The sequence below is a fragment of the Lontra canadensis genome, unplaced genomic scaffold (genome assembly GCF_010015895.1).
Source record: "Lontra canadensis isolate GAN:19392208 unplaced genomic scaffold, GSC_riverotter_1.0 scaffold54, whole genome shotgun sequence".
Taxonomy (NCBI): Eukaryota; Metazoa; Chordata; class Mammalia; order Carnivora; family Mustelidae; genus Lontra; species Lontra canadensis.
This window is the reverse complement of record NW_022631048.1, coordinates 4,937,327-5,067,287: the sequence shown is the minus strand read 5'-3', so window position 1 is coordinate 5,067,287 and position 129,961 is coordinate 4,937,327. Positions and strand designations below refer to the sequence as shown.

At 39.2% G+C, this 129,961-nt stretch overlaps 1 protein-coding gene and 1 long non-coding RNA gene across 2 annotated transcripts; both read left to right on the top strand.

Annotated features, from left to right (window-relative positions):
- Positions 1-33,667: 33,667 nt before the first annotated feature.
- On the top strand, positions 33,668-126,341 carry LOC116877914 (cytochrome c oxidase assembly factor 1 homolog). Its single transcript, XM_032874982.1, has 5 exons — positions 33,668-33,719; positions 120,889-120,981; positions 123,013-123,161; positions 125,056-125,132; positions 126,013-126,341. Exons 2-5 carry the CDS (start codon positions 120,897-120,899, stop codon positions 126,110-126,112), a joined length of 411 nt encoding a protein of 136 aa, XP_032730873.1. The 5' UTR covers positions 33,668-33,719; positions 120,889-120,896; the 3' UTR covers positions 126,113-126,341.
- LOC116877915 lies at positions 118,630-120,070 on the top strand. Its single transcript, XR_004384737.1, has 3 exons — positions 118,630-118,753; positions 118,840-118,891; positions 120,035-120,070. It is a non-coding gene; the product is annotated as an uncharacterized LOC116877915 (long non-coding RNA).
- Positions 126,342-129,961: the final 3,620 nt, after the last annotated feature.

Here is a 129,961-nt window from a genome sequence, read left to right as displayed (position 1 = left end):
CAGAAATCATTGCCAAATCTGATATCACAAAAACTTCTCTCCTAATTTCTTCTAGAAATTTTATTGTTTTAGGTCTTGGTCCTTGACCCATCTTGAGTTAATGTGGTTATCCCATTTTCCCAGCACCATTTGTTGAACAGACTATCCTTTCCCCATTGAATGGACTTGGAATTTTTGTCAAAAATCATTTGACCATATATGTGAGGGTTTATTTCTGGGGTTCCTATTTTATTCCATCAGTCGATATATTTGTCTTTTGGCCAGTACTACAGTTTCATTGCCTATAGCTTTATAATTGAGTTTTGAAATCAAGAAGTGTTAGTCTACCTCCTCTCTTATTCTTTTTTAAGATTGTTTTGGCAATTCATGGTCCCTTGATATTCTATGAATTTTAGGATGAGTTTTGTTATTTCTCTAAAAAAAAAAAAAAAAGAGCCATTGGAATTTTTGTGGGGACCGAATTGAATCTGTATATTAATTTGGGTGGTATTGACATTATAATGATATTAAGTCTTCTAATACATGAACATGGGATGCGTTTCTATTTATTTATATCTTCATTAATTTCTTTTGGCAAGGTTTTATAGTATTCATTGTGCAAGTTTTTCACCTCCATAGTTAAGTTAAAGTCTAAATTTTATTCTATTTAATGCTGTTGTAAAATTACATTATTTTTGTCATTCTTTACAGATTATTCATTGTTAGTGTATAGAAAGTGATTTTTTTGTGTGTTGATTTTATCCTGCTACCTTCCTGAATTCACTTATTAGTTCTCATAGTTTTCTGTAGGATTTTAAATTTTCTACATATTAAATCATATCATCCATGAACAGAGATAATTTTACTTCTTCTTTTCCAATTTGGATTTTTATTTCTTTTCCTTGTCTAAATGCATTGGCTGCCACTTTGGGCTCTGTGCTGGGTGTGGAACCTGCTTGGGATTTCCTCTCCCTCTGTTTCTCTATCTCTACAATAAATTTTAAAATAATAATAATAATAATAAATAAAATATAAATAAATGCACTGGCTAGATCTTCCAGTACTATTTTGAGGAGAAGTGGTGAAAGTAGGCATCATTGCCTTGCTCCTGATCTTACAGGAAAAGCTTTCAGTCTTTCACCATTGAGTATGATGTTTGCTATGAATTTTTCATGTCTGGCCTTTATGAAGATGAGGTAGTTTCCTTCTATTCCTAGTTTTTGTCATGAAAGTGTTTTGAATTTTGTCAAATGCTTTTCCTACATTAATTGAAGTGATCATATAGTTTTTTTCCTTTAATCTCTTACTGTGGTACATTAAATTTACCAATTTTCATGTTGAACCATCCTACCTGATCATGGTGTATATGCTTTCAGTATGCTGCTGAATTGTTTTCTAGTATTTAGGTGAGTATTTTTTCATCAAGGCTAACGGGGATTTTCATCTGTATTTTCCTTTCTTATAGTGTCTATGTGTGGCTTTGGCATCAGGGTAATATAGGCCTCAAAATGACTCAGGAAACATTCTCTCCTCTTCAATTTTTTGAAAAATTTGAGGATTGGTACTAGTCCTCTTTTAATGTTTGGTAGAATTCACAAAGTGAAGCCAGGAAGTCCAAGGTTTTTCTTCCTGTGAGGATTTTTGATTATTGGTTCAATCTCCTTACTAGTTATAGTTTGCTTCAGATTTTCTATTTCTCCATGATTTAGCCTTTTTAGCTTTTGTGTTTCTAAGAATCCATCCATTTCATCCAGTTATCCAATTTGTTACTGTACAGTTGTTCCTTAGTACTCTCTTACAGTCCTTTTTATTTCTGCAGAATAGATAGTAATGTCCCTACTTTCATTTCTGATTTTAGTTATTTGCATCTTTTTAATTTTTTTTCCTTAGTTCATCTACGTAAAGGTTTGTCACTTTGCTGATGTTTTCAAAGAATAACTTTTGGTATTCATTTTCTCTATTATTTTTCTCTTCTCTCTCTCATTTATTTCTGCTCTAATCTTTTATTATCTCCTTCTTTGTTCTAGCTTTGAATTTAGTTTGTTGTTCTTTTCTAGTTCCTTATATTGTAAAGTTAGGTTGTTGACTTAAAATCTTTCTTTTTTTTTTTTTAATTTTTATATATTATTTATTTATTTATTAGAGAGATACAAAGTATGCAAGCAGAACAAGCAGGGAAAGCAGCAGGCAGAAGGAAACGGAGAGGCAGGCTCCCCACTGAGCAGGGGACCCGATGTGGAGCTCAGTCCCTGGATCCTGGGATCACGACCTAAGCCAAAGCCACACACTTAAACAACTGAGCCACCCAGGAGCACCTCTTTCCTTTTTTAAAATATAAGTGTTTTTAGCTATAAAGTTCCACCTTAGTACCATTTTTTGTTGTGTACCATAAATATTTTGGTTTTGTTTTCATTAATCTTTAAGTATTTTCTAATTCCCCTTCTATTTTCTTCTTTAATCCATTGGGTATTTAAAACATGCATTGTTTAATTCCCACAATTTTGTGAATATTCCAGTTTTGTTTTTGTTACTGACTTTTAATTTCATCCCATTGTAGTCAAAGAAAATACTCTGTATGATATCTATCCTTTTAAACATATTGAGACTGTATTTGTGACCTAACATGGTCTGAGAATTGTCCAATGTGCACCCAAGAAGAATGTGTAATGTTATTGTTGAGTATTCTGTGTATGCCTATTATATCTAATTGGTTTATTGTGTTCTTGAAATTCTCTATTTCATTATTTATATTTTGTCGGGATGTCCTATCCATTATTGTTATTGGGATATTAAAGTCTTCAATTATTATTGTAGAATTGTCTGTTTTCCCCTTCAATTCTCTGAGTCTTTGGTTCATATATTTTCATGGTCTGTCACTAGGAAATGTTTATAATTATTACATATTCTTGCTGTATTGAAACTTTCATTAATATATAATATCATCTTTGCCTCTTGTAAACTCTCTTGACTTAAAGTCTCTTTTGTCTGATATTATTACAGCTACCTCTGCTTTCTTTTGATTACTGTTTGCATGGAATATCTTTTCCCAACCATTTACTTTCGACCTGTTTGTGTCTTTGGATCTCCTGTGAGTCTTTATAGAAAGCATGTGTTTTTAATCCATTCTTCTAATCTCTGTCTTTTGCTTGGAGAGTTTAATCCATTTACATTTAAAGTAATTACTGACGACTTACTTCTGTCACTTCCTATTTGTTTTCTACATGCCCACTAACTTTTTTTGGTCCCTCATCTCTGCTGTCTTCTGTCTTTTTTTAGTTGACTTTTTGTAGTGCAAAGTTCAAGTTCCATTCTCATTTCTTTTGTAGATATTCTATAGCTATTTTCTTTGTAGTTACCATGGGAATTACATTTAATATCCTAAAATTATAACACTGTAATTTGAGTTAAGCTATCAGCTTAACTTTGATAACACACAAAAGCATTCTCCTTTACCGTTCTGTCCCCTTTCCTTTTGGTTGATGTCACAAAATTATTTCTTTATACTTTGTGTGCCCTAAAACATAAACTAATGATTTTTAAAATCCACTAGTCTCTTAAATTTTCTAGAAAATGTAATTTGGACTTAAAAACCAATGTTAGATGGTTAGATGGAGGATGTTCATTATCACCACTGCTATTCAACATGGTACTAGAAGTCCTAGCCTCAGCAATCAGACAACAAAAAGAAATAAAAGACATCCAAATTGGCAAAGAAGTCAAACTACCACTCTTTGCAGATTTTATGATACTTTATGTGGAAAATCCAAAAGACTCCACTCCAAATCTGCTAGAACTTGTACAGGAATTCAGTAAAGTGTCAGGATATAAAATCAATGCACAGAAGTCAGTTGCATTTCTATATACCAACAACAAGACAGAAGAAAGGGAAATTTAGGATCCCATATACAATTGCAACCAAAACTGTAAGATACCTAGGAATAAACCTAACCAAAGAGGCAAAGATCTGTACTCAGAAAACTATAAAGTACTCATGAAAGAAATTGAGGAAGACACAAAGAAATGGAAAAATGTTCCATGCTCCTGGATTGGAAGAACAAATATTGTGAAAATGTCTATGCTACCTAAAGCAATCCACATGTTTAATGCAATCCCTATCAAAATCCCATCCATTTTTTTTTCAAAGAAATGGAACAAATAATCCTAAAATTTATATGGAACCAGAAAAGACCCTGAATAGCCAGAGCAATGTTGAAAAAGAAAGCCAAAGTTGGTGGCATCACAATTCCAGACTTCAAGCTCTATTACAAAGCTATCATCATCAAGACAGTATGGTACTGGCACAAAAACAGACACACAGATCAATGGGACAGGATAGAGAGCCCGGAAATCGACCCTCAACTCTAAGGTCAACTAATCTTCAACAAAGCAGGAAAGAATGTCCAATGGAAAAAAGACAGTCTCTTCAACAAATGGTGTTAGGAAAATTGGACAGTCACATGCAGAAAAATGAAACTGGACCATTTCCTTACACCACACACAAAAATAGACTCAAAATGCATGAACGACCACAATGTGAGAAAGGAATCCATCAAAATACTTGAGGAGAACACAGGCAACAACCTCTCCAACCTCAGCCACAGCAACTTCTTCCTAGAAACATCACCAAAGGCAAGGGAAGCAAGGGCAAAAATGAACTATTGGGACTTCATCAAGATCAAAAGCTTTTGCACAGCAAAGAAACAGTCAATAAAACCAAAAGACAACTGACAGAATGGGAGAAGATATTTGTAAATGACATATCAGATAAAGGGCTAGTATCAAAAATATATAAAAAACTTATCAAACTCAACACCCAAAGAACAAATAATCCAATCAAGAAATGGGCAGAGGACATGAACAGACATTTCTGCAAAGAAGCCATCCAGATGGCCAACGGACACATGACAAAGTGCTCCACGTCACTCAGCATCAGGGAAATACAAATCAAAACCATGATGAGATACCACCTCACACCAGTCAGAATAGCTAAAATTAACAAGTTAGGAAACGACAGATGCTGGCGAGGATGCAGAGAAAGGGGAACCCTCCTACACTGTTGGTGGGATGCAAGCTGGTGCAGCCACTCTGGAAAACAGCATAGAGGTTCCTCAAAAAGTTGAAAATAGAGCTACCCTATGACCTAGCAATTGCACTACTGGGTGTTTACCTTAAAGATACAAATGTAGTGATCCAAAGGGGCACGTGCACCTGAATGTTTATAGCAGTAATGTCCTCAATAGCCAAACTATGCAAGGAACCTAGATGTCTGTTGATGGATAAGATATGGTACATATATACAATGGAATACTATGCAGCCATCAAAAGAAATGAAATCTTGCCATTTTCAATGACGTGGATGGAACTAGAGAATATTATCCTGAGCGAAATAAGTCAATCAGAGAAAGACAATTATCATATGATCTCCCTGATAGGAGGAATTTGAGAGCCAAAGTGGGGGTTTGGGGGATAGGGAAGGAAAAAATGAAACAAGATGGGATCAGGAGGGAGACAAACCATAAGAGACTCTTAATCTCACAAAACAAACTGAGGATTGCTGGGGGTAGGGGGGTAGGGAGAGGGTGGCTGGATTATGGACACTGGGGAGGTTATATGCTATGGTGAGTGCTGTGAAGTGTGTAAGCCTGATGATTCACAGACCTGTTTCCCTGGGGCAAATAATACATTATAAGTTAATTTTTTTTAAAAACCCAAAGTTAGAATAATACTAACTTTCACAGTAATATTTTCTTTAAATATATTAGTCTCTTAAATCATATAGAAAACAAAGTGCAATTATAACCCATTGTTATAATAATAGTAACTTCTATAATTTTGCATGTATATACCGTTATTGAGATAGTTATTTCTCTCTATGGCTTCAAGTTACTATCTAGTGTCCTTTCATTTCACTTTGCAGGACTCCCTTAACCATTTCTTGCTGAGTTTGTTTGGTGGTTACAACCTCCCTCAGCTTTTGTTAATATGGAAAAGTATTAATTCCTCTCTCATTTTTTTTTTCTCTCTCACTTTTGAAGGACAATATTGTCAGTATTCTTGGTTGAGTTTCTTTTCTTTTAGCATTTTGTATATAGCCACCCACTACCTTCTGGCTTCCAAAGTTCTTGATGAGAAATATGCTGATAATTTTATTGAGGATTCCTTGTATATGAAGGTTCACCTCTATCTTGCTTCTTTCAAGATTCTCTTATTGTCTTTGCCTTTTGAAAGTTTGATTACAATGTTTCTTGGTGTGGGTCTCATACTTAGAGTTCATTGACTTTCTTGGAAATTTATATTTATGTCTTCCATCAAATTTGAAAAGTTTTCAAACTGAAAACTAGAGTTTCTTATTGCTTTCTTTTTAGGTTTTCTATCTCTTTACTGGTGTTTCCATTTTGTTCACATATCATTTTATTTACTGTATCTACATCTTCCTTTAGTTCTCTGAACATATTTAAGACAATTGTTTTAAAGATTTTTCTAGGGGCGCCTGGGTGGCTCAGTGAGTTAAAGCCTCTGCCTTCAGCTCAGGTCATGATCCCAGAGTCCTGGGATCAAGCCCCACATCAGGCTCTCTGCCTGGCAGGGAGCCTGCTTCCTCCTCTCTCTCTGCCTGCCTCTCTGCCTACTGTGATCTCTGTCTGTCAAATAAATAAATAAAATCTTAAAAAAAAAAAAAGATTTTTCTAGTGTATCTACCTTTTTTAAGGACAATTTCTGTTATTTTTTTCCTTTGAATGAGCCATACTTTCCAATTTCTTTGTATGCCTTATGGTTTTTTGTTTGTTTGTTTGTTTGTTTGTTTTTTGTGCAACACTGATCATTTGAATCTAATAGTGTGGTAATGCTGGAAATCAGATCCTCCCCCTTCCCTAGGGTTTGCTGATTTTAGTTGTTTAGTTGTTGATTTTAGTTGCTTTGTGGTGAAGATCAGCCTGAGGTGTAAATTTAAGGTCTTAGATCTTTTTTGAGCCTTTTCATAAAAATGTGCAACCACGTTCTAATTTTTCCCATAGATGCTGTTGTTTTTTTATGTCCTAGTATTTAATGTCTGCCCCCCCAAAGGGAAAAGGCAAAAAAGGAATGGGGGGTGTAGGGGCCTGGTTAGCCAGAGGGAGCCATTTCATTGTAAACTTGGATTGACCCTGCCCCTCCCAGAGGAACTTACTTGTGGGGCCCAGATACAAGGGCGGGTCAGGCCGGGTGGAGATACCCAATCAGTAGGGCATGCATATATTTACTATGGTAAATTGAAATTCAATTGGCCACCCATATTGCCAACCTAGCATGACTGTGCAGTTTTCCCTGTGTACTGCAATCTCATTGGCCACCTGTGTATAAGCCAGGCTCAACCACTTCTATAAAAGTTAGTCTGTGAGGCTGGGGTAGGGTCGTCGTCATCAGGGTCGTCGTTGTCGGGGTCATCGTCGTCATCATCGTCGTCGCATCTTTGTAAGAGACGGCCCTGACCGGTCAGTTTGATTCTCGAAGCTTGGTGCGAAATAAAGCTTTGCTTGACCTTTGCTTTGTATCAGTCTCATTCCTTTGATCATGGACCCTAACATTGGGGGCTTGTCTGGGATCAAATGATGAGAACTGAGCCAGCAACAGAATTTCTGGGAAAAGCCTCCAGAGGTAAGATCTTGGGATCCTGTCTGTCTGTCTGGTTGCGGAGCTCCAGGGTATAGCCCACCAGGGAGAGGCTGAATGCAGCCATGATCCCCAGGACTGGAGTGTATGTGGGGATGCCCCATCCCTCTGCTGGTAGATCCACGGGGGGTTCGAGGCCCCCTGGGCGGTCGGGGGTTTGAGTACCCCTAGATGGTCAGGGGTTCAAGTCCCCCTAGGCGGTCTCAGGGGGTTCGAGTCCCCCTACGTGATCGCCAGGGGGTTCGAGTCCCCCTGGGCAGTCAGGGGCCTGCTGGGGGGTTCGAGTCCCCCTAGGCAGTCACCAGGGGTTCGAGTCCCCCTGGGTGGCCAGGGGATTTAAGTCCCCCTAGGTGGTCTCTGGGGATTTGAGTCCCCCTAGGTGGCCAGGGGATTCAAGTCCCCCTGGGCGGCTGGGGTGTTCGAGTACCCCTAGGTGGTCACTGGGGACCGAGAAAAATCCCCACTGGTGGCAGGTTCTGGGTAAGGACCGCAGCGTCTGTGGTTGTCTTTGTGCTGTCTTTTTGTTGTCTGTTGTGTTGTTTGTTGTGATTGAAGGAATGGGGCAAGCAGAGAGTAAGGGGACTCTTGTGTCTCCATTCCTCATAATAGATGTGGGGCTTCTCTCTCACTCATTTTGTGTGTTAAGAGCTATAACTGGAGCCAACTGGGGTTAGTCTAACTCGGGACAGAGACTTTAAGGAATATTCCCAAGCAGCTGCTGAAACTCCCTTTGTTTCAGGGAATTCTTTGCCTTCTCTGGCCCGATGTGGACTGCCTAGCCCCTCCCCCTTGCTGGCGGAGGAGCATGGTGTCTGAAGTGGAGTGGTCCCATGTGGAACGTAAAATCTGTTAGCAAAGAGATGACTGAACTGCTGGTTAATTGTCTGTCTCAGGGTTTTAATGGGTAATTGTTAAAGTAGCTTCCAGAGTCTTTGGTAACCTGAAGCTTTGAAGTTTTGCTTGGATGACAAATGGGATAAAATGCTAGGGCGCTGGTTGCTGGAACTGGGTTTGTGCTTTCGAAATCTGTTGGTAAACATATTTTGTGCTTAACTGCTGTTGCAACAGTTCACAATTGGTTAATATTTAGTCTTCACTAGAGATTGAGATGTTTCTAAGAAAATGTAAATGGTTTTCTCTTTGCCCACCCAGAATTGTAAATGCTGTAACTACTCCAGAGGTGCTATACATTTCCTAAAGTTTTGATGTTTTGATAGGGTCATCATTTGATATTTAACCATATCTATTCTGAGTTGTTGTCATTTGTAATTGTTTTAATTCTCTTGTAAGATGGATTCCACCTTAAAGGCAATTCATATGGGAGACGTTCAGAACAAATACAGGCCTTTGATATGTTAAAATCCTGGAACTGAAATGGGTAAGAATTTCCAGAAGTAAAAGCTGCACTCAGACTAAACCAGAATTAGTACGGTGACTCAAGGTAAGAATGAGTCTCCAGGAGCTTTCCTAGAAAGGCTTATTGAAGCCTATAAAATGTACAGCCCAATCGACCCTGAGGCACCCGAAAATCAGAGGCCAGTGAATCTTGCTTTTGCCATTCAGTCAGCCCCAGATATAAGGAGGAAACTTCAGAAGAATGAATGATTTGAAGGGAAGAATCTGACTGAGTTAGTGGGAATAGCAGAAAAGGTGTTTAACAACAGGGATGCACAGGAGGATGAAAAACAGACAAAAAAAATACTGGTTAAGGTTTCGGCATTACATGAGGCAGGCAGGGGATGATAAGTGGAAGGAAAAGCCTAAGTACAGAGAAGGCAGATGGGAAGACTTAGATTCGGATCAGTGCACTTACTGTAAGGAAAAAGAACACTGGGCCAGGGAGTGCCCCAAAAGGAAGATGGCAATGCTGGCCACCAGAGTAAAAATTAAAGTGGAGGGGAAATCAATTGATTTTTTTGGTGGACACTGGAGCCCATTTTTCATCCTGCATATCTTTAGCAAGGGAGTCTCAGCCCCTCTTTGCTTTTGAGTGGTCCAACCCACAGGAAGGATTCCAAGTCCAGCTCACCTGGACAAGACCTCCCCAAGGGTTCAAGAATTCACCCACTATCTTCGACAAGGCCCTACACAAGGATTTGAGTGAGTACAGAACCTCCATCCCGGGAGTCACTCTGTTACAGTACGTTGATGACTTGCTAGTAGCCGCTGAGGACTATGAGTCATGTTTGCGGGGGACAAGAACTCTCTTACAGACTCTGCAGGAAAAAGGGTATCAGGTGTCAGCAAAGAAACCACAGCTCTGTCAAAGCCAGGCCACTTATCTAGGCTTTGATCTCCGCGAGGGAGTGCGTTCACTGTCTAAGCCAGGAAACAGGTGATCACCCGATACCCCCGCCCCACCACGTCCTGACAAGTGAGGGAGTTTCTTGGGACAGTGGGCTACTGTAGGCTGTGGAGATTGCTTGACCTCTCTACGAACTGGCAAAAGGGGGGCTCACTAGGATAGATTGGACAGCTGAGGCAGAAGGAGAATTCCGGGATTACAAACAGCCTTTCTGAGTGCCCCAGCACTGGCCATCCCAGAAGCCCTTCCACTTGTATGTAGATGAAAACGTAAGAGTGGCCAAAGGTGTTTTGACTCAGACTCTGGGGCCTTAGTAAAGGCCAGTAACCTATCTTAGCAAGAAACCAGATCCAGTAGCGGCTGGGTTCCCCCCGTGCCTTTGCATAATTGCTGCCATGGCCCTCCTGGTTCAGGATGCAAGTAAACTGACTTTGGGTCAAAATCTCATCTTGACCACCACCCACGCTATTGAGGGCCTTCTCCGGACTCCACCAGACTGATGGATGACAAACGCCCAAGTGACGGGGTATCAGGCCCTCCTCCTCAACGAACCAAGAGTGACCTTCTGGCCCCTGGCGGTGCTAAATCCAGCCATGATGCCGCCAGAGGAGCTGGCTGACCACCCACACGACTGCGGGGAGGTCCTAACGCAAGTAACAGGAATAAGGCCTGATCTCAGAGACATTCCCCTCCCGGATGCCGAGATGACTCTGTTCACAGATGGGAGTAGCTACATGGTCGATGGAAAGAGGTATTGGGGGCTGCAGTGGTTTCCCCTGAGCAGGAACTCTGGACGGCAGCCCTGCCACACGAAACCTCAGCGCAAAAAGCGGAGCTGATTGCACTCACCAAGGCACTGCAGATGGCCAAAGGTAAAACCGCCAACATCTATATGGACAGCAGGTACGCCTTTGCTATTCTCCATATACATGGGGCTATTTATAAAGAAAGGGGCCTATTAACAGCAGAAGGAAAAGGAATTAAAAACAGAGGAGAAATATTGGCTCTCCTCCAGGCTATTTGGGACCCAAAAGAGGTAGCTGTTATGCATTGCCCGGGACACCAAAAGGGGACTGATCTGATTTCAAAAGGAAACCAATTAGCAGATCAAGCTACAAAGCAAGCAGCCCGAGAAACAGTGCAAGAGCTGGTTACACTCCTGGCTCCAGCCCTACCAGAAAAACCAAACTATTCAGAGGAAGATTTAAAGTTTTTACAAAAATGTGCTAAATTGGACTATTAAGGGGACTGGGCTAAGACTAAAGCAGGAAAAATAATTCTTCCTCGAAGACTAGGTAAGAAGTTAATAGGCCAGATACATCAGGGTACTCATTTGGGGACATGCAAACTCAAGGAGCTTATAGGCAAGCAGTTCCAGGTTTCTAAATTAGGGCATATGGTTCAGGATGTAGTTGATAGATGTGCTCAATGCCAGGCAGTTAATGTGGGAGGAACTAGAATGGGAAGAGGGAAAAGAGAAAGAGGTAAGGAACCAGGAATTTATTGGGAAATAGATTTTACAGAAATGAAACCCGGAAAATATGGGCACAAGTATATATTAGTTTTTGTAGATACCTTTTCATGCTGCGTAGAGGCTTTTTCCACCAAACATGAGATGGCAGGAGTGGTAGCCAAAAAGCTACTAGAAGAAATAATTCCTAGGTTTGAGCTGCCTCTCGCGATCAGGTCAGACAATAGCCCTGCATTTGTGAGTTCAGTCTCACAGACATTGGCCAAGGCCGTGGGCACTAATTAGAAACTACATTGTGCCTACTGGCCCCAGAGTTGCAGGCAAGTAGAGAGAATGAACCTCATGCTCTCTTAAAGAGACCTTGACAAAGCTAATTCTGGAGACTGATGGTGGATGCATGGCTCTCCTTCCTTTCGCTCTCCTCAGGGCACGGTGTACACCCTACTTAAACAAGGTGACCCCATTTGAAATAATGTTCGGGAGACACCCCCCCCCCCCCGCTCTGCCCTCAGCTACAAGAGGTTGCCCTAGCAGAAATGACTGATCAGCCTGTACGCCAGTTACTGCAGGCATTACAATCTGTTTTAAAAAGAGCCCACACAGAGATCTGAACTGCCCACACTGAGATGGAGACAGAGGTGGAACCACATCCTTACCAACCCGGGGACTTGGTTTGGATACGTTGCCATCAAGTGGGAAATTTGGAGCCTCGCTGGAAGGGACCGTTTACTGTCATCCCATGGCAATAAAAGTAGAAGGTGTCAGGGCCTGGATTCACACGGGTCACATCAAACGAGCCGAGGACAAGGACGCCCCCCAGAGATGGAAGCCACAGCCAATGGACCCCGCTGACTGTGGACTAAAGCTAAGACTCAAAAGACTTTTGAGTTCATTGTTGTTCCTGTTGTTACCTGTTTGTGTAAGAGCTTCTGAGTCACCTCATAAGACAAAAAAGTATAGGTGGGAAATTAGACAGATGGAATTAAGAAAAATGAAAAGGTTATACAAAGCGGAGAAATGGCTAACTCATCAGCCGACTGTGCACTAATGTTACTTTTTGGCCCCTGCATTATAAATGCCCTAATGTCATTTGTACAAAAGAAAATTAGAGCGATAAAAATGTTAGTCTTACATGCTCAATATAACCCCTTACAACAGGAGAACAGAACTGGCTGAAAAGTCAAGGATTTGAATAATTTCCAAAGAAAAGGGGGGAATGTAGGGGCCTGGTTAGCCAGAGGGAGCCATTTTGTTTTAAACTTGGATTGACCCTGCCCCTCCCAGAGGAACTTACTTGTGGGGCCCAGATACAAGGGCGGGCCAGGCCCGGTGGAGATATCCAATCAGTAGGGCATGCATATATTTACTATGGTAAATTGAAATTCAATTGGCCACCCATATTGCCAACCTAGCATGACTGCAGTTTTCCCTGTGTACTGCAATCTCATTGGCCACCTGTGTATAAGCCAGGCTCAACCACTTCTATAAAAGTTAGTCTGTGAGGCTGGGGTAGGGTCGTCATCATCGGGGTTGTCGTCGTTGGGGTCGTCGTCGTCATTGGGGTCGTCCTTGTTGTCGCGTCTTTGTAAGAGACGGCCCTGACCGGTCAGTTTGATTCTTGATGCTTGGCAAGAAATAAAGCTTTGCTTGACCTTTGCTTTGTATCAGTCTCACTCCTTTGATTACGGACCCTAACAGTGGGGAAAGGCATTGGGCCTATCATTCCCCTGAAAGTCAATTCAGCTGAGGTGGACAGGGCTTGCAACAACAAAGGGAACTACAACGGTAATGGCTACTCACTTCTTAGACTAGACTTACGTGATTTTAACTGGCAATCAGTGATCAGGGTATGGATTTTTTGTAGAAAGACTCCTGGCTTCTGCAAGCTGCATGTAAGCTGCTACAGAAACACAAGCCTAGCTGCCTGCCACGTGGGCTGGAGATAGGGGATGGGGAGCTACTACTATGCTAAGAGCTGAAATTGACTGAAATTAAAGCAATTTACCAAATCCTAGTCTTCCCCTGTATGTTGCAAGCTTTCATCAGACTTAGGAATTCCAAAAATAGTTGCCTCATTCAGATTTTGCCAGTGCACTCATTGTCTGAGTGGGAAAACTGATTTCTGATTTTTCCTACTCTACAGTCTTCCAAGAATCAGGACTCTGGCCTAAGGTTGACTGTTTTTTTCCCTCAGCAAAGAATTCTTATCCTTTATCCTATGACCTAATAAGCCTGCTTAACTAAATGAGGCTTTCATTCAGCATGGAAAGAGAAGGCAAGCCTTTTTATCTTGGCTTTAAATTTTTATCCCCAGCCCATACCTGTCTCCTGAACTCCATACTCTTCTCTCCAGCTCTCCACTTAATATCATTTCTTGGTGTCAATTATATAACATGTGTGACATATAACATATAACATAACATATAACATAAATATGTGTCAATAATATACCATGTCCTAATCTGTGCCCTGAATTTTCCTCCCAAACTTATCCTTCCCATATTATCACGACATCAATGGCAACTTCAGCCTTCCAGTCGTTCAGTTCAAAAACCTTGATGTTATCCTTGATTCACCTTTCTCTTTATTCCACATCCATGGGTCAGGAAATTCTGTTGCCTGGATCTTCCTAGCATATTTAGAATCTGATTACCTTTCTCTCGCTTGAGTCACTGAGATCTCTTCTCTGGCCTTCCTGCAGTTTATCCCCATGCAAGACAAGAATGACCTTGAAAAGGGCGCCTGGGTGGCTCAGTGGGTTAAGCCTCTGCTTTCAGCTCAGGTCATGATCTCAGGGTCCTGGGATCAAGGCCCGCATCGGGCTCTCTGCTCAGCAGGGAATCTGCTTCCCCCCACCCTCACCCCTCAGCCTGCTGCTCTGCCTACTTTTGATTTCCCTTTCTTTCAAATAAATAAAATTTTTTTTAAAGAATGACCTTGAAAAAAATGAAAGATCATGTCGCTTCTTTACTCAAACCCTCCAGTGGTTTCCCATTTAATTCAGAATAGAAGCCAAAACACTTAAGAGGACCTACAAGGCCCTACATGATCTGCTTCTCTATTGCATCTGCAGCCTCATCTACTGACTATGACCCTCCCCTTGTATTACTCTGGTTCAGTCACTCTGGACTTCATGCTTTTCCTTGAAAGTGAAATGCAGGCTTCTGCCATAAGACCTTTGCACTGGCTGACCCCTCTCTGGAATGCATGGCTGATTCCCACTCTTTCTGATCTTTGCTTAAATTCCACTTCAGTGAGAACTAGTCTGACCACTCTATTCAAAATTATCGCCTGCCCTGCTCCTGACTTTCTTGGTTTGCTCTATTTCTTCCCATAGCATTTACATCTTCTAATGTATTCTATTATTTATGAATTATGCCTATCTCTATCTCTTCTATCTACCTTAATACTTCTTCTTGTGTCATGATATACCCTTTCTTAAAAAAAATAACTGCACAAAAAGGATGCCGTATTTTCACCAGCAAAGCCTCGGTCATAAGCTAACCTCAGGGATCTGAACGCAAGATCACTTCAAGTAAACTATATAGGGAAGAGGTGGTTCCCCAAAATGGAATGTTGAACTCCGTTCCTGGAAAGAGAGAAGCTGGCTAAGCAAAACCCACAGATACTCACTTGCTGAGTCATAGTAGCATACCCAGAGGAACTTTGAAAAAGCCTGCGAGAGGGGTCACATGTGTCCTTGAATATAGAGTGTAAGGATGGAACCACTCACACCCTAACTTTCTGGAAATGATGTGTTACTAATGTGTTAGTTTACTTATCTTAATCCTTGTGAAGTCTGATTTTATGTTCAGTTTCTACTCCTTTTTTGAAGAACTTCCCATTGTACAAAGTAGTAACTGTCTTTGGCCTGAAGGACTCTGTGGTAGGTTGTGGGGACGGTAATAGCCTGTCTTCATCCACAAGTAACAGAAAAACTCCACTCAAAAATCATTAAACAAATAAGGAGCTATGGTAGAGCTCCAGTGCCATTTCTCTATCATTCTCTTTGCACATTTCCCCCCATCTATGAGTAACAGATTTTATATAGATTTTTATTAAAACAACAGGATACACTAAAAGTAAAATTCTAGGATCAGAGCTCCAAGGATGTAAGAAAGAACCAAAGTGGAAAGAAGATTTGGTGAAGAAATCTCTGATGAGTCCTTGTGCTGTGACTTCCCCTTCTCCCCATTTGAGAAAAGCTGCAGCCGGCCTATTTCCCTCATATCACACCTATGGGCTACCAGAGTCAGGCTGCAGAACCAGAGTACCGGAGTCAGTACAATTAGGGGACTCTCTGGACAGTTATCTATCTCCCACCAGGGAGAGATAGGCCTCAGACAGCTGGGATAGACAAGCCAGCTGTGTGCTGCTGTGCTGGAGTTGGTCAGCATGTATGGAGGGTCAGTAGTTCATAGGACACATTTGTGTTTCCCATGGGTCAGGTGTGGGCCATGCAAGAGAGACAGTTCTCTTGGGTCCAGTCCAATAAAGCTGCCTGAAGGGACAAATGGGTCCCCTCAGCAAGAAGCTGGAGGTGAATGTCAGATTTGACTTTCCCAATACAAAATTTCCTCTAGACTTAACCCCACCTTTGATAACTTCATTTTAGAGCAGATTGAAACACATTAACTCCAAGCTCCAGCTCTCTCCCTTCAAAGTCATCTGAACGCAATTTTAACGCTCTGTAGCCCATTGGTTAAAACTGGTGCCATGGTTCCATCTAACTGCAGGATAGACTGGAGTATAAAGGGGACCAAATGCAATGGCTCATAGGTCATACTCTGCCATCTAAGGCCATGATGTAGTCCAGCATTCTACAAATATTGATTGGGCATATACTATGAGCACTGGTATAAGGCACTGGGAAAATATGTTAAAGAAATAGTTCTGGGGGTGCCTGGGTGGCTTAGTGGGTAAAAGCCTCTGCCTTCAGCTTGGGTCATGATCCCAGGGTCCTGGGATCGAGCTCCACATCGGGCTCTCTGCTCGGCAGGGAGTCTGCTTCCTCCTCTCTCTCTCCCTGCCTCTCTGCCTACTTGTAGATCTCTGTCTGTCAAATAAATAAATAAAATCTTTAAAAAAAGAAATAGTTCTGGATGATAGAGCTTCGAGGATTTGTAGTTTTGGAAACATGTCAGGCAAAGTCAGGAGAGTGCAGGATCCAGTGTAAATTGGCCTGATTATGAACCTTCTAAGATACCACCTGAGGAGGGGGGCACTGCATAAGTTCTCCGCATATGTGGGTAGGCGTGATTATCTTGAAAAACACGGGGAATAAATGAAAATGTGACTTTATTTATCGAAAGAAGCAGGGAAAATTTGGGGTTATAAGAAACATATCTACATGTTCTAAAAATCTTGAATGTGAGGAACACACAGCTGGGAAGGGATTACCACATTGTCCACTGTAACAGTAAAACCCTTGTGTCTTTCAAAGAGTTACATAGGGATCCCCTTTGAGATTTGGAGGGATTCCTCCTTTCCTGGGAATACTTCTTAGGAAGACTGCCCCATTTTATGCTGTTTAAGTTGCCTACCCAGAGAAATGGCTCAACTACCTGCCTCACCATTCACCTCTCTACCCCTTCAGTTTCTTCCACAACTGACACTGGGCTTTCTGTATTGACTTCTTGTATTAGCCTATATTTTCTTTACTCTCTGCAAAATGGATTGACGAATGCTAAATACTCATAGCCCCAGTATGACACACCTACTTTTGTACCCACCACCTGGGCAATGCTTGCCAAGTAGAGAGAGAACTGTTATGGGTCTCAACCCCTAAAAAGGGGGTGTATGTTATGTCCCCTAAAAAAGATCTGTTGAAGTCCTAACTCCCAGCAGCTCAGAATGTGACCTAATTTGGAGATACAGTCTTTAAAGGTATTCAAGTTAAAACAAGATCATTAGGGTAGGCTCTAATCCAATATTCCTGGTGTTTTTACGAAAAGGAGAAATTTGGACACAGAAATAGACATACACAGAGAGAAAACAGCCACGTGGAGACAAAGAATTGGAGTAATGCATCTATAAGCCAAGGAACATTCAACAATTTCCAGCAAACTATCTGAAACTAGGAAGGGACAAGGAAAAATATACCCTTTACAGGTTTCATAGAAAACATGGCTCACTTGTACCTGATTTCAGACTTCTAGCCACCAGAGCAGTGAGATGATAACTTTGTGTGGTTCTATGTCACCTAGTTTGTGGAAGTTTGTTATGTCAGCCATACAAAGCTAATACAGTCCATGTATGCCAATGCCAGTAGTAGTTATTATAATTATGTTCTTTAAGTAAATATATAAATATAACAAAGAATTAATATAAAAAGAAGCTACTGTTTCTAAGATTTAAGTTGAATGCCTTAGAAAAACTTGATAGAAGTGAACATATGTGAGGGGCACCTGGATTGCTCAGTTGGTAGAACACATAATTCTTGATCTTGGGGTCATGAGTTCAAGCCCCATGTTGGGTGTGGAGCCTACTTATGTAAAGAAGAAGAAGAAGAAGGCGAGGGAGGAGGAGGAGAAGGAGAAGAAGAAGAAGGAGAAGAAGAAGGGGGGGAGGAGGAGAAGAAGAAGGTGAAGGTCTATGTAAGATTTGGCACTCTAATTGCTTTGAAAGTATCTTAAAGTCCTCCTTTAAAGAAATAAAAACTAGAAATCTTTCATGATTTTTTGTGTCATTTATGCAATAAAGATGATATGAAATGCTACACACTCTAACAAGTGCCTTGAATCTACAGAAAAGATTAGCAAACAAATACACATTTATGTGTTTTAAGTTAAAGTGCCTGAAATATGCATGTATCATTTTTAAGTAATTCTCCATTTTGACTCTTTGGGTTGATTAATCATTTATATGCAGAATACATGAGTAAGAGGGCTTCTACTGTATTGTGGGTGGTTTGGAACTAGATATGAACTTGAACTTGGTTCAATGAGTCTTGCATCTTGTGCAAGCTACAAAATTTTTCTAAGTTCTAGTTACCTCATTTAAAATGAAAATAATAGTACTAATGAGACACATTGTAGTGAAAATAAATGATAGTTTATTTTGATATTGTGATATTGTGAAATTAAATGATACAACTTATTTAAAGTGTCTAAAAGTATTAGATATTTTTCTTTTGAAAGTGAAGGAAAACCCAACCTACTATGGCTTAAACAAAAAATAGTATTTAGGAGGAGAAGTTAAGATGGCGGAGGAGCAGGGCAACCCTAAATGTGTCTCAACCCTCGAATACAAGTAGTTAGTTATCAAATCATCTTGAACACTAGAGAAGTCAATTGGAGATCTGAAAAAAACAAATGCTGTAAAGTCGACCAACAGAAAAACAACCACCATTTGGAAGGTAAGAGGTACAGAGATTTGAATCCAGTGTGATATAGCTGAAGTTATGGTAGAGAGGAGGGAGCCTGCTTAAGGAGGGTGCCACAAAGTATTAGAAGCAGCAGAGTGAAAAACTGGAACTTTTGGAAGCCTGCCTCAGTGAGGGACGTGCCTGGCTTAAAGGTGCTCAGATGGTGAAGCAGGGTGGAATCTGGGGTGGGACAGCATGGTTGGAGGATACTTGGGGTTCCAAGAACAGGTGGTGCCTGAGTGTGGCAGAATTCCCAGGCATAGGCACAAGGAAGCTCCGAGAACAGCAAGTCTGGATGCCAGCTTTCTTCTCTGTGACACCATAAACTGAACCGCTACACGGTCATGTGACCGCTTTCCTAGAAGGGTACAGCAAAAGGCAGAAGTATGACAAGACCCCCATCCTTCCCCAGGGGGAACAGCATGGGTCCCTGACATGGGAGTGCGAGGACCTGTGTGAGGGGGGTTAGCCAGAGGAACATACTTGCAAACCCCGGATATGGGGGGGGCCAGGCTGGATGGAGACATCCAATCAGCGGGGCGCACATATATTTACTGTGGTGTGTTGAAATCTCATTGGCCACCTGTGTGTGGGCTGGGCTCAATCACCTCTATAAAGGTTAGTGGGTTGGGGGGGGAGTAGCAGGAGGAGTTGTAGTAGTTGTTGGGATAGCCCTTAGAGTAGCCGTTGGGATAGCTGTTGGGGTAGTCATGGGAGTAATAGTTGTCGGGAGCAGCGCCGCCAGGAGTGGCCTCGCTGCCCAGACCCTCGGCACCGCTGGAGCGGCCTCACTGGAGCAGCATCATTCCGGGGGAGCAGCCTCCTCTGGCGCGGCCTCGTTGGGAGCGGCGTTGTGGGGTCGTTGTCTTTGCCTCTTCGTAAGAGACGGCCCCTACTGGTCTGTTTGGTTTCTGATGCTTGGCGCGAAATAAAGCTTTGCTTGACTTTCGCTTTACATCAGTCTCATTCCTTTGATCACAGCCCCAACAGGAGTACCTAAAATTTAGAATTTTGAAACTCACTGGAGCATCTGAAAAAACAAAACAAAACAAACGCTTGGTCACAGGCTGGGTAAATAGAGTTCTGGTGGAAACCAGGGAAATAAGAATGCTTTTTTATGAGAGTTCACTGAGGAGTGGGGGGAGTGTGTTTTCAGCTCTGGGACTGGGGGGGGGGGGGGGGGGGAGGGGGGGGGGCAGCCATATTCACCCTGCCCATCAGAGCTGAAGCCTTTAGCGAACCACTTACATAGAACCCTGCCTCCCTATACACTTCGTCAAGTTCACCGGAGAATCAGCAGCAACAGGCCCCTCCCCCAGAAGACCAGCACAAACAGCCCACTCTGGCAAAGATTACTGATCATAAAGGGGTGCAAAGTTTCAGCTCTTGGGGAGAACAGTATATAGCAATCCTTATATTTTTAATCTTCAGTGTTTCATGGCTTATTTTGAGTTATTTTATTTTTAAATTCTTTTTGAAATTTTATTTTTGTATATACTTCATATAATTTTTAATTTTTTGTTTCCTTTCATTATATTTTATTTTACTTATATATATGTGCTTTTCTTTCCTTTTTACTTTGGGATCTAGTTTCTTTTTAACAAGCAGACCAAAACACACCCAGGATCTAGTTTTTTGTTTTATTTTTGTTTTTGTGGGGTTTGTTTGTTTGTTTTGTTTTATGTTTTTTTTTTTCTGTTGTCATTATTGTTATTGTAGTTATTTGACTTTCTTTCTTCTTTTCTTTTATGGACAAAAATGATGAGATGGAGAAATTCACACCAAAAGAAAGGAGGTAGTACTCACTACTAAGGATTTCATCAATACAGATATAAGTAAGTGTCTGAACTAGAATATGAAAGAGTGATTTTAAAGATAGTCACTGAGCTTAAAAAAGCATAGGAGACACTAGAAAATCCTTTACTGAAGAAATGAACTAAATTCTAGACAGGCCAAAATTTAAAATGCTATTACCAAGATGCAGTCCCAAGTGGAGGCTGTAAAAACAAGATGAATGAAGCAAATCATAGATGAAGAAGATAAAATGATAGAGAATAAGGAAGCTGAAAAGAAGAGAGAAAGAAAACTATTGGATCACAAAGGGAAACATACAGAATTCAGTGATTCCATAAAGAGAAATAATATGTGGATAAAAGGGGTCACAGAAGATGAGGAATAGGAGAAAGGATCAGAAGGTTTATTTGAACAAAATGTAGCTGAGAATTTCCCTAATCTGGGGGAAGAAACAGGCATTCAATCCAGGAGGCACAGAGAAACTCCCTCAAAATCAATTTAAAAAGGGGGGGGCAACAACTCAACATAAAATAATGAAGATTATAAATACCAAAGTTAAAGAGAAATTCCTGAAAGTAGCTCAGGACAAGAGGTCCTTAAGCTACAAGGGAAGAAACATAAGTCTGGCAGCAACCTGCCCATAGAGACCTGGCATGTGAGAATGGCACAATATATTCATCATGCTAAATGGGAACAATATGCAGCCTTGAATACTTTATCCAGACAGACTGTCATTCAGAATAGAAAGAGAGCGAGTTTCCAGGACAAACAAAAACTAAAGGATTTTGTGAACACTAAACCAACCCTGCAATAAATATTAAAGGGAATCTTTTAAGCAAAGAGAGAGCCCAGAAGTAACAAAGACCAGAAAGGAAGAGACAATCTATAGGAACAGTGACTTTACAGGTAATACAATGACACTAATGTTAGATCTTTCGATAGTTATTATAAATGTAAAGGGCCCCAGTGCTCTAATCAAAAGACATAGTGTATGGGTTGTCTGGGTGGCTCAGTGGGTTGAGTCTCTGTCTTCAGCTCGAATTGTGATCTCAGGGTCCTGGGATCGAGCCTAGCATCAGGCTCTCTGCTCAGCAGGAAGCCTGCTTCCCTCCCTTTCTCTGCCTGTCTCTAACTACTTGTGATCTCTCTCTCTCTCTCTGTCAAATAAATAAATAAAAATCTTTTTAAAAAAATTTTAAAAAAGACATAGGGTATCAGAATGGATTAAAAAATAAGACTCATTGATATGCTGTTTACAAGAGACTTGTTTTAGATCCAAAGACACCCCCAGATTGAAAGGGGGTGAGAAATGATTTATCATGACAAGGGACATTGAAAGAATCTTGGAGTAGCCATTCTTACTTCAGACAAACTAGATTTTTAAAACAAAGACAGTAATAAGAAATGAAGAAAGACATTATATCATAATAAAGGGGCCTAACCAACAAGAAAATCTAACAGCTGTATTTATGTCCCTAACTTGGGAGCAAATATATAAAGCAATTAATAACAAAATCAAAGAAACACATCGACAATAATAGAATAATAGTAGGGGATTTTAACACTCACTCAAAACAATGGACAAATCATCTAAGCAGAAGTTCAATAAGGAAACAAGAGCTTTGATGCCACTTGGGCCAGATGGACCTCACAGACCAGAGCATTCCATCCTAAAGCTGCAGAATACACATTCTTTTCAAGTGCACATGGAACATTCTCCAGAAGAGATCACATACTGAGTCACAAATCAGGTCTCAACCAGTACAAAAAGACTGAGATCATACCATGCCTATCATCACATCACAATGGTTTAAATTTGAAGTCAAGCACAAGAAAAAATTGGGAATGATCACAAATACATGGAGGTTGAAGAACATCCTACTGAAGAATGACTGGGTCAACCAGGAAATTAAAGAATAATTTAAAAAACACATGGAACCAAGTGAAAATGAAAACACAATGGTTCAAAACATCTAGGATGTAGTGATGGTAGTCCTAAGAGGAAAATACATAGCAATACAGGCCTTTCTCAATAAACAAGAAAAGTCTCAAATAAACAAACTTACCTTACACTTAAAGGAGCAGGAAAATGAATAGCAAAGAAAGCCTAAATCAAGCAGGAGAAGAGAAAGAGTAAAGATTAGAGCAGAAAACAATGATGTAGAAATTAAAAAAAAAAATCAGTAGAACAGATCAACGAAACTAGAAGCTAGTTCTTTGAAAGAATTGGTAATATTGACAAACCCCAACCAGAATTATCAAAAAGAAGAAAAGATCCAAACAAATAAAATCATGAATGAAAGAGGAGGAATCACAATGAACACTGCAGAGATATAAATAATTATAGGAGAATATTACGAGCAATTATATGCCAACAAAGGAGGCATTTTGGAAGAAATAGATGCATTCCTAGAAACATACAAACTACCAAAATGGAAACAGGAAGCAATAGAAAACCTGAATAGATGCATAACCAGCAAAGAAATTGAATCAATAATCAAAAATTTCCCAAAAAACAAGAGTCCAGGGTTAGATGGCCTGCCAGTAGAATTCTAAACTCATTCTATGAGGCCAACATTATCTTGAGGACCCAAACCAGACAAAGACCCCAGCAAAAAGGAGAATTACAGACCAACATCGCTGATGAACAGGGATACAAAAGTTCTTGCCAAGATTCTAGTACTAGATACGACAGTACATTAAAAGAATTATTCACCATGACCAAGTGGGGTTTATTCCTGGTCTACAAGGGTGTTTCAACATCTGCAAATTAGTCAATGTGATACACCACATTAATACAAGAAAGGACAGGAACCATATGATCCTCTCAATAGTTGAAGAAAGAGCACTTGACAAAATACAACATCCACCTTGAAGGGAGAGGGGGAATATATCTCAATATCATAAAAGCCATATATAAAAGACCCACAGCAAATATCCTCAACAGGGAAAAACAGAGCTTTTCCCCCAAGGTCAGGGACATGACGGGGATGTCAATTCTCACCAATGTTGTTCAGCATAAAACTGGAAGTCCTAGCCTCAGCAATTAGACCACAAAAAGAAATAAAAGGCATCCAAATTGGCAAAAAAGTCAAACTCTCACTCTTCACAAACAAGATACTTTACATGGAAAACCCGAAAAGACTCCACCCAAAATTGCTAGAACTCATACAGGAATTCAGCAAATTTGTAGGATATAAAATCAATGCACAGAAGTTCAGTTGCATTTCTGTATACTCACAATGAGGCAGAAGAAAGAAATCAAGCCATCAATTCCATTAACAGTTGCACCAAAAACCAGAAAATACCTAGGAATAAACCTAATCAAAGAGGTAAAGGATCTGTGTTCTAAAAATTATAGAACACTTATGCAAGAAATTGAGGAAAACACACAAAAAAATGAAAAACATTCCATGCTTAGGAATTTGAAGAACAAATATTGTTAAAACATCTATGCTACCCAAAGCAAGCTACACATTCACTGTAATCCCTATCAGAATACCCCATCAATATTTTCCACAGAGCTGGAACAAATAATCCTAAAATTTGTATGGAAAAAGAGAAGATCCCAAATAGCCAAAGGAATGTTGAAAAAGAAAAAGCTGGTGGCATCACAATTCCGGATGTCAAGCTGTATTACAAAGCTGTATCATCAATATAGTATGGTACTGGCATAAAAACAGACACATAGATTGATGGAACAGAATAGAGAATCTGGAAATGAACCCTTGATTCTATGGTCAACTAATCTTCATCAAAGCAGGAAAAAATATCTGGTGAAGAGGTGCATGTGTGGCTCAGGCAGTTAAGCCTCCAACTCTTAGTTTCAGCTCATGTCACAATCTCAGGGTCATGAGATTGAGCCCTATGTTGGGCTCCGTGCTCAGTGTGGACTCTGCTTCAGATTTTCTCTTTCTCTGAAATAAATAAATAGAATCTTTTGGAAAAGAAAATCCAGTGGAAAAAAAGACAACCTCTTCAACAAATGGTGTTGGGACTATTGGACAGCCACATGCAGAAAAATGAAACTGGACCACTTTCCTACACCACACAAAAAATAAATCCAAAATGATTGAAAGACATAAATATGTGACAGGAAACCATCAAAATCTGAGAGGAGAACATAGTCAGCAACGTCTTTAACCTCAGTTGTAGCAATTTCTTACTAGACACATCTCCAAAGGCAAGGGAAACAAAAGAAAAAAATGAACTATTGGGACTTCATCAAGATAAAATCTTCTGCACAGCGGAGGAAACAGTCAATAAAACTAAAAGTTGACTGTAAAGAACTTATGAAACTCAATATCAAAATAATAAATAAAATAAATAATCCAGTTACAAAGAGACATACAAATGGCTAAGAGACAAATGAGAAAATGATCGCCGTCACTCCACATCAGGAAAATACAAATCTAAAGCACAGTGAGGTGCCACCTCACATCAGTCAGATGGCTGTATTTAACAACTGAGAAAACAACAGATGTTGGCGCGGATGCAGAGAAAGGGGAATCGTCTTACACTGTTGGCAGAAATGCAAACTAGTGCAGCCACTCTGGAAAACAGTATGGAGGTTCCTCAAAAAGTTAAAAATAGAGCTCCCTTATGATCCAGCAATTGTGCTACTAGGTATTTATCCAAAGGACACAAAAATACTAATTCAAAGGGGGCATATACACCCCCAATGTTTATAGCAGCACTATTCACATTAGCCAAATTATGGAAAGAGCCCTAATATCCATCGATTGATGAATGGATTAAGAAGATGTGGTATGTATATGTGTGTGTATGTGTGTGTGTGTAATGAAATATTACTGAGCCATCAAAAAGAATGAAATCTTTCCATTTGCAAAGATGCTGTTGGGATTAGACTGTATTAGGCTAAGTGAAATAAATCCGAGAAAGATAAATATCATATGATTTCACTCTTCTGCAGAATTTAAGAAACAAAACAAATGGGGGCACTTGGATGGCTCAGTTGGTTAAGCATCTGACTCATGTTTTCAGCTCAGATCATGATCTTAGGGTCGTGAGATCAAGCCTGTCATCAGTCTCCGTCCTGAGCATGGAACCTGCTTAATATTCTCTCTCTCCTCACATACTGCATCACAAATCAGGTCTCAACCAATACCAAAAGATTGAGATTATTCCCTATGTATTTTCAAACCACAATGCTTTGAAACTGGAACTCAATCACAAGAGGAAATTTGGAAGGAACTCAAACACTTGGAGGTTAAAGAGCATCCTACTAATGAACAAATGGGTCAGCTAGGAAACTAAAGAAGAATTAAAATAATTCATTGAAACTAATGAGAATGAAAACAAATCAGTTCAAACCTCTGGGATACAGCAAAGATGGTCCTAAGAGGGAAGGACATAGCAATCCAAGCCTCCCTCAAAAAGTTAGAAAAATCCCAATTACACAAGCTAAACATACATCTAAAGAACCTGGAGAAAGAACTGCAAATAAAGCTTAAACCCAGCAAAGAAGAGAAATAATAAAGATTAGAGCAGAAATCAGTGAAATGGAAACTGGAACAGCTGAACAGATCAACAAACCTAGAAGCCATTTCTTTGAAAGAACTAATAAGATCAATAAATCTCTGGTCAGACTTATTCAAAAGAAAAGAGAAAGGACCCAAGTTAAATAAAATCGTGAATGAAAGAGGAGAGATCACAACTAACACCAAAGAAATATAGACAATTTTAAGAACATATTATGAGCAACTGTATGCCAACAAATTAGGCAATCTGGAAGAAATGGGTGCATTCCTGGAAACTTATAAACTACCAAGACTAAAACAGGAAGAGGTAGAACATCTGAATAGATCCATAACCTGCAAGGAAATTCAAGCAGTAATCAAAAACCTCCCCAAAAAACAAGAGTCCAGGGCCACCTGGCTTCCCAGGGGGAATTCTATCTAACATTAAAGAAGAAACAACACCTATTCTACTTAAGCTGTTTCAAAAAATAGAAATGGAAGGAAAACTTTCAACCTCGTTCTATGAGGTCAGCATTACTTTGATCCCAAAACCAAAGACACCATCAAAAAAATTACAGATCTATATCCCTGATGAACATGGGTGCCAAAATACTCACCAAGATAGTAACCAATAGGATCCAAGAATACATTAAAAAGATTATTCACCACAACAAGGTGGAATTTATTCCTGGGATGCAAGGATGGTTCGACCTTCACAAACCAATCAACATAATAGGTAACATAGGATAGGAAACATATGATCCTCTCAATTGATGTAGAAAAAGCTTTGACAAAATATAGCATCGTTCTTGATTAAAAGTTTTCAAAGCATTGGGTTGGAGGGAACGTATCTCAATATCATAAAAGCCATCTATGAAAAGCCAACAGGGAATATCATTCTCAATGGGGAAAAACTGAGAGCTTTCCCCCTAAGGTCAGGAACATGACAGGGATGCCCACTCTCACCACTATTGTTCAAATAGTACCAGAAATCCTAGCCTCAGCAATCAGATAACAAAAATAAAAGGCATTCAAATTGGCAAAGAAGAGTTCAAACTCTCCCTCTTCACAGATGGCATGATACTTTATGTGGAAAGCCCAAAAGTCTCCACCCCAAAATTGCTAAACCTCATACAGGAATTCGGCAATGTGGCAGGATACAAAATAGATGCACAGAGATCAGTTGCCTTTCTATACACTAACAATGTGTCTGAAGAAAGAGAAATTAAGGAATTGATCCCATTTACAATTGCACCAAAACCCATAAGACACCTTGGAATAAGCCCAACCCAAAGAGGTCTGTAGATCTGTATTCTAGAAATTAAAGAATACTTATGAAAGAAATTGAGGAAGACACAAAGAGATGGAAAAACATTCCATGCTCATGGATTAGAAGAATAAACATTGTTAAAATGTCTATGCTGCCAGAGAAATCTACACATTCAATGAAAACCCTACCAAAATACTACCAACATATTTCACAGAGCTGAAACAAACAATCCTTACATTCGTAGGGAACCAGGAAAGACCCCTGAATTGCTAGGGGAATGTTGAAAAAGAAAACAAAGCTGGGAAGATCACAATGCCTGACTTCAAGCTATATTACAATGTTGTGATCATCAAGATAGCCTGGTACTGGCACAAAAACAAACACAGAGATCAATGGAAGAGAATAGAGAGCACAGAAATGGACCCTCAACTCTATGGTCAACTAATTGTTGACAAATCAGGAAAGAATATACAATGGAAAAAAGACAGTTTCTTCACCAAATGGTGCTGGGAAAATTGGACAGCCACATGCAGTATGAAACTGGACCATTCTCTGGGAAAAGATATTTGCAAATGACATTACAGATAAAGATTTGGTATCCAAGATCTATAAAGAACTTATCAAATTCCACACCCCAAAAGCAGAGAATCTAGTCAAGAAATGGGCAGAAGACATGAACAGGCATTTCTCCACAGAAGACATGCAAATGGCTAACAGACACATGAAAAAATGTTCAACATCACTAGCCATCAGGGAAATACAAATCAAAACCACAATGAGATACTACTACCTTGCACCAGTTAGAATGGCCAAAATTAACAAGACAGGAAACAACAGTGTTGGTGAAGATGTGGGGAAAGGGGAATACTCTTACCCTATTGGTGGGAATGCCAGCTGGTGCAGCCACTCTGGAAAACATTATGGATGTTCCTCAAGATGTTATAAACAGAGCTACCCTATGATCCAGCAATTGCACTACTGGGTATTTACCCCAACAATACAGATTTAGTGAAAATAAGGGACACCCGTACCCCAATGTTCATAGCAACAATGTCAATAAGAGCCAAACTGTGAAAGGAGTCCAGATGTCCTTCAACAGATGAATGGATAAAGAAGATGTGGTTCAGGGATGCCTGAGTGGCTCAGTTAGTTAAGTAGCTGCCTTTAGTTCAGGTTTTGATCCCAGGGTCCTGCATCTGGCTCCTGGCTCAGCAAGGAACCTGTTTCTCCCTCTGCTTGCTGCTCTCCCTGCTTGTTCTCACTTTCTCTCTCTTTGATGAATAAATGAATAAAATCTTAACAAGAAAATATGTTTCATATCTATAACAGAATATTATTCAGCCATCAAAAGGGATGAATACCAACCATTTGCATCGACATGGTTGGAACTGGAAGGGATTATGCTAAGTGAAGTAAGTCAATCAGAGAAAGCCATTATCATATGGTTTCACTAATATGCAGAATATAAGGAATAGCATTGAGGGTCTTAGAGGAAGGGAGGGAAAACTGAATGGGAAGAAATCAGGGAGGGAGAGAAAGAATGAGCGACTCTGGACTTGAGGAAACAAATTGTGGGTTGCAGAAGGGAGATGGGGATGGGGTGATGGGCATTAAGGAGGGCAAATGATCTGATGAGCACCGGGTGTTACACACAACTAATGAATTATTAAACACTACGTCAAAAACTAATGATGTCCTATATGTTGGCTAATTGAACTTAATAAAAAACAAAACAAAACAAAATAAAATGAAGGAAAGCCAGCAAAAATCCATACAAATGGGAAACTCACGTGTCCCATTTCTTCCTTCCTTCCTTCCTTCCTTCCTTCCTTCCTTTTCTTTCTTTCTTTCTTTTTTTTTTTTTTTACAAAAGCATTAACTCTTCTGCAACTCTTCTTCTTGTGCTGTTCTCCTATTATCTTCAAGTAGTTATTTTTTCTACTTGGCCCAGAGTTTGCAGTTTTTACCTGTAGGAGGGTTGTTCCAAGGATATACTCAGCTATTACTAGCAGCAGAATTCCTTCTTTTTTACTAATATCTACAGGATCTGCACTGATTTCTTCTCTCTCATTCCTGATATTGGTTAATTTGTGTCCCCACTTCTTTTTTTTTGATTGATCAGATCTTTAGCTAAATGTTAACTAATTTTATTTATCTCTTAAAAGAAGCACGTTTCCTATTCAATTAATTTCCAGAAGTATCTTTATTTCATTCGTTACTACTCTTCTTTTCCCTTAATTTCTTAAAGTGGAAGCTTACATAATTTAGATTTTCCTTTTTTTCTAATATAAACATACAAAGCAATAATTTTTCCTTCTAAGTACCACTTGCTCTGTGTTCTACACTTTTATATGCATTTTTATTTGTATTCAGTTTTAGATATTTATCAGCTTCATTATGATTTCTTCTTTGACCCATAGGCTATTTAAAAATATGTTGTTTAATTTCAAAATATTTGGAGTTTTCCCTGATATTCTGCTGTTAGTAATTTCTAATTCAATTATGTTATATGTTCTATATATTATAAATGTAATTTGTTATTCTAATATAATTGTTATATTATATAATTGTACAATAGCCACATAACATATTGCATGATTTTAATCTATTTAAATTTATTGAGATTTGTTTTATGAACCAGCATAAAAGTGAATATTCTATGCACTTAAAGATACATTTTGCTTTTTACAAAGTGTTCTATAAATAACAATAAGTCAAGTTGGTTGATAATGTTCTCCAGTCTTCTATACACTTACTGTTTTATTTGCCTAGTTGTTTTATTCATTCCTGAGAGATGAAGTTAAGATAACCCACTATAATTGTTGATTTTTCTTTTTCTTTTTTTTTTAATTGTTGGTTTTTCTAATTCACTGTTTACTTTTTATTTCACAGGTATCAAACCTCTTGCTGTAAGTGTATGCAAATTTAGGATTGTTATATCTCTTGATGACTTAATCTCTTTATCATTGTAAAAATGTTCCTGTTTTCTACAACCAGCATATTTGAACACACACAACTTTTATAACCAGACTATAGTAGATCCATGCAATTTCCTGTAACAAAAGTGTAGAGCTAGCATAGACTTTGGAGTAAAGATGACGCTCTGTAAAAGATAACAAAGAACTTTTCCAGGGTTAAAGATCAGAATGTCACAGGGGAATTACTTGTAAATAACCTAGTCAGGATTCAATTTCATGATGATATTATGTAAGATTAGGTAAGGAAGGACATTGATTCCAACTTAGCCAATGTTAATTTTATTAGTGTCTTTGAGACAAATATTGTCTAGTTTACACTTACTTTTATGACAAGATGTAGTGGGATGCTCAATGCTTTGTGTCAAAATTTTGCTTGTTCTCTTAATAGCTGGATACTTCCTTAACATGATAAAAGATTTACCCCAGTGTCCTCAAACAGAGGCATACTTTTTAAAAAATTTATTTTATATTTTAAAGATTTTATTTATTTATTTGACCGAGAGAGACAGAGAAGGAACACGAGCAGGGAGCCTGACTCAGGGCTTGATCCTAGGACTCTGGGACCATTACCTGAGCCAAAGGCAGACACTCAACCAACTAAGCCACCCAGGTGCCCCCCAGCAGCAACTTAATGGGAACATTCTGGAGAAAGCCCATTAAAAGTAAAGTAAGACAAAGAAGCCTACTGTCTTCACTATTATTAAATATTTTTATTGGAAATAACTAGTCAATACAATTAGATATGAGAAATTGGAGTTATAAAATTTGGAAAGGATTAAGGTAAAACTTTATCTCAATGACCTGATCGTTATCATAGAAAATCTAAAAGAATCAACTCCAAACAATAAAACAATTTAGTAAAGTAGTAGAATATTAATATGCATAAAATGATTCTTCCATGTACATGAACAACTACCGTATGTAGTAACTCTATTCTGATTTGGTAGTTCTAAGGCAGCTGCTGAGATAGGCTAGATATGCTGGATTTTCTTTTTAAGATTTTATTTATTTATTTGACAGAGAGAGAGCACAAGTAGGCAGAGAGGCAGGCAGAGAGAGGGGGGTAAGCAGGCTCCCCGCTGAGCAGAGAGCCCAATGCAGGGCTCTATCCCAGGACCCTGAGACCATGACCTGAGCTGAAGGCAGAGGCTGAGCCTACTGCGCCACCCAGGCGCCCCTAGATTTGGTGGATTTGACCCTGTTGCTGTTGAGTGAATTTCTCAAAGTAGTCATTTCACCACTTACTATTACCCCTCATTGACAGGACTATAGTCAACCCCTCCTCATCTCTTTACCTCCTACCCCTGCCCTGGCTCCTTGGAAGTTAAGAGGCAGCAAAACAGATCCTGTCCATAAATATATAGGGGAGAGAGAAAGTATCAGATAGGATACTTGCGGCAGTGAGAAGTAGAATCCCTGTCTCAAGCGGACTTAAAAGTAATAACCAATATTTTTGAGCACTTACATCATCAGTGCTATCTAATCTCATTTAATCTTCATATCAGCTCTATCAGAAAATAAGGAAACGTATTAGATATCCCCACAAGACCTTCAGAAACACAGGGAACTTCAGGTTTGAAATGACATTAAACTTGACTAGTCTGGTAATGGAACATACCAAATTTAGATTACCCACCAATACTGAGACTCTACTTTTTGGAGGAAAGGTACTTGGAATTCAAATTTGACATTAAAAAAGTAAATAATGATAGTAATAGTGGTGATGATGACGTGGGAAACAAAGGCAGAAGAAAAATTTCCTTACTGCTTGCTGCCCATCGACGACAAAACAGGCAGAGTGACATTCCTCTAGGGACTCAATTCCCTCGATGTTGACACTTTGCTAAGGGCAAAATGCAATCTTAGCCTAACCCCCAGGACCCCGTAGGTCTTCTATAACATATAGAAATTCCTTTGGAAACCTCCTTTATCTTTACTCCCCAAGATACATGTTAGCAATCATCCCCCAAGCATATGACCCAAGGATATACCTCTGGAGGCTCTCATGACTAAGGTTTTATAAGATCTTTTAAATGACCTTTTCCCAACAATAAGTAACCCCCTCAATCTTCTGGAAATCTTGTTTCCAGAATTCCTTAGAGACTTATGCTAACCCTAACCCCTTCCCAACTTGAAGGTATATAATTACCACCTCATAACAACCCCATTGCAGGTTTCTGCGCACAGGTTCTCTCCCTGAACTTTAATAAAACCAGCTTTTTGCACTAAAGACCGCTCAAGAATTCTTTCTTGGCCACTGACTTTGAACTCTAACATCCTTCCTAAATCAATGACTGCAGTGTTATGATCAAAATGAAAATAAGGATAGCTAACGTTCATTGATGACTTACAAGGTGCCAGACCCTACCTAAGCACTTTACATCCTCATAACAAATGTACCAGATAAATTCTGTTATTATTCATTTTATTACTTAAAAAAAAATTTTTTTAAATTTTATTTATTTATTTGACAGACAGAGATCACAAGTAGGCAGAGCGAGGGGCGGGGGGGAGCAGGCTCCCCGCTGAGCAGAGAGCCCAATGCGGGGCTCGATTCCAGGAGGCTGGGATCATGACCTGAGCGGAAGGCAGCGAGGCTCAACCCGCTGAGCCACCCAGGCGCCCCTCATTTTAATTTTTTTTTGAAAGATTTTATTTATTTGACAGAGAGAGATCACAAGTAGGTAGAGAAGCAGGCAGAGAGAGAGAGGGAAGCAGGCTTCCTGCTGAGCAGAGAGCCTGATGCAGGGCTCGATTCCAGGACCCTGGGATCATGACCTGAGCCGACGGCAGCGGCTTAACCCACTGAGCCACCCAGGCGCCCGCCCCTCATTTTATTACTTAACTTGGGTTACATTGTTTTTTCTTACCCCCTCGCATTCCCTGGAGCACAGTAGGCATTGAATAAAAAATTTGGTGAACAAAAGGAAATTTAATGTTGTCAAATTTCTCAACCGAATGGGGCAAGATGGACTTTCGAGCCTGAGCAGGACCCCGATGGTCGGTGGTTTCATGTCCTTGGAGGTCAGCCAAAGCGCCAGACCCCTGCAGGAGCCACATAAACCGGTGGTTTAAATTTCCTCCACTAGCGCAGCTGGACTGAACGTACGAGGGCGCTAACTAGCTGCTGAAAGCGGAAAGAGAGGCTCTGAGGTGCGGGTGCGAGGGGGAGCGTCTGGGAAGCTGAAGCCACACCCCCTCCCCCCATCTCCACCTGGGAATCCGGGCCTGGGACTCTGGTTTGGCCGACCACGGTCCGGAGCTCGGCTCCACCGGCGCGATCTGACGCTCTACACCTGCGAGGACGCCGCACCGGAAGTCTCGACTGCTCTTTGCCGGCGTGCGGGCTGGCTTTTCCCGCCCACTCTACCGCCTCCGGAAGGAGGGCGCTTGCGTTCCGCTGCGTGCTGCTCAGAAACCTGACAGGTTAGATTCCGCGTCGCTCTAAGCGTCCCGGTCTCTTTTACTTTTGGAAATATTTGTTCCCGCAGTGTGGGGGGCTGCGTTTGCGCTTCCTGTGGGCTGCTGCCCGGGGAATGCCCTCAGGGGTCCCCTCCCGGCGGCTCGCGCCTTCGCTCGGTCGCGACCTTCCCGCGTGTATGCTTGGTGTCGGGGGCCCTTGGTGGGCTCCGCGCCTTGGGGTGCTGCGAGGTGCTTCCTTCCTCCCTCCCTCCCGGGGGTTGTGGGGCGGTGGGTAGCAGCTAGCCGTGACCTTGCCCTGCCGTCCGCGTTGAGCGTTCGTAAGAGCGCGTTTGTGAGGAGCTGGGGGTCCCCTCCAAGAGGTGGAACTGGGCGCCTTGCGGGCGGTGCTGAGTTACCACAGTGTGAGGGAGACCCCGCCAGCGTGACTGCGGAAAAGAGTTTCCTGAGAGCGGTCGTCGTGATTTTTGTCGCCGTCGCCCTTGCACTCCCTGCAGGGTTCCAGCAACAGAAATCATTTTTAGTGTTAGGGACAGGACATCTGTGCATGTGTGCGTGTCAGTCGGTGGGTTGTGTATAATAGTAAAAATCCACAAAAATTCTTGTATTTTAATACTTGGTTCTTCTTGAATCTCATTCTTACCTGTGGGGTGTTGCTATACGTTTAAGGCATTTTATTGCTGTTTCACCTTTGTACAGAAGTAACGACTCTGCTTAAAATTTGCACGTACAAAACGCAGATCTGATTATGTTATTCCCATGCTCAGAAGCTTCCTGACCTCCCTGTTCATTCAGGATAAAAGAAATTCTTTAGCCTGGCTTCCAGACCTTTCAGTGTCTTGCTAATGCTGAGTTTTTCAGTCAACTCTCCTAAGGTGTATACCTAAGATTAGAATTGCTGGGTCGTAGGGTAACTTTATGTATCCCATTTTGAGAAACTGCCAGATTGTTTTCCAAAGCAGCTGTACCATGTTATATTCCTATCAGCAGTATATGAAGGTTCTGATTTCTTCATATCGTTGCTAATACTTTTCATTGCCTTTTTTTTTTTTTTTTAAGATTTTATTTATTTGACAGAGAGAGATCACAAGTAGGCAGAGTGGCAGGCAGGGAGAGAGAGGAAGGGAAGCAGGCTCCCTGCTGAGCAGAGAGCCCGATACAGGGCTGGATCCCAGGACCCTGACATCATGACCTGAGCCGAAGGCAGAGGCTTAACCCACTGAGCCACCCAGGCGCCCCTCATTGCCTATTTTGTTTTTGTTTTTAATTCTAGCCATGCTATGTGACGTGACCCTGGGTGTTCTACACAACTGATAAATTATTGAACACTACATCTGAAACTAAATATGTACTTTATATTGGCTAATTAAGTTTAAATTTAAAAAAATTCCAGTGGTTAAGAAAAAAATTCTAGCCATCCTAGTGGGTGTGAACATTTTCTTGCATTTTCTTGATGGGTAATGATGTTGAGCAAGGTCTTCTCATGTGCTATCAGCTATTTGTATATATTTGGAGAAATGTCTATTCATATCCTTTGCCCATTTTTAAAATTAGATTACTTATCTTTTCATCATGGAATTGGTAGAGTTCTTTTTTTTTTAAGATTTAAAAAAAATTTTTTTTAGAGAAGATTTTTTTTAAGGATTTATTTATTTGAGAGGGAGTACAAGCAGAAGGGACAGAGGGAGAGGAGAGAGAATTTTTTTTTAAACGATTTTATTTATTTATATGAGAGAGAGACAGTGAGAGAGAGCATGAGAGGGGAGAAGGTCAGAGGGAGCAGCAGACTCCCCGGGGACCTGGGAGCCCAATGCGGGACTTGATGCCAGGCCTCCAGGATCCTGACCTGAGCAGAAGGCAGTGGCTTAACCAACGGAGCCACCCAGGCGCCCTAAGGTTTTATTTTTAAGTAATCTCTACAACTAATGCTGAGGCTCGAATTCCTAACCCTAAGATGAAGAGTCGCATGCTTCAATGACTGAGCCAGCCAGGTGCCCCTGTAAGAGTTCTTTATATACTCCAGGTACAAGTCCTATAACAGCCTTGTAGGTCATGATGTAATTCTTTTTTTTTTTTTTTTTTTTTTAAGATTTTATTTATTTGTTTGACAGAGAGATCACAAGTAGGCAGAGAGGAAGGGAAGCTGGCTCTCCGCTGAGCAGAGAGCCCGATGCGGGAGTCGATCCCAGGACCCTGAGATCATGACCTGAACCAAAGGCAGAGGCTTAACCCACTGAGCCACCCAGGTGCCCCAATGTAATTTCTTTAAATGAAGAGTTCATGAGGTTAATTTTCACTCTTCCTGAACACCAGGTTACAGGTATGTGGGGGGTAATTAGAGAGTCATTTAAACAACAGCTTTAATGTGTAGAACACCAAACCCAGGAAAACATGATGTGGAGAACCTGTGAGCAGCATCTTACGAGTTGAAAACTGAAGCAGGGGGAAATGGTTTACATAATTTGCCCGTTCCTTATTGAGTTTTGTCTTTGCCTTATTGATTGATAGGAATTCTTTGTGTAAAGAATTGACTGTTCTTATTGACCGTTAGATATGTGGCAGGTATTTTTGGTCTGTTTGCCTGTTAACTCTGTTTTGTACCTTATTATTAATGCATGATTTTTAAAAAAGATTTTAGTTATTTATTTGACAGACAGAGATCACAATACTAATACTAATACTATAGTAATGTTTTGCATTTTTGTGTTGTCAGGACTGTCAGTCTTTTCCTATAAAAGGCCTCTAGGTGGCAGTTTGGGATACTTTTCTCTTAAATTATGGGGATTTTATAAACTGACACTGCTTAATTTGATGTCTGAGCCCCTGGTACTGTATTTAATGTTACAACTTTCATTCTTTTGGACACTGGTGCCTCCCTATCTCTCTCATGAAAAATACACTATAATCTGCTTTAGTTTTATTTGTTCATTTATTTTTGTATTTCAAACATATTCCTAGAAGCTATTCCCATATTCTCTTATTCATGTTAAAATACTGCATTAGATTTGTGAGAACCATATTGGACACTTGGTCATCAAATAGTAGGTACTTACTTCATCGTAGCAGAAGTATATGTAAAGATTTTGTGTATGCAGAGCTTGAATGTAACTATGCTGGTTCTATATTGATTGGGGCATGCTGGTGATTGTAGTTTTATAAAATCCTATTAAATTGTTTTCATATTTTTCTCATTTCGCTGGATTAAAAGTAGTGGTAAAAAAGTATTTTTAGGATCTCTGAACATTCTGAGAAACTGAGTAAAGCTATATAACAAAGCTCCATAGAAAAAGTTGAATCTCAATTTTACATACACTGTCCAAAGCATAATTATTAACCTTTGGCCTGATTTGTTAGGAGGACTCTTATTTTTTGACTCAGTGTTTGCCTCAGGTTTTTTTTTTTTTTTAAATTTATTTTTTATTTTTTTTATTAACCTATAATGTATTAGCCCCAGGGGTACAGGTCTGTGAATTGCCAGGTTTATACACTTCAGAGCACTCACCATAGCACATACCCTCCCCAATGTCCATAACCCTGCTACCCTCTCCCTATCTCCCTCCCCCCAGCAACCCTCCCTTTGTTTTGTGAGATTAAGGGTCTCTTATGGTTTGTCTCCCTTCCGATCCCATCTTGTTTCCTTTATTCTTTTCCTACCCCCAAACCCCCCACGTTGCATCTCCACTTCCTCATATCAGGGAGATCATATGATAGTTGTCTTTCTCTGACTTATTTCGCTAAGCATGATACCCTCTAGTTCCATCCACGTCATCGCAAATGGCAAGATTTCATTTCTTTTGATGGCTGCATAGTATTCCATCGTGTATATATACCACATCTTCTTTATCCATTCATCTGTTGATGGACATCTAGGTTCTTTCCATAGTTTGGCTATTGTGGACATTGCTGCTATAAACATTCAGGTGCACGTGACCCTTGGGATCACTACATTTGTATCTTTAGGGTAAATACCCAGTACTGTAATTACTGGGTCATAGGGTAGCTCTATTTTCAACTTTTTGAGGAACCTCCATGCTGGTTTCCAGAGTGGCTGCACCAGCTTGCATTCCCACCAACAGTGTAGGAGGGTTCCCCTTTCTCCGCATCCTCGCCAGCATCTGTCATTTCCTGACTTGTAAATTTTAGCCATTCTGACTGGTGTGAGATGGTATCTCATTTTGATTTTGATTTGTATTTCCCTGCCTCAGGGTTTTTTTTTTTTTTTTTTTAATGGTGGTAAAATATACATATCATGAAATCTAGCATTCTAAACATTTTTACATGTACAATTCAGTGACCTTAGGTACATTTATGTTATTGTGCGACCATCACCACCATCCTCCCCAGAACTTCCATCTTCCAAACTGAAATCCTGTTCTCATTAAATAATAACTCTATATTGCCCCCTCTCCAGTTGTTGGCAACCACTTTTTGGTCTCTGAGTTTATTCCAAGTCCTCCTATAAATGAAATCATACAGTATTTGTCCTTTTATATCTGGGTTATTTCATATAGTGTAATGTCTTTAAGGTTCATCCATGTTGTCATATATTGCAGAATTTCCTTCCTTTTAATGGCTGAATAATCCACTGTATGTGTATATCACATTTTGTTTATCTACCTATTAGTTGATAGACATTTGGGTTGTTTCTATCTTTTGGCTTTTGTGAATAGTGGTGTTATTAGCACTGGTACATAGATATCTGTGGAATTACTGGATCATAGAATGATTCTCTTTAATTTTTTTGAGCAACTGCACATACATTTCAGTGGTTTTTGTCATTCACAGAAAATGCGAAATTTAAAGAATGGTATAATTTAGGCATATGTGATCATGTTTACTTTTCTATAAATACAAATTCAAAGAGCCATCTCTTAATCGAAGGGATAGAAGTTTTTTTCTTATGACATGGGATCTGTGAGCTTATTAAAATTATTAGAATTCAGACTAAATGAAAGGTTTACCTCAGTTTCTCAAATTCAAAAACCTCTTTATAGTTCATGCTCTTGTTTTTTTTCTTTACCCTATGTTTTTAATGTTTGGGAGCATAATGTTATCCATCATGTCAGACTCTAAAATGGAGGTGATTTTGTGTACTTCTATAGTTCCAAAGATCAGTATTACTCTGTTACTACTCTGTTGCTCTAGGTGCATACTTTGGTAATTACTCTGGTATGCTGTGAATACTGCTGCTTTTGATATGTCCAAGAGTATCTGTGATATTTATTAGCATAGAATGGGAAGTTGCTGTTCACTGTGGGGTATGGACTGTAACAATGATGAGAGCATATTAAGGAGTTTGTGAAAGACATTGCAATTGAGGAGGTATTAGGGAGGGTCTAGCAGGCAGCAGGTAATTTCAGTTCTCTAGGGTTTGGTTGAACTATACTGTTGTCTTTTTTTCTACATTTCCCCATTGGTCCCAGGGAGGCCACAGTTATTCAGAGGGATCTCAATACCCACAAAATGTACAGTTTCAACATTAGGGGAATACTTGAAAAAATAATGGTACAGTGATACATATAATTTATTTCATTCTTTTCCATGTGACTGTCCAATTTTCCCAGCACCAGTTTCCTCTCTGTTGAAGAGACTTTTTTCTGCACTGTGTGTTCTTGCCTCCTTTGTCATACACTAATTTACCATGTAAGTATGGCTTTATTTCTGTGCTCATTTCTGTTCCAGTGACCTGTGTCTCTCTTTTTGTGCAAGTACCATACTGTTTTGATTACTCTAGCTATGTAATATAGTTTGAAATCTGAGATTGTGATAACTCCTGCTTTATTCTTAATAAATGATTTTTAAAAAGATTTTGTTTATTTATTTGATAGAGATCACAAATAGGCAGAGAGGCAGGCAAGGGGTGGGGGGAGCAGACTTCCCACTGAGCAGAGAGCCTAATGCGGGGCTCAATCCCAGGACCCTAACACCTTGACCTGAGCCAGAGGCAGAGGGTTAACCCACTGGAGCCACCCAGGTGCCGCTCCAGCTTTATTCTTTATCCAGATTTCTGTGGATATTCAGGGTCTTTTGTGGTTCAATACAACTTTTGGGATTATTTGTTCTGGTTCTGTGAAAAATATAATTGGTATTTTGATGATATTGCATTGAATCTGTAGATTGCTTTAGGTAGTATGGACATTTTAACAATATTTAATTTTTCCAGTCCATGAGCATGGAATATCTTTTCATTTATTTGTGTCATATTCAATTTCATTTACCTGTTTCTTACAGTTTTCAGAATACAGGTCTTTCACTCCTTTGGATGAATTTATTCCTTGACCTTGGTATTTTATCTTTATGATGAATTGTAAATGGGATTTTTTTTCTTAATTTCTCTTTGTGCTAGTTTATTATTAGTGCACAGAAATGCAACAGATTTTTGTATATTAGTTTTGTGTTCTGAAATTTTACTGAATTATTTTATTCTATTTTTTTTTTTTTTGGTGTAGTCGTTAGGGTTTTCTATATGTAATATCATGTCCGTTGCAAATAGTGACAGTTTTACTTCTTCTTTACCAATTTGGACACCTTTTATGGATTTTTCTTGTCTAATTGCTGTGGCTAGGACTTCTAATACTATGTTATATAAAAATGGCATCCATTGGAGTAGGCATCCATGGAGTAGGCATCCCTGTCTTGCTCTCAATCTTAGAGAAAGAACTTTCAGCTTTCACCATGGAGTATGGTGTTAACGGTGTGTGTTTTGCAGAAATGGACTTTATTATGTTGAGGCATGTTGCCTTTATACCCACTTTGTTAGGTTTTTATCATGAATGGAAGTCACATGCTCTTTCTTTCTTTCTTTTTTTTTTTTTGCTTCTATTGAGGTGACTGTATTTTTTTTGCCTTTTATTTTCTTAATGTGATTTATCATTGTTGATTTATTTGTGGATATTGGATCATACTTAAATCCCTGGCATAAATCCCATTTGATCATGGTGAATAATCCTTTTAATGTGTTGTTGAATTCCGTATACTAATATTTTGTTGAGGATATTTTTGTCATGTTCATCAAGGATATTATTTGTAATTTATTTATTTATTTTCTTTTTGTGCTGCCTTTGGTTTTGGTATAAGGGTAATGCTGGCCTTAAAAAATGAATTTGGAACCATTTCTTCTTTGAATTTTTGGAATAATTTGATCTTTAAATGTTTAGTGGAATTCACAGGGAAGCCATCTGGTCCGGGACTTACCTGTTGGGAGTTTTTGAGTCCTGATTCAATTTCATTACTAATAATCAGTCTGTTTAGATTTTCTATTTCTTCCTGATTTCATTTTGGAAAACCATGTTTTTCTAGGTTGCCCAGTTTTTTGGCACATAATTATTTATAGTAATTTCATAATCCTTTGTGTTTCTGTGGTGTGGTTTATAACTTGTTTTATTTCTGATTTTATTTTAGTTCTTTTTTCTTGATGAGTCTGGCTAAAGGTTTATCAATCTCATTAATATTTTTTAAACTCTTTTCTTGATTTATTTCAACCTGATCTTTATTATTTTCTTCCTTTTATTAACTTTGGGCTTTTTTTTTTTTCTTTCTGTTCTTTATGTGTACAGTTAGATTGTTTATTTGAAATTTTTCTTGTTTCTGGAGATGGGCCAGACCTATGTTGCTATAAACTTCCCTCTTGTTACTGCTTTTGCTGCATTCCTAAGATTTTGAACCATTGTGTTTCCATTTTCATTTGCCTCAGGACCTATTGGTTGTTTCGTACCATGTTTAGCCTTCATGTGTTTGTGTTTTTTCCGGTTTTCTTCTTATAACTGGTTTCTATTTTCATACTGTTGTGGTCAAGAAAGATACTGAATTATCTCAGTCTTCTTAAATTTTGAGGTTTGTTTTGTGGTATAACGTGTGATCTATCCTGGAAAATGTGAGTCTTGTTTTTTATCCATTCAGTCACCCTTTGTGTTTTAATGGAAAATTTAGTCCATTTACATTTAAAGTGATGATTGATAGGTATGTACTTCTTGCTATTTTAATTGTTTTCTGGCTATTTTGTAGTTCTCCTGTTCCTTTCTTCTCTTGCTCTCTTTTATGATTTGGTAAGTTTCTTTAGTGGTATGCTTTGATTCTTATCTTCTGTGTGTCTACTATTTTTGCTTGGTGGTTACCATGAAGCTTACATGTAAAAATTTATATTTATGACCATCTATTTTAAGTTGATTAACTAGTTTAAATGCATTCTAGAGCTCCACATTTTTACCCTTTCTGCCATGATTTATGTTTTTGATTATACATTTTACATCTGTTAATCTTGTGTACTCCTTAACTATTTAATTATGGTTATTTTTACTATTTTTGCCTTTTAGCTTTCATACTAGCTTTATAAATAATCTTCTACCTTTACTACATATTTACTTTTCTCAGTGAGATTAATCCTTTCATGTGTTTTCTTTTTAAATTAATGCCCTTCACTTAATCCTCTTTCTGTATTGAAAAGCAGTATGTGGGCCAATCTTTTTATAAAACACTATGCATATATAAAAAAAAATAATGCCCTTCGTTTTCAGCTTAAAGAAATCTTTTTAATGTTTGTCGTAAAGCCAGCTTGGTGGCAGTAGATTCTTTTAGCTTTTGTTTGTCTGGAAGACTTTTTATCTTTCCTTCAATTCTGAATGATGACTTTGCTGGGTAGAGTATCCTTGATTGGAAATGTTTTTCTTTTAGCACTTTGAACATGTTGTGTCACTTTTTGCTGGTCTACAAAGTTCCTGCTGCAAAATTGCTGATAACCTTATGGGGGGGGTTTCCTTGTTGTATAATTAATTATTTTTCTTTTTAGATTCTCTTGGATCTGGATGTTTCTTTTCTCAGCTTATATAAGTTTTCCCTTATTTCTTCAAGTAAGTTTTCTGCCCTTTTCACTTTGTTTTCTTTCTGGGACTCTTAAAATGCAAATACTAGTCTACTTGATGTTGTCTGAGAAATCCCTTAATCCCTTTTTTTCATTTATTTTTTTCTTTTTGCTGCTCTTAGTGGGTGAGTTCCTCTGCCCTGTCTGCAAGCTGACTGGTCCTCTCTCCTGCTTCATTTAGCTTGCTGTTAAACTCCTGTAGTTTATGTTTCAGTTTAACTATTGTATTTTTTAATTCTTTGATTTCTTTTTGGAATTTTCCTATATTTTCTTCCTCTGTTGAAATTCTCACTGTGTTTGTCCATTCTTCAGAGTTTGGTTAGCATCTTTATGACATTTATGAGCCTTACTTTGAACCCTTTATCAGGTGAATTACTTACCTCTGTTTTATTAAGTTTTGTTTTCTGCAGTCATGTTCTTTCATTTGGAGCATATTCCTCTGATTCTTCCTTCTGCTTGCTTAACTCTCTGGTTAGTTTCTATACATTAGGTGAACCACCTACTTTTCTCAGTTTTGAAGTGTCAGCCTTGTGTATGAGATGAACCTTGTTGTTCAGCCTTTACCTTAGGTCATAGTTGTCTCTCAAACCGTTGTGATTGCCCAAGTAGCCCATTTTATTCTTACTAGCTCCCAATAGTTGAGAGTGTTTAAGACCAGTGTGCCAAAGGGGAAGACCTCAGTTAGCACCTAGATTCAAGTGATTGTTTTGAAGCCAGACTCTCAGGCAACAGCTTTAAAAGTATGCAGATATAGATACTTAGAGTCTTGTGGGACCACCAATCTAAGCCCTGCTGTCTACCAGAGCCAGCCAGTCTAGAGGTGTCCACTTGCCAAGAGTCACAAAAAGCAGGACTCAGATGAATGTAAACTTTCTGGGAAATACTAGTGAGCTGTAGCAAGGCATAGGGAGAGTGTAAAAATGGTGTTCTCCAGCTTGTTTCTTAAGAGTACTTGTGTCTCCCTCAGATGTGTGCCAAATCTGAAGCTCCAGGACTACCAAGTAGGCCTTTTGTGAAAAGGCAAGGGACATGTTTTATTTTGCTCTCTAGGTAGTGTCCTGGGGTTGGTGGCCTGCCAAGATGTGTTTCCAATTATTATGGTCCTATGGGACCCAGGAAATGCAAGCTCCCATTGCCACTGGAGCCAGGCAATCAACAGGTATCTCTGGGAGTCAGATACAAAATCAAGGACCAGACTCTTTACTAATAGTTTTTATCAAGTGTGGTGGGCAAGAAAGTGTAAAATCAACATGATTACTTTTCATATTCTTTCAGAAATTCACAGATTTTCTCACAAACTTTATTAGGAATAAAAACATTTTCTTAGTGATATTTTCCAACAGGTGGCAGTGTGGTCCTATGGTAGGGCATAAGAATAAAGATGGTGATGCTTTTTTTTTTTTTTTTTTTTTAAGGTTTTGTTTATTTAAGAAAGACATACAGGGAGAGAGAGAGCACGAGTGATGAGTAGAGGGAGAGGCAGACCCTCTGCTGAGTTTATTTTTGCTTTTCCTTCCCTTGCCTCAGGAGACCTATCTAGAGAGAAATTGCTATAGCCCGTGTCAAAGAATTTACTACCTGTGTTCTCTTCTAGGATTTTTATGGTTTCAGGTCTCACATTTAGGTCGTTAATCCATTTTGAATGTACTTTTGTGTAGGGTTTAAGAAAGTGGTCCAGTTTCATGCTTTTGCATATTGCTTTCCAGTTTTCACAACAAAACAGACTCTTTCCCACTGGACACTCTTTTCTGCATTGTTGAAGATTAATTGACCATATACTTGTGGGTTATTTCTGGATTTTCTATTCTGTTCTCTTGGTCTGTGCATATTTTTTTGTGCCAGTACCATACTATTTTGATTGCTTACAGCTTTGAAATATACCTTGAAGTCCAGAATTGTAACAGTTTTTCTTTTCTTAAGATTGCTTTGCTTTGGCTGTTTGAGGTCTTTGTGGTCCATACAAATTTTAAGATTGTTTGTTCTAATTCTGTGAAAAATGTTTTTGGTATTTTGATAGGGATTGCATTAAATATGTAGATTGCTTGGGATAGTATAGGCATTTTAACAATATTTGTTCTTCCAATCCATGAGCATAGAATGTCTTTCCATTTTTTTATGTCATCTTGAAATATTTTCATCAGTGTTTTATAGTTTTCAGACTACAGATCTTTTATCTCTTTGGCTAGGTTTATTCCTAGGTTATCTTATTTTTGATGCAATTGTAAATGAGATTGTTTTCTTAGTTTTTCTCCTGCCATTTCATTATTGGTGTATAGAAATGCAACAGGTTTCTGTGCATTGATTTTGTATCCTGCAGCTTTACTGAGTTCATTTATCAGTTCTCACACTTTTTTGATAGATTCTTTAGAGTTTTCTCTATATGGTACCATGTCATCTGCAAAGGTTGGAAATTTGATTTCTTATTGATTTGAATTCCTTTTATTTATTTATTGATTTGTGTTTTGATTGCTGTGGCAAGGATTCCCACTATTATGTCGAATAAAAGTGGTGAGAGTGGACATCCTTGTCTTCTTCCTAACCTTAGAGGAAAAGCTCTTAGTTACTCCCCATTAAGAATGATGTTTGCGGTGCGCCTGGGTGGCTCAGTGGGTTCAAGCCTCTGCCTTTGGCTCAGGTCATGATCTTGGGGTCCTGGGATCGAGCCCCGCATCGGGCTCCCCGCTCAGGGAGCCTGCTTCCTCGTGTCTCTCTCTCTCTCTCTCTCTCTGCCTGCCTCTCTGCCTACTTGTGATCTCTGTCAAATAAATAAATAATCTTAAAAAAAAAAAAAAGAATGATGTTTGCTGTAGGTTTTTCATATGTGGCCTTTATTATGTTGAGGTATGTTCCCTCTAAACCTACTTTGTTGAAGGTTTTTGTCGTGAATGAAGGTTGTTTTTTATCAAATTTTTGTTCTGCGTCTATTGAGATGATCATATGTTTCTTATCCTTTGTCTTATTGATATGATGTGTTACATTTATTGATTTGTGTATACTGAATCATGTAGGGCAGGAATAAATCCCACTTGATCGTGGTGCATAATGATATCTTTATTTTTTAAAAGCTTTTATTTATTTATTTGAGAGAGAGAGTGAGTGAGGGAGAGGGAGCCCAAGCGGGGGGAGGAGAGAGGGAGAGGGAGAAGCAGGCTCCCCGCTGAGCAAGGAACCCAATGTGGGGCTTGATCCCAGGACCCTGGGATCACGTCCTAAGCCAAAGGCAGACTCTTAACCGGCTGAGCCTCCCAGGTGCCCCCATAATGACATCTTTTAATGTATTTTTGAATTCAGTTTGCTAGTATTTTATTGAGTATTTTTGCATCTTTGTTCATCAGGAATATTGGCCTGTAGTTCTCCTTTTTAGTGGATTCTTTATCTGGCTTTGGTATCAGGGTAATGCTGGCTTCATAGAATGAATTTGGAAGTAGGAAAACTTTAGAATTGACATTTAACTCTAAAAAAATTTTTTTTGGATCTGTTTCAGAACTTATCTTACTCTTATAATATCCCTTGCAAAACAATCTGTGAATAAAAGTATTCCTCCATACTTTTATATTTATTTTCAAATGTTTAAAATGTTTGCAGAGTTGTGAGTTAACTTTTTAAAAAAAAAATTAAGCTTTTATTCAGTTTTACAGATTTAAAAGGTATTAAACATTTCTAGAGGTTGCTAAAAATCTCTTAATTACATCTTCACTTAAAACAGTCAATATTTAAATTACAGTCATTTTTTTTTTTTTAAAGATTTTATTTATTTTTTTGTCAGAGAGAGAGAGAGAGCGTGAGAGTGAGCACAGGCAGATAGAGTGGCAGGCAGAGGCAGAGCGAGAAGCAGGCTCCCTGCTGAGCAAGGAGCCCGATGTGGGACTCGATCCCAGGACTCTGGGATCATGACCTGAGCCGAAGGCAGCCGCTTAACCAACTGAGCCACCCAGGCGTCCCTAAATTACAGTCATTTTTATGCTCACATTTTTTTCTTCAAAAGTAGAATAAATTTTAATTAAATATCATTTCAGCGAGTATAGCTGTCACAGTTCATGAGATTTATACTTATTAGGTTAATATATAGTAAACAAATTCATTTGTATCAAACACAAACCAAAAAACCACATGTAATATGAGATAGTTTCAATATTCATGGTGAGTGTAGGACTTGAGACAGTCTTCCTTCCAAAGATCAGTGCATCTGGAATGTTTAACCTAAAATTATTATCCTTGATTATCAAAAACCAAAACAAAAAAATGGCATTTTTAAAAGGAGAATGAGTTTCAAAGTCAAAATGACTCTTCCCCTTATTTCAAAAAAAAAAAAAAATAAATAAAATAATGATAAAACAGAATTTTTCCAAAATACCAAGTAGAAAGATTATGTACATAGAAGAAACATGCACACATTAATGAAACAAACTTGAAAAAAGCCTTTATCTACAGACCTAAAAATTACAACTATTCTACCTCCTTGTCTTCATTATTATATGTATTTCCTAACATACATTTAACAAAAATTATAATGCTTTCAAGATCCAGAACATATAAAGCAAGATCATTTTTATCAGCAACTTAAAGGAAGTGGAAAAAATCCTAAGGTATAACCCAAAGAGAGGCAAAGCACACTGTAAATTGAAGAGTGATCATGATGTTCTCAAAGTAGAAATGTGGTTTTTTTGAAAAAAGATTTTATTTGACAGAGAGATCACAAATAGGCAGAGAGAAAGGGGAAGCAGGCTCCCTGCTAAGCAGAGAGCCTGATAGGGGACTCGATCCTAGGACCCTGAGATCATGACCTGAACCGAAGGCAGAGGCTTAACCCACTGAGCCACCCAGGTGCCCCGAATTATGTGACTTTCATTTAAACTTTAAAATAGCAGGCTGCCGGGGTGCCAGCTGGCTCAGTCAGAAGAGCATGCATCTCCTGATCTTGGTGTCATAAGTTGGAGACCCATGAGTTAACTTGTTTTTTAAAACATTAGCCTTTTGTTGCAGGAATAATTCCAGTGTTATGAATGAACCTGTAATATATATGTGTATGTATGTATGTGTGTATGCATATATAAATATGTATGTATATATATTAATATACATAACATTCCAGGGTTGAATTCCAGGTTGAATCATTCTTGTAGGGCAGGAATAAACACTCCAGTGTTATGAATGAACCTGTAATATGTGTGTGTGTGTGTATGTAATATATATATATATATATATATATATATATATATATGTATATATGTATATATGTATGTATGTAAAACATTCTCAGCTTCTGCTTCTTCAGTTATTTATACTGTGTTCACTATTCTGGGCACTTTCTACTGATTATTCTCTAAGTCAGTGTTTGCAAGTTTGATTTGGGGATCATGTGCTTCAGAATCACTTAAGATACTTGTTAATAATGGAGATTTCTATGGGATTTTGATGGTAGATTGACCTTTTCATCTTGTTCCTCATTAAAATCCCACTAAAACTGTAGTAAAGCCCCAAACTACAAGAACATTAGGGAAGGAGGCAGTAATAATACAATTTGGAAAAGTGAAAAGCCCAAGAATAAGTGGAAATTAACATAGACACCAAGGACTCATGAATTCTAAGTTAGCAGAAGGAAAAACTGAAGGAAAAACTGAAACCTATCATAAATATCCTATAAATCCACAGACACCTCAAGAACTGGTAATGCCAGGTATGTCTGGAAATGGGGATACAAGGGAGGCAAAACAAGGAAGATTGGGTGACTGTTTCTGAGAGGTAGTTCTCCCAAGGGATGATGTTTACCTTGGGACAAATTCTGGAGGTTCAAACCAGATGACCTCTGGATAAAATAGCATTTCCATATGAGAAGGCATTTCTAATGTTTCTCAGGAAATTTGTATATTTATTCAATCTCCGATCTTAAGAAAGTCTTTAAAAAATCAGGAAAACAGAAGACTTTAGATTTGCCTGAGAATCAAAGCTCAGCAAGCAGCATTATTGCTCTGCTAATATCAAGTGGAAAGGAAGAGCAGGATATGCTGACAAAATGAGTAGAAAGTAAAGGTACGTGTTTCTGGGAACTGAGACTGGAACTTCTATCAGGAAAGCGTCATGATCTAATCTGTCAGCTTTACTCATAGTGTAAATCTTTTTTTTTTTTTTTTTCATAGTATAAATCATATAAATGTTTTCATGCTCTCTTGCTAACAATGAATTACTCATACCAAGAAAATAAATATTAAGAAGTTTATATGTATAGTATACTTCATGTAAAGCCTACGAGCAGTGTTCCAAGAATAACAAGTAAGAGAGCAAAAGAGATCTGTAAATTGGCAGTTATAATATGTTATTCTGGGTAGTACTGTTAACCTTGCTATGAGATCTCAATGTTATGTATATAAATATTACCTAGTAATGTTTGCTTGTGTTTTCAATTTTAGACCATTCACTATAGCCTATAGATTTTTTTTTTTTTTGGTAAATACAAAGGAGTTGCAAAGCAAAGGAGATAAGAGTTTTTTGTGGAGTACTCTAATATGAAATGAGAACTTAATCTAAAATCTGAATTAATAAAAGCAATATTGATTTCAAAGGCAAAACCAAAATCAGTAAGCAGACAAAATAGTTTATCATTTAAAAAAGTGAAGGAGTTTATATTCAGGAACATGTACCCTAACACTCAATTTGATGCTTTTTGATACACTCTGAATTTCACCAATGTCAAAATGAATGAAATTTTTTGGCATCTGGAAAAAAAATTCTTTTGGACAACTGAAATATTTATCATGAAAGACTACTGAACAGGACAATAATGCATAGTATGTTTTAAAATTGCACTTGAAGAATGTTAACTTCTAAAAATTCATGGTATTTCAATTTTTACAAGGGTTTTTTTATTTGACATTTATTTTATATTTCTTTTTTAAGGTCTTTGACTTTTTTCTTCAAGGTTCATTTTTTTTTATTTTTTATTTTTTTAAAGATTTTATTTATTTGAAACAGAGAGAGAGATCACAAGTATGCAGAGAGGCAGGCATAGAGAGAGAGAGGAGAAAGCAGGCTCCCCGCTGAGCAGAGAGCCGGATGCGGGCCTCGATCCCGGGACCCTGAGATCATGACCTGAGCCGAAGGCAGAGGCTTAACCCACTGAGCCACCCAGGCGCCCTCCTCAAGGTTTATTGAAATATAGTTGACAGGTCACATTTTGTAAGTTTAAGATAATGTGATGTGATGTATACAACATATGTTTTTAAGGTATATATTAAGTTCAAGATATGGAATACATATATTTTGAAATGATTACTAAGATAAGATTAATACCTCCATCACCTAATATGATTACCAATTATGTGTGGGTGTGTGGTGAGAACGCTTGAGATCCACTCTCTTAGCAACTTCCAAGTATATAATACAGTATTGTTAACTGTAGTCACCATTCTGTACGTAAGATCTCCAGAATTTATTTATAACTGGAAGTTTGTACCCCTTGACTAACATCTCCCCATTTCACCCACTCCCCAGCTTCTGGCAAACAACACTCTACTCTGTTTCTATGAGTTTGACTCTTTTAGATTCCACATTTAGTGATACAATATAGTAAGTGTTTTTCCTCTAGCTCGTTTCACTTCATAATACTCTCAAGGTCCATTGAGAATTTGGTACATACATATGATAGGTCACACATCAGAAATATATGTGTAATGTATATAACATCGCATGTATACACCACATATATGTCACATGTATGTATAATATATATCACATTTTCCTTATCTATCTTATCCGTTCATTCATTTGATAGACACATAAGTTATTTGTATGTCTTGGCTATTGTGAATAATACTTAAATGAACATGGGAGTGTGGGTATCTCTTCGACATGGTGATTTTATTTCCATTGGGTATACACCCAGAAGTAAGATTGCTATATTGTATGGTAGTCCTATTTTTAATTTTCTGAGGAACCTCCATATTGTTTCCCATAGTTCTACCAGTTTGTATTTCTACTGAAAGTACACAAAGGTTCACTTTCTCCACATCCTCCCCAGCACTTACCTCTTTTTATTTTTTGATAATAGCTATCCTAATAGATGTGAGCTTATATTTCATTGTGGTTTTGATTTCCATTTCTTTCTGATTAGAGATGGTGAGTATCTTTTCATGTACTAGTTAGCCATTTATGTTTTCTTTGGAACAGTATCTATTTGGGTCCTTTGCCCAGCTTTTAATCCGATTACTTGCTTTTTGCGATTGAGTTTTATGAGTTCCTTATATATTTTGGATATTAATTCTTATCCGATGTATCATTTACAAATATTTTCTGCAATTCTGTAGATTTCCTTTTGATTCTATTTCATGTTTCATTTGCTGTGCAGATGCTTTTTAGTTTGATATAGCCCCATTTAGTGGTCTTTTTTTTCTTTTGTTGCTTTTGATGTCATATTTTCAATATCATTGACAAGATGAATGTTAAGGAGCTTTTTGCCTTATGGTTTCTTTTAGGAGTTAAATGGCTTACAGTCTTGCATTTAAGTCTTTACTCCATTTCTGGGTTAATTCTTATGAGTGATGTAAGATAATGTTCAGATTTCATTCTTTTGCTCATGAATATGATTTTCCAACAACATTTATTAAAGAGACTGTCTTTTCCTCATTGTTTATTCTTGGCTCCCTTGTCAGATGTTAGTTGGCCAAAAATGCATGGGTTTATTTCTGGGCTCTCTATTTTGTTCCACTGGTCTGTGTTTCTATGCCAGTACTATATTTTTTTGATTACTATAACTTTGTAGATAATTAGATATCAGGAAATTTGCCTCCAGATTTGGTCTTCCTTCTAAGGATGGTTCATGATTTTATATGATTTTTAGAATGTTTTGGTTCTAAAAATTTTTTGGTTCTTTTGTGGTTTAATATGATTTTTAGAAGTTTTTCCATTTCTGTACAAAATGCCATTGGAATTTTTATAGGGATTGCATTAAAACTATAGATGGCATTAGGTAGTGTGGTTGTTTTAACAATAATAGATCTTTCAGTTCATGAACTTGGTATATTTCCATTTATTTGTGTCTTCTGTATATTTCCATTTATTTGTCTTCTGTATTCTCCATTAGAGCTTTATAGTTTTTAGAATACATATCTTTTAACTTCTTGTTTAAATGTAGTTCTGAGTTTTTTATTATTTCTGATCCTGTAAAGGAGATTGTTTTCATTAATTCTTTTTTAGATATTTCATTGAGTGTATAAAAATGCAATTGACCTCTATATGTTGATTTTGTATTTTGTAACTTTACTGAATTTGTTTAGTTTTAACAGTTTTTTGCTATAGTTTTAGGATATATATATAGATAGATAGATATAGACATATAGATATATCATGTCATCTGCAGAAAGAGAGTCAGTTAGCTTCCTTCTTTCTGACTTTAATGCCTTTTGTTTCTTTTTCTTGCCTAATTGCTCTAGGTAGGATTTCCAGTATTACGCGGAATATAAATGATGAAAGTGAGCTGCGTGTCTTGTTCCTGATCTTAGAGGAAAAACTTTCAGTATTTCACTGTTAGTATGTTATTAGCTCTTGCATAGTCTTATATAGCCTTTATTATGTTGTGTACATTCCTTCTGTACCCTATTAGATGTTTTTGTCTTGAAAGGATGTGGAATTTTTGTCATACGTTTTTTCTACATCTATTGTGATGATCATATGATTTTAAACTCTCATACTGTTAAATCACAGTTATTGATTAAGCCATCTGTGCATCTCATAACTCGCACTTGGTCATGGTATAAGATCTTTTACTGAGCTATTGGATTTGATTTACTAGTATTGTTTTAAGAGTTTTTGTATCCATATTCATCAGGTATACTGGCCTGTAGTCTTCTTTTCTTAAAGTGTCCTTAGCTGGCTTTGTTGTCAGGATAATGCTAGCCTCCCCAAATGAGCAGGGTAATGCTGGTCTCCTAAAATAACATGGCCTTCTTTTCTGTTGTTTGCAAGACTTTAAGAAGGAGTCGTCATTCTTTTTCAGATGTTTGGCAGAATTCATTAGTGAGATCAGCTGATCCTGGCTTCTTGTTGTTAGGAGTTTTTTGGTTAGTGATTCAATCTCTATTACTCATTTTCAGTCTGTTGAGATTTTCTTTCTGTTCATGATTCAGGCTTAGTAGGTTTTATGGTTCTAGGAATTTGTCCATTTCATCCAAGTTATTCAATTTGATGGCATATAATTTGTTGGTTGTATACTTTGTTGCTTTTATAGTTTCTTTTGATCATTTATATTTATGTGGTGTCAGATTTAATATCTCCCATTTAATTTCTGATTTTATTTATTTGAGGTTTTTTTTCTGAGTCTGCTCAAGGATTGTGGATTTTGTTTATATTTTAAAAAAACTAACTCAGTTTTGTTGGTCTTTTCTTTGTTTCTCTGGTCTCAATTTTATTTATTTCTGTCTCATCCTTGTTATTTCTTCTGCCAATTTTAGGCTTAGTTTGATCTCATTCTGGTTTCTTGAGGTATAAGGTTAGGTTGTTTATTTTTGAGATCTTTGTTTTTTGTTAAGGTAGGCCTTTATTGCTATAACCTCCATCTTATAAATGCATTTATCACATCTCATGAATTTGGTATGTTGTGTTTCCTTTTTTATTTGTTTCAAGATATTTTTTGGTTTCCCTTTTGACTTCTTTTGGGACTCATTGGCTGTTTAAGAATTTGTTGTTTAGGGGGTGCCTGGGTGGCTCAGTGGGTTAAACCTCAGCCTTCAGCTCAGGTCATGATCTCAAGGTCCTGGGATCGAGCCCAACATTGGGCTTTCTGCTCAGCAGGGAGCCTGCTTCCACTTCCCCACCGTCCCCCGCCTGCCTCTCTGCCGATTTGTGCTCTCTCTTTGTCAAATAAATAAATAAAATCTTAAAAAAAAAAAAAAAAGAATGTGTTGTTTAATTCCCACACATTTGTGAGTTTTCCAATTTTTCTCCTGTAATTGATTTCTGGTTTCATGCCATTTTGGTCAGAAAAGATATTTGCTGTGATTTCAGTCTTGTTAAATTTTCTAAGACTTGCTTTTTGACCAATTGTATGATCTGGCTTGGAGTATATTTTGTGTGTATTTGAAAATAATATGTATTCTGATGCCTTTTAATGGAGTGTTCTGGCAATATCTGTTAGGTCCATTTTGTCTAATATATAGTTCAAATCCAAGGTTTCCTAACTGATTTTTCTGAGTAATCTATCCATTTTTGAAAGTGAGGTATTGAAGTCCCCAGCTATTACTGTATTTTTATTCTCCCTTTATATGTGTTAGTATTTGCTTGGTATATGTAGATGCTTCAGTGTTGGGCATATATATATATATATATATAGATATGTATAGGTACAGATATAGACATGTTTATGATTGATCTGTCATCTGGCTAATTGATCCCTTTATTATTATAACCTTTTGTCTCTTGTTTGAACTTTTTTTTTTTTTCTAAGATTTTATTTATTTGGCACAGATCACAAGTAGGCGGAGAGGCAGGAAGAGAGAGCGGGGGAAGCAGGCTCCCTGCTGAGCAGAGAGCCCAATGTGGGGCTTGGTCCCAGGACGGTGAGATCATGACCTGAGCCAAAGGCAGAGGCTTAACCCACTGAGCCACCCAGGCGCCCCTCTTGTTTGAACTTTTGAGTGAAAATCCACTTCTCTGAAATAGAGTTACTCTTGCTCTCTTGCTTTCTATTTGCAAGGAATATTTTTTTTTATTCCTTAATTTTTTGCCTATGTAAGTACCAAAATCTGAAGTCTGTCTTTTGTATATGTCACATAGTTGGGTCTTGTTTTATCTGCTCTGCTATGCTCTGCTTTTAGGATGGAGAATTTAATCTGAGTACATTCCAAGTAATTATTAATAGGTAAGGAATATTAATGTGATCTTGTTTTTGGCTGTTTTACAGTGTTCTCATTCTTGCTATCTTCCTTTGGGAATTGATGATTTTCTGTAGCTTTGATTTCCCTTTATATTTTGTCTGTCTACCAAAAGTTTTTGCTTCTTGGTTACCATGAGACCTACATAAAACATCTTATAGCTATAACAGTCTATTTTGTGCTGATAATTTTGAACACCTACAAAAACTAGCATTTTATCCCTTTGTCTTTTGTTTCTGATGTTACCATTTATAACCAACTTTAAAATTATTATAATGTAGTTATTTTTTATATTTTTGTCCTTTAACCTTTATTTCAAAGTGGTTATTACATCCACATATTACAGCGCTAAATATTCTGAGTTTGAGTTATGTTCACTTTATGAGCAAATGTTTTCATTTTACTAATTAGTATCCTTTCATTTCAATTTGTAGAATTCCTTTCAACATTTTTTGTAAGGTGGGTGTGGTGGTGTTAAACTCTTTCAGCTTTTTTTGTCCGGGAATGTCTTTATTTCCTTCACTTCTGAAGGACAGTTTTGCTGGGTAACATATTTTTGATTGTAAGTTTTTTTCTTTTAGCACTTTGAATACATCCTACTTCTCTTTCATGGCCTGTAAGATTTCTGCTGAAAAATTTGCTGATAGCATTATAAAGTTTCCCTTGTAAGTGAGGATTTTTTTTCCCCTCCTTTTGCTTTTACAGTTCTTTCTCTTTGATTTGAGACAGATTTATTTTAAGGTATCCTGCAGAAGATCATTTAGGATTGAATTTGGATGTCTTAATTTTTTTCCTCAAATTTGGGAAATTCTCAGCTATTATTTCTTTAAGATTTCTGACCTTCCCCCCCCCCCCCCATCTCCTTTTGGGTCTATAGTACTACCTAGATAATTTCTCTTATTGGTATCCTGTAGTTCACATGGGTGGTCTCACTCTCATTCTTTCTGTTTATTTGTCGTACTTCTACTCATAATTTTAAAAGTTCTGCTTACTGTTTCACAGCTTCTTTCTTCTGTTTGAGCCATTCTCCTGTTGATGTTCTGTGTTGTATTTTTCATTGCATTTACTGTATTCTTTAGCTCCAGAACTTGGTTCTTTTTAAATGATTTTTACCTTTCTATAAAGTTTTCATTTGTTTGTCCATTTCCTCGTTTCATTGAATTGTCTTTCTGTGTTTTCTTGTAGTTCACTGAGCTTCTTTCAAAACAACTATATTCTTATTGGGTAAATTGCTGATCTCAGTTTCTTTGGGTTCAGTTACTGGAGAATTAGTGTATTTCTTTTGTGTTTTTATGTTCCTTGATATTCATATTTCTTCATGTCTTGCTTTGATTCTCCAGTCTTTATTCACTAGTTTGGGGAGAGAAATATCTTTTTTAGCCCTGTAAGGGATTTAGTTTTCTTAGAGCTCTTCTATGAATACATTTGCTCCACACTTCTTGCTCCCTCTGTGGCAGAATTCTTAAGCTTTTATGTCTTCTCTCAATCCTACAAAGCTGGTTTAGATGATGACAGGCTCCCTTTTACTTTCTCTAGAGTGATGTTGAATGTTTAAATTTGTGCTTTCTCCAGGACTGGCTTTCTAGGCATGCTCACCTGCATAAGCTTGTTTTCACTGCCATAGGGAACATGCAGGGTACTTTCCACCGTGGTGTGTTTCTATATGTGAGGTATGTGGAGCACTGGGGATGCCCATCGATTAGTTGCAGGGATCTATAGGTGAAGCAGTCCCAGAAGCTCGAGAGCATGCCTCTTTTTTTTTTTTTTTAATTGAAGAACAATTGCTATATAATATCCTTTTACTTTCACATGTACATAATAGTGATTTGATACTTTCATGTTACAAAATAATCCCCCCTGAAAACCCTAGTTACTGTCTGTCAATGTACAAAGTTATTGCAGTGTCATGGACTGTATCCCTATGCCATACTTTTCATCCTCATTGCTTATTTTATAACTAGAAGTTTGTACCTTTTAATTGCCTTCATTTATTTTGTCCTCCCCACTCTGGTTCCAATAGTATGTTTTCTGTATCTATCAGTCTGTTCATTTGTTACGGGTTTTATATATGTATAAACTCATACAGTATTTGTCTTTGACCTACTTTACTGAGTATCATAGGTCCATCCATGTTGTCGCAAATAGCGAGATTTTGTCCCTTCTTGTGACTCAGTAATATTCCATTGTATGTATATTTTCCAACTTTTAATCCACTTATTAATGGGAATTTAAGTTACTTCCATATCTTGACAATTTCAGAATATGTTTAATGACCATAAGGATGTGTGTATATATGTGTATGTATTTATGTATGTGTGTGTACATATATATAATAAATATATGTAATATATAGTATATTTATCTATTTTTCTTTGGGTTGTGTTTTCTTTGAACAAATATCCAGAAGTGGATTTGCTGGATTGTGTGGTAGTTCTCTTTTTAATTTTTTTGAGGAAACTCCATACCGTTATCCATAATGGTTTTATGAATTTCATTCCCAACAGTGTTTGAGGGTTCTCCTTTATTGGTATTTTCACCAACACTTGTTTTTCTCTTTTTGAAAATAGCCAGTCTGAAAGGGTGAAACCATATTGACTATTTCACTATGGTTTTGATTTGCATTTGATGGCTAGGTTGATCATCTATTCATGTGCCTATTGGCTATTTGTGTATTTTCTTTGGAAAAATGTTTATTCAAGTCCCCTGTCCATTTTTAAATTGGGTTATTTGTTTTTTTGGTGTTTAGTTGTATAAGATCTCTATATATTTTTGATACTAACCCTTTATCAGACATATCATTTGCCAATATTTCCTCCCATTTGATAGATTATCCTTTACTTGTGTTGATTTTTTCCTTTGCTATGCAGAAGCTTTTTATTTTGAGGTGGTCCCATAAGTTTATTTTTACTTTTGTTTTCCTTGTGTCCCTCAAAAGACACACATTGAAAAATTTTGTTACAGCTGATATCAGAAATTAATGCCTGTGCTCTTTTCTAGGACTTTTATGTTTTCAGGTCTCACATTTATGTCCTTATGAGTCCATTTTGAGTTTATTTTTGTGTATGATGTAAGGAAGTGGTCCAATTTCATTCTTTTGCATGTAGCTGTCAAGTTTTCCCAACACAGTTTGCCTTTTTCCCATTGTGTATTCTTGCCTCCTTTGTCAAAAATTAAGTGAACATGTGATTGTGGGTTTATTTCTGGTTTTCTTTTCTATTCTGTTGATCTGTTTGTCTGTTTTTGTGCCAGTACCATACTCTTTTGATTACTATAATTGTGTAATATAACTTGAGGTCTGGAATTGTGATACCTCCATTTTGTTCCTTTTTTCCCCCCAGGATTGCTTTGGCTATTTAGTCTTTTATGTTTCCATACAGAATTTAAGATTGTTTTCTTTATGTGAAAATACCATTGGTATTTTGATAGGGATTGCATTGACTCAGTAGACGGCTTTGGGAGTATGGACATTTTAACAATATTCTTCCAGCTCAGAGCATGGAATAACTTTCCATTTAATTTGTGTCATCTTCACTTCCTTTCATCAATATCTTACAGTTTTTTGTGTACAGGTTTTTCTCCCCCATGGTTAAATGTGCTTCTAATTATTTTATTCTTATTTATGGAATTGTAAATCGGATTGTTTTCTTATTTTCTTTTCCTCATAGTTTGATATTTGCATGTAGATATGCAGTACATTTTTGTGTATTGATTTTGTATCCTACAGCTTTACTGAATTTGTTTACTTGCTTTAACAATTTTTTTAGTAGTTTTTAGGGTTTTCTTCTATAGTATCATGCCATGTATCATGCCAAATAGTGACAGTTTTAGTTCTTCCTTTCTCATTTGGATGCCTTTTACTTTTTTCTACTGCCTAATTGCTCTGGCTAGTACTTCCAATACTATGTTGAATTAAAGTGGCTACGGTAGATATCCTCATCTTGTTCCTGATGTTAGGAGGAAAACTTTCAGTATTCACTGAGTATAGCGTTAGCTGTGGGCTTGCCATATATGGCGGTTTTTATATTGAGGTACATTTTCTCTATTCCTACTTGGTTGAGAGTTTTTATCATGAATGGATGCTGAATTTTGTTAAATGCTTTTTCTGCATCTATTGTTACATCAACAAAATGAAAGATAAAAGTGATATGATGTATCATATTGTTTGATTTGTGGATGTTAAACCCCCTTTGCATCCCTGAACTAAATCCCACTTGATCACCATGTCTGATATTTTTAATGTATTGTTGAATTCAGTTTTTAATATATGCATCCATGTTCATGAAGGATTTGGGCCTCTAACTTTCTTTTCTTGTAGTATCCTTGTCTGCTTTTTATAGCAGGGCAATTTTGGCCTCATAAAATGAGTTTGGAAGTGTGCTCTCCTCTTCTGTTTTTTAGAAAACGTTAAGAAGGTTTGGGTATTATTTTTTTCTTAAACATTTTGTAAAATTCACCAATGAAGCCATCAAGTCCTACGCTTCTATTTGTTGGAAGTTTTAGTTGACTAATCTCCTGACTAGTAATTTATATTAGTTTTCTGTTTCTTCATGTTTCAGTCTTAGTGGATTATATGTTTCTTGGAATTTATCTATTTCTTCTTGGTTGTCCATTTTGTTGGTGTGTAACTGTTCATAGTATTCTCTTATGACCTTTTGTATTTCTGTGGTATTGTGTCATCTTCTCTTTCATTTTTAAATTTTATTTGAGTCCTCTCTTTTTCCTTGAGTCATTTAATGTCCACCAAATTTGTATATCTTATTAGATAAGCTTTTCATTTTATCATTTCTGCTATTTTTTAATATCTAATTCATTTACTTTTATGATTTTTAAAATTTCTTTCCTGCTAACTTTGGGCTTCCTTTTTTTCTTGTGGTTTGAGGTGAATTTTTAGGTTTTTGAGATTTTTCTTATTTCTTAAAGCAGACATTAATTGCTATGAATTTCCCATTTAGAACTGTTTTTACTGCATTCCATTAATTTAAGCTGTATTTCCTTTTCATTTTTGTCTCCATGTATTTTTTGAATTCTTTTGGGTTTTTATTGACACTTTGATTTTTTTTTTTTTTTTTTAAGATTTTATTTATTTACTTGACATAGAGAGCACACAAGCAGGGAGAGCAGCAGAGGGAGAGAAGAAGCAGGGCCCTCGCCAAGCAGGGAGCCCCATATGGGGCTCAGTCCCGGACCCCGGGATCATGACCCAAGCCAAAGGCAGACACTCAAACCAACTGAGCCACCCAGACACCCTGACATGTTGATTATTAAGTAACATCTTGTTTTATCTCTACGTACCTACGAATTTTGCAGTTTTCTTGTTAGTGACTTCTGCTTAGCCTCTTACCATTGTGGCTGGAAAAGATGCTTGGTAGGATTTCAGTCTTCTTAAATTTCCAAAGACCTGGTTGTGGCCTAACATTTGATTTATCCTGGAGAAGGATTTCTTTTCGAATATTCTTTTGGCTGTTCCAGGTCTTCTCTGGTTTCATACAAATTTTAGAATTGTTTGTTCCAGCTCTGTGAAAAAAGTTGGTGGTATTGTGATAAGGATTGCATTGAATGTGTAGATTGCGCTAGATAGCATGGACATTTTAACATTTGTTCTTCCAATCCATGAGCATGGAACATTTTTCCATCTTTGTGGCTTCCTCAGTTTCTTTCATGAGTATTCTGTAGTTTTCTGAGTACAGATACTCTGCCTCTTTGGTTAAATTTATTCCTAGATATCTTACGGTTTTACTGCAGTTATAAATGGGATTGACTCCTTAATTTCTCTGTCTTCTGTCTCATTGTTGGTGTATAGAAATGCAACTGACTTCCGTGCATTGATTTTATATACTGCCACTTTACTGAATTCCTATATGAGTTCTAGCAGTTTGGGTTTTCCACATAAAGTATCATATCATCTGCAAAGAGTGAGAATTTGATTTCTTTTTTGCCAATTTGGATGTCTTTTATTTCTTTTTGCTGTCTGATTGCTGAGACTAAGACTTCTATTACTATGTTGAACAGCAGTAGTGACAGTGAGCATGCCTGCTGTGTTCCTGACCTTAAGGGAAAAGCTCTCAGTTTTTCCCCATTGAGAATGATGTTTGCTGTGGGTTTTTATTGTTTTTTTTTTGTTTGTTTGTTTTGTTTTGTTTTGTTTTACCTTGGGTTTTTATTGACACTTTTTTTTAAGATTTTATTTATTTATTTATTTGACATAGAGCACATAGGTAGCTTTGATGATATTGAGGTATGTTCCCTCTATCCCTATATTTTGAGGAGTTTTAATCAAAGAAGGATGCTGTGCTTTGTCAAATGGTTTTTGTGCATCTGTTGAGAAGATCATTTGGTTCTTGTCTTTTTACTAATGCAGTATATCACATTGATTTGCAGATGTTGAACCAACCTTGCAGCCCAGGAATAAATCCCACGTGGTCCTGGTAAATAATCCTTTTAATGTACTGTTGGATCCTATTGGCTAGTATTTTGGTGAGAATTTTTGTATTTGTGTTTATCGGGTATATTTGTCTGTAATTCTCCTTTTCGATGGGGTCTTTGTGTAGTTTGGGGATCAAGGTAATGCTGGGCTCATAGTGCGAGTTTGGAAGTTTTCCTTCAATTTGTTTTTTTGGAACAGTTTCAGAAGAATAGATATTAGTTCCTCTTTAAATGTTTGGTAGAATTCCTCTGGGAAGCCATCTGGCCCTGGGCTCTTGTTTGTTGGGAGATTTTTGATGACTATTTCAATTTCCTTTCTGGTTATGGGTCTGTTCAGGTTTTCTATTTCTTCCTGGTTCAGTTTCCTTTGATGTCTGTTAGCATGGTAAATGGTTTTCCACTCCCTCCTAAAATGAGTCTCTTGCAGATAGCATATCGATGGGTGTTGTTTTTTAATGCAGTCTGATACCCTGTCTTTTTTTTAAAAAAGATTTTGTTTACTTATTTGACAGACAGCAAGAGAGGGAACACAAGCAGGAAGAGTGGGAGAGAGAGAAGCAGGCTTCCTGCTGAAAAGGGAGCCCAATGTGGGGCTTGATCCTCGGACCTTGGGATCATGACCCGAGCCAAAGGCAGACACTTAATGACTGAGCCACCCAGGCACCCCTACCCTGTGTCTCTTGATTGGGGCATTTAGGCCATTTACATTCAGGGTAACTATTGAAAGATATGAATTTAGTGCCATTGTATTATCTATAGGTCGACTATTACTGTGTTTTGACTCTGTTCTTTTATGGTCTGTGTTAATTTTAGGCTCTCTCTTTGCTTAGTGGACCCCATTCAATATTTCCCATAGGGCTGGTTTGGTGTTCATAAATTCTTTTAGTTTTTGTCCTGGAAGCTTTTTATCTCTCCTTCTATTTTCAATGACAGCCTAGCTGGATATAGTATTCTTGGCTGCAAATTTTTCTTGTTTAGTGCTCTGAATAAATCATGCCAGCCCTTTCTGGCCTGCCACGTCTCTGTATAGGTCTGCTTCCAATCTAATGTTTCTACCATTGTAGGTTACAGACCTCTTGTTTTGAGCTGCTTTCAGGATTTTCTCTTTGTCTCTGAGATTTGTAAGCTTTACTTATGTCCGTATTGATTAGGTCCCTGGCAATCAATACTGTCTCTTGTTCTTTTTTTTTTTTTTTTCAGATGAGTCTTTCCATCTTGTCATTCTGTCCAGAGAAGAATAGGTGAATAAGAGAACAAAATACTAAAAGGGCAACAATGATCCCACAGAAATATACACTAAACAAATCAGAAGAGACCTGAAATCTGGGGAGTGGGGGGTGGGAAGAAAGAATATGATCAGGTGGGTGAATAGAACAGAGCCATATACTAGGTTTTGGTTGTATTTTGGTCTATTAGAAGAAACTGCATCTCAAAATTTTTAAAAAAGAAAAATTTATGTATATACAAAAAATGAGGTTAAATACAGTGAAAGGATAAAATATGACTATAAAAATGAAAATGAAAAAGTTTAAAAAAATAATTGATAAGATTAGAAGTTGCTTGAAAAAAGGAAAGAATAAAATTTTTTTTAAAAAAGGAAAAAATAAAGAAAATTTTAAAAATTAAAGTTGGAAGACTAAAGAGTCATGGGAGAAAAGCCATGAATTCTATGTGCTGTGTCCCTTTAGTGCTGGAGTTTTGCAGTTCTCATCAATTGGTAAACTTGATCTAGGCTAGATGTTCTTGCTGATCTTCTTGGGGAGGGGCCTGTTGCAGTGATTCTCAAATGTCTTTGCCCCAAGCAGAATTGCATCACTCTTGCCTGGGGCCAGGCTAAGTAATCTGCGCCAGTTTGCCCTCGCTAGCTTTTGTTCCCTGAAGGCTTTCTGCATAGCTTTAGAGGATGAGAATGAAAATGGTGGCCTCCTGGTCTCTGGCCCTGGATCCAAAAGCTTGGGGGGGCCCCACTACTCAGTGAGCCCTTAAAGAAAAGCAGTCAGACTCCTTTCTCCCACTTATCCCACCACAGCCCATGCTTACCTGGCCTGTGACCAAGGGTTTCTGTCTCTGGCACATGACTCCCTTTGGAGTCTCCAAACCCAGCACATTTTTGTGGTGTGCTCCCTTGCTGCTCTTACTGGGGGAGGAAGGGGAGTCTCCTCGGTTTTGCTGCCCGTTGGGCCCCTACCCAAGGAGCAATGACCCGACTGTGATGTGAATGATAGTTTATGGCAGTCCCGAGTTGAGAGCCCACTCTTGGGCTTACTCTTTGCAGTCAGCTTCCCTTCTCTGAATATCTGGAAGCTTTGCCACACTAAGTCACCCCCAGTCTTCCTGTGACCCCAAGGATTTTGAGACCACACTGTCGCAGCGAGGGTTCCACCCAACTTAGCTGCCAGAGCGACGTCCCTCACTGGAGCAGACTTCTTAAAGTTCTGATTTTGTGTTCCTCTGCTTTGTCACTTGCTGGTAGCCGGCTTCTCCCCCCCGGTCTGTCTTCCCATATGTCACCTGAGATTGACTTCTCCACACCTCCTATCTTGCAGAAAGTGGCCACTTTTCTGTTCATAGAATTGCAGCTATTCTTTGCTTTGATCTCCAGTTGAGTTGGCAGGTGTTCAGAATGGTTTAATAGGTATCTAGCCAAATTCCTGCGACCAGATGAAATTAAGGTCTTCTACTCCTCTGCCATCTTGGACTCTCTCTCAAAACTTGTAAAAACGTAGAGTCTTAGGTCCTGTCTGCAACCCATTTAATTTGTAATTTCCAGGAATTCACAGTAAAATTGTACTCATGGGTAAAAATCATTAGTCTGGTTGATCTGTTGTTATTGCCTGGTATTACTGATGTGCCCTGAAGAGAACGGAATGAAGTTGATCTATGTCTTCCATGAATGTAGTTCCCATGCTCTCATGTATATAAGAAAATTGTTTTTCTTTGTCCAGTTACACCACCATCATAATAACCCCTTATCTTTCCATGATCCTTTAATACTTAGTTTTACTTTGTGTCTATTCGTGTTAAAAACCTAATCCCAGGGTTTCTGCTGTCATTGAAATTGAATTGTAAAAAGCATATTGTGAGATGTTACATGGTCTTCTTCACGTATTAAAGATCTAAACATCTTTTTTCCCACCTTTAAGCATAAAGGTGCCAAAATTCAAGGGAGAAAAAAGGCAAAAAGCAAAACAAAGCGAAAAATCCCAAAAACAAAAACCAAAGCCAAGGAGGGTTGGGAGGGGGGAACCACCAAAAAACCAAAACACAGAAAGAAACAAAGGAAACCAAACAAACAAATCTAGTATTGTTTTCAAAGGTGACTTTGCTGGGGGCAGTAATGACAAAAGTCTCCTGTGTGTGATTTACTGCATTCATTTACAGGGAAACCCTGACAGTTGGCTGGCTGTTGTTGTAGTGTCAGTTACATATTCCCAAGTAGAAAATCTGGTCTTTCAGCTCAGTTGTGAAGCAAATATCCCATGAATATTAGCAGTTTGCAATGATAGAAAAGGCTTATTATAAGCAAGTGAAGGTCTTAAGATCTGATATCTGGTGCTTTCTTTTCCACTTGTAATTTGAGGCAGCACTAATAATCTGTTAGAGTTAGAAATATAAAATGAGATCATTTATGTTAGGCACTTACCACATTGCCTAGTTGCTAAAGAAAGATTTGTTCATAATATACTAGTTCTGTGAGCAGGCTTTGCTCGAGCCGGATATTTAAGAATCGTCCATGAATCTTTTCTGTCCTTTACCTACCAAAGATCTGTTTCATCTTAATAGGCCTTCAAATGGGTGTTAGTCATAACCCATGATTGTACATTAGCAGGTAGTAACTAAATCTTTCAGGACACCGAGTTCTCTTGCACCTAGTTAGTAGTAAACATTATTCATTTTCTGGAATTCTAAAAGGATTATAGTAATTTTCACTTCTACTGGCAAAATTGGCACTGTTAGTACCAATTTCATCATAAATTTGTTATACAGAACTAATTATCTTAACATTACCCTTAGTAAGTTAAGTAGATATTAAAATAGTAACTTGTTCTTTTTGTTTGTATGTATTTTATTTTTAGACAACATTTTCTGTATGTGTGAGTTTATAGGCGTGAAGGATCTTGTAAAGTGTATACTTTTCACAAAGACACTCCGGGGTTCATATCTAGACTGCAGTTTTATAGCCTCAGACAAGTTGTATAATCCTTGTAGGGTTGCTGTACCATAGTTTTTAAAGTAAGTTAGTAAGACTGTTACACACGGGGTTGTCACAATCTTTGAAATAGGTGAATTTATATGAAAAATGTAAAAGAATAAGAAGAGTCAAGACATTCTTCAAGGACAAAGTAGAATAGCTTGTTTGATTAGCTATTAAGATTTTAATAAACGTAGATTAATAAAGATGGTGTTCTTAGTTCAGTAGATCAAACAAAATAAGAACTATAGAAACAAGCACATGTGTATATATAGACACTTGATTTAGGAGAAAGTTAGAACTGTGGAAACATGGTATTTCAGTAAATGGTGTTAGAGTATCATGCATATTTATATGGAACAAACTGAATCAAGTTTTACATCACACCATACCTAAGATAAATTCCTAGTCTATTGTGGATGTACAAGGCGAAACAATAAATATTTTAGGAGACAATATAGTTAAATATTTATGTGACATTAGAATATGAAAGGTTTTCTTAAATGGGATGCAAAAAGGATTTTAACCCTAAAAGGAAAAAATAATATTAGTATATGTGCTGCTGAAGCGAGCACTAAAAGGAAAAAATAATAAATTGGATTTTATTAAAATGAAGGATTTCTCTTTACCCAAAATCACCCTAAGAAAGCGAAAGGCAAGCTACTCCTACAAAGTAGGAAAAGATATTTGTAACTCTCTGACAAGAAGCTTATGAACAGGATATAAGTAAAACTACAGATTGATGAGAAAAAGCCTAATAGAAAAATGAGAAAGAGGCCTGAATAGGTACTTCACCAAAAGGATGTCCAAATATCCAGTAAAAATAAGAAAAGTTACTTGAGACCACAAGTCATTAAAGGATACAGATTAAAACCATCATGGCATACAATTACTGCACAGCTACCAGACTAATAATAATTTGTGGGAATAGGGAGCATGTAGAATACATATTAGTGTACCACTTTGGTAAACTGGCATTGTAGAAGCTAAATGTATATATACTCTGTGACCCTGCAGTTCGACTTCCCACAGAAATGCTATATATGTGTACAACCAAGTGGTATGTATATAAATGTTTATGGCAGCATAATTTGGCTTAGCTCCATGGGGGGGGGATGAGCATCAATATTATAATCAGTAGTAAGTCATTGTATGTACTACCTTGGGATATTGTACTGTCATAAAAATGAACAAACTCCATTCATACGACAAAATGTGTGTATTTAAAAAACATAATGTTGTGCCAAAGAACCCACGTGCAAATGAATGCATACTGTATGATTCCAGTGTTTAGAAGTCATGGTAGTTGCCCTTGAAGAGGAGGAAATGGTTAATGATTAGGCAGAAACAAGAAGGGTCTGTTGGGGTACTGGCAGTGCTCTATTTCTAGCCCTTCATGTTGGTTACAGATACTTGCTTTGTCATAATGTAGTAAACTGAATATTTTTTTATGTATTGTGTTCTTTTGAGTCTTAAACTTCAATAGAAAAATAAGGAAAGAACCACCCAGCTTTCAGTGGGTTAAGCCTCTGCTCTCGGCTCAGGTCATGATCTCTGTGTCCTGAGATTGAGTCCCTGCATTGGGCTCTCTGCTCTGCAGGAAGCCTGCTTCTGCCTCCAACTCCCGCCTGCCTCTCTGCCTACTTGTGATCTCTCTCTGTCATATAAATAAATAAAATATTTAAAAAAAGAAAAAAGAACCACCCAGCTTTATAATACCCAGCAAATATTCACTGTGAGATTTTCCTTCTGAACTCTCAATCTAATTTGTGAACACTAGCTTATGACCTTTAATTATTACTTTTGCGCTTGATACTATACTTAAAAATTTAAACTCTTTTTAAATATTAGATAGGAGCAGTGTTAGCCAGCACACATACAAAAAGTGACTTTGCCCTTGAAAATTCAGCTGCTCCAACTTTTTGTGTGAAGACACAAACAGTATTTTTTTTTTTTTTTTACAGACAGTATAATTTTTTTTAAGGATGATAGAAGTGTAATGAAACACTTTTGTTCCACATTTGTTGTAAATTTTCATTGACGAAAAGTCTTAATTGTAAATAGTTAAAGCTATCATTTTTGGGGTACTTTTTTCCTGTTGGGTTTTTTTTTTTTTAAAGATTTTATTTATTTATTTTGATAGAGATCACAAGTAGGCAGAGATGCAGGTAGAGAGAGAAAGAGAGGAGGAAGCAGGCTCCCTGCTGAGCAGAGAGCCTGATGTGGGGCTCCATCCCAGGATGCTGAGATCATGACCTGAGCTGAAGGCAGAGGCTTAACCCACTGAGCCACCCAGGCACCCCTTTTCCTGTTGTTTTAAACCTCATTTTACCCAGGAGGTTTGTGGTTTTATAAAAATTACATATATTCTCTGTTAAATTTTAAAAAAATTAGTATATATATTCTTCTAACTGCAAATGGAATATTGTCTTGAAATTTATATTTTCTAATTGTTAAGTATTTGCAAGAGCATTGTTGATTTTTATGGTTATCATTTACATCACACTTGATTCAACCAGTATTCCTAGTTATGATTAAAAGGTGATTGAAATCATCTTTATTGAGTCCTTCTTCCACACACACTTTTTAAAATAAGTAAAATTTCTCTGTATTTTCTCCACTAAATTTAAGTGACATTCTTTTCTAGGCTGTGCATAAACCTTTGAATAATTAATAAAGCTCATAGAATAAATAAAAGGCCCAAACCAGAATTTAAACAGATTCAAGGCATAAACCAGAAAGGAAAATCACTAAAGATTCTAATATTAGTGCATAGCTTTTTAGTTTTTGAATTGAAATACTCTAGGCATTTATAAAAGATATTTTTCCCAGTAAAAGATATAAAAGATGAATTTCTTCTCGACTTTGATTAGTTACTAAAAGAGCTTTTTATATTTTATTCTTGAAAAATAATTTGAAGAAGTGGGTTTTTTTTTTTTTTAATAAAAAGGGTTTTTCAAAGTAATATAATTGATCTAAGTCTCCATAAACTTATGGTTTTGTAGCTTTCTTTCGAAGGAATGAAAGCAGGTAAGATAGGCTGTTGTCAGCATAAACTCATTACTGCTATTGATAAAAAGACATGTTAGTCCATATTACGATTTCTGTGAGGCAAAGGACCCCATGAAGCTCCTGATGGCCTGAGAATACCTAACTTCTTTCCAGAGCATCTAGTAGGAAGCTCTGTGTTCTGGGTGCAGGAGCCAGCCTTGCTATGGCTTCATTTTTCCTAACTCACTTCATTTGTAAATGTAAAGAATATTTCCATCCCTATTTAAAAAATTGAATTATTGTTACAAAATGCAGCAAGTCAATGTGAGCTTGAGAATTAAGAGGATAAATTTAAAGTTGAAGTTACATATATACATGTATATATATCTGATGTATACACACACACACATATATGTGTATATGCATACATATATATGTATACGGATGTTCCTACATTTTTAGGAAGCTGTTCAGTGCTTCTTTGCCAGTTTTTTTGTGTGCGTGTGTGTATGATATTACCAGAAATTGAGGCCAAAATCAGATAAAATGTGGGTCTAAAGAATCTTCTGTGAGACAAATCTCGTTACTTCTAGAATCTTGCTTTTTTCATTCTTTATTATGGGAAATTTCATATATACAGAAAATTGGAGAGCATAGGGTTAACAGAAACCCATGTATTTATGACCCAAATTCAACAGTTACCAAAAGCTTTAATTTGTAGTGATGTTGGAATATTATTACTGATATGAAGTTTTACATTACTTTTTTGTGATCATACTTAATTCTCCAGTTTAAAGGATAAATTCGCCCCCAAATGATACTAAATATTTAGAGCCTAATTTGGATAAGATCCATCAAAATCCCAGAGCATCCTGGATTTGCTGGCATAGTCTGGATTTTTGTTTCATGAGGACCACTAAAGAGGTAGAAATTAAGGCTTCCCTTGTCCTTTACATGCTTATAAAGCCGTGTTAAATATATATGTATACGTACATATATATATGTATGTATGTATGTATGTATGCACACACACATACACACACACACATTATGTATATACTTAACTCTATATACTTAACATAGATATACCATGTGAAGAATCAAATGGAGACTGAAAATGTACCCAAAATAGTCCCAAGCCTGGGAAGTAGTGTATTTGAAAAGTTAAGTTGACTCTAGTCTTGCCCCAAGAATTTTCCTCCTCCCGCCCAATTTTTCTTTCAACATATTTCTCAGATGCCTGTGCCTATAACCTCTAAAGTAGCTCTCATTCTGAAATGATAGTGTCTATGATATGCTAATTACCCTTTGGGACATTAATAACATTCTAAATATACGTGCTATTATTTATAAGATATCAAATAAGCTTCTATAGAGGACATATTGAATCAATTAAAAAATTTCCTAACAGAATTGTTTAACATTTCCTTTTTTGTGTCTATGTGACAGTGCCTGTGGTTAAGAGAGTCAAGAGAAAGTCCAGACAGTCTTTCAAGATTGGACTGTATTAGAGTGAATATAAAATACATCCATGCTGATTAGTACTTAGAAAAAAGTGTTCACTTTTTTTTTAACAAATAACAGGTTGACTCTGCAAATCCCATGGCTCACTTTAAACAGGTATAATTAACTCTGTAATTAATAAAGCGAATAAGAACTTGTAATTAAATCATAATAACTGCTTTGGTTATAGCCAAAAGCATGAATTTCTCTTCTTAGAGACATATGAACTAAGCACTCCTCATTGTTGTACTTCCTGTAAAATTCGCCAAGTGATGGGTATATCCCTTTTTCCTGCATTGATCCTTGTTTATCAGAATGCAAGATTCACCTTTAAGGATGTGTTCTTCTAGTAGTTGTCTCCATTAATGTCTTCACCTCCCACTCCTATAGTCTCCATTAATGTCTTCACCTCCCACTCCTATAATTTGGTGAAGGCGGTCAAGGTATAATTGTAGCTTCCCTAACCCACCCCGTTCTGAGTTTTCCCAAGCCCTAGATGTCTCTGCAGTGCTAAAACAAAGCCCTGGGGAATTTGAAACTTTCTGGTTGACAATGGCCAAACTGTTTATGCTAATATCAAGTGGTAGTGGTAAGGACTGTGGCTTTCAAATATGCAGATGCTTTTTAAGAATGGATATATCCATCCTTTTGCAGATGGACCGTATGTGTGATAGTAGATGCTTGGTGTGCCCTCCTAGTCATATCTAATTGTAAAGTTTATTTAATCAGTAACAACTGGTAATGGGCCTTTAAAGCACATTGAAACTTTGATTAATGTCCTTGGAAACGAGGTACCCAAGGTCGTGTGCGAGTGTGACACACTACTGATGATTCATACCTCACAGCCACTAACACAATTTATACGAATAATTAGCATAATAGAATTGGTCTGCTGCTATTTGGATGTCATCATTTTTGGCTCATGGCTCTCTCCTGCATTAACTCTTTTAACCTTCACTATGGTTATAAAGCAGGTTTTCCATTGCCTTTTGTCATGAGATTCTCAAAGTTTTTATATAAATATTAGTGGGTGGCAAGTATTAAGTATTTTTCCATTGTATTAAAGTAAGGAAACCACAGCATTGAAAGGTTTGTCATTTTTACCAGTCAGCTGGGTTTATGCCTCTGCATTTGTGAATTGTATCTCAGTTTTCATATTTGAGATTTTTAAAAGCAATCTGTTTTTTAAAATTTAAGTTCAATAGCCAACATATAGTACATCATTAGTTTTTTTATGTAATGTTCAGTGATTCATTAGTTGCATAAAATACCCAGTCACAAACTGCAAGGAAACCAGGACAGCTGCAAGTAAGGGGGTAAAAGGAGATGAGGTGAGAGAATTAATAGGGAGGCTCGTAGACTATTGTAAGGACTTTGTCTTTTACCTTGAGTGTGATTACTATATGAAATGTGAAGGTTTTTAACAGAGGAGTGATGAGTCTTATTTAGATTTTAAAAGGATCACTCTAGTTAAGAGAGGCTAAAGGAGGGAGCAAGGAGACTAATTAGGAGGCTGTTAAAATTCAGGCAAGAGGTGATGGTGACTTAGTCCAGGGTGTAGATGAAGGTGGTGAGCGTTCACTGTGTAGATATATTTTGAAAGTAGAGTGAACAAGATATGCTGATACATTAGATGTGGAGTGTGAGAGAAAAAATACAGCGTTTTGGGCCTGGGCAACTGGAAGGCTAGAGTTGCCATTCATTGAAAGGGTTCTGTGGGAGAAGCAAGTCAAGTTTAGGGAGGAGAGAGAAACCAGGAATTTGATTTTGAAGAAGCAAGTTGTCGATGCTTCCTTAGCATTCTGGTTAAGATGTTAACTAGGCAGGTAGATTCAAGAGTCTGGAATACAAAGAAATCTAAGCGAGAAGTATGGATGTCAGCATAGAGGAGTGGTTTAAAGCTATGAGATTGGATAAAGAAATAAGTGCAGAGATAGAAAAGAAGTCCAAGAAGATTCCTGGGCCAGTCCAGGATTTACAGGTTGGAAGGATGAGGTTTATTGATAAGAGAGTGCTCAGTAAGGAGGAGGAAAACCAAGAGTGAGTAGTGTCCTGGAAGCTTAGTGTAGAAACTGTTTCAATGAAGAATTGGTTGGTGATATTGAATATACTCAGATCAAGTAAGATAAGTGCTGAGACTTGACCTTTGGTTTTAACAATATGGAAGGCTTTAATGACTTTTATAGGAGCTGTCTCTGTGGAGTAGAAAGGAGATAAAGGCTGGGATGGAGTGTTTTCAAGAAGGAATGGGAAGACAGGAATGGAAGATAACAAAAATATCTCTTCTGAGGAATTTCTTCCTAAAGGGAGTAGAAAAATGAGACCATTGCTGGAAGAAGATACGGGGTTAAGAGTTTTTTCAAAGATTAGGAGTTATTATAGTGTGTTGGATGCTGATATGAATGGTATAATAAAATAGTATAATAAAGGAATATTGGTGCATAAGACAGAGGGGTGAATTGCTGGAATGAGATTGAGTAGATTAAAGGAGATGGAGGGATACAGTGGAGGAATTGGTTTTAGTAGGAACACAGACCATTCATCCATAATGGCAAAGGGAAGGCAAGAGTACTTCGGCTCAAATGTAGATAAGTGGATAGATTCTGATTGCTTTTATTTTTTCTATGAATTGGGAAGCAAGATCATCTGCTGAGCCCAAGGAGGGAGAAGGAGATATAGAAGTAAAATATAGGAAAGTATATGGCGTGATCATTCAGGAGACGAGAGAACTGGTCAGTGATTACAGGGCCACACCAACTGTGCTGATAAGGTAGAGAATAGGATGTATCTAGGATTGGGATTTGCATGGTGATCATGATATGGGAAGAGGGGCAAGACAGTTGAGAGTGTATTCAAAAGAGGGGGATTATAATAGTGGACCATGGACTCTAAGTTGGGTGAAGGACAGTGCAAAAGTGATAGGACCAATGGATTATAGAGCTGAGGTTTAAAAATATTAGAGTAAAGATATTTGAAGAAGTGAGTTGAAAAGATAGAGGTTGGCTGGGTAGTGGGATGCTAGAAATTGAGATTGTGCATGGGGTCAGTTTATTGGTGAGAAGTTCTGGAGTATGACTAAGAATGAGTAGCTGAGGTCAGGTGAAGGAGTGGACCCTGAGAGGAGACGAGGATGTCAAGGATCATTTATGTGTGGACATTTAAATCATCATGCATTTTGTTTCTAGGAATTTATCCATTTCTTCTAGGTTGTCAGATTTGTTGACATATAATTGGGCAGAGTAGTCATTCTTTGTTATTTCTGTGGCATCAGTTGTAATGTTTCTTTCATTTCTGATTTTATGTGAGTTTTTTTTTTTATTCTTGATGAGTTTAGCTAAAAGTTTGTCAGTTTTGTTGATCTTTTCAAAGAACCAGCTCTTACTAGTTCCTTGTTCTTTTCCATTTTCTTTTTAGCCTCATTTATTTGTGCTCGGATCTTTGTCATTTCCTTCCATCTACTAAATTTGGGATTCATTTGTTTTCTTTTTCCAGTTTTTTGAGGTGTGTCGTTTGTTTATTTGGGATTTTTTTTTTTTTTTGAGCTCAGCGTTTATTGCTATGAACATCCCTCTTAGAACTGCTTTTGCTGCTTCCCATAAATTTTTTTTTTCAAAGATTTATATATTTTAGAGAGAGGGAGAGAGGGAGGGCAAGAGCAGGTGGGGGGCAAAGAGAGAGGGAGACAAGCAGACTACCTGCTGAGCAGGGAGCCTGGCATGAAGCTTGATTCTAGGACCCTGAGATCATAACCTGAGCTGAAACCAAGAGTCAGATGCTTAACCAACTGAGCCACACAGGCACCCTGCATCCCACAAATTTTAGCATGTCATTTTTATATTTTCATTTGTCTCAAGGTATTTTTTTGACTTCTTAGATCATCATGTATTTTGATGAGAACAGGATGGAGAGAGTCATGGCCAGGGACTGAAATATTTAAGGAATAATGTTGGGATGCCTGGGTGGCTCAGTTGTTAGGCATCTGCCCTCGGCTCAGGTCATGATTCTGGAGTCCTGGGATCAAGCCCACATCAGACTCCCTGCTGGGCAGGAAGCCAGCTTCTCCTCTCACTCTCCCTGCTTGTGTTCCCTTTCTCGCTGTGTCTCTCTCTGTCAAATAAATAAATAAAATCTTAAAAACAAACAAAAAAAAAGGAATGATGTTGGAGGTGTAATGTCGATGACTGCAGGCAGCATTAGGGATGGTGATGATAATTAGGTCTGATAATTTGAGACTGAAAGCTAGAATTTTAGAGAGGCAGGTGAGAGAGTAATTTGGAAGTAGCAAAAAGAAATAAGAACACCTACAGTGTCTCCAGACGTAATGGGAAGAGGAGTGTGAGAATGTAGACAGTCAGGACTGGACTGGAGGGGGTTGCAGGGAGAGCCAGGTTTCAGTTGGCAGAGGCTTTCAACCCTGACTGTGCATTAAAATCACCGGGGAGAGCTTATAATCATACCATTTCCTTGGTCCCAGCACCTAGAGATCCTGACTCAGACAGTCTGGGGTGGAGCTCAGGCTTAAGTAAATTTTTTTAACTTCCAGGTGATGGTATGTACAGCCAGGGTTGTGTCCTAAGCAGGAATGTTCTGAGAAAAGGATGAGTAATTGAGGATGACAGGTCTGTTTCTGAGGGCATAGGGAAAGGGTTTGGGAGTTCAGGAGGGGTCGGGGGGGCATTTTAAAAAGTTTATTGGCCTCTGAATTTCTGTGAATTACTTGTTCATACCCAGGAATCTTTTTTTCTGTTGGTAAATGTTTTGATTTTTGTTTTGGTTTGAGCTTTATATTGAAGTATCATGTGAATTCTGAAAAGTAGGCCCCTGCATATATTGTGTAATGAGCACCCAAATAAGAAACAGAACATTACTAGCATCTAGAAGCCATACTTCTACCCCTGTTACATTAATCATCTCTTCACTGGGGGAGATTTATTTATTAAAAAGGATCTTATGCTACCGGTCTTAAGTAGCAAAGTAGATTTCATATCAAAGTATACTGGCCTGGGGTACCTACTTGGCTCAGTTGTTAAGCGTCTGCCTTTGGCTCAGGCTGGGATCAAGCCCCAGCCCTGCGGGAAGCCTGCCTGTCCCACTCCCCTTGCCTGTGTTCCCTCTCTCGCTGTCTCTCTCTCAAATAAGTAATTAAAATTAAAAAAAAAAAAAAAAAGAAAAAAGTGTACTGCCCTTAGTTTATAGGGTAAACCAAAATAGTCCCAGCCACGATCTTTTTCTCTTTGCTTCTTAAAGTGCAGAGAATATGTAGAAGAGGGCTTGCAAAAATCCAAGAAAACATTTTCTTTCTTTTCTTTCTTTTTTTCATCTGAAAACCTCCTGGCTCTGCATTGCAGTTGGAGATACTGTCGTCTTTTGTGCTGCTTCTTCATCGGCACTTTTTCCTCTGACTGGAAATGAGTAGTTTTGGCAAGTGGAAACATGCTCTAAGTGGAAGGGCCTCTCTCAGCTGGCCCAGACAGTTTGGGTCTTCCATACCTACCTGATTGTTCTGAGTGTAGAGTTCAGGGTTTGCAAAACAGCTGTACGTCAGGTTTGAGTCAGGGAAGACCTCTGAGGAGTGGTCACTATGGTTTTTCTTAGCTGTAAAACATACTGAATAAATGTAAATGGCCAGAGTCTGCTTTTAGCATTTGCGACTATTCATTTCCAGTATTTTGACCCTTGCTGAAAGAAGAAAGAAAAAAGGAAGGAAGAAAGGAATGAAAACTGGACATTTGATCTGTAGAATGTGCAACACAATGAACTTAATTTTTCATTTCTTAACAGAAAGCTAGGAAACAAAAAGCTGGAAATACCAGTTTCTTTTGTTTTAGTTATTCCTTTAGCATCTGTTGAAGAATAAAGTTAATTGAAAGCAACGTTGCAAATATTAAAGACTACTGGAAAAAATGGTGATGACAAAAATACTCCTTGCTTGACATGCTTGGCTGGCGCAGTCGGTAGAGCATGTAACTCTTGATCTTGGAGTTAGGAGTTTGAGTCCCACACTGGGTGTAGAGATTACTTTAAAATATTTTTAAAAATACTGCTTTCTTGATTTTTACATTGCACCACATTCTCTAAAATTCTTTGAAGTTTAGAAGAGTACAGTATCAGATTATTGTTACAAAGAAATATATCAGTATTAAGTTTCATAGGTGGAATATTTTCTTACCTTTTCGGTTTCCTTATCCTGTACTACTTCTGTAATAGTGACAGCTCAAATGCCCTGTGATGTTGTATGACAGTGAGTGGAGATGGCCTAGGACATTGAGTGGTCCTATAACCGGTCTTCCCAACTCTAGGCTACACTGTCCTAGGTAAGCATTTGGCCTTTAAAAAAAGTCATTTGAATAAAAAGATTAGTGCTTGCCAGGTGTTAGTGAGAGGTAAGGATGAAGAGGCAAAGCTCAGAGGACTTCTACAGTAGTGAAATGTAATGTAATAGTGGATGTAATGTAATGGTGGATACACATTGTCATACATTTGTTAAAACCCATAGAATGTATAACATCAAGATTAAACAGTTTAACTCTGGACTTTAGATGATAATGATTTGTCACTGTAGCTTTATTGATTGTAATAAATGGCCCACTGTGGTGCAGGATGTTGATAGTAGGGAAAGGTATATGTGGAGGGGGTTATCCAGGGACATATGGGATCTTTCTGTACTTTTTGCTCAATTTTTCTGTGAAACTAAAACTTCTCTAAAAACAAAGTTTACTACTAAACAACAAGTAATTTGCAGAATTTTCGTAATGTTGCAATATTTAACAATACTTTTAAACATAAATCTATTTCCTTATCCATCATAAGGCTTTTATTTGATAGTATATGCCTGTTTTTTCGTATTTGCCATTAATGAATATGAAAAATAACTAACTGTCATCCTCTCAAATGTTAGCATCTTTTATTTTACAGGTGAGCAAATCTAGGCTTTCAAAGATTGTGGGGACTTAGGGCTCCAGTTTCTAAATGTCTAATTCACTGTCACCAGAATCACAACTTTTATTCCATGATTGCTCTATAAATAGTCAATTCCTAAATTCTTGCTATAATGTCCTTAAAGTATTGGCTCCACATAGTTTTCTTTTACATATTCACTATTTAGAACATAAAATCATTCATAAGAAAAAAACTGTAGCTCTCTTCTTAATGTCTAAATTATTCAGATAAACCTATTTCTGCATTCTCAAAGCTACTTTATTAATGTTTTAAGTGTTAATTGAGGCCCAAAAGTAGACATCTAGATTATTACTTTAGAGGGGATTTCCTTTTGTTTTTAGGTTGACTGTAATGTTTTATACTTTTCAGTGTTCCTCTGCTAATTTTATGTAGGATGGTTAATAGTTATACTGAATTCTTTCCGGAAAAAAAGTCTAGGTACTATCTCTAGGGATTTAGTAATATTAAATAAATTGCTACAATCAATAACTTCACATATTATGGGCAAGATGCTTGTGTAGTAAGGATTAACTGTATAACATATTTCAGTACTTTATCATTTTAAAATTATTATTCTGAGATCATTTGAAATTGCTGTTCATTTGATTAATTTTGTTTGTTTTTTAGGGATGTGTTCTGAGGTGTTTATTGATCAATTGGTTACCATTTAATTACTTATAAGTTATTCTTCCTGAATGACACTTTCTAATTCCTAGAAACTAGTTCATCCACTTTTCTCATTTCTCCCTGCCCAACATTAAAGAATGGCTAACCTTCTGAAATTTTATTTCCTTTCTTAATGGCATATTATTATTTTATGTATTTTGATTATCGGATTCATCCAAATATGTCCTCTGTTGGCTGTTTTACTTAAGTGGATTAAATTGAAAAGTCATGAAGGTGCTTTGGAGAGTCAGATTTTTCCACATTCTTACTGTTTTCAAGGTATCATTTGTTTGGCCTCAAAATCTAAAAGTCTACTTTTCTATTCCTCATTCCTAGTGGAAGATGAAGTGTTACACAGCCCTGGTTTCAAATTTAAGGAAAGTAAACTTCTGGTCTTTTTATCCTTTCTCCCCTATTTCATTACCTCATAGTATTTTGACTTGAAAGAGACCTTAGAGGATAATTTAGATCAACGTTTTCATTTTATAAATGAGGAAAATAAAACACGGAAGTTAAGTGACTTGTCTAAGTAAGTTCTTGTAGCTAATTCTAGACTTTGGACTCTAGTATTGAACCTTGACCCTTACTCTGCTTCCCCCTTTACCCCCCTTTGTGTTTCTGATAGTTGGTGCTAATGTTTCCCAGCCACTCTATTTTGGGCCAATCCAGTGTGCAGTAATGTTGATGTTCCCTTGGCAGCCTTGTGAAAAGTGTGAACTTGGAACCACAATGGTTACCCATATTTTCCTCAATCTGCTGTTTCCCCCTGTTAACCAATATTGCTTTATCCTTACAAACCAGTGAAGAAAAGGAAGCTGCCAGGGGCACTGTGGTATGCAGAATAATGCCTCTTTCCCCAAAGATGTCCATGTCCTAATCCTTGGAACCTCTGAATATTTGGTTACATGGTAAAGAGAAATTAAGATTGCTAGTCTGCTGACTGTAAAATGTGGAGATTATCTTGGATTAACTTGGTGAAGCCAGTGTAACCACAGGGGTCTCTGGGAAAAGTAAGCAGAAGAGAGAACTACAGTGATAGCAGCGCAAGGACTAGGCCTGGTGCTTCTAGCTTTGAAGATAGAGGAAGGGACCATGAGTCAAGGAAAGTGGACAACCTCTGTGAGGCAAAACAAGGCAAAACAAACTCTCCTATAGAGCCCTCAGAAGAGAATGCATCCTACAAATACCTTGATCTTAACCCAGCAATATTTATGTTAGACTTCTGATTAACAGAACTATAAGTAAGTTTGTGATAATTTGTTATATCAGCCATAGATAACTAATATTGCTCCTTAGAAAAAGTCACTCACTTTGGCTCTCCCTCTTCCTGCATCATCTAATTATTTCATTAGCTACCTTGATTTCCCTTACACATCCTGGCTTCATGTTTCTCATCTAGATACTTGGATAAAACAATCCTCTATAAGACTGTTCACTCTGAATCAACTCTAAATGTCCTTAGGACACACCTTCTCGGTATTTGAACATTAGCTTGCAAAACACAACCAGTGGTAAGAGGCTATTTAAAATAGTGAAACTGTTTTGCCATTGACTGATGCTTTTTAGGAATTCAAGGTCAGATACTGATCCAGTACTTCTAACCGCCATGACCTAACTCTTAAGAGATTATTTTTGTCACGTCGTGATGTTTATCAGTGAAACCACCTTTACGGCTATAAATGAAGCTGCTTATGGCTTTGCTATTTATGAAAGAGACTCAGTGAAGTGCATATTTTCTTACTTGACAGAGGAGGAAAATGCTGGGCCATAGCCTGGTTACCTGTTTTATTAGGCTGACATGCTCAGTAGATCCAAGTGCACATTTCACAGCCTGACTTGCCAAGATGTGGCCTACGCATGTGTTAACTCCTGAAAAGTCCTTGACTTGATGCAGCACCAGGTTTTCTCATTGCCCAATGGTTGTTGTAAAATTAACTGGTGTTGGGGGCTCAATTTTGCAAAAGCCTCAGTGGGTCCGTGTGATATGAATTAGTTTGGACAACTGAATCCCCCAGCCTTTTCAAATTAATCTAATTCTTTATGTGGCTGGGAGGCTTGAATTCACCCAAATGTTCTGTATTTTCAGGAAATCCCATTCTATGTTAGCACTACCAGAAGGGTAGAATTCATAATTCTGACTTTCTGCATTTGTTCACTCTGTAGCAAGGAAATTTTTAATTGATGAAAAATTTCTTGACCTATTGCAAAATGAGAACCTTACTGAGCCTTCCTTTTTGCACTGAGTCATTTCTCAGGCAGAAAGAGGAGGATATTCTATATTTTTGTAAACCTGAAGGACAGTAGCCATTGTCATGGACCAATTAATTTTTTCAGATGGTATATCATTGAATCTTGTTTTCTTTTTTAACCCGTTATTGTAATGTTTGTCTTTTAATCATATTCCTTAAACAATTTTATCAATATGATCAAGTTTAAATCTGCCATTGTGCTCTTTGTTTTCTGCATTTCACCCTATTCCCCATTTCCTGCTTTCTTTTGGATTAATAGAGTATTTTTTCGTGATTCCATTTATCTGTATTATTGGCACATTAGCAATCATTTTAGTTTTTAGCAGTAACTCTAAGGTTTACAATATATATTTAATTCTAGCAGTTTATCATTAAGTAATATTTTGTATAAGAGCCTTAAAACAATATACTTCTGTCTATATTTTTTTTATTTCAATATATTTTATTTTTATATATATTTAAGTTTTTTTTTTTTTTCTTATTTGGGGATCTAGTTTCTTTTATCAAGCAGACCAAAACACACCCAGGATCTAGTTTTTTGTTGTGTTCTGTTTTGATTTTTGTTTCTTTCTGTTATGTTTTCTTTTTTTTGTTGTTGTTGTCATTGTTATTGTTGCTTTCTCTTTTTCTCTTTTCTTTTCTGGAAAAATAAGCTGGAGAAATGCACCCCCCCACCAAAAGAACAAAATGTATTACTCACTTCCAGGGATTTAATCAATACGGATATAAGTAAGATGTCTGAACTAGAATTTTATTTATATTTAAAGATTTTATGTTTTTGACGGAGATAGAATGCACAAGCAGGGGAAGCTACAGGCGGAGGGAGAGGGAGAAGCAGTCTTCCCACTGAGCAAGGAGACTGACAGGGTATTTGATCGCAGGACTCTGGGATCATGACCTGAGCTGAAGGCATATGCTTAACCAGCTGAGCCACTCAGGTGCCTCTGAACTAGAATTTTAGAACAATGAGTATAAAGATACTAACTAAGCTTAAAAAAAAAAAGCAAAGAAGACACTAGAGAATCCCTTATTGGAGAAATAAAAGAACTAAAATCTAGTCAGGCCAAAACTTGAAATGCTATTACGAAGATGCAATCCCAGGTGGAGGCTTTAAAAACAAAGATGAGTGAAGCAGAAGAGCGAGTCATAGATATAGAAGATAAAGTGATAGAAAATAAGCTGAAAAAAGGGAGAAAGAAAATCACTGGATCACAAAGGGATACATAGAGACCCCAGTGATTCCATAAAGCAAAATAACATGTGGATAATAGGGGTCCCAGAAGATTAGACATGGGTGAGAGGGGCAGAGAGTTTATTTGAAAAAAATGATAGCTGAGAACTTCCTTTTTCTGGGGAAAGAAACAGGCATTCAAGTCCAGGAGGCACAAAGAAGCCCCCTCAAAATCAATAAAAACAGGTCAACAACTCGAAATATAATAGTGAAGCTTACACATTTCAAAGATAAAGAGAAATCCTGAAAGCAGCTTGGGACAAGAGGGCCTTAATCTACAAGGGTAGACCTATAAGGCTGGCAACAGACCTATACAGAGACTGGCAGGCCAGAAAGGACTGGCATGTTACATTCAATGTGCTGAATGGGAAAATAATGCAGCCAAGAATAATTTATCCAGGAAGGCTGTCATTCAGAATGGAAGAAGAAATAGTTTCCAGGACAAACAAAAACTAAAGGAACTTGTGAGCACTAAACCAGCCCTGCAAGAATATTAAAGGGGATCCTTTGAGCAGAGAAAGAGGCCAAAAGTAACAAAGACCAGAAAGGAACAAGAAACAAGCTACAGGAACAGTGACTTTACTGGTAATACAGTGACACTAATTTCGTATCTTGCAGTTATTATTTTGAATGTAAAGGGACTAAATGCTCCAATCAAAAGATATAGGGTATCAGTATGGGGGGGAAATCAATATGCTGTTTTATAAGAGACTCATTTTAGACCCAAAGACACCTCCAGATTGAAAGGGAGGGGGTAGAAAATGATTTATCATGCTAACAGGCATCAAAAGAAAGCTGGAGTAGCCATCCTTATAACAGACAAACTAGACTTTAAACCAAAGGCAGTAATAAGAGATGAAGAAGGACACTATATCATAATAAAAGGGTCTATGCTACAAGATCAAACAACTGTAAATATTTATGCCTCTGACTTGGGAGCAGTCAAATATATAAACCAATTAATAACAAAATTAAACTGACTGGTAATAATAGTAGGGGACTTTAACACTCATGGCAATGGACAGATCATCTAAGCAGAACATCAGTAAGGAAACACAAGGGCTTTGACTGGACCATATGGACTGGAGCAGACGGGCTTCACAGATATATTTAGAGCATTTCATCCTAAAGCAGCAGAATACACATTCTCCTTGAGTACACATGGAACATTCTCCAGAATAGATCATGTACTAGGTTACAAATCGGGTCTCAACTGGTATAGAAAGACGCATATTGTCAGATTATAGTGGTATAAAACGAAGTGAACCACAAGGAGCAATTTGGAAGGACCACAGATACATGGAGGTTAAGGGACATCCTACTGAAGAATGAATGGGTCAATCAGGAAATTAAAGAAGAATTTTAAAAATACATGGAAACATGAAAATAAAAACACAACAGTTCAAAACCTTTGGGTTGCAACAAAGGTGGTGTATATATATAGCAATACAGGCCTTCCTCAAGACCCAAGAAAAGTGTCAAATACACAACCTAACTTATACCTAAAGGAGCTAAAGAAATAACAGCAAATAAAGCCTAAATCCAGCAGGAGAAGAGAAGTAGTAAAGATCAGAGCAGAAATCAGTGATAGAGAAATAAGAAAAAAAAAAAAACAAAAAAAACACAGTAGAATGATCAATGAAACTTGGACCAATATAGGAAAGAGTATAAGAGAATATTTTGAGTAATTATATGTCAATAAATTAGGCAATATGGAAGAAATGGATATATTCCTAGAAACATAAACTACCAAAATTGAAACAGGAAACAATAGGAAACCTGAATAGACATATAATCAGGAAAGAAATTGAATCAGTAATCAAAAATCTCCCAGCAAACAAGAGTCCAGGGCCAGATGACTTCCCAGCAGAATTCTACCAAACATTTGAAGAAAAATTAATACCTATTCTTCTGAAATGTTCCCCAAAAACCAGAAAAGTAAGGAAAACTTCCTAACTCATTATATGAGGCCAGCGTTACCCTGATCCCAAAACCAGACAAAGACCCCACTAAACAGAATTACAGACCACTATCCCTGATGAACATGGATGCAAAAGTTCTCACTAAGCTACTAGCTAATAGGATCCAACATTAAAAGGATTATTCACCTTGACCAAGTGGGATTTATTCCTGGGCTGCAGGGGTGATTCAGCATTCACAAATCAATGTGTTACACAACACTATTAAAAGGAAGAACAAGAACCATATGATTTTCTCAATAGATGCAGAAAAAGCATTTGACAAAATACAGCATCCTTTTTTGATTAAAACTCTCTGCCATGTAGGGCTAGAAGGAGCATACCTCACTATCATAAAAGCCACGTATGAAAAGCCCACAGGGAATATCCTCCTCAACGGGGAAAAACTGAGAGCTCTTTTCCTAGGGTCAGGAACGTGACGGGGATGTCCATTTTGACCACTGTTGTTTAACAAAGTATTAGAAGTTCTACCCTTGGCAGTCAGCCTACAAAAATAAATAAATGCATCCATATTGGCAAGGAAAAAGTAAAACTTTCACTCTTGATAGATGACCTGATACTCAATGTAGAAAGTCCAAAAGACTCCAGCAAAAAAAATTGCTGGAATTGATACAGGAATTCAGTAAAGTGGCAGGATATAACATTAATGCACAAAAATCTGTTGCGTTTCTATATACTAACAATGTGACTGAAGAAAGAAAAATTAAGGACTTGATCCCATTTACAATTGAACCCAAAACTATAAGATACCTAGGAATAAACCTAACCAAAGAGGTGAAGTATCCATACTCTAAAGACTATAGAACACTTAAAGAAATTTAGGAAGACACAAAGAAGTGGAAAAACATTCCAGGCTCATGGATTGGAAGAACAAATATTTTTAAACTGTCTGTGCTACCCAAAGCAATCTGCACATTCAAAGCAATCCCTATCAACCATCAACATTTTTCACAGAACTGGAACAAACAATTCTAAAATTTGTATGGAACCAAAAAAGACCTCGAATAGCCAAAGGAATGTTGAAAGAGAAAAACAGAGCTGTTGGCATCATAATTCTGGACATCAAGCTTTATTAAGCTGTAATCATCAAGACAGTATGGTACTGGCAGAAATACAGACACATAGATGAATGGCACAGAATTTAGGACCCAAAAATGGACCCTCAATGTTATGGTCAGCTAATCCTCAAAAAGTAGGAAAGACTATACAATGGAAAAAAAAAAAGAGTCTCTTCAGTAAATACTGTTGAGACTATTTGACAACCACATGCAGAAGAATGAAACTGGAGCACTTTCTTATAAAACGTACAAAATTAAACTCCAAATGGATGAAAGACCTAAATGTGAGACAGGAAACTGTACAAATCCTAGAGGATAACACAGGCAGCAGCCTTTTTAACCTCGGCAATTTCTTACTAGACACGTCTCCAAAGGCACGGGAAACAAAAGCAACAATGAACTGTTGGGACTTCATCAGGATAAAAAGCTTTTGCACAGCAAAGGAAACAGTCAAGAAAACTAAAAGGCAGACTTCAGAGTGGAAAAAGATACTTGCAAATGACTGACAAGTTAAAGGACTAATATCCTAAATCTATTAAGAACTCCTCAAACTCAGCACCCCAAAAAACCAAAAAATCCAGTAAGGAAATGAGCAGAAGAAATGAGCAGACATTTCTCCAAAGAAGACATACAAAGACATGAAAAAATGCTCAACATCACTCAGCATCAGGGAAGTACAAATCAAAACCGCAATGAGATACCATCTCATACCAATCAGAATGGCTAAAATTAACAAGTCTGGGAACAATCGATGTTTGGTTGAGGTATGGATGGCATGGTCACCTAAAGCAAATATTGGTGAAGATGTGAAAAAAGAGGGATCTTCTTATGCTGTTAGTGGGAATGCAAACTTCTGCAGCCCCTTTGGAAAACAGTATGGAGATTCCTCAGAATGTTAAAAGTAGAGCTACCCTATGACCCAGCAACTGCAATAGTAGGTATTTATCTGAAGGATACAAGCATAGTGATTTTAAGGGGGCACATGCACCCCAGTGTTTATAGCAGCAATGTGTACAACAGTGAAAATATGAAAGAGCCCAGATGTCCTTCAATGGTGGAATGGATAATGGATATGTTGTATGTATATATACAATGGAATACTACTTAGCCATCAAAAAGAATGAAATCTTGCTGTTTGTAATGACATGAATGGTGAGTGAAATCAGTCAGCCAGAGAAAGAAAGACAAATATCTTACGACTTCTCTCATATGTGGAATTTAAGAAACAAAACAGATGAACATAGGGGAAGGGAAAGAAAAATAAGATAAAAACAGAGAGGGAGGCAAACCTAAGAGACTCCTGACTATAGGAGTCAAACTGAGGGTTGTTGGAATGGAGGTGCTTAGGGGGATGTGGTAATTGGGTGATGGGCATTAAAGACAGCACTTGATGTAATGAACAGTGGTTATTATATGCAACTAATAAATCTCTAAATTCTTTCCCAGAAACCAGTAATACAGTATATGTAGGGTATATTGAATTTAAATCAAAATCTATAAATAAGTAAAAATAAAATTAAAAAATTATAACTGCTCTATGATCCAGTAATCACGCTTCTTGGTATTTACTCCCCAAATACAAGAACACTAATTTTAGGGGATACATGCACCCCTGTGTTTATATTAGCATTATTTACAATGGCAAATCATGGAAACACCCCGAGTCCATTGATAGATGAATGGATAAAGACATGTGATATATATATAGACAGTGGAATGTTATTCAGCCATCGAAAGAATGAGATCTTGCCCGAACTTGCACATTTGCAGTGACATGGATGGAGATAGTATAATGCTAAGCAAAATATGTCCAAGAAAGACACCATATGATTCATTTATATGTAGAATTTAAGAAACAAACAAGGAAAGGGGAAAAATAGACAAACCAATAAACAGACTCAAATATAGCGAATAAACTGTTAAGGGGAGGTGGGTTATGGGAATGGGTGAAATAGGTGATGAGGATTAAGGAGTGCAGTTGTCATGATGAGCACTGGGTGATGTATGGAATTGTTGAATCAGTATATTGTACACCTGAAACTAATATTGTCTGTTTACTATACTGGAATTAAAATTTTAAAATTAAATAAAAAAATTAAGTAGCCAATTAACTTTCCCAGCTTTATTGAATTATAATTGACATAAAATTAGTAGATTTTTAAAGATTTTATTTACTTATTTGAGAGAGAGAGTGAGAGAGATAGTGAGAACAAGGGGGAGAGGGAGAAGCAGGCTCCCCACTGAGCCAGGAGCCTGACATGATGTTTGATCCTGGGACGTTGGGACCATGACCTGATCCAAAGGCAGACACTTAACTGATTGAGCCTCCCAAGTGTATGTCAAATTAATATATTACATCATCATGATGTATACTTTAAATATATGTGTACATTGTAAAAGGATTCCCATAGTCAACACATTCATCACCACATATAGGTACCTTTTAACATGTGTGAGACAACCCTTAAAATATATTCCTTAGCAAATTTCAGCTATGGAATATACAATATAGTCACCATACTATACATTTTGCTATATATGCTATGCAGTCACCATGCAGTATGTAGATCTCAGAACTTATAACTGAAAACTGGTACCCTCTGGCTAGTCTCTCCCCATTTCCTTACCCCCAACCCCTGGCATCCACCATTCTACACTTTTCTATGAGTTAGACTTACTCCTCTTCTTCTTCTTCTTCTTTTATTTTTATTTTATTTTATTTTATTTTATTATTATTTTATTTATTTATTTATTTATTTATTTTTTAAAGAATTTATTTGACAGAGAGCGATCACAAGTAGGCAGAGAGGCAGGCAGAGAGAGAGAGCGAGAGAGCGGGAAGCCAGCTCCCTGATGAGCAGAAAGCCTGATGCGGGATTCGATCCCAGGACCCTGAGATCATGACCTGAGCTGAAGGCAGCGACTTAACCCACTGAGCCACCCAGGTGCCCTACTTCTTCTTTTTTTAAAGATTCCAGATATAAGGGAGTTCATACAGAATTCACAATTCTCTGGCTTATTTAACTTAACATAATGTCCTTCAGGTTTGTTCATGTTCTTGCAAATAGAGGATTTCCATTTCGTTTAAATAGCTCAATAATATTCCATTGTATATACTTATGTATACATCTCTTTAAACACAGTTTCATCCCTTCACTCTAAGTGTGGGTCGGGTGATGGGCTGGGCGTCTGCCAGAGGTAGGGGTATGTATGAGTGAGACATGCGGGGTGTTGGGGGCCAGCTGGACAGATTGCAGGCAAGGCCTCCCCAGCACCTCAGGTATGGGTTTCCTGATTCAGTACATGAAATGGTTAGTAGGATCCATGTCTTTGATACATTTTTAGCTCTCTTTTTTTAATTCTCTTTACTTTTTTTTATTGTGCTATGTTAGTTACAATATAGTACATTACTAGTTTTTGATGTAGTGTTGCATGATTGTTGGCATATAACACCCAGTGCTCCATGCAGTCTTCCCTCCTTCATACCCATCACCAGGCTCACCCATCCGTTCACCCCCTCCCTTGTAAAACCCTCAGTTTCCTGGAATCTCATGGTTCGTCTCCCACTCCGATTTCAACCCCCTTCGTTTTTCCCTTCTCTTAATGTCCTCCATGCTATTCCTTATGTTCCATAAACAAGTGAAACCATATGATAATTGACTTTCTCTGTTTGTCTTATTTCACTCCGCATAATCTCCTCTGGTTCCATCCATGTTGATGGCAAAAGTTGAGTATTTATCCTTTCTGATGGCTGAGTAATATTCCATTGTGTATATGGACTACATCTTCTTTATCCATTTGTGTGTTGAGGGGCATCTTGGCTCTTTCCATATTTTTGGCTATTGTGGACTTTGCTGCTATGAACATTGGGGTTCATTTGGCCCTTCTTTTCACTACATCTGTATCTTTGGGGGTAAATACTGAGTAGTGCAATTGTGGGTCATAGGGTATCTCTATTTTTAATTTTTTGAGGAATGCATTTTTAGCTCTTTCTGCTGTTAGCCCCTCCCTACCCCTCAGTTATGCAGTTCATCTCCGTATTCTTGGTGGAGAAAGAAAGAAGTGGGCCTTTAGGCAGATTACAATACAGTTGGGAAAGCTGGGCACACACTTAAATGCTCTCTATCCCCCTTGTGGGAAAAATTGCTGGTGAGAGAGTCTTCTGGCTCTGAGCTGTGTCATGTTGGAGGAATAGTAATGTGGGTAAAGTGAAGCTGTTCCTCTTACTCTCTTCAGTAAGTCAGATATGAGATTTTTTTAAAAAATTAAAGTGGAAATAACATATTAGTTTCAGGTGTACTTTGTAGTGATTTGACAATTATGTAGATTATGAAATGCTCACCACAATAATGTGGTTATTATCTGTCACCATTATAGAGTTATTGCAGTACTATTGATTATATTTCCTATCCTGTACTTTTCATCTCTTATTTATCACCTATATCCCCAACCCTTTCCCCTCTGGCAACCACTAGTTTGTTCTCTATGAGACTTTTTTTCTTTGTTGTTGTTGTCTATCCATTTGTGTTTTTTTTAGATTCCACATATAAGTGAAATCATATGGTATTTTTCTTTCTCTATCTGACTTAACTTACCATAATACCCTTGAGGTCATCCATGTTATCACAAATGGCAAGATTTGACCCATTTTTATGGCTAATATTCCATTGTAGACACACACACACACACACACACACACACACACACACTCTCACTCCACATCTTCTTTATCCATTCATCTATTAGTGGACATTCAGGTTGTTTCCCTATTTTGGCTATTGTAAATAATGCTGCCATAAGCATGAGGGTACATGTATCTTTTCAAATTAGTGTTTTTGTGTTCTTTGAGCAAATACCCAGAAACCGGATGACTAGGTTGTATGGGATTTCTATTTTTAGATTTTTGAGGCACCTCCCTACTGTTTTCCAGAGTGTCTGTACCAGTTTACATTCCCTACCAACAATGCATAAAGGTTCCCTTTTCTCCACATCCTCATCAACACTTGTTATTTATTCAATAATAGTGATTCCGACTGGTGTGAGGTGTCATCTTACTATGGTTTTGATTTGAATTATTCCAGTGATTAGTGAGGTTGAGCATCTTTTTGTCTCTTGACCATCTGTAATGTCTTCCTTGGAAAAGTATCTTTTCAGGTCCTCTGCCCATTTTAAAATCCGATTATTTGGAATTTTGGTGGTGTTATAGGAGTTCTTTATATATTTTGGATATTAATCCCTTATAAAATATATCATTTGCAGATATCTTCTTTTACCTCTTTGGTTAATTTTATTCCTAGGTATTTTATTCTTTTTGATGCCATTGTAAATTGGATTGTTTTCAATTTTCCTTTCTGGTATTAGTGTACAGAAATGCAGTATCTCTGCATATTGGTTTTGCATTCTGCAACTTTACTGAATTCATTTTTTTCTTTTTCTTTTTCTTTAGAAAAGAGTCTTTAAGGTTTTCTGATTATAGTAACACATCATCTGTGCATGGTAATGTCTGCAAATCTACTTCTTCCTTACCAGTTTGGATGCCTTTTATTTATTTATTCACTTTTTTTTGTCTAATAGCTGTAGCTATGACTTCCAGTACTATGTGGGATAAAAGTAAGGGTGGACTGCCTTGTCTTATTCCTGATCTTGGAGGAAAAGCTTTCAGATTTTCACTGTTACACATGATGTTAACTGTAGTTTTGATATAGGGCCGTCACCATGTTGTATGTTCCTTCTGTAGCCACTTTGTTGTGAGTTTTTATTGTGAGTGGATGTTGAACTTCGTCAGATGCTTCTATGTCTGTTGAGATGATCATATGTTTTTTGTCCTTCATTTTGTTAATTTATTCACATTTATTAATTTGTGTATATTGAACCATCTTTGTGTCCCTGGAAGAAATCCCGCTTATTTGAGGCAAATGATGCTTTTAATGTGTTTTTAAATTCAATATGCTAATATTTTGTTGAGGATTTTTGCATCTATGTTCCTCAGGGATGTTGGCCTATAATTTAATTTAATTTTCTTTCTTTTTTTCTTTTCTTTCTTCTTTTCTTTCCTTCTTTTTTTTTGCTAGCGTCTTTGTTTTTGGTATTCCATAATGCTGGTATCATAGAATGAATTGGGAAGCATTCCTGCCTCTTGAATTTTTTGGAATAATTTTTGAAAGAGAGGCATTAACTCTTCTTTAAATATTTGGTAGAATTTACCTGTGAATCCGTTTCATGGACTTTAGTTTCTTGAGAATGGTTTTGTTTTTGAGAGAGAGTGCGTGTGCAAGAGATGGGGGAGGGTGGAGAGGGGCGGAGGGAGGGAGATTATAAGGAGGCTCCACACTTAGCATGGAGCCCAATATGGGGCCTGATCTCACAACCTGAGCTAAAACCAGGAGTCTGATGCTCAACTGAGCCATCCAGATGCCCTGGGAGTTTTTTGATTAATGATTCAATTTCATTAGTAGTAATTGGTCTGTTCAGATTTTCTATTTCTTCCTGATTCCGTCTTGGAAGGTTTTATGTCTTTAGGAATTTATTCATTTCTTCTAGGTTGTCCAATTTATTGGCATGTAATTTTTTCATTGTGATCTCTTATAATCCTTTGTATCCCTAGTGTCAGTTGTAATTTCTCCTCTTTCATTTCTGATTTTATTTATTGAGTCCTCTTTTTTCTTGCTGAGTCTGGCTAAATGTTTATCAGTTTTGTTTTTAGTCTTACTGATCTTTTCTGTTGTTTTTTTAAGTCTTTGTTCCATTAGTTTCCACTCTGATCTTTATTATTTTCTTCCCCCTACTAACTTTGGGCTTTGATTTTTCTTTTTTACTTCTTTAGGTGTGAGGTTAGATTGTTTGTTTGAGATTTTTATTTCTTGGGGTAGGCCTATTTTGCTGTAAACTTCCCTCCTAGAACTTAGAACTGCCTCCCACTCAGACAGCTTTTTTCATGCTTATGCTAGTTGGTATTGTTCTTTGGTTTCTGTGTCCAAATGGAATAGCTGATTTCCACCTAGCTTAAGGAGATCACTTAGGGTGTTGTAATTCAAGCAAAGGCAATGATGAGATGAATTAAAACCAGGCCGATGAAGCTGACTTAACTAAATAATGATAAAGAACTGAGGGGACTTGGACATATAAAATAAGAGAGAAGTATCAGAGACTGCGACTGTGCCAGTCCCAGCTTTCAGTTTCTTTCTCTTTTGTGTAAGAGAACCCTAAATTTTAGCTGGACATATTTTTCCTCAGTGTAAAGAATGCATTTTCCAGTTAGTAAGTAGATAGGACCATATCACTAAATTCAGACTAATGAGATGAAAGTAGAAGCACTGTATGCAACTTCTAGAAAAATCTTAGTATTGACTCCTGCTTCCCATCTTTCCTGTTGGTTATTCCATGCATGTGATAGCAGGAGCTCAAGCAGCCAACCATCTTTATGTCCTGGACCCTGAAGTAGAAGGAACATGTGGAGAATGGCACATCATCACATGGGAAAGAGTCCAGCACTCTGAACTACTATATGCTTAACTGACTACATCAGGGCTTCTTTTTTGTTTATGTAGGAATAAAGTCCATTTCTATCTTATGTTAGCCATTAGTTTTGTCTGTGTATCTGTTTTTTTGGGTTGCTTTTTTTTTTTTGGAAGATTTTATTTGTTTATTTGACAGAGAAATTTCAAGTAGGCAGAGAGGCAGGCAGAGAGAGGGGGAAGCAGGCTCCCTGCTGAGCAGAGAGCCTGATGTGGGGCTCGATCCCAGAACCCTGAGATCATGACCTGAGCTGAAGGCAGAGGCTTAACCCACTGAGCCACCCAGGCGCCCCTGTATATCTGTTTTTGTTCTTGTTGTAGATGGCTATATGCAGCTGTACCTAGTCCTGACTAATGAAAGCAGGGTGCTAGAAGAGGTCCAAGTTTTTATCTTGGATGACCAAACAAGGGGAGATGCATTGGGTCAAGAACAAATGAGCTAGGAACTTTTGGAAATAGATAATCCTATAAAACAATTACACACTGACATGGATAAGTCTCTGCAATTAAAATTTTTTTAACTTTTCTAATTTTTTATTAACATATAATGTATTATTAGCCCCAGGGGTACAGACCTGTGAATGCCAGGTTTACATACTTCACAGCACTCACCATAGCACATGCCCTCCCCAAAGTCCACAACCCAATCACCTTCTCCCTAAATTTTTTTTTTAAAATCATGAAACCATTCATCCTGTATTTGAATCTTTTTTCTTTTGTTTTCTTAGGCATAAACATTGATCTCCTGCTTTAATGACTATAGGGATTTGAGGACTAATCCTACATTGTAGTGGAGTTCTGAAATATCAAGGCTCTTTCTGGTTCATTTTCTTGTTAATGGAGGCATAGGCCTCAATCACATTCTTGAATTACAAAGAAATTTTTAAATTTAGATATCCTCACAAGATAAATTGAAATAAAACATGGAGGAATGCATCGTATGTTGGAACTATTTATGAAGTGCTATTTTTACTTCTGATTAGGTCTTTTCCTTCCATTGCTAATTGTTAACCTTTATCAACATGTTTTGAACTTTCATGTCAAAATTATTGTTGAGCATACCTAAGGAAAATTAAATTAAATTTACATTTTTGGCATTATTATCAAAACTTTTAAATGATAGTAATTTTGGAATGTAGATTTCACTTTGCTTTTTAATTCTTTGGGCTAGTCAAGGAATTTTTAGGATGCAAGTATGTTTTTAATCTATTTTTAATCTTATTTTCTCCCTCTGATCTTTCTCCCTCCATAAAAATATGATGGATTTGTGGTGATAGTTTTAAGCTTATAGCCATCAAAGAAGCATTTAAAATATCTTTAGGCAAGCTTGTTTTCCCTGTCTTCTTGTCTGGTTGTGATAAAAGCTGAGTGTCTCTTTATATAACTTTTTAAAAATATGTCTTCTTTAGATGCTGGCAAACAAGTTGGAATTTGAATGACCTGTGAAATCTTCCATGGAGATGACTGTCTGTGGGAAAAGGAAACTCTAGGATAGATTTTGAGCTAGAGCTGATGTAATGAATCCTGGGGAAAGCAGGGCTTGGAACTCAGGTAGCTTTGGGCAGGTAAGTTAATAGCAGAGTAAACTTGCCAGAAACAAGCATATATAAAAGAATAAAAGAAAAGGAAACAGTAAGACCATTGATAACAAAATACAGGGAGCAGGATTCAGGGCCTTTGTGGAAGTCCATAAAGGCCAAAGGCTCTAAAAGCTGAGACTGCTTCATTTTTCTTTTGATTTAACAGTCTTAAAAAATAATAATAAGGCTCAGGCTGGGACCAACATGGAAACTCACTTATATCAGTGTTTTTTTTGTTTTGTTTTGTTTTTTTTAATATTTGTATTATAGTGTAGGGTGGTGTCATATACACAAGGCCTTTTTTTTGGTGCAAACTGCATTTCATTGAAAACAAAGACAGGCTTGCTTGAAACTGAATTGACAGCTTTGTGGCTGTAAAGATAAATATAGCACTTTTCAGGTAGTGAATTCATGAATAATCAATGAACCAGCAAAGACAAAAAGTGACATATGGCAGCCTGGTGTGGATTAAGTGTGATTGTCACATTCCCTTCCCCTTTTTCCCTTCTCTAATTTATTGAAAGGAACAAAGCCAGTCTCATGTAGCCAGAACACAATATCTCTGAAAAAGTCTACTTAGGCAAAGTGTTAACAGGGAAGTTTATTCATTAAATGTCTCCATACTGTTTCGTTGTTTTAATAGTCTAGCCCAAGTTGTGTTATTGAAATTTTATTCAGAATGAAAATTTGACTTGAATTCTTAAAGTAGTTTTTGTTTTTTAAAATCTCTATTACGTCAGTATTTCTAAATAAGTAACACTTAGCCATGCTAATTTACCAGAATATTTCTCCAAATAAACCACAAATATATTATAGCTCTGTTTTCATGCCTCCACCTAGCGTATAAAACAAAATAGTAAGTATTCTTAATTTCCCTTTGTATCAACCAACACTTCTTTGAAGATACTGATTTTATTTATTTATTTTTAAACAAGAAATAACCAGTTTTAATGGAAACTCTTTGGTTAAAATAGAAGTTTTTAGAAGTGTTCTAAGGAACTGTTAATGGGGAGGTATTTGTGTATAACCCAAGTAATAACTCTACCACTTTGAAACATCAGTCTTCCTTGGTGTCTAATGAAGGGTGAGGTGTTTAGTCCACTGAGTCTCTTTACACCTTGTGTTTGTCTGGCTTTGTGCCAAGGAGCTGATTCTGAAAGATTTAATATTGGTTGGTCTCTAGATTAGCCTGATTCTCTAGTCTCCTCAATTCCACTCTAGTCTTTCCAAACCCTTTGAAATCAGCAGAGGAATTAGCAGTAAGTTTTGATAAAGTACATTTGATAGAAAGAATTACTATCTGTTTTGAATGGTTCCTCCCAACTCCTACACAAAAAAGGCTCTGGAAACTTGTTCTTAGAATTGTAGGTTCCAATATGAATATGAAATATTAATGGGTAACAATTTTTAGAAATCTGTTAAAGGGCTTTTAATGGTAAAGGAATCAACAGAGCAGTACATTATTTTATTCCAGTTGTACAAGTGAGCCACTGATTAGCATCTGGCTTTATTCAAATTCATTATAAGATTCCTTGATAAGATTTTTCATATAAATTCTCTTGAACTGTGTACCAGTAGCACTCCCCGCCCCCTCCCACCCCCCACGGCAATGTGTAATTAACTTTCCCTATTTGACATCATCCCCTTATAATTCAGAGTAGTGAATGATCATGAGATATTCAGCAGGTAATTTGTTAATTCTAGGAATTGGATTAAGTTTGTCATTAATTTACTTTTACAATACATATTAAGGTAGACTTACACTTTATTTTATAATAGTTTTTGACTCATTTCCTTGAGTGTGGGAGAAGGAGATGGTGTTACTGTGAATGTACCTACTTACTCTATAGCCTGGCATGTTTTTGTCAATTTAAATATCATGTGGCATGTGTGTTGAGAAGAAAAAAAACATGAAGGGCTACTCTTGTATTAACGGTGTCTAAGAAAAACAAAATGTAGTATCTGTTGAAAAATAAACTTGGCTAATAAACTTTAACCTTTAAAATTGCCTTCAACCAAGCAACTCTATCAGTTTATCAGTAGTTTTGAAAATGCCTGATACTTATGCCATGGTTCAGCGTGGAAAGCACAGACTGGGTTGGAATGAGAGTGGTCATGGGAAGCCTGCCCTTAAAAATCCTGAAGATAAGCCCTATTACTGAATTGTGTATATTTACTGCCTTTGTGACTAACTCAGTAAAGCCTATTCATCAAGGAAATCTTGTCCTTGACTCAGGTCCATTGGTCACAAATCATGCACTTCAACTTTCGGATTACGTCAGGCTGAAATTATGAACAAAGCATGTTGCTATGTTCATTCTTTTATAACACAAAGAGTGGCTTATCATCAGATTTGCCTACGGTAGTGTCACCAGCAGTTTTATGTGTTTAGGGTAATTTCTCCCAACTCCTCCTGAAAGCTATTGAGCTTTTACTTTTGGAACAAGAAAGAAAGATTCCCTTTTGTGTATTAAAATGCTTAATTTGTCAAACATTGTATTATGCTGAACCCAAGACAAGTTCATACAGTTTCTACTTGTGGGTAAACACAGGGTATTGTTAGGAAGATATAACACACATAGGACAGAAGAAAAGCTTACCCAGAGATGAATTTTAAGAATAGTTTTGATTTTTATCAAAGACCATTTTAGTCGTTGGAGGTTTATAATCTATAAAGCAGAAGTATTAGAGCTACTATTGGGTGGTGGAGGAGGAAGACACATTAAGAAATTCTATTTAAGAAGCCATTATTGAACCTCTTTTTTGATTCAGCAACTCTTTGATAGTCACTGGGGTTACAAACCTGATTATACCCCCCAAGATGAAGAAGTATAGGATGGTAGGGGCAACTCTCAACTGCCTTGCCCTTTGCAGCTTACAGATGGTTTTTATAATATCTCCATTGTTCTTTACAGCAGAACTGCAGGGGCTTTATGGTTCATAGGCCCAGAGAGATTAAATGAAGAATGGAGTAGGTATTTAGTCCCACTGCTGTGTTTCCGCAGTATCTTCGTGATATGCTAACTAACCAAGGAGTTAGCTAAACTATTAATAAGCCATGCAGAGGAGCACAAGGTTTCTTTAGAATATATCCTGTCTTGGTCTTCAGGTGACTTTGCGAGGATAAAATGGTGCAGCAAAGCAGTTTTGATAACATACATACATACATACATACATACATACATTTATTTATTTAGGTTTTATTTTATTTTTTCAGTGTTCCAAGATTCATTGTTTATTGATAATATTTTTAAAAATGAGATAATTATTTTTCTTTATATTATGACAGATACTTAAGTGCATAATGTGCACGAGACATTGTATTCATTGTTCCATTTATTTCTATTACTCTTAGTGATTTAAGCATGCTTAATGCAGAAGATTTGAAAGTACAGACAAATATGGAGATTCAGAAAAAATTAACTGCGTCTCATCACCTAGAAGTTGTGAACATTTTTATCTATTTCATCAAGTTCTTTTTTATTCTTAAAAAATAGGTTCTAGAGGGTATGTGCTATGGTGAGTGCTGTGAAATGTGTAAACCTGGCGATTCACAGACCTTACCCCTGGGGATAAAAATATATGTTTAAAAAAATAAAATTAATAAAAAAAAAAAAGTGAAAAAAAAATAGGTCCTATTTTATAGAGACCATGATTGAATTCTGCTATTAAGTACAAACTTTCCCCTCACATTGAATATAGTTAATATTTCTTGGACATTTACTGTATGTTTGGCACAGAGCTAATATTATTTTATATTTTAAAGATATTTTTTCATATACATTAAAATACATGCAAAAGAACCTATGTATCACATATGTAAGTTGTGGATTTCTATGAATGGATCACTTAATGTAAGAACAATATGAGAACCTAGAATACTATTGAAGAGTAGCAGAATATGTCACCTAAGAATATGCCACTTTGACATAAGGATTATTTTTAGCTAAAGGCACTTGAAAAACAAAGGGTACAAAGAAGGGTGCTCTGATCTCCCAAGTGAAAGATGCCCTCCCTATGCAGGGAGGAAACATTCTTATCACCAAAGTCAGAAGTTGAGACTGAGTATTCTGTGCAAAGAGACCTGGTTAAAATAATTCCTATTTTCCTTTATGTTTGCAATATAGCTTACTTTTTCCACAATTGTCTGTCCTTGTTCAATCTAATATAGAAACACTTGGGTTTTGCCAGTTCTTTAGGTCTTCATTTCCTTTTGAAGACTTCTGTGTACATGTAACAAGATTTATATGCTTTTCTTCTGTTAGTATGTCCTAAGTCAGTTTAGTTCTCAGGTCCAGCTGGATACTCTAAGATGGCAGAGGTAAAATTTTACCTCCCCATTAGAAATACTACTGTCTTCAATTTTATCTTTTTTTTTTTTTGCCTTCTAAATTTTTATTTTACCTTATTTTTAAAATTTAATTTTTAAGGATTTTTTAAATTGAAGAATACTTGACGTACAATTTTGTACTAGTTCAGGTGTATAACAGTGATTCAGTATTTATATACATTACAAAATGGTCACTACAATGTCTAGTTACCATCTGTCACTATACAGAATTCTTACAATACTATTAACTGTATTTCCTGTGCTGTACATTACATCCTGTGTTTAACTTATTTTATAACTGGAATATTATACCACTTAATGTTCTTTATCTATTTGATCTGTCACCACCACCACAATACCTCTCCCTTTAGTTTGATGTAGTCCCTTTTATTGTTCTTCCCTGAGGAGACATATCTGACAAAATGTTGCTAAGATCAATATCAGAAAGTTAACTGCCTGTATTTTTTTCTAAGAGTTTTATGACATCAGGTCTTTAATCCATTTGGCGTTTATTTATGTATATGGTGTAAGAAACTGGTCCAGTTTCTTCTGCATTTAGCAGTCCAGTTTTCCTAATGCTGTTTATTGAGGAGACTTCCCCATTGTATATTCTTGCCTCCTTTTGCATAAATTGATGGTATATATGTAGGTTTATTCCTGAGTGACTTGTTCACTTTAGTTGATCCATTTGTTTTATGCCTGTAACATACCATTTTCATTACTGTAGCTTTGTAGTAGAATTTAATTCCTCTAGGGACTGTGATACCTAAAGCTGTTTTCTTTCTCAAGATTGCTTTGGCTATTTGGGATCTTTTGTGGCTCCATAGGATGGTTTTTGTTTTCTTAATTTCTCTTTCTGATTGTTATTAGTGTATAAAAATGTAACATTAATTTTTGTATCCTGCAACTTTACTGAATTTGTTAGTTTTAACAGTTTTTTGGTGGGGACTTTAGGGTCTTAGTATCATGTCATCTGGATATAGTGAAATTTTACTTCTTTCAAATGAGGATGCTCTTTCTTCTTTTTAAATTTTTTTTGCTTAATTGCTATTAAATAAAAGTTGTGAAAATGGGTCCTTGTCTTATACCTCATCTTATAGGAAGAGCATTTAGATTTTCACTGAGGAGTATGATGTTAGTGTGTTTGTCATATATTGTCTTTATTATGTTGAAGCAGGTTTCCTCTATACCCACATTGTGGAGAGTTTTTTATCACAAATTTATGTTGAATTTTGTCAAATTCTATTTTGTCTCCATCTTTTGAGATGTTTGTATGGTTTTTGTCTTTCATTTTGTTAATGTGGTGAATCACATTGATTTGTGGATATTGAACCGTCCTTGCATCCCTGGAATAAATCCCACTGGATCATGGTGTATAATCTATTTGATGTATTTTTTAAAATTCATTTTGCTTATGTTTTGTTGAGGATTTTTGCATCTATGTTCATCAGGGATATTGGTCTGTAATTTTCTTTTTTTGTAGTGTCTTTGGGTTAGTAGCAGGGTAATGCTGGCCTCATTAAATGTATTTAGAAGCATTCCTTCTTAAATTTTTTGGAATAGTTTGAAAAGGATAGTCATAACTTTTCTTTAAAAGTTGGGTAGAATTTACCTGTGGAGCTGTCTAGTTCTAGACTTTTGTTTGCTAGGAGGTTTTTGGTTTTTTTGTTTTGTTTTGTTTTTTAATTACTGATTCAATTTAGTTACTAGTGTATTCATATTTTCTAATTCTTAATGATCCAGTCATTTTGTCTAGGTTTTCCAAAGTGTTGGCGTATAACTCTTCATAGTAGTCTCTTTTGATCCTTTGTATTTCTGTGGTATCAATTATGATTTTCTTTTCTAATGTTATTTATATGGAACCACTCATTTTCTTGATGAGTTGGCTAAAGGGTTATCAGTTTTTTCTTTTCAAAAAATCAGCTCTTAGTTTCAGCAATCTTCTCTGTTGTTTTTTAGTCTCTATTTGATTTATTTACACTCTAATCTTTATTATTTCTTTCCCTCTACTAACTTTGTGCTTTTTTCCCCCTTTTTTCATTCTCTAGGTATAAATTTGATTGTTTATTAAGAGATTTTCTTGTTTCTTTAGGTGAGTAAGGCCTGTATCATTATAAATTTCATCATTAGAACTGCTTTTTTCTGTTCCATAGATTTTGAGATGTGTTTTCATTTTCATTTGTCTCAAGATACTTTTTTATTTCCTGTTTGATTTCATTGACCTATTGGTTGTTTAGTAGCATGTTGTTTAGTCTCCACATGTTTTTTTTTCTTTGCAGTTGATTTCTAGTTTCATATCATTGTTGTTGGAAAAGATATATGACTTCATTCAATCTTCTTAAATTTATTGAGACTCATTTTGTGGCCTTACATACAGTCCTTGAGAATGTTCCATGTGCACTTGAGAATAATGTGTATTCTGCTATTTGCAAAAATATCCTAGTGTTCTGTAGGTTGCCTTTTCATTTTATTGATTGTTTCTTTTGCTGTCCAGAAGCTTTCAAGTTTGCTATAGTTAAACTTGTTGATTTTGGTTTTGTAGCTTTGCTTTTGGTATCATATGCAAAAAACTATTTCCAAGACTTACATCAAGGAGCTATTTCCCTATGTTTTCTTCTGGGTGTTTTGTGGTGTCAAGTCTTATGATTCAGTCTTTGATATATTTTGAGTTAATTTTTTTGAGTTTTATAAATTAGGAGTCCAGTTTCATTGTTCTCTTTGTGTTTATCTAGTTTTCTCAGCAGCATTTGTTGAAGAGATCATACTTTCTCCCATAGAGTGTTCTTGGCTCCCTTACAGTATATTAGTTGATTCTATATGTTGGGTATTAATTCTGGGCACTCTATTCTGTTGTCTTGGTCTATGTGTCTATTTTTATGCCAAACCATATTGTTGTAGTTACTATAGATCTGTAGTACAGTTTGAAATCAGGAAATACAATTTCTCCATTTTTTTGTACTTTCTCAGGATGGCTTTGGCTATTCTGGGTCTTCTGCATTCACACACAAATTTTAAGATTGTTTTTTCTGCTTCTGTGCAAAATGCCATTGGGATTTTGATAGTGATTACGTAGTATGGACAGCTAATGATATTAATTATTTTAGTTTGTGAACATGGAATGTCTTTCCATTTGTTTCTTCTTTGATTTCTTTTAAGAAAGTCTTACACTTTTCATTTTTAGCTCTTTTCCTTTCTTTTTTTTTTTTTTTTTTGGTTTTTGGTTTTTTTTTTTTTTTAAGCTATTGTTAATGGGATAGGGGTTTCTTTCTTTCTTTTTTTTTTTTTTTGTTTCATTATTAGTGCAAAACGTAACTGGTTTTCTGTGTTGATTTTATACCCTGAAACTACTGAATTTTTAACTAGTTCCAGCAGTTTTGTGTTGAATCTTTGCAGTTTTCTATATAAAAAAATCATGTTACCTGAAAATCACAATAATTTTACTTCTTTTTTGATTTAGTTGTTTTTTATTTCCTTTTCTTGACTGATTGTCCATTTGGGTCTCCTAGTAATATGTGGAATATGACTGGTTATAGTGGGCATCCTTGTGTTATTACTGATGTTAGAAGAAAAGCTTTCCATTTTTCACTTTTGAATATGATGGTAACTGTGGGTTTGTTGTATATGGCCTTTATTATGTTGAGGTGTGTGCTTTGTATAACCAGTCTGTTGAACATTTTTAATCATGAAAGGATGTTGTATTTTGTGAAATGCTTCTTCTGCATCTGTTGATATGATCATGTGACTTTTATCTGTCATCCATTAATGTGATGTATTACACTTACTAATTTTCATATGCCGAACCATCCTTGCATCCAGGAATAAATCCTTCTTCGTCATAGAAAAGAACACTTAATGTGTTCTTAAATTCAGTTTGCTAATATTTTGTTGAGAATTTTTGCATCTATATTCATCGGATCATTGGTCTATAATTTTCTTGTAGTACGCTTATATAGCTTTGGAATCACAGTACTACTGTGGCTTTATAGAATGAGATTTGAAGTGTTCCCTCCTTTTCAGTTTTTTGGAAGAGTTTGAGAGGGATTGGCATTAAATTTTCTTTCATTCTGGTAGAATTAGCCAGTTAAGCCATCTGGTCCTGGGGCTTTCTGTGTTGGGAGGTTTTTGATTGCTAATTCAATCTCTTTACTCATAATGGGTCTGTTCAGTTGTTTTTTTTTTTTTTTTTAAGATTTTATTTATTTATTTGACAGACACAGTGAGAGAGGGAACACAAGCAGAGGGAGTGGGAACAGGAGAGGGAGAAGCAGGCTTTGCACTGAGCAGGGAGCCAGTGTGGGGCTTGATTCTAGGACCTTGGTATCATGACCTGAGCCAAAGGCAGACGCTTAACGACTGAGCCACCCAGGTGCCCAGGTCTGTTCAGTTTTGTTTTTTGGGTTTTTTTTTTTTTTCCTCATTCATTCTTGGTAGAATATGTGTTTCTAGGAAATTTTATTTCTTTTATAGTATCTATTCTTTTGTATATGTAATTGTTAATGGAAGTCTTTATGATTATATATATTTCTGTAGTATCACTTGTAATGTTTCCTCTTGCATTTCTAATTTTATTTATTTGAGTTTTCTTGTTGTTGGTTATTCTAGCTAAAGTTTTATCAATTTTGTTTACCTCTTAGAGAAACCAGCTTATAGTTTTCTTGTGCTATTCTATTGTTATATTTGTTTTTCGTTTCATTTATTTTTGCTCTGATCTTTGTAATTTCTTTCCACCTGCTAACATGGGCTTTGTTCTTATCATTCCTTGAGGTATGCAGTTAGGTTGTTTATTTGGGAGCTTTTTCTTAATATGATGTTTATTGTTATAAACCTCCCAGTTACAACTGTTTTTGCTACATTACATAAATTTAGTGTGTTATGTTTACTTTTTCATTTGTTTCAAGTTAATCTTTTTTTTTTTTTTTTAAGATTTTATTTATTTGACAGAGATCACAAGTAGGCAGAGAGGCAGGTAGAGAGAGGGAGGAAGGGAAGCAGGCTCCCCGCTGAGCGGAGAGCCCGATGTGGGGCTCGATCCCAGGACCCTAAGATCATGACCTGAGCCGAAGGCAGAGGCTTTAATCCACTGAGTCACCCAGGCGCCCTCAAGTTAATCTTTTATTTCTTCTTTGACACATTTGTTCTGCAGGTGTGTGTTGTTTAATTTCCACACATTTGTGAATTTTCTAGGTTTCCTCCTTTTATTGACTTCCAGTTTCATAGCATTATAGTCAGATTGGTATGATTTAAATCTTTTTAAAATATAAGATTTGTGATCTAACATATGATCCATTTTTGAGGATGTCCTATGTGCCTATGAAAAGAAGGTATATGCTGCTGCTGTTGAGTGTATGTTCTGTATGTCTGGTAGGTCCCTTTGGTCTAAAGTACAGTTTGAGTCCCGTTTCCCAATTAATTTACTGTCTGGATCATCTATGTATTGTAAAGTGGGATTTTAAAGTCCTCTACTCTTATTGCACTGTTGTCTACTTCATCCTTCATATCTGTTATATATATATTCTATATTAGGAACTCCACTGTTGAGTGAGTATATATTTACAATTGTTACATCCTCTTGATTAAATGACCCCTTTACCATTATATAATGACCTTTGTTTCTTGTTAAGTTTTAACTTAAAGTTAATTTTGTGTGATAATAAGGTTAGCTATCTGTTCTTTTTTGGTTTCCATTTGTGTCTTTAAGTATTAAAGACTGTATTATAGGCAGCATGTAATTGTGTCTTATTTTTATGCATATAGCCACTCTTTTCCTTTGATTGGAGAATTTAACCCATTTGTATTTAAAGTAATATTTGTAGATGGCTACTTAATAATACCATCTTATATATTTTTTCTGGTTGTTTGTAGTACTTTTGTTCCTTTCTTTCTCTCTTGCTGGTTGGTTTTGGTTTTTTTTTTTTTTTTTTTTTTTGTAATAACTTTCTGTAGTGGTACACCTTGGCTTCCTTTATTAAATCTTTCATGTACCTATGTAGATTTTTGGTTGTTATTTCCATGAGCCTTCTGTAATTTTTTTTTAATTGAACTTAGTTAACATATAGTGTATTATTAGTTTCAGGGGGAGAGTTTAGTGATTCATTAGCTGTGTATAACACCCAGTGCTCATTGCATCATGTGCCCTCCTTAATGCCCATCACCCAATCACCCTATCCCACACTCCCCTCCCCTCCAGCAACCCTGTTTCTTCCCTGTAGTTAAGAGTTTATGGTTTGCCTCCCTGTTTTTATCTTATTTTTCTTTCCCTTCTCCTATGTTCATCTGTTTTGTTTCTTAAATTCCACATATGAGTGAAATCATATGGTTTTTGTCTTTCTCTGACTTATTTCACTTAGTGTAATACCCTCTAGTTCCATCCACATCATTGCAAATGTCAAGGTTTCATTCTTTTGGAAGGCTGAGTCATATTCCATTGTATGTATGTATGTACATATATATACATATATATATATGTATATATATGTGTATATATACATATATATATATATATGTGTGTATATATGTATATATATATACCACCTCTTCTTTATTCATCTGTTGATGGATATCTGGGCTTCCATAAAATATTTTACAGATATTTAAAAGTCTATTTTAAACATTGCAACATAATTTCAATTGTATACAAAAAGCTCTACCCTTTTACTCCCCCTGCATTTTATTTTTTCATAGTGTATATCTATTAATTATTATACCTATAGTTATTTTTAATACTTCTGTCTTTTATACTGGAGTTAAGTGATTTACAGACCACTATATTACACTATGGGAGTTTTCTGCATTTGACTGTGAACTTAACTTTACCTTGTGTTTCATGTTATTACTACTCAGCATCCTGATTTTTTAGCTTGAAAATCTTATTCAACATTATTGGTAATGTAGATCTCTGGATGCACAACTCCCCCAGCTTTTCTATTTTCTGAGAATATCTTTACCTCTTCTTTATTTCTGAAGGCAGACTTTGCTGGATAAAGTATTCTTGGTTGGCAGTTTTTTTTTTTTTTTCTTTCAACAATTTGAATATATCATCCTATTCTCTCTCTCACAGTTCCTAAGCTGAAACTATAAAATTTCAGCTTAGAAAGCCACTGATATCCCATGGGGTTGGTGATAAGCATCTTTTCTCTGCTGGTCTCAAGATTCTCTCTGTCTCCAAATTTTGAACAATGTATTATAATGTGTCTTCCAGAAGATAATCTTGGCGTTGAATTGTTAGAGATCTATGAGCTTTAAGAACTTAGATGTTCAAATCTCTCTCCATTTTGGAAAGTTTTCAGGTATTATATCTTTAAAAAAACTTTCTGCCCTTTCTTCCTCTCTTCTTTTTTGGACTTTCATATGCATCATTTATTTATTTCTTTATTTGAGAGTTGCAGCAAGTGAACATGAGTGGGGGTCGGGGGAGAGGGACAGGGAGAGGGAGAAGCACACTCCCCGCTGAGCAGGGAGCCTGATGTGGGGACCCTGGGGTCATGACCTGAGCCAAAGGGACGTGCTTAACACACTGAGCCACCCAGGAGTCCCCTTTTGCATCATTTATTTATCATAATGGTGTCCCATAAATTTTGCATGCTTTCCTCATTCTTTCTCACTTCCTTTTCTTTTTAGTCCTCTGGGTAATTTCAAATGATTTGTCATTGAGTTTACTGATTCTTCTCTCTGAGTCTGTTGCTGAAGGTATTAAATTTGTCAGTTCAGCACTTCTTAAGCTCCAAAATTTCTGTTTGGTTCTCTTTTATATTTTTCATCTCTCTGTTCTCATTTTGTTCTTGTATTGTTTTCCTGATTTTATTAAATTGTTTATCTATGTCTCCTTACAGCTCTCTGACTCTAACAGTTTTTAAAAAGGTTTTGTAAGACAATTTCTTTATCTTCATTTTGAGGAGGTCAGTTACTGGAAGTTTATTGTGATCTTTTTGTGGTGTCATGTCTCCTTACTTTTTTTTTTTAATTTTAATAGTTTTAAATTCCAGTGAGTTAACATACAGTGTAATATTAGTTTTAGGTGTCTAATTTAGTGATTCAGCACTTCCATACAACACCTGGTGTTCATAACAAAAACACTCCTAAATTCCCATCAGCTTTTAAACCATCCCCTCCCCACCTCCTCTCTGGTAACCATCAGTTTGTTCTCTGTAGTTACGAATCTGTTTCTTGGGGCACCTGGGTGGCTCAGTTGGTTAAGTGTCTGCCTTCAGCTCAGGTCATGATCTTACGGTCATGGGGTCAAGCCCCGTATTGGGCTCTCTGCTCAGCAGCAAGTCTGCTTCTCCCTCTCCCCTTGTGATTTTGCTTGCTTTTGCTCTCTCTCTCTCTTAAAAAAAAAAAAAAAAAAAAAATCTGTTTCTTGGTGTACCTCTCTTTTTCCTAAATGATTGTTTTCTTTCTTAAATTCCACATGTGAGTGAAATTATATGGTATTTGTCATTCTCTGATTTAGCATAATACTCTCTATCCATCTATGTCATTGCAAATGGCAAGATTTCATTCTTTTGTGGCTGAATAACATTCCATGGTGTGTGTGTGTGTGTGTACATATACTACATTTCTTTATCCATTCATGAGTCACTGGGCATTTGGGCTTTTCCCATAATTTGGCTATTGTTGGTAATGCTGCTGTAAATATTGGGGTGTATGTATCCCTTCGAATGAGTATTATTATATCCTTTGGGTAAATACCTAGTAGTGCAATTGCTGGGTCATAGGGTAGTTCTATTTTTAACTTTTTGAGGAACCTCCATACTGTTTTCCAGAGTGGCCACAGCAGTTTGCATTCCCAACGGTGTAAGAGGGTTCCCCTTTCTCCACATCCCTGCCAACACCTGTTGTTTCCTCTGTTGTTAATTTAAGCCATTCTGATAGGTATGAAGTGATACCTCATTGTAGTTTTGACTTGTAGTTCCCTGATGATGGCTGATACTGAGCATCTGTTCATGTATCTGTTGGCCATCTGTATGTTTTCTTTGAAAAATGTCTGTTCATGTCCTTTGCCCATTTTTAACTAATTTCCTTGTTTCTTTGTGATCACTGTAGCTATCTGTGTATTTGAAGCAGCAGTCACTTCTTCCACATTTTATGGACTAACTGCAGAAGGGAAGACCTTCACCTGCAGTTGGTGGCACATTGGAGTGTGCTGTGAACCTGGGTCTAGTGGTGCAGGGGTGCTGAGTGCAGGGGTGTGTGGCAGCTCTGGGTTTGGGGGTCTCTGATGACTGCCAAACAGTCCATGGTGCTTTTACTAACTTACATTCCACCAGAAGTATATAAAAGTTCTAGTTGTTTTAAGATGTATTTAAAGCTCTTACATGTTTAATAAAAACATGGTAGCCTTTTTTTTTCCCTCTTGTTTTTGTAAAGATGATTCCCAGGTAGCTTACTTGGGCACCTGGGTTGGTTCCACCCACCACTGTAGGGAATGCAGGAAGGGGAGAGCTGGCATAAAGCAGAGAAAGATGAGGGAAGGAGATTACTTGGGCACATGTGTAAGTATTTAATAGAGATTTAATTTAAAGCACAGAAGGGATGCCTGACCAAGATATAGAGATTTGAGAATCATCTTGATTGATCCAAATTCAAGCCTTTGAGTATGATCTTAGGTGAAGATCAGAGTGGGGGCAGAAGAGAGTATATGGAGTGCATTAGGACTAGTCATAGTCTAGGACTGTCATAACAAAATGCAAGAGACTGGATGGCTTGAATAACAACAACAACAACAAAATATATATATACCCTCACAATCCTGGAGGGTAGATATCCAAGATCAGGGTGTTATCAGGTTTGGTTTCCTTTGAGTCCTCTTCTCTGCTTGTAAATGGAACAACTTCTCTGTTTGTCTTTCCATGGTCTTTCCTGTTTGCATGTCTGCCCAAATTTCCTCTTACAAGGGAGTCCTTATCTGATTAGAGCCTACCATAAAGACCTTATTGTAACATAATTACCTCTTTATTTTTTTGGTAAGATTTATTTATTTGACAGAGATCACAAGTAGGCAGAGAGGCAGGCAGAGGGTGGAAGGGAAGAAGGCTCCCTGCCGAGCAAAGAGCCCAATGCGGGGCTCGATCCCAGGACCCTGAGACCATGACCCGAGCTGAAGGCAGAGGCTTAACCCACTGAATGACCCAGGCACCCCCATAATTACCTCTTTAAAGACCTTATCTTCAAATATGGTTATATTCTGAGGTACTGGACATTAGGGCTTCAACATATGACTGGGGGGGGGGCAGAGCACACAATTCATCCCATAACACAGACTGAGAGACAATTTAGAACAGATAGAGGGTATAGATTTCAATAAAAAACTTAAGAGGGAAGGCCAGGGAGGTAAAAGGAAAACAGGTAGAGAGTTGAGTCTGTGAAAATGATGGGAGAGTTTCAGGGAAGGACATTCAACCACAGTTATCCCAGATTCCATTTCTAATCACTGGTACCAAATTGTTTTATTTTTCTATATACTTTCTTTTTCTAAAATGGAGGCTTTTGATAGAAATGCTGAAGTAAACGTTTAATAGGATTTGCTTTACATATTCACTTGCACAATGGTTATGAATCAGAGTCCATTGCCAGAAAATACTCTTGTGTTTTGTTTTCAAATCTGTAAGAGAATGGCCTTGAAACTTTTTTTTTTTTTTCCAGACAGATGAGACCTCATGAGTAATCAAATTTAGAAATCATGGTTTACTATTTAAAGCTTTCTGCCGCGACTCTATCATTTCTAAAGTCTAACTGTATGGAAATTTTGAATGCTCAAAGTATTTGTAAGGAGGTTTAAGGATCGTAGTGATAAATTCTGTGAAATCACTCTGCCTTGTCCTTCCCTGACCTCCAATATCCAGTTTATCAGCAAATCCTGTTAGTTCTGCTTCATACTTTGTGTCTTTTCACTTCTTTGCATCGTCACTGCTACAGCTAGTCCAAGGGGCTGTCATCGTCAGCGTGGACTACCACAGGAGCTTTGGGTTTCATGCTTCTGTTCCTGCCCCTTTTGGAGAAATCTTTAAAAAGAAAAGGCCAGCCAGACTATATAGCATCCCCTAATTGAAGTCTTTAGCAGCATCTTATTACACTTAGAACAAAATCCGTTCTCTAGGATACCCTAAAAAGATCTGTATGGTGAAGACCCTGCCGACCGCCCACCCGCCCTCATTTAGCACACTAGCCTGCTTTCTGCTTCTTGAACATACCTAATTGGTGGCTGCCTCAGGGCCTTAGCTGCCTTTACTCGCCCCTCCTCTGGTGTTCACATCACACCTTCCATCTTAGCTCAGATGTTGCCGTGGCAGAGAGGCCTTCCGTCCGTCCACAGCTAATATTACTTTCTTTCGTTTATATTATAGCATGTGTTCATCTTAAAAAGAAACTGCCAGTTATTTTTACCAACAATAGTTTTTCGAGGGAATAGCAAAGTATTTAAGTCTGCGTCTGGGTAAGCTCACACACCCTGAACCTTGCAAGGTAAGAAGTTATTAAAATTCTTGGTTCTTGATTGCTTTTTTAAAAAAATTTTTTAAACATTTTATTATTTGACAGAGAGATCACAAGTAGGCTGAGAGGCAGGCAGAGAGAGAGAGGAAAGCAGGCTCCTCACTGAGCAGAGAGCCGGATGCGGGGCTCAATCCCAGGACCCTGAGATCATGACCTGAGCCGAAGGCAGTGGCTTAACCCACTGAGCCACCCAGGTGCCCCAGTTCTTGATTGCCTTTTTTTTTTTTTTTCCCCATTGGATTTGTTAAAGATGGAAAATGATGTTTTGGTTTCATACTGTACTTTTAAATTTTTTTATTTTATTTTTAGTCGTTATTGGCTTTATATATTTTAGTGTTAGTTATTTGCTACTACTAATCATAGCTGTTATATTTTTTGTCTATCTTTGAGTCAGTTAAAGTCTTTTTGCCTTAAATTCTACGCTTTAAATATTTCCACTCTGCTTTGTCTTTGTTTGAATATTCCAAGTCTTCTATGTTTAAGCCTTTTATTGCTTTTTAAATTGTTCTTAAAAATAAGGTATATTTTGCAGAGTTTTAAAAATCCTTTTAGAAAAGTTTTTAAAGGATGTTTTGGTCTTCTGTTGGTGCATAACAAAGCATCTCAAACTAGTGGCTTCAAACTGGAACCGTTCATTGTCCATCCTGATGCAGGGGTGGTCCCTCCGCTCCACAGTGTTCTGCTGGTACTGCGGCCGTCTGGTGGCTCGCCTAGACGAGAAGGTCTGTGGTTGCTCTTTCACGTGCCTGTTAGGGTCCGTGATCAAAGGAACGAGACTGATATAAAGCGAAAATCAAACAAAGCTTTATTTCACGCCAAGCATCAAAAATCAAACCGACCGGTCAGGGCTATCTCTTATGAAAAGACGACGATGATGATTCCAACAAGGTCACTCCCACGAAGGCTGCTCCGGACGAGGCTGCTCCGCAGATGAGGCCACTCCCCGGTTGGAGCCACTCCCAAGAAGAGGCCACTCCCAGGATGGCCGCTGCTGGTGAGGTCGCTCCCCAGACAGGGCTGCTCCCAAGAAGAGGCCACTCTGGAGGAAGCCGTTCCCAGGACGAGGCCGCTCCCAATGAAGAAGAGGCGATGACGACAGCGACGAGGACGAGGAGGACAACACCGATGACACAGACTCTGCTCCCCATGATGCCACTCTGACAAGGCTGCTCTGGCGAGGCTGCTCCCCAGACAAGGCTGCTCCGGTGAGGCCGCTCTGGAGGAAGCCTCTTTCCTGATGCTGCTGCTCCCGCAGGGCCGCTCACCGAGGAGGCCTCTTCCCAGACGAAGCCGCTCCCCGGAATGACACAGCTCCGGCGAGGCAGTGGCTCAGGGTTCCCGGCGAGGTTGCTGCCATCTAGGCCGTTTCCCGCAGCACCGCTGCCGAGGGTCGCGGTGTGTGGGCGGGGCTGCTGGCATCGGGGCCGCTGGTGTCTCGGGGCCACAGGCGTCGGGGCATTGGCGGCACGGGACCTCTGGCGGCTGGACCGCTGGCGGCTTGGGGCCGCAGGCGGTGGGACTGTTGGCAGCTTGGGGCTGCTGGCGGCAGGACCGCTGGGACCGCAGGCGGCTTGGGGCCGCTGGGACCGCTGGCTGCTCAGGGCCGCTGGCGGCGCGGGACCACTGGCGTCTCAACTGGTGGCGTCTGGGCCGCTGGCCGCACTTACAGCTCTTACAAGAGCTCTTACAGCTCTTCTTTTGCTCCCGCCGACTCTTCTATGCTGCTCCTTCTTCCTTCTTCCTCTGACAGCTCTCCTCCCTTCTCGCCAGCCTAGCAGACCAACCTTTATGGGGGTGGTTGAGCCCCGCCCCTACACAGGTAGCCAATTGAATCCCAATTTACCCAGTGGATATACCCACGCCCCAGCGATTGGACGTCTCCACCTGGCCTGCCGCGCCCCTACTTCCGGGGTCCACAAGCTAGTTCGTCTGGGAGAACAGGCCCTTACAGTGCCTAGTGTGTTGGTAGGGACAGCTGGGCTCAGATGGGATGTCGGGACAATGGGGCATCTATGTCTTTCTGTCTGTCTCCATCTAGTCTCAGATCTCTCCTTCACCATGGTGTTTTTATGAGGTCTCCCCAGCAGGTAAACCACTTCTGATTCGGCAGCTTCGGGCTCCCAAGAGTGCTGAACGGAAAGCTGGGGCGTGTAACTGCCCCCGCATGAGTTCTGCCTTATTGGGCGGGTTGAAGAGAGTCACAGGGCCAGCCCGGATTCAAGGGACACATCTGTGAAAATGAAGGAGGGGTGGTTTACTGAGGGCCATCTTTGGAGCCCGCCTACCACAATGAGAGTCTATACCCTTCACATTTATTGTGTTAGTTGATATGTTGTTGTGGCAAAGGCTTCTTTGCATGTACTTTCCTTAGTGAATTTGATTCATGCATTTAATTCTACAGATTTCTCTCTCAACATCAAGACAAAAACAGTATTTTTACTTCAGTTATGAGGAGTGAGTCCCTCTGCTTGGTTTTATACACATTTTAGGATTAGTTTTCTGGAATTTTAGGCCATATTATAAATTCAAATATTTTACATATATATATTTTAAGATTTTTTTTGTTTATTTGACAGAAATCACAAGTAGGCAGAGAGGCAGATAGAGAGACAGGGGGAAGCAGGCTCCCCACAGAGCAGAGAGCCCAATGTGGACCTCGATCCCAGGACCCTGAGATCATGACCTGAGCCAAAGGCAGAGGCTTTAAGCCACTGAGCCACCCAGGCGCCCTTATATATTCTTTTTAAAAAATACTAGATGTTTCCATTCATTTGGTAACTGTATAAATAGTAATTACTTAGATATTTAATTTAATTAATTAATCTAATTTAATTGACCTCCATGCATGCTGTCAGTCCAAATATACCATTATTTCTAGGGAATTTGGGTTTATTTTTTGATAAGGTGTAATGTATCTTCAAATAATGTTTCAGGAATGCTATGTAGGTTATATAATATAATAATACTTAATCTCCAAACTTACGGTGCCTCCTCCTGCGTTTACACAGTTTGGCTGATCATGGATTTCTTGGAGCACAGTCTTTGTTTCTCAGGAAGTCATTGTTGTTATTCCATTGTCTTTGGGAATTCGTTGTTCTTTATAGGCATAATTTTGGGGAACTGATTTCTATTTGCTTTTCTTTCTTGTAATATAAAATTTTTGTCAGTAAGTCTGTTGATTGGAACTAGAGCATGACCTGCATCTTTGTCTTTTTCACCTCTTGTCAAGTCTTGACTGTAACTTCCTCATTATTCAGCTTTTCCACCGTGTTAATTCCCCTCTTTTTCTCCTGGGCTAAATGTCACTTCTGCTACTGCATTTTCAGGTTTCCTTGAAATCTCTCCTTATCTAAATTTCTTCCATTTCTTTCTCAGGACAATGTCTCCTTATTCCCGTTGCTCTTGGTTTTCAGAGGTAGTAAGTTACTCCTATAAACGGAAATGTCCAAATCGTTTTTCTCCACATTATTTTACTTCTTGCAGTCAGTTGTTGCCACTGCCAGTCTTGCCTCTAATTATTGCAGGGCCGTACTTACTAGGACAGGAGTCTCCAAATGGATGCAGAAAAAGAGCTTCTGGATGGGGAAGGGAGAGTGGCTGTTCAGGACTTACCCAGTGTGGGACAGACCGGCCTATTTCCTGATTGCTGCCAACCTAGCAGCTCTGGAGTGGTGGAGACGGGTGAGGAGCTGAAACCTCTTCCCACGTATTTCCTGGTTCTTCCCCTTCAAAGGCCATGGGTGTGTTTCTCGGTCTGCATTTACACCGTGCTTATTAGAAATTTCTCCCAGACTCTAGCAAATTGTTAATGCTCAAAGCAGGCTCTACCTTCTGTCATTTCCTTTGTATTTCTTTACAGATTTTTTTAAAAATTTTTATTTTTTTATAACATCTCTTGTAAAGTTCTTTATTCTTTCATTTATTTATTTATTTCACACACACACACACGCACACACACACACACACACACACACACACGGGGAGAGGGAACGCAAGCAGGGGTGGTGGGAGAGGGAGAAGCAGGCTTCCCGCTGAGCAGGGAGCCCAATGAGGGACTTGATCCCAGAACCCTGGGATCTGAGCTGAAGTCAGACCCTGAGTGACTGAGCCACCCAGGTGCCCCTTTACAGATGTTTGAAATGGGATTTGTAAATTCAGGTCAGGAAGTGGTAGCCTGGTGCTCTCTTAAACTAGTTGTTGTCTTTTTTATCTTACATTGTACTAATATTTTTTAAATGTTAATTATTTTTATTGGTACTGGGCCCTCTCTCCAGGTAATCATGGTCTCCCTCTGATCACTAACAGATACTTATGATAGAAAGAATATGGACAGCCTCTTATTAACATTCTTAACTCAGGTTAAGAAGGGGTGGGGGAGTCACTCATGCCAGGGTCCTTGCCTGTTGATCGGCCTGTAACAAATAAGAGGTTATGGGAACAGTATGGAGGTTTCTCAAGAAGTTAAAAATAGAGCGACCCTATGACCCAGCAATTGCACTAGTAGGTATTTACCCCAAAGATACAAAGGTAGTGATTTGAAGGAGCACATGCACCCCATTGTTTATAGCAGCAATGTCCACAATAGCCAAACTGTGGAAAGAGCCCAGATATCCATTGACAGAGGAATGGATAAAGAAGATGTGGTTCGTATATACACAGTGGAATATTACTCAGCCGTCAGAAATGATGAAATCTTAACCATTTATATCGACATGGATGGGAACTGGAGCTGAGCGCAGTAAGTCAGTCAGAGAAAGACAATTATTATATGGTTTCACTCAAGGTAGAATATAAGAAACAGCACAGAGGATCATAGGGGAAGGGAGGGATGACTGAATGGGAAGAAATCAGAGGGAGGCAAACCATGAGAGACTCTTAACTCTGGGAAACAAACTGAGGGTTGCTGGAGGGGAGGCGGGGGGATATGGTAACTGGCCGATGGACATTAAGGAGGGCACGTGATGGAATGGGCACTGGGTGTTCTATGCTAGTGGCCACATGTCAACATCATGACCTGTTTTTGTTGAGGTATGATTGACAAAATTACAAGATACTTACAGGGTACATTATGATGATTTTATATGCATATATACCGTGAAAGGATTCCTCCATCAAGTTAATTAATAAATGTATCACCTCACTTTTTTTTTTTTTTTGTGAGAACATTTAAGTTCTTTTCATTTTTTCTTAATCTTATGTATTTACTCCCATGCTTTTATCTTTTTGTTCTTTGGTATTAGCCATTTTGTCTCCTTTATCTCAAATATAATACGTTTGTTTTTTAAAAGTTTACCTTTTATTTCTCCCATGCTTTTATCTTTTTGTTCTTTGGTATTAGCCATTTTGTCTCCTTTATCTCAAATATAATACGTTTGTTTTTTAAAAGTTTACCTTCTTTTATTTCTTAATTTTGCTATTCGTACTTTTTTCTTAAAATCTTATTTTTTTTCTGTATTTTTGTCTTTTTGTTTGTTATCCTTTCATTCTAATTTAAGTTCCTATTGACTTAGTTTTTTTCATCTCTCTTTTCTTAGGCATTGATTCCTATATGCCTCATGGTTTTGATTTTATAAAGGCTGGAAGGATATGTAATCCTCAGGGGGTAGTAGCAGTGGACAGCCTCATTCAACAAACAGGGAAGATCTGTCTCTCCTCCTCTGCCTGTTGTCTCTAAATAGATTTTTTACGTCTTTGTTTTGTCTTGAGCCCTAAAATGATCACTTGGGGATATATTGATTAAACTGTTTCCCAGGATAGGGATGATTTGCTTGCTTCCTGCAGGGATCACCTGGGAACTTGTGGACTGGCTTTTGGACAGACGTACCACCCACATGGGAAGCTGACTGTTCTGAAACCTCTGGTCTATAACACAGGTTTTGTTACTTAGTGGGAAAAAAAAAAAACGTGGCCTCTGGGATCAGACAGAGGCCTGTAATAGCTCTGCTGTGGGACAGATGAGCTGATTCAGAACCTTTCCCGAGGCTTTTTGTCTGGCTCCAAAAAGGCAAAAATATCTGTCCTTCATAGATATTATATTAATAGTGTGTATAAAATGTTCATTGTGCCTGGCCCATAGTAGTCGCTCAGATGTGGGACAAGCCAGGCCGGCCATATGTGATCTGGAGGAAAGTAAGTAAGCAGGCAGATGATTCCTGAAATGGGGCTCCCCTCGCAAAGCCCGGAGTTAGAGAGAACCATGGAACGTGAATAGTCTTGCTGGGAAGGTCACGTGGCTCTGGGTTCATGTGTCGGCTTCTGGCCTTTCTCCACTTCTGCTGCCTTATGTCATGCCCACAGATTAAGGTAGTCACGGTTTTAACAATTTGGGGATGGTGGTATAGAGGAAAGAATCACTTTACTACGGAGATTGAGTTCATAAGACATAACCGGACTTTCAGAAATATACAATGTGAGAAAAATGCCTGTTAAAAATCAAGGATTTTTATCTGTAGATTGGTCCGTCTTCCTCAGCTGGGTTTTGGGATGATTGTTTCAATGTGAGGGCCTCCTGAACTCAACTTTTATTAAGCTCGGGATTTTATCTCATGGACTGGCAAATCTCTGCTTGAGGTTCTCACCGTCTGACCTGGCCCCCTAGCATAGTTTGCCTCTTGTCCGGTCTTGCCAGAATCCTTGGGAAGAGGAGTCCATTTCATTTACTGCCTTGGGCTCTAAGTCTCTCAAGATGTGACAGGGGTAGGCAGGGTGTCTGGCCTGGAGAGAAGAGCTGTTTCCAGTCTCTAACTTCACAGGAGCACGTGACCAGCCGTTGAACTTCAGGCCATTGCTGACTTTCTGTGCTTTGGTCCCGCAGACCCCTGGTTCCTAAGCATGGCTGCATATTAGCATCCCCTGAGGAGGTAAAAAACGCCTGTGCCTAGATCTCTCTCCCATGGATTCTGTTTTAATTGATCTGGGGAGTGGCCTAGACATCTGTTTTTGATTTTGGGGGATTTTTGGGGAAGCTTTTCAGATGATTCTTACGTGCAGCCCAGGTTGAGGTCGTACCAGCAGACTGCCTTCATGCTTCCCTGGTCAGATCCTGCCTGTGGCTTGAACCCTCTGGCTGCTTCTGTTTACCCCCTTAATGGTACTTCCTACAGACCTTCATCTGGCTGGGGGCTCGGGGGAGGCAGACCGGAGGGCCCTCCAGCCCTGTGCTGGCTTGAGCAGCTCTGCCGGCATCTGTTTCACAGATTGCCCTTTGCTTCTAGAAAGTTTGCAAGCCATTGGCCTTTGGGGACCCAAGTCACCCTTTGTGTGTCAGAGCAGAGCTACTAGGACTGCTTTCTGAAGAGAGCTTGCTTGTACTTTGTTCTGCCTTCTTGTGGCTAACCAACTTAATTTGCAAAATGTGTCACAAGCCTTGCTTCTTACTTAGCTGTAAAGCAAAAAACCTTCCCTTAACTGACTGTGTATTAGTAACGGAATTTGAGTTTCTTGCAGATTTTCACATCAAAGCTTAAAAATTTCAGTTCTCAAAAGCTTAGTTCTAAAATGAACAATCCCGGAGTTAGCCTAACATCTATCTCTAGTTCTCTACTATGGCTTTTTGTATTTTGTGTGTGTGAGGTTGGGGGCTACTGAGTTCTTTCTTCAAAACAGCTGATGAGGCGGGTGAACCGAAGTGGACAGAAAAAGAGCAGGAACTGAGTCCCTGTTCTCCTCCCCTAACCCCGCTCCCAAACCCTCCCCTCACTTTCACGCACAGGGAGCAGGTCAGTCATGACCGCCTCATGTCTTCTTCGAGTCAAGGTACCCCATCGGAGCTTCCCGCTCAGGCCTCACTGTTTGGCCACTTGGTTATGCTTTTCCGTGGACTGTGATTGTGGCTTTTATTATGGGATATTGCCAAAAAAAAAAAAAAAGGATCTTTGGAAGTTGTGAAATATTTTAAAAAAGATTTTATTTATTTATTTGAGAGGGAGAGAGCATGAGAGGGGAGAAGGTCAGAGGGAGAAGCAGTCTCCCCATGGAGCTGGGAGCCCGACCCGGGACTCGATCCCGGGACTCCGGGATCATGACCTGAGCCAAAGGCAGTGGCTTAACCGACTGAGCCACCCAGGCGCCCAGAAGCTGTGAACTTCTAGGAAGGAATTCTGGGGATGTCATTTGCAGGGCTGGGCCACTTCAGAGACTCCAGTGCTGGGCGCGTATGGGAGAGCTTTCTCGGGCTTTGTGTGTTGGGGTGTGTGTTCCTCCCCTGCTGCTGGTCTGCATTACCCCGGGGACACTCTGGCGCTTGGAACTGCCCAGACTTCCCTTTCTGCCAAGCAGATGGGAAACTCGGTGTCAGATCTTTGGCTTCCTTAGAGAAATATCTAGTGCACGAGAGCATGTACTTCCGTGCACCGACTTTACCTCAGCTCTATTTCTTTTCTTAAAATTATTTTCTGTTTGGGGCGCCTGGGTGGCTCAGTGGGTTGGGCCGCTGCCTTCGGCTCGGGTCATGATCTCGGGGTCCTGGGATCGAGCCCCGCATCGGGCTCTCTGCTCGGCAGGGAGTCTGCTTCCCTTCCTCTCTCTCTGCCTGCCTCTCTGCCTGCTTGTGGTTTCTGTCTGTCAAGTAAATAAATAAAATCTTAACAAAAAAAAATTATTTTCTGTTTGGCTTCATGTCCTCTTTCAGTTTTTTTCTTTTCTTCTAAAATACGCAGCCTTGTTAGCCCTGTCATCCTTTTGAGAATAAGCTCATGTACCAATTAGTAAATAAATATTTTAAGGAACTGCCCTTTTTGATATACTCTTCCTACCTCGGTGTTAGCTCTTGGTCTCGCTCTCTGTCATAGGTCATCTGACTGATCCTGCCGCGTGGCTGCCCACCCCCCGCCCCCTGTCTGCAGCCCCTCATCTGCGGAGTAGAGCCCAGCAGCTCTGGGTGGATGGCCTCCCTTAGCAGGAACTGCCTCCGTTTCCCTACCACTGTCCTGTGGCTCGAGCTCCTCCCATTCCCCTGCACTTCTGTAGCTGGGGGTGGCGGGCGGGGATTGCTGCTAGGCCTTTGCTCTCCGTTTCCACTGATCGAAGCCTGTCTCGCTGCTTTCTCTGCTGAGTCCCTTTCCCCTGTGACACCTCTGCTCACGCACTCCGGGCAGAGTCCAGGGCTCCTGGGTGTCCCTTCCTCTCCTGGTGCGCATGTCTGGTTGACTCACCAGGCTGCGGCTCGCCTGGAGGCAGCTTTGTGGAAATTAGGAAAAGGCACCCACCCCTTCCTCCATCACTTTCAGCACTTCCAACTATTGGAAGACCGTCTTAATGAACAGGAGTCTAGGGCGTGTAGCCTGGAAACGGCAGCCTGCGAGGATCGTGCGGCGCCGCACTGCGCAGTTTACTTGATGGCCCTTTTGTGGACCCGCAGCGCTGCTTGTCCGACCGGAACAGGCCCTCAGCAACCGTTCGCCAAACGAAAGAGTGGAAGTCCCAGTACCTGCCATTTTCTTACCACCAAAGATAGCAAGAAAGGCATATATGATAAGACCTTCTTGCACTGAACATTATGGCTGTATTCAGATACATGTATTTTTTTAATGTTTCAGTATTTCTGAAATCAGCAGGTATCTTACAGTCAGCGTGTCAGGGTGGTTAAGAGCACAGATCCGGGGCCTGCCGGGGTCTGAATCCCAGTGCTACCACGTGGACACATGTCTGTGACTTTGGGCACTCTGCTTCACCTCTGTGCCTCAGTTACTGATCTGTAAAATGGGGATGATAACAGTACCTTCTTCATGGGGTGATTGGGAGAGTTAAATGCATTATTCTGTGTGCAGTGCTCAGAATATAGGTGCCAAGCACCTAACAGTGAGAGATAGGTGTTACTTATTATATTAATGTCTATGCATACACTTACTACACTGCTGTTTCTTTTTAACCCTGAGAAGCTATCTTTAGTTACAGTGTACAGCTTCTATTGCTAGCGTCTCATTTTGATGGGCGGCTGCCTGGCCCCAGGCTTACGGGAACTGTGGTCAGACACCTGCTGCGGGTTCTGCCCCCCCTCGCCGGTTGTCTGATCGCCGCGAGAGATACAGAGCCCACGCGCACGCGCAGGAAACCCGCAGGCTTGGCTGTCTCTCCTTAGTAGGGCAGAAGAGAAAGGGGGGAACTGGGGCCCTTTATAGACCAGGCTTGTTTTGAAATTTAAACCTAACTTCTTACTCATGTTGCAAGGCTTGGACTGGTAATAAATTTTGGCTGTCTAAAACTGGAAATCAGAGAGAATGGGTTTGAAAAGTGATTTTAATGTAAAATTTTATCTAACTGCAGCGTACCTTTCCTTTGGTGATCTTCAAGAAAGCTGTGCTGTGAACTGGCGAAGGTAATCAACGCTCTGGGGCCGCGTTCCCCATCAGACTGTCAAGTTAGTCCGTGTAAATTACTCCCTTAACAGTTGCGGGTTTTTCCTGGTCTCTTGGACTGTACCTTCCCGTGAGAGACGGTGGCTCTTCTCCGCGTTGTTTCGGGACAGTTTCCGCTGCAGGCCTCCTGCCAGCTTTAGAAAGTACAGCCTTGCGGGGGGTTCCCTGTGACTCATGCTCACCGCCCCACCCTCCTGACTGCCCTTGGCATCAGGCAAGATCTGAGTCATGCATTTTTCGGAGATGCTCTGACCATTTGCATTATGAGACTAAATGGCTTTTCCCAAATCGCATTGCTGTAACTGACCTACGCTCAGCTCTGGGGAATGTTCTTACATGCTACCCGGCACCGGCCGGCATCGGCACAGCAATCCTGCTACCTGTGTCTGGGGTTTTAGTGGCTTTCTCTTAGTTGAATAAAACTGGATGTAAGTAAATTAATACAAGCATGATCTACAGCTTTATCCTCCCTAATTTGATACATTGATGAAAATCCTTTCCGTATATAAACCTCAATTTAATGTTATTTTAGTGTTGAACAGGTCAACTTTAGCCCTACCTGGGGGTGTGTTTAGTTCTGGGTTCCCAGAAAGAATATCCACATGGGGAACTTTCTCCAACAGGCCTTTTCGTGGATTCATGTACCTGCAGGTTGCAGAAAGGATAAGCAGACTGTTGTTACTACGCTCTGTATTCTAGAAGCTCAAGGAGGGGTGGTGAGGATATAGATACCCTGACTCACAGGTCCAGCCGGCGGAGGAACTGGCGTTCTGGTCAGTTCTCTTGCACGACAATGCCTTGGACCCCTTTATATGTCGCATCAAAGGCTTTGTCCCAAAGAAGCGCATAAATTCTAAGGTTAAGTCTCCAAATGGTGTCATAAGCACTTTTCCTCTTTCCCTTTATATACACTGGGATTTCCATCTCTGTCCAAAATCTCATTTCTTTTTGGAGAAATATCAAGACAGAGGAATTAACCTAAATCTCACAGAGGGTGAGGATGCGGCCCTTGCAGCGTGCGTGGTCGCAGCCCACCGGAAGCCGACACAGAGAATCTGACTCACAGGGGTCTTGTTGATTTTTTGTTTTGTTTGTGTTTTTAGTTGGTTGTCAACATTTAGAATTGGAACAGTTTCCCATTTCTCTCGAGATCCTGGGAGAGCCATTCGGGTTTGGCCCACGTAACCCTGTCGGCTGGAGCCAGGGGGAAGCTGTCCCTTGGCTGCGCGCTGCTCACTCGTCAGTGTCTGCCCTCGTTTGTGTGACTTGTGTGGTCCTGTGGGCATTTGATTGGATCAAATCAAATCGAAGCCAGTGGCCTCCTCTGTTTTACGCAGCCTCGCAGAAAGGCCCAGGCCAGGTGTGGGCAGTGGCTAAACGGCCGCGGGGACGCAGGCCAGCGGCGCCAGGAGGTCCCGCCCGGGGTTCGGACCGGAGCTCGGGCTAGGGTGGGGGTGCGCGCTGAAGTGGCCGAGCGGGCCCCTCTCCATCTGCTCATTCCTCGTCCACGGGGTGGGACATTTTCCCAAAATATGAAAGAAAGCAGCCGGTGACCACGCCAGCCCGTTCGCAGGCTCATCAGACCAGCTCTCGGGACAAAAGGACCCGCTTCCTGTTTACCAGCCGGCCGGGGACAAAGCGGCTGTGCTTCCCGGCCGCGCGGGCTTGGCAGGCAGGCGGGGCCCTGTCCGGAGAGCCGAGGGCGCTGAATGCTTGCTCTGTGCTCCGCGGCGCCCCCGCGGCCTGGGGCCTGGATGCGGGCCACTCTCGGGAGGGCGCCCCCGGTTTGCTCCCCGGCCGGCCCGGCTTTCTGAAAGGACGCAAGCGGGCCCGGTGGCCGCGCCGCCTCGCTTCCTTTGCAGCTTTCCTTTCTCCGCGGGCCCCCACCCCGGCGAAGGCCCTTGGCATAAACCTGAATGTAACAATAAACCCGTGTCTTTTGTTTTCGCGCCTCCAGGAAGCAGCATGCCGTGGGCGTTCGGCCGCCTGGTGCTGTCCTCGGGCGCGCTGGCCGGCGGCAGCTGCGCGCTCGTCTATTACCTGACCCAGAGTGAGTACCGGCCGCGGGCTTCCTCCCGGCTCCCTGCCCCTCTCCCGCCCCAGGGAAAAGCTTCAGAGTTTCCCGCAGATCAGAGAGAGGAGAAGGGAGCTATTTTTAGCAGCCAGGACCCCATTCCCGTGGGCTGCAGCTTCCTGCTCCTCCGGTGATCGGTTTCCCTGGACCTGCAAGTGCAGATAAAAGGCCCAGCTCCGTGGGCGGCCGAGGCCCTGCAGAAAGCCAGCTCGGCCGGCTCGCCAGTGCGCGCGCCAGAGAGCCCTTCCGATTCTGGAGACTCTGTAAAGAGGGGAGGGAGGGGGAGTACCAGATGGTTCACAGGTGGGGAAACCGGCTGTTTCTCAAGGGCCCTCCGCCTCTCTGACCTGCCCCTCTCTGCTGCTGACTTAGTGGAGGAGGGGACTCGAGCAGGGGCTCTGGGGAGAGTAGAAAATAAAAGCAGAGTCCAGGATGTAAAATCCGGACCGAAGCCGCTTCCGGCCCCGCTGCCCCCAAATTTGAATTTGTAAAGACAGGCCGCGGTGACTCTGGCGGCCAAGGCAGTAACGGACATTCCAGTGCTGCTGGTTGCAAAGCAGCCGCGGTTTTTCTCTAGACTTTCTTTGAAGATCCTTTATGCCCACCCAGCTTGGCTTCTCACCCTGACTCTGTGCCAATTTCGCTTCCTGCTGGGATGTGAGTGTCACCAGCATACGGCAAAGAGAGCTCAGTGTCCTCGGCCTCCACTCTGCCCCGCCTCCCTTCAGAGCTGGCCCTCGGGCCTCTGAGTCTCCAGGTGGCCTGCGAGGAGCACCGCCTGGGGTAGATAAGTCAGACAGGAATTCCTGTCTCCACTGCCCCTGCCCGAGGGATGGGGCCAGGACGCAACAGGAATGGATGCGTTTTATGGGTTGGGAGCCTGCCGGCCTTTCCCCCTTCTGAGGCCGGGGTCGGCCAGTAGAGACAGCTGAGACTCCGCACTGGCTGTGTGGCCCCGGGGGGCGGGGGCCTCTCCCCACAGTTACCTGTGTGATGAGGGATGATATCCGTGCCGGTGCCTGAGGTCGTTGTACAAGAAATCTCACAACCTGAGATACCGAGGATTGGAAGCTCTGAAATATTGAGGACAGTGTCTGAGCACGGAAATCGGAGCCAGCTTCTGCTCCCCCTTTTCCTGCCTTGGCTGGCACCTGTTCCTGCCCACAGCCCCCTGCAGGCCCGGTCCTGGGAAGCGGCCCAGGAGGAGCACTGTCCCTGGCATCTCCCGGCTCAGGCTGGCTTTTCCGTCCGTTATGGGGATCGGGCCTACAGGAGTGAAGCTCTTTCTCGGTGCCAGAATGAACGCCGTGCTTGGGAGGCCGACCTTTACCCCTTCCCGAGGGCAGCTTGTCTGCCTTGCACCGCCAGGGCGACGCTTCCTGGAGTTACCAGCAGCCTTCGGGCCGGGGACACACCCGACACTGAGAGAAGTTTAAAAGCTTTACCTGTGGGAACTGTTGCCTTATACCTATAGACTTTGACAAATGAACACTTTCAGTGTCTGTTGCTTGGCTTAAGGGTTTTGCTGTTGAAGTTGTGGTCTTGTTTTTTGGTTGATCAGGACCTTCATCTCGGCGGAAGGGACAGTGTGTAGGAGTCCCGAGTCACAGATCTGGGCCCCAGCTCCGCCGCAGACTAGCCGTGTCACCTGGAGCAGGTCATGAGTCGTAGGACTTTAGAACCGAGAGGGAAGCTAGAGATGATCTGAGCCAAACCTTGAGATGAGGAAACGAGGCGATGCGTGAGGCAGGAAATGAGAGATGGAGAAACTGAGGCACAGAAGGATCCAGTGCCTCGCCCAAGTCCATCTGCCGTGTTCCCCCAGGTGCCTTCTCTGAAATGCAGCGCTTGGAGTCCGTGGTCCCTCGTTATTTTTCCATCCAGAAATTTCACATTTGTTCTGTTTCCGTGCTGTACATGAATTGTATCCTCTAACTTTCTATAGAGAGTCTATGTGACCAAATCTAAAAAAGAAAAGTAAATGTGACAACTGTCTTTCCTCTCTAGAGGCCTTCTCCAAGGCTTCCTATTACCAGCTGGCCCTGGAGCAGCTGCACAGCCGCCCTGAGGCCCTGGAAGCCCTGGGCGCTCCTCTCAGCGTGCACCACCTCCACCTCACCGACAGGGACAACTTCGTGGACATCGCCAGCGCCCGGGTAACGGCTTCCCCCGCGGGCTGCGGCCTGGGCGCCTGGGCGGCCGGCAGAGGACAGGAGAGGCCGCCGGCCGGGGGGGGTGTCTTGGAGGAGGCTGGAGTAAGGGATGGGGTGAGAAAATCACTAAGTCAAGCCACGACTGGGCATTGTGGAGAACCTTCTGGAAGAGCGATGCGGATCAATTCATTGTCCTACGTCCATCTTCCTTTCTGAGGGACCATGGTGGCGGGGAGGGCGTTGTTCTGGCTTGGGTCGCCACCTTGGACTGAGTGTTGTAGGGAAGGGACCGTGGTGGTAGACCACAGCTTCGGCTGGGGACGCGAAGTGCGTCCGCGCCAGTGGGCGCGCCTGCGAGCGGGAGCAGCTCCTTAAACTGTAGTTTTCTCCCTTCCTCGCATTGCCTCCGAGGAATGCCAGCCGCTTTCTTCATGGCTCGTCCTTTCTGGTTCCCCTGATAAACCCACCTGAGTGCAAGTGCGCTCGTCTGTCCACCAAAGTGTCAGAGTCCGCGGCAGGTGAAGGACCGATTCTGGCCGCGTGGGGAATGCAGAGACGCAGAAGGCGCTCAAGGTCTCTGGTGTAAAACGTCCCAGGAAGACGGGGGTGGGGGGACCCCCACACGGGCTGGGGTCTGCGCGCAGAGGAGGGGCTGCTAGGCCAGGGCCCGGCGCACGCAGTTCTTTTTTGGGGGCAGTTTGGGGCGGGTGAGATGTGCCATGTCTTAGCTCGTGAGAGGTCAGAATGTGTACCAAAAGGTTTGCTGGTAATAGCTCCTCCTTTAAAACCCGGGATTTCTTTGTTCTTTTATTATGAAAAGTTTCAAACATACAGAAAAGATAAAAGAATTTACACCGTGGCACCCACGTAACTGCTATCTGGATTCCACGTGTGGAGCTGATCCTTGCCGGACACTGACCCACACGGGCCCACTTAACACCGCGTTTCAGTGCAGCGCGGCACGGTGGATGCATTTGCTCTTCCGTATGATTTTCTCGGCCTTTTTTCCCTCTTACTGGATTGTAAGACTAGAGTGTAGAATACAGATAACACACAAAGTATGTGTTAATCGACTGTCATGTTCTCAGTAAGGCTTCTAGGCAACAGTAGGCTTTTAGTCGTTAAGTTTTGGGGAAGTCAGAAGTTAGATGCAGATTTTGAAATCTTGTTCAAGGGTCGACTGTTATTTTACTTGATTTGCTTTATCCCATAGCTGTTCATCTAGTCCGATCTGTCCATGAACGTTATTTTCAGACATCCATACGCTTCATCTAAACTCATAAGCAACATATCATTAAGCAGAGGTTTTATTTTTATTTTTTTTTTTTGAGGGAAAATTTACCTTCAGGGAAGGATATAAATGTGTCTTATTTGATGAATTTTAATAAGTGCATACACCTGTGCAACTCAGGCCCCCACCTAGATGGAGCCTGTTCTCATCGCCTCAGCGTGCGCACGCTCTTCCCAGCGGGTCCTCTCACATCCCTCAGCCCCGCTGGTGACAGTCACTTTTCTGATACTTTTTCCAACATAGTTTAGCCCGTTCCGGAACCGGAAATTGTGCGTTCCATACTTCCGGGCCTTTGACATCCGTGTTGCCGCGTGGAGCTGCGGTTTGTTCTCTCGTAGCAGTGGCTTTCCGGGTATCACCGTAAGTGCCCAGACCCTTGAGCCTGCCAGCGAGAGGGCTGCCACTGACCTCACCAAACCGTCTGGAGAGGGGCAGGACGTTTGGATGGAGCCGGATGGAAAATCAGGGGAAATTCTGCAGCTAGGCCGTCCGAAAACAGCCGATTCCGTGAACGATCATTGGACTTCTTAGGGTTCACTCTACAAACATTTTTTCATTTCCTTAGAGGACAACAATCCAATTGTATCTCACATTTTTCACCCCCAGCTGAAGATTCCGGTCTCTGGCTCCAAGTCCCAGGGTCTTCTCCACGTCCACTCATCCCGAGACGGCCCCTTTCAGAGGTGTGTGGGAAGGTGGGTGGGAATGGGGGAGCAGGAGAACTTTCTGACGGAAACGATCCTGATTCCTATTTTCATTTGTAGCAAAGTGATTGCCATAATAGCAGTTTGTTTTTCAAAGCTTGGGGTCCAGGCTGTGAAACTTTCCAAGCCAGCGTGCTGGCTCTCAGCTCAGTCCAGACATTTTATCCAGTACAATCTCCCGAAGAGCCTCTCCTTGAAGAACGTCACAGTTACGGTGTCCAGATCTCCGGTAATTGCTGCTGTGCAATACCTTCTCACACGCCGGCCTCGGTCACGGCAGATGAATAAAGTCATGGGTTCCTGTTCCAGAACGATTCATCCCATCCCTTATATTAGATCCCCACCCCATTAATTGGCTTTTCTTGTCTGGTTGCCAGTAGCTACATTCGCTCATTTCCCCCTCGGGAAGCCTCCCTCCGCGACGCTTGCCGTTGAGCCGCGATGGGTTTGAATTCTCGAGGACAAGAGAGCAGGCAGCCCTCGGGCAGCCCCCACCCGGTGCCCCCTGGGCTCGTGGACCCCTGAGCCCGGGATTAATGAAGGAGCTGGCGGAGCTCCAGCGCAGCATTGAAGGTGGCTGTGAACTAGGAAGCGGGGAATAAGCCGCCCCAGCTCTTCCCCGGTGCCCCTTCCATTCACCCGTCAGTCATTCTTTGCTGAACTTGCTTGACAGCGACGCTGGTTAAACAACGAGTCCATCAGACAATGTTCCAGCGTTATGGTAACGTAGCTGCAATATACAACAGTGTTTAAAACTTTTAAGATAGTATTCAAAAATCAACTTTGTTTTTTTCCTTTCCTGGCCATGTCTGTTGCCTTGGTGTGCGTGAGTAGAGACTTTTCTTCTGCTTTTTCTCAGGTGGCGCCTTCAGGAGGTCGTCTTAAAGCTTCAGGATGGTCAGCAGATTCCCGTGTTCAAGCTCAGTGAGAACACGGGTCATGAAGTAGAAAACAAGTAGAGATGATCGAAAAGACTGGGCTCCCTCCAGACACCGTCTTACCTCGTCACCGCGTGCCCTCGTGGCTGCGAGCCAGGCGTCCCGCCGCCGGGGTGCTTGTGTGCGCCGGCATGTGGTAATTCTGGTAGGATTCTAATTCGACCACAAGTATTGTGGATTCTTTAATTTAGTTAGAAACGGAAATCGTACTCTAAATTTGTAAGAGTCTGTTTGAAAGTTTGCGGTCTAAAAAAAACAAAGTACAGAATGCCAGGAACCGGTACTAATAAGATGTTAATTTCGGCTAGTTCTCATCTCTCCTTTCTCCTCACCCACCCCCTCCCCATGGTTTTCAGTTCCGACAGTGAGACCAGGACTTACTGGCACCGAGGAGGTCTTTAATTGTTAACACTAGAATGCCCTACCCTGAATTCATGTTGCTAAGTAGCTTGTGAACATTCCCAATCCCTTAGGCGTTTTTTTTTTTTTTTTGGCTTCACTGCTGTTGTTTTTATCTTACTTCTCTTTTAGTTACCAACTGTGTGCCTGATTGAAGATTTGCAAAATAACTGCTTTAATCCAGACATTTTGGAAGCTTAAACTATTTATGTGTACATAGCACATGCGAAACTAAGTTAGGAAAGCGTAGTTTAAAGCTAGCAGGTCCTTATCCTTCTGTTTCATACACGACCCCCTATTCGAGAAGCGCACCTTTAGGTTTTATCTGTTTTATAAGGGAACAGTATTAGGAAGTCAAAGCTCTATCCTTTCCTCTGAGCACCGGAGCTGATGAAAACCAGAAATCTGATACCTTTGCTTTGAAAAGGCCAGTTTTACCCCCTTGGTGTTATTAGGCTTAATGTGGTTATAATTGCCTACAATAAAGGACATTCATGAGCTCTTTTCCTGCATTCTTCATATTCCTTGAGGGAAGCCTTTCAGAAAATATTGAGCTTAAACAGGCTGGTAGACCATGAGGCCTTTAATCGTTGGAAGTTACGTCTATTCTGGAGCTTGTTTCTTTAAAAATACACAATCTTTGAATAGATTTTAGAGTGAAAAGTGAGTCTTTCCCTGAGAGCACTTTTGCCCTGTGTTTATTGATAAACATCACAATCTGTACAATCTTTCAAAGTAAATGGTAACATTGGATACACAGTTTTATGCTGCTTTATTCTTTAAAAGTTAATACTGTTGATTGGATATGTGTCGGTGTGTGTTGCTTTGTACCGGACTGTTCTCTGACTTTGGTTCCTTTCAGTGTTTGCTTGTCTTTCATGCTGTTGCCAAATCACAGGAAACCCAGGCCTGGGTGGACCATCTGTCCTGAAGTCAAAGCAAGTGCCAGTTGTTGTTTGTGTAGAGCTTGAATTAAGAGACTTTCTAAGCTAACTGACAGGAAATACTATCCTAGCAGGAGAGGATCCTTGATTTCTATTCGAAGGCACCATCTTGGGTGCTTTTCCCGGTTAAGTTTGCTTCCACGTATGCACTTCTTACCTTCTTGTATGATGGCGAACGGGCCAGAGCTTGGGTCTTCGCAGTAGACAGACCTTGTCTTTCCTTGCTTCGAGCAGAGCGGCGACGTGTATCCGCAGCCCACGACGCCCTGTGTATCCAGTCATCGCCGTGCCTCAGCCGTTGCCTCCCGTGAGCTACCGTGAGGACATCTTGTAATCCATATTGTCATCAGAGGACAAAGCAACTCGTCCCCATAAGCAGTTTGAGGAAGTGCCCCTTGCATACCCTGTAACGGACAGGACAGCCCGGGGACTGGAGAAGGGGCTTCACTAGAATCACGAGAGTCAAGACCGTGCAAGAGAGCGCACACAGCCAACAACGTCACGGCCAGCAAATGGTAGCACGACTCCCCTGTGCCTCCTCTGCAAGATGCGGCTCGTGCTCGCCCCTGTAAGTTGCCGACAGCTGGCGTGCTGCGTGCGTGGGGAGGGACTGGAGAGCTACAGCGTACTGGGATACTGTGCCAAGAGCGTTTCCAGCAGTGGTGTCAAAATGATGTGAAAGAGCGAGTTACCGTTCAGGAGGAAGTCTCGGCGCGGTGCTCTGATGCGCCTGGAGATCTGAGATTTCACACAAGTGGAGAGAGCAACCCAGGGCAAGGCCTCGGCAGGACGCGTATGAACTGCGCCCCAGAACTAAGATGCCCAGTTGGCCAGGGTGAAGCTTAGCTGAAGACCTCGTAAAAGAAAGCCCTGGAAAGGTGAGCTGGCTCGAGCACGTGCCAGCGTTAGCATTTTGCAGGTGGCCGTTAGAGATTTTGGCGTAAGCACTGGACTCTGCAGTTAATGAAGGTTTAAGCGCCCCTGAGGAATGTGTCCTGACAGGGCTGGTGGTAAATGTGTGCTTTATTGACAGTCCTGTCCCTCACGCCGGTGTGTGAGAATGGGCTTCCTTCTGCCTGTCTTCCCTTCGACCACCCCCCAGTCTGGAGATTAAACGCCACCCGAACAGACCAGGTGTGAGACTCCTGGTCTTGGTAAAGTTGCTTACAGCAAAGGTGAAGCTGAAATAAATTTCCTGTACAGGAAACAAACAGCCAGCACTTGGCAAATAGAGATCTGTGGCTTCCGGTGTAGCGGAAAGGGCGAGGTGATGCTCGGTAGGCAGCGGCTCCAGCCTTTCCTGAGGGCAGCCGGCTGGTTCCAGTTTGTCTGTGTGGAAAATAAGACTCGATCCTTCCCAAGCACCTGCCTTACAAGTGAGACCATGTTTACACCTGCTTGTCGGGCCGCTTGGGCAAAAGCGGCTGGTCCACCCAGGACGCCTGAGGACTGCCGGGGTCAAGGAGACGGCGGAAGGATGTGGGGAGACCTCCAGCGCCCACCCACAGGATTCTCGCCCCCTCGCTGACCTGTTCATGTCCTGACTTGGGCCGACTGCAGCAGAGCCGTTCAGTTGAAAGTACGGTGAGGAACATGAACCGATGATACTTCACGTGGAGAACCCAAAAGATTGCACCCCAAAGTACTAGAGCCCTACAGCAGTTCAGTAACGTGGCAGGCAGCACGATCCCCGCACAGTTGCTTTCTTTTACACTAACCGCGAAACTGTAGAAAGGGAAATTAGAGAATGGATTCTGTTTACGGTAGCACTGCGAGATGCCTGGGGATAAACCGAACCAAAGAGGTAAAGGATCTGTACTTGAGAACTATAGAACACGCATGAAGGAAACTGAAGACGACACAAAAAGAGGGAAGAGCATTCCGTGCTCATGGATCAGAAGAATGAACATTGGTAAAATGTGCTGCCCAGAGCACTCTGTACTTCCAGTGCCGTCCTCATCAAAATACTACCGGCGTTTTTCAAGATGCTGGAACAGTCCTAAAATGTGTATGGAACCGGAAAAGACCCTGAATCACCAAGGAAATGTTGAAAAAAAAAAAAAAAAAAGCTGGGAGTGTCCTGTTGCCTGATTTCAAGCTTTATTACAAAGCTGTGATCACCCAGACAGTACGGTACTGACAAAAGCGGACACGTAGGCCAGTGGAACAGAGTAGAGAGCCCAGATACGGACCCGCAACTGTATGGTCAACTCATCTTCAACAAAGCAGGAAAAAACATCCAATGGAAAAAGTCTTTTCAGTAAATAGTGCTGGGAGAATTGGACAGCTATATACAGAAGAATGAAATTAAGCCATAAACTCAAAATGCATGAAAGACCTCAATGTGAGACAGGAATCCATCAAAATCCCAGAGAAGAACACAGGCAGTAACCTCTTCAACACTAGGCACAGCAGCTTCTTTCAAGACAGGTCTCCAAAGGCAAAGGAAACCAGCCCAAAAATGAACTTTTGGGACTTCATCAAGATCAAAAGCTTCTGCACATCCAAGGAAACAGTCAACAAAACA

Bases quoted from the DNA above. Each gene is read 5' to 3' on its own strand.
- LOC116877914 (XM_032874982.1), top strand. From the start codon at position 120,897: ATGCCGTGGGCGTTCGGCCGCCTGGTGCTGTCCTCGGGCGCGCTGGCC. The intron at 120,982-123,012 runs GTGAGTACCGGC...TTTCCTCTCTAG, and splicing joins CGTCTATTACCTGACCCAGA to AGGCCTTCTCCAAGGCTTCC. The intron at 125,133-126,012 runs GTGTGTGGGAAG...GCTTTTTCTCAG, and splicing joins CGAGACGGCCCCTTTCAGAG to GTGGCGCCTTCAGGAGGTCG.